This window comes from Lichenostomus cassidix, chromosome 4A (genome assembly GCF_008360975.1).
Source record: "Lichenostomus cassidix isolate B80296 chromosome 4A, HeHo_3.0, whole genome shotgun sequence".
NCBI lineage: Eukaryota > Metazoa > Chordata > Aves > Passeriformes > Meliphagidae > Lichenostomus > Lichenostomus cassidix.
Window position 1 is genome coordinate 13,848,177 of NC_139485.1, and position 121,896 is coordinate 13,970,072.

Below are 121,896 nucleotides of genomic sequence, written 5' to 3' on the forward strand. Positions count from 1 at the left end.
GGCCGGGGCTAATTAACAGGCCTCGTTAAAAATATATTGTGTTTGCTTTAAACAAGGTTCCCCCAAGCCAGAGGAAGCTGATGAGGGACTGTGGAGAGATAGCAAGGGAGAGAAAGGCGGCAGGGAGGGGGAGGCGATGCCTGGGTGCATTTATTCCTTCCCTTCCTTCCATTTCTAACCCAAACCAAAGTGTCTCTGTGGCTGCAGGCGCCCTCTCGTCTCATAAAGTCCCACATAGGAAATAGTAAAGTACAGGAAAACAACCCAAACCCCCTGACCCCTTAACAAACTCCAGCCACAGCCAAAGTTGCAGGGTAAACAAAGCCAAGCCGCTCTCGCCCTACTCTCCTGGGTGCTGGGGCTGCATTCCTGGTCCCACCAGAGGCTGGATGTCCCCAACAGAGGCTGGATGTCCCCAACAGAGGCTGGATGTCCCCACAGCCCTCACCCCAACCCCCAGCCACAGAGCTGCCCCTCAGCTGGAGGGTGATGATTCCTTCAAAGTCAGATGCTGCCTCTCCCCCCTCTGGAGATGATGATGCTCTGGGCCAGCAGTGAGTCTTCCCTCCCTCATTCGGGCAGGACTGATGTCCCTCGGAGCCTGGGGGTTTTTCTCTGAGCCTGTCTGACACCCACGGAGAGGCACCGGCCCTGCTGCAGTGCCATTAGCATCGGTGCCACCGAGGGAATGCTCTGTTTCCCTGGACACCAGTAATTCAGCCAGAACCTGCACAATTTTCTGTGCATAATAGTCCCAAATGTGCTCTCTGGCAGGCTCAGGAATCAGCAGCCCAGCGGAGGCAGCCCGGATTAATCAGGCTGGCCACGACTCGGAACAAACCTGCTGATGAAGCCTTGGCAGTGTGTGTGAGGGCTGTCCCTCCCCTCCTGCTCCCACACAGCACGAGGGATTGGGAATCTTAAAGCAGTGATTGACCACATTCTTCCAGAGCCCCCTGCCACCAGTGCTGAGAGGGACCAGGAATCTTTGGGGAGTGATTGATGGCATTTTTCCAGGGTCCTCTGACACCAGCACTGCTTCCTGCTCCGTGGTCCTGTGTCCCCCCTGTCCCCCACGGGGAGTGACAGGAGCTAGGCAGGGAGGTGATGTGGGGCTGAGGGGATGAAGGGGTCAGGGAGTCCCTGCCCATTGGGGTTTCAATCACAGGACTCTGGACACTGCTTGGGACACCCTGCTGGTTAACCCAGCCACACACCCCACCAGGAGATGCCTCTGCTCCTGCCTGGAGCATGGGAAAGAAAAGCCTTGTGGGATGCTTGGAACAAGCCCACAGGTTCATTGTGGTCCCAAACCCTGATGTTGCTCCTGTAGTCTTTCAGTCTCCCCTCCTTTCTGCCTCCCTTGTGCTCTCTGGCTGAGATTCCACTGTCCACAGGGTGCAGGTTGTGAGCTTTTCCTGGGGTATCCCAACCCACTGCCCCCAGGACATCCCACCCTCTCTTCCCCCCAGGAGACATGACCTCCTCGCCTTCTGAAGGGGCAGCATGAGCCATTTTTGGCAAATATTTCTCTGTTGGATGCTGTTCTCCAGGGTCACACTGGAGGCAGGCTGCATCCAGGGTGTCTCCTGCATTCCTGGGGATCCCTGGGGTCACCAACCAGGTCATAGGGACCCTGCTGATCTGGGGGGAGGTTGGCATCCTCCTTTGCCCCTGTGGTGGGTGGACATGAAGGACAGCCCTGCAGAGTGGGAGGCCAGATGCCTCCTCCCTCCTGGAGACACAGCAGGATGTTTACATGATGGATTCTGGCTGGTGAAGAACACACAAAGCCTCGAAAAAATAAAATGAATAACAAAAAAATAAAATTCCCCTGTTGTTCCCTGCAGCAGATGGAAAATAAACACAGCTGCTCCTCCACCCCGAGCAGTGGCCATGCACCCCAGCCCTGCTGGTCCCTGCACCCAGGACAGGCTGCCCAGGAATGGATCCCACAGGAATCCTGAGCATCTGGGGGGTGATAGCATGGCTCTGATGCTGCATGAGGGGTGTGGGAGCTAAGGTGGCACTGCCAGCCCAGAGAGGAGACAAGCCATGAGGAAAGGGACTGCCCATCCCAAGGAGCCATCCCAAGGTGGTGCCAGTCCTGCAGGTCCAACCTCTGCTTTCTCCGTGCAGGATGGGGCAGATAAGCTGATCCCCTGGAAGGAGACATCCCTGAGGGGGTGTGAGTGACAAAAGGGACCATCTCCTGCCCAGCTGGAGCAGCTGAGTAGTGGGGACACTGGGTGTGTGGGGACAGGACAGGCTGTGAGGCCACGGCTGCCCCCATCCACGTGGAGCACGGGGTGAAGTGGAGGTTAAACATCAGGAAACACTTTCCGGCTCTAGATGGGATCTGGGAGGCAGAGCTGGCTCCCAGCTGGGAGTCCCCACTGCAGGGACAGGAGGGGGCTGGCAGGGGACCCCCAGTGAGGGCTGCGTGTCTGTCACACTGCCACAGCCAGGATGTCCTGTATCACTTCATTCCTCCTGAATTTTGATGTCAGCAGCAGCTCCTCACAGCAGGGCCTGCTGCAGTCCCCCACCTCATCTGACCTGAAACTGAAGAAAAAGAGAACATTTCCCATATTCCCTGTGCAACCACAACAGCTCCTGGCAGAGCTGGGAGTGAGAAGATTTGCAACTCCCCCCTGCAAAGTAATGCTTCGGTTTCTGGACTTAAATTAGGTGCAAGAATCTCTAAACCCCATGGACAAGCAGAAGTATCAAATCCCCCCCGGTTTTACCTTTGGCAGCCCAGAACCTCTCAGTCCCCAGGTCCGGGAGGCCTGAGAGTCCTGAGGGAGACTGGGCTGTGCTCCAGGCTGGGGGATGTTTCAGGTAGTTTGCAGGAATGCTGTCAGGGATGCCCGGGGCTGCAGGGATGTTTTCAGGGATGCTCAGGGTTGGAGGGATGCTGTCAGGGATGCCCGGGGCTGCAGGGATGTTTCCAAGGATGCAGGGATGCTGCCAGGGGTGTTTGGGACTGCAGGGATGGTGCCAGGGATTCCCAGGGCTGCCAGAGGCTCTCTGGTCTGCAGGTCTGCTCGGGGCTGGAAGACTGCTTGAGGCTGGCAGGGATATTGGGGATTGGCAGGGGACTCAGGAGCGGCAGAGATGCTCCAGGCTGTGGGGATGCTCCGGGGTGGGGAATGCTCCGGGCTATGCTGTGAGCTGTCGGGATGACCCGGGATGCAGGATGCTCGGGGCTGGGGGATGTCCACGGACAGGGATCCGGAGCTGGAGGTGCCGGAGAGCAGGGCAGGGGCTGCGGGGGCTCCTCCTGGCAGCTCTCGTGGAGCTCGGCTGTCCTCTAGTGCTCGCCCGGCTCCATAGCACGGAGCCGTGGGGCAGGGAGGGCAGGGAAGGGCTGGGAAAAGCCAGGAAAAGCAGGCGGAGAGGGCAGGGAGCCCCACCAAGCCCCACCTCGCACTCCCTTCCAACCTCCGCATTTTTAGGGGCTCCGCTATTTATTCAGCATCCCTTTGATCCTCACTCTTTTCCCACCTCCCACTCCTCCTTGGCCTTCCACCCCTTTTTTACCACAGCTTTATAACAAGTCTCCACTAAATTTAATGGTCTCCAGTTATTCCTTAGACTCCTGCTCCTTTTCAGCCTTTCATTTTTCAGTGGCCTCCACTCTTCATCAGCCTCTCAGACTCCGTTTCCCATTACATTTTTATCGTCCTTCCACCTTTCTTTAGCCTCCCCTCCTCCTTCAGACCCCAATTTTCTCTGTTTTCTACTTGCTCTCAATCCTCCCACACCTCTTTGGATTTCCAGCGAATTTCGACACAGGGGAGCCGCCACAGCCACATGGGATGGGGAAAGGAGGAAAAGAGTGAGGGAGGAGGGTGAAGGAAGCGGGATGAAGTGCAGGTCCCTGAGCACTTAGGGCTTTCACAGGCTGAGCAGCCTCACTTGGGGCTCTACACACGCCTGCCTCTGTCTCTAAGCTCAGCCTGGAACCCTCAGCTCCTTCCTCACCTCGGTGTGGCTGTGCCCAGCTCTGGCCCTCCAAGTCCCACAGCCCATCCAGGTGACCCCTGCCCTGTCCCCGCCGGGGCTGTGGGCACAAGGGAGGCTCCCTCACTTCTGCCAGCGCTGCACAGAGACACAGCCGTCCTTAAGCCCCGGGTTTCTCCATGGGCTGCGTGCTTTGGAGTTCTTTTGAGGTCCTTTGGGGACCGCTGTCCCTGCTCTGTCCCCGTGCTGTCTCCGCGCTGTCCCCGCTCTCCCGGCGCTGCGGTGGCGGCGGTGGCCGCGCGGGGGCAGCAGAGCGCCTGGCACGGGCGGCGACCCCCGAGCAGGACTGAGACCCCTGGGCAGAGTAGAGCCACGGGAACCATCGGGGACAGGGACACGAAACACCGCCCCACCCACCCCTGCCGTGGGCAGGGACACGTTCCACTAGCCCAGGCTGCTCCAAGCCTGTCTAACCTTAGACACTTCCAGGGATGGGGCAGCCACTGCTTCTCTGGGCAACATGTGCCAGGTCTCCCAGGATGCTCTGATGGAACCAGGTGTCGGTTCCTCTCTCCTATTCAGGCAGATCCACGACCTGCCGTTGCTCACAAGGGCTTCTTCATCTCCAACCACCGAATAACGGGATTGAGGAGCCACCTGTGTCTGTAGGTGCCACCTTCCCCTCTACTCCAAGCCATTAATCTGTCCTGGCCCAGCCCTGGCTGAAGAGCAGGTTTGAGGATCATCACTCCAGGGCTCCTTTGCTCCAGCAGGACGAGCTTCCCAGCAGTTGCTGGTGCAGACCCGGGTCGATCAGCCTGGCCTCAGGCTCTGTGCCCAATCCAATATTCCTGCACAGAATTCTTCGCCAGCCCCCTCTCCCACCCCCACCATCTTCAAAGCCAGCGACCTGGCAGTGGTTCTGAAAGCCGGGCAGAGCCTCCATGCCACGGCTTGGCATGGAACTCAAAGGCTCAATTAGCAACATCTGCTCTTGTGGGCTGTAAAACCCTCTCGCTGCTCCCCTCCCTCGCTCCGAGCGCTCACAGCTGGGAGCAGCATGGGGCTGCAGCCAGCCCGGCCAGGGGAGCTGTGCCCCTGGCTCACAGCTGTCATAGCTTGCTGTGCCACCTCTGCCACCGTGCCACCTTCGCCACCGCTCTCTGCACCCCATGGATCCACAGGCTGATAGCAGCTGAGGGTGTGGGACAAGGGGTGAGCTCCTCTCTCTGGTGACCAGGGACAGGAGCCAAGGGAATGGCTGGAGCTGTCAGGGAGGGTTAGGTCGGATATTAGGAAAAGGTTCTTCTTGTCAGGGTGGTCAAGCACTGAACAGAGGGAAGAGTCTAGAGCACCACGAGTGGCTGGGGGGCTCAGCCTGGAGAAAACAAGGCTCAGGGGAGACCTTCTGGCTCTGCACAATTCCTGACAGGAGGGTGCAGCCAGGGTGGGGTCAGGCTCTGCTTTCAGGGAACAAGGAGGAGAGGAAACAGCCTCAAGCTGTGCCAGGGGAGGTTCAGGTTGGACATCAGGAGGAATTTCTCCATAGAAAGGGTGGTCAGGCATTGGCAGGGAGGTGGTGGAGTCCCCATCCCTGGAGGTGTCCAAGCATGGCCTGGACATAGCACTCAGTGCTCTGAGCTGGCTGACCAGATGGGGGTCAATCAAAGGTTGGACTTGATGACCTTGGAAGACTTTTCCAACCTCAATGATCCCATGATTCTGTGAAAACCAGCCCATGCCCTGGAGGCTGGCTGAGAGCCCCCGCCAGCACCCATTGTTCGGGAGCTGAAGCAATCGGAGTCCTTTCCCGAGGAGCTGGAGCCTGGCGGGCCGGGCCGGGCTGGGCTGTCCCGGGAGGGCCATATAGCAGCAGGGCTGGACACTGCTGTCATCATTCCGCAGATGCCTCCCAACGCGGCCAAGCGGCGCCACACGAGGCCACCAAGGTCGGGAGGGCACGGAGCCAGCCGGGAATGGGATTTGTGAATGGGAGCCAGACAGGCACCGCCAGTGGGGCAAGACTGTGGGGTGTCCCCTGGAGAGGGGCTCTCTGAGTTCCCCCTTTGGGAGTAGCTGTCCCCTCAGAGGGGAGGTCTCCAGAGTCCCATGGGCAGCACTGGCATGGCACTACTGATGTCTGACGCTGGGCACCAAGGGCTGCCCTGCCTTTCCCAGCCTCTTCCCAAGAATGTCCAGAATGTCCACTCCTTCCCCACCTTTAGCCATTAGCTCTGACTGTGCTTGATTTACTTGCTGTCTGGGGAGCTCTCAGGGCCTCTCCCTCTGTATGAAGCAACCTCAGCTGCATTCTGGTCTGCAGCAAAACATCCCAACCCAGGGACATCCCTTGGGAGGTTCCCCAAAACCCCAGTGCCTTCCTCAGCTGGGGATGTCCCTCACCTCCTACCTGGCTGGGAGCTGGGGGGCAGCAGGGCTTGCCAGGACTGTCACCCCATGACAAACCAGGGGTGTGACCACAATCCCATAAAAACACATCATTGAAGCCCTTTGCCAAGACCAGGCCAAGCCTTGTGTGGCAGAGCTGGTGGTGAGAAAACACCTTGTGCTGATGGTGACTTCCTCAATGGTTATTCCCACCAAGGACCTGCCTCCCAGGTAATCATGGAAACTCCTAATTCCCCAGGGAATCCTTTGAGCATTGAGGCAGAGGCTGGCAGAGCTGCCTCTCCCACCTGAGGAGCCTGTCCATATCTGCTTGGAGCAAGAAAAATTTCCATACAACACATTTCCCTTGGAATACTGGCAGTAAAACATCCATGCAACATTGCCCTTGGAATACCAGCAGCAGCAGTAGAGGGAGAGAAGCCAGAGGAAGGCTGAGCCTCAGAGCCGTTCTCTCCCGAAGGGTCATGTGTGAGCTGCTGGTTTTGCAGGGAGTGGGAGGAGCGGATAATGTTTTCCCAGGCAGAGGAAACTCCTGGGTGGAAATAGCGCTGTGCCCTGGAAACGGAGCCCTCGGCAAACAGGGCTGGTGCAGCCTCATCTCAGCAGGTGATGCTGAGCTGTGCACAGGCTCTGTGGTGGATAAACCACTCCTGATGGAAACGGGAGCAACAAGCTCCTGTCACAGCCCTCTGGGAGCACAGGGAAGATGAAGTCAGGGATGGGCAGAGTATTCCTGCATGGTGGCTTCCCAGAACACCCCCCATACCCTCCCTCCTGGTTTCATTCAGCCCCAGGTACATAAAAGGACCAAGAGTACTGGGGCAGGAGGAAATCTGAGTCCTCAAGATGTGGAAAAAGCTGGAAAAGGATGGGAATGAGTGGGACTTTGTGGAGATAACCAGGAAATAAGAAAGGACAGCAGGGCTCAGTGGCCCTTAACTAACGGGGTACACAAGGCTTTGAGAGGCTCTGTTACTGTCTCAGCTCTTCCCAGACCTGACAGGACACAACAGTGCTGATCTCCTGACTGCAGCGTTCCCCCCTAGACATGGAGTGATGGGACAAGGGGGAATGGCTTTAAACTAAAAAAAGGGCAGGGTTAGATGGGATATTGGGAAGAAATGCTTCCCTGTGAGGGTGGGGTGGCCCTGACACAAAGTGCCCAGAGAAGCTGTGGCTACCCCCGAGTGCCTGGAAATGTCCAATGCCAGGTTGAACAGAGTTTGGAGCAACTTAGCATAGAGGAATGTGTCCCCGCCCATGGCAGAAGGATGGACCAGATGATGTTTAAGTGTCACTTCCAACCCAACCCGTCCCGTGATTCCACAAACTCTGGTCTGATCCTGTGTGCACAGGGCAGGCACAGACAGTCCTGGGAAAGAAACCCACCACAGGAAGCACAGACCTGCAGGAATAGTGCTCTCAGCTATTCCAGCATCTCTTCCCAGCAGGGCCATGGACACACTGGAGGAGCAGGAAGGGATGGGGTGGAAGAGCCAGAGGGAAGAAGCCCCTGAGGGAGCCACAGGTAGCTGTGCCATGGCTCAGAGGAGCTGAGCCTCCAGCCTGGATTGGAGTTCCTTATATCACTCCCAGTGATGTTCAACATTTGTTCGTTCCGGCTGTAAAACCTCTCCTGGCTCTGCACCAGGTATTTCCCTCCCTCGGTGCCTCAGCAAGGGCTGAGCTGTTGGAGCGTGAGCAGCTCACACACCGTGGCCTTTGTGACTAATGGCACCAGCTCAGGTGACAGCCCCTCCGTCAGAGCCCCTTTCCCGTGGGGCTCACTGTCCTCACAGGTTAGGATGACAAACAAGAGAAGGATAAAGCCTCTGGTGTCTTTCCCTGTGCCTGCAGGATCCCACTCTGGACCATCCTGAGGGAGCTCGGATAATCAGCTTCAGCACCTCAGGCCCTGAAGGAGTTGGTTCATTTTGAGACAGAGCTTGAGGAAAACCCCAGGAATAGGAACACCTGAAACAATTCCCACAGCTGAGTAGTGCCTGAGGGTGAGGATGGCTTTGTGGATGGAGGATCCTCCAAGCAGGCTCTGCCCACTGCTCTGTGTACACTGGGGTTTCATGTCCATCAAATATTGGAATCATTTAATTTGGGGCTCTCTGAGATCGTTGAGTCCAACCATCACCCCCAGCACTGCCAAGGCCACCACTAACCAATGTTCCCAAGTGCCACATCCACATGATTTTGACCACTTTCAGGGGTGGTGATTTCACTGCTTCCCTTGGCATCTGTTCCAATGCTGACCATCTTTTCAGTGAAGAAATTTTCCCTCATATCCCACCTAAAACTCCCCTGGTGCAACTTGAGGCTATTTCCCCTTATCCTGTCCCCTCTTTCCTGTGAGCAGAGCCCAAACCCTCCACAGCTGCACCCTCCTGTCAGGGACTTGGGGAGAACCAGAAGGTCCCCCTGAGCCTCCTTTTCTGCATGCTGAGCCCTCCAGCTCCCTCATCTGCTGTTTATTTTCCACTCCCAGGGAGCTGATGGTTCCTCAGGGTTTAACCATCCAAAGAACCCACTAACAGGGACCTAGGGACACAAACAGGGATGTCTCTGGAAGCTGCTTCTGCTGCCTGGGGAGATCTCTCTCCCAGTCCCCCAGAAATGGAATCACTGGGGGTTCTTTGTGTGGGCAGTGAGGAGACCCCAGGCTCTGCTTGCAGGGGACAGCACCATGTCTGTGGCTGCTGTTAAAGCCCACATGGCCACTCTCCACCAGGACCTGTTGATAGCAGGGATGGGGATGGGAGCAGTCCATGAGGGTGAGGATGGAGGTGAGGTGTGGATGAGGGTTACAGAGAGGGTGAGGTGAGCGTTGGGATAAGGGCGAGTGAGTGTGAAGATGACGGCAAGGGTGAGGTGACGATGAGGGTGAGGATGAAGTGGTGGTGAGGATGAGGGGAGGGATGAGGAAGAGGGTGAGGCTGAGGGTGCGGATGAGGTGATGAATGAGGGCGAAGCTGACGGGCAGGGTGGGGGTGAGGACGAGGCAGAGTGCGAAGGCGAGGCGGAGCCGGGGCGGGTGTGCGGTGTGTCCCGGCGCGGCCGGCCGAGCGGAGCTGTCCTTCAGCACCTCGGCAGTGCCGGCCGGGCCGGGCCGCGGCCGTGCCGGTGCCGGTGCCGGCGGAGCGGGGGCAGCGCGCAGGCGCAGCGCTCGCGGCTCCTCAAGGTGTTGGCGGCGCGGCCGAAGATGGCGACAGACTGAGGGCGATGGGGCCGGGCGGCGGCGGCGGCGGGCGCGGGGCGGCCCCGGCACCGCGCCGGGGCAAGCGGAAAGCCGAGTGAGGGCGGCCGGGGCATGCCCGGGGCCGGGGCCGGGGCCGGGGCGGGCGGCGGCGGCGGGGCGCGGCGGGGGCGGCGCGGGCATGGCGGCGGCGCGGGGCAGGTGACAGCGGCGGCAGCGCGGCGCTGCCCGCCCGCCGCCCGCGCGCCCCCGGCATGATCCGCGGCGCCTGGATGTCCCCCCGCGGGGGCGCCGCCGGCGGGGCCGTGTGCTGCGCGCCGCGCCGCAGCGACAAGCCGGTGGCCGACCCCGAGCGGGCGCAGAAATGGCGCCTGTCGCTCGCCTCGCTCCTCTTCTTCACCGTGCTCCTCTCCGACCATCTGTGGCTCTGCGCCGGGGCCAAGCTGCGGGCGCGGGAGCGGCCGCGGGGCCGCGGGCCGCGGGCGCTGCTGGCGGCCGAGCCGGCGGGCGGCGGCGGCGGCGGCAGCTGCGAGGCCCTGCTGGGCAACCTGAGCCGCGGCCCCGGCGGGCCCTGCCCCGCCGCCCGCGGGGACCTGGACTCGGCGTGCGCCCGGCTGCTCGCCCCGCAGCGCCCGCGGGCCCCCGGCGCGCCCCTGCGCTCGCCCCCCGCCGCCGCCGCCGCCGCCGCCGCGCCCTTCTTCGCCTCGCCCTCCTCCAAAAGGACCTTCCTGCAGGCTTACTTCAGGAACTTCAACCTCTCCTTTTGTGATACTTACACGATCTGGGACCTGCTGCGGGAGATGGCCGGCCCCGACGGCCTGGACTGCAGCCTGGACAACCTGATGGTGGACCTGGTGGTGGCGGCGGCCGGGGCGCTGGGCGGGGAGGCCTGTAGCAGCTGCGTCCAGGCGTACCAGCGGCTGGACCAACACGCTCAGGAAAAATACGAGGAGTTCGACCTCTTGCTGGAGAAGTACTTGCAATCGGAAGAGTACTCGGTCAGATCCTGCCTGACAGACTGCAAGGTATGAGGGGGTTGTCCCGGGCGAGCTGGGCTGCAGAGGGTTCGGTTGCATGGAGGTACCGTGGTCACCCTGCACCCTCGCCTGTCCACGGGCTGAGGTCTCCCTCTGCTCCCCAAATCTCTCCTGGCAGTGGTGGTGGGACAAGTACGGAGCCTTCTGGAAAGCTGGGACAGAGTGGTGGGACAGAGAAGGCAAAGTGGGACTTGGCACGTCCATTCACACCTGTGCACATGCAGGCAGCTCCTGACATCCCTCTCCCAACACCCTGCTCCCAACGCCTCAGTCTGAGCACCCAACTCATGACACCCCAATCCTGACATGCCACTCACAACACCTCAATCTGAGCACCCCACTCCCGACACCCCAATCCCTACTAGCCTCACCGACACCCCTTTCCATGTGCTCCCCTGTGCACTCAGGGGCTGAGCTGGGGCAGGTGTGGGGCCCCTCACCTCTACCTCAGACCTGCTGCTGTTCCTGGGACAGCTCGGGACTCTGCCTGGCTGTCATTAGACCAGTGGTGACCTGAGATGAACCATGGTACCAGGGTCCTTTCCCAGTACACAGCAGCTGTTTTCCACTTCTTCCACCCCTTCTGCCCAGGGAGCTGGACTAGAGGTGCTGGTTTGTGCCTCCCCCTTGGTGTTGCCCCCAGGGTCACTGACTGTTCCCAGTCCTGGCTCACAGTCCATGTTCTGAAAGCCGATGGGTTGGTTGCCTCTCCCAACATCAATGGGATCAAGCCTCAGCATGATGCTGTCTCCTCTCCCAAATGAGAGTTGTGGTTGGATCTCCATCAGAACCCCCAGGGTGCTTCTTCTGGATGCTCTGTTCTTAGAAGCCCGTGGTGCCTGCAGTTTCTGCCTGCTCCTACCTGCCTGGCTCACCTGTGCATGCTCCCTCCAGACGTCACCTCTGGGAAGTGCAATGGTCTCCACAATTAAACCTGCTTCCCTTTATCAGATCTGTGTCTTGGGGTGTGTGACAGCATCGTCCACCCCAGGGACAGTGGCAGAGCTTGCCTCCTGGTAGTAGAACAGTTGGCTGCTCCTCGTCTGGGACCGGAGTTTTGAGGGACACTTGGAGCTGCAGGGCAGCTCTTGGAGTGATGTTCATGCCCTGGGAAAGTGTGGGAGCAGCACCAGGAGCAGTGCTGGGACACTGAGGTGGTGTCTTTCACCAAGGCCACGCTGGTGAGATCCTGACCACCACTCCAAGGGTCGCTTTTGTGAGGAGCTGGCTTTGGACAGGAGCTTGTGCTGGCCTTCTGGGCCTGGGCCAAGCCAGGCAATTACAATCTGCTTTCCCAAATTCTCCCTGTGGTTTCCAGGGGATGTAGTATTCAGCCTGCTCCCAGTAGTTTGGTCCTGCAGCTCTGCTTCTGCAGGGAGTTTGGTGCTGTCCATTGTGCTGCTCCTCCTCCCAGGGGCCCAGCAGGAGCAGGGTCTCCCTGGGCCGTGTCTGGTGGAGCATAGACATTCCAGCTTCAGGCTTAGCTTGCATCTCTGCTGAGACATGCAGAGAGAGAAGTGAAAGAGGTGAGAAAATAATCATTATGTTGGGACTCTAAAGTATAGAGAAACAGAGCTGTGCTTTGATGAGTCTCCATTAAGTGTCCCTGGATTTAACATCCTTGATGGGAGAGCAGGAAATGTGCTTGGGAGACGCAGAGCTGGAGGTAGTGGCAAGACTCCTACCTCTGAACTGGCTCTGTGTTGTGTCAGTGCATCCTTAGAGCATTTGTGAGCTCCAGCTTTGCATTCCACAGGCGGTGCTTGGGAAGCAACAGGAGGCATGAACAGCAGGGACAACCTGTGCACACTCCCCTGGGCCACCCACGGGGAAATTCCCGTGGGAGTGCCCAAGTCTGCATGCTCCCACCTGAGCCCTAACAGCTCCCGTCCTTTTGGTCACTCCTGAAAATCAGGCTGCTTCATTTAAGGCTATTCACTCCATATTTAGGTGCCTTACTCCAGCTTTTCACATCCATGAGACTCAGCTTTTCCCTCTCAGTGGCTGTTCCCCATCTGTGAATTGAGGCTAATGCCAGACTCCTCCAGCCTTGTGGTGATGAGCGAGTTTTGGCCTGATTTTAAGTCCTCTGGACTTGAGCAGGGACTGCAATTACTCATTGGCTTGGAAAAATGTGGCTGGTGGGATTTTTGAGGCAGTTTGAATTGGTAATTTCCATCCAGATGCTAAATAATACCTGTTTGTGAGGGATGGCAGAGCTACTGCTCGATGGTGACAACATCTGAGAGCAAATGACAGGAAAACAGGAGAGGAGTGGAGAAAAACAGAATGGAATGTGCAGCTCGGCCAGTGTGAGAGCTCCTGCAGAGCCCTCACAGCAGGATTCTGGCTGCAGGAGCTCTGGAGCTAGAGAAACAGGATTTAAAGGATAATTCTGGGACACGGGACCATGGTAGCTGTGCATGGAAGGTTATTGCTGCTTCCCATTTGCATCCCTGCCATTCCATAACAGCAGCTGGAAAATTGAAGGTGGGGAAGCACGGCAGCTCCAGCTCACCTGCACTCAGCCTCCCTCTGCAGAGCCACGGATCCCTCTGGAATTCGGTCCCTAGGAAGTGTGGCTCACTAGAGAGCTCAGAGGGAGCTCTGTGGCAGCCAAACCACTCCAGTGATTTGGCTCTTTATTCCATCTGATTTCAAATAACAGCAACACCAAATCCCAACCGGAGCTGCTGGTTCCTTCCTGCAGCGGCAGGTTTGACCCCGACCTAAAAACTTGGAAGCATCTGAGCATTGTGGATTAGTTTCAGAAGACACATAATTCCCTATTAATAAATCATCCTGTGAGCTGCCTTCAGGTTTGGGAGGGAAAAGCGGGTGCTGCTGGGAAGGGAAACTGCATCCTAAGCATCCCAAGTCCAGATCTGTCTGTGCCTGGAGTTTGGGGAAGACTGGACCAAAGTCTCACTGGGAGAGAGGAATCCCATGAAATGGTGGGGTCTGTGTGTAATTCAGATGCTGAGATTACTCAGTGCTGTCATACTCTGGCTTTTTATTTTCTGCTTGGGGATCATTCCTGGGCAGATCCCACTTTCTGCATATGTTGTTATTCCCATGCAGCACCATAAGCTTCCAAATCACTCCCTGGAAATCTTTTACTTGTTGCTCTTACAACTAACCCCAGAAATCCCTGTGATTGAGAGATGGTGAACCATGAAGATGCGCTTCTGGGGTTTATTGTTTTCATTTCTCATTCAGTGGGAGTTTGGAGGTCTGGCTTTTAGAGGAACCCGCATGGACAGGAGCCCTGGCATCCTGCAGACAGGAGTGCAAAAGGGAAGTGGGTCCACAAGGTGCATCCATCTTCTCAAACACATTTCACCTCTTGCTGTGAGGATCTGCCTGCCGGGTCATGGTGCTAGGTAGGGATGAGGTGGATAAAAGGTGGAAAACGCCTGTGTTTTAATGAGCATAAGTGGGAAAAGTCATTAACTGAGTCGGGAGCAGCTGCCAGCTGCCTCCATCTCGCCTGTTCCTGTGTGACTTGTACCCTTTGTCACTGCAGGACACAATGAACTTGGTGCGTTGAGGAGTTGTGGGGACACTTTGGAGCATCTTCCAAAGGGCTTTGAGGAGGACACAGCCTGGGGACATTGATATTGGACTCATATATCCATCAGGAAATGTGGGGCAGCAGCAGCAGCACTCAAACTGAGCCCAGGCTTTGCAGGACTTAGTGCAGGAGGAAATACCTGTCTCTCCAAAGCAATGCCCTGAGGGATGCTTAGGGCTCGTTTGTGCCTTTTTTCCATCTTTTCAAACAGGAAAAGAGCTGTTTTTCTCTGGCTTGACCACCAGATGAGGGCTTTGTTCGTGCCAAGGCTGAGCTCTGCGTGCTGGCTCCTGCCCCAGCAGCTCCTGAAAGTGCCCCCTCCCACCATTCCTGGGGCAAATCAAGATCTATGGGACACAGCCTGTGGAATTAAGGAGTCATTAGGCTGTGAGAAACAAAGCTGTGGAGAGAGAAGGGCTGACAGGCAGAGCTGGGCAGGCCGGGCTGGACAGGACCTGTAGCATCTCAGATGTGATTAGATTATCAGGTTTCTCCGTGCACAGGCCCATGGCTGTGGGGTCTGGTTCTGCACCTCTGGTTTCCCTAGTACCCCTGGCAGGGCAGGATTTCACTCCTGAGGCTTTGCCAGTGTTTCTGTGCCGTGGGTGCACAGTGATGTGGTAAGAGATGGAAGCTGTTCCTGCTCTGCCATCACCCCTGGCACAGCCCACTTGGAGCAGGGAGCAAATCAATCCCCAGTGCTCTGGGTCCTGTTTTCTGGCTCTTGTTTAACCTGGAGTAGCATCAGTGATTGGCATCCCTGTGGAGCATCTCTCCCTGTGGAGTGTCCTCTGGACATCCAAGCCCACTGGGGCTGGGAACTTTGGCAACACCATGTCTTGGGGTTCTCTCAGTGCCAGGCATGCCTCTTGGGGGAACCAAAGCAGCGTTTTACCTTCACAAAAGTAGCTCAAGTTGAGTTTATTTGGGCTGTGCTTATCCAAAATGCTGCTCAACCTGGTGTGCTCCTGCTCCGAGTCTGGATGGCTCCTTGCACAGAGGGAAGGTCCCTTGTGGACCGCAGCAAAAATGATTTCACCTAAACCTTGTGCTTTTTTGAGGAGTTATATTAATATTGAGGCTTCCAGAGAATCTATGAATGGTTGACTGCAAAGCTGCACACTGGACCTAGTCCCCTCTAGAGCATTTGCTGCACCAGGAACAGCAGCATCCAGAAGGGGAGAGGCTGCTCCCACACACCTTGTCAGCTCCGGAGCTTCTCCTCCAGAACCAGGCTGGCCAGTGAGGTGGAGTTTTACTGGTATTTCATGAAGTGAAAAAAGGTTCCGGAGTGAATTCCAGAGTAATTCCAGTCATTTGGCAGCTGGAGCAGGAGCACATGCACGAGCTTAGCCAAGCGTGTGGCTCCACATTCCCCACTCATTCTGTGGGAGCAAAGGGAACTTTTTGCAGCCCTGCACAAAGATGTGGTTCAGTTGTACAAAGAATTTGGACCAAAGGAGCATGGTGAGTTTGGTGTGCAGGTGCTGTGGCTGCAGCCTCTGGCACAGCCCAATTCCAGTGCCTTGTGTCTGGTACCTCCTCAATGCTTGAAAACTGAGATCAAGGCTTGGAAAACAAGAGAAGCAAAAACTGAACTGATTGAAGTTTGCCATGTAGAAAAAAAGGTCTAGAGGTGTCAGGAATGCTGCAGTGGTACCTGGGACTTCCAGGAAGGCTGCAAGCCAGATGGGAATGGGGATGCTCAGACAGTGCTGGGATGGTCCTGAGTTTTGCTTGGGGTTGAGACATCCCAAGCTGCCTGGGAACATGTGGTGGGCTGGAGGCTGTACCCACACAGGTGCTGTGGGGTGAAGTGGCCTGGGATGGGGTCAGGGTGTGAATGGGAGGGATTTATGGGGGATTTGGGTGGTGTTTGGCTGCCTCCTTTATGCTGGTTGTCTGTCAGTCCTTGTCGTTTGCCTGTCCTCACCCATGTCTGTCTGTGGTGCTGCAGGGAAAACCCACAAGCTTCCCAAGGCAGCAGCAGGTCTCCATGGAGCAACAGGCAGGCCAGGAAATGGTGCAGGGACAGCGAGGGAGGGTGAGATCTGTCTCCATCAAACTGTCACCAGTAGCTCCAAGTGCCGCAGGCTCCAGTGCCAGATCTGGCTCCATGTGCTCCTGGTGGTGATGTCAGCCAAATGTGGGATCTGGGAATCCAACATGACCCCCAGCCCCCTTGCTGTGCACATCCACAGTCTGCCTATGGTGGTCCAGACTGGGGATGTCTTGCCACGCTGCTTTCTCTACCAAGCAGTGATCCGTACTCCCCACGGATAAAGGGTTGTGCCAGTGCCTCGCTGACTTCCAGCCCTGCATGCATCCCGGGGAGAGGAGGCAGCACCGGGTGGTGGGAGAGAATGTACAGGGTGTCTGCTTGAACCCAGCTGGATCTGCCCTCACAATGGGTTTCACCTGGCTCCTGCCTGAGGACAGGATTCTTTTCCATCACGAAAGGAGCCGTTTGTGCCCAGCAGGGATCACACATGGCCTGGCCTGACCCCGGCACCGGGCAGTGCCAAGGACCACACACAGAGAGGGCTTGTCAAAACATCCCATGTCCCCAGGCCTGTCCCTATGGATGCTCCACCGGCTGTTCCTCTGCTGCTGGCTCCTGAGCTGTCCCCCAGGGTGGGAGGCAGCAGGCAGGCAGGCAGGATGTACTTGGCTGCTGGGGGCTATTCCGCTGTCACCGGGATGCCATTAGGATGCGACTCATGCCTGGCTCCACACAGGAGCGAGCTCCACTGTCCTTTGAAGGGCAATGACTCAGGAACAGCAAATCTGTGAATGAGACACAAAGGCTGCCTGGGCAAGAAGTAGCCATCTGTCCACGCTGCTCCAGCCCCATTCCCGCGGGCAGAGCCGGCAGCTGCCTGCCTGGGATAGCTCAGCTGCTTCAGCCTCGCTTCTCTTCCCGGCTCCTGGCTTTTCCCTGGGGACTCTCTCCCAGCCATGCTCCCAGGGTGTCACAGGGGGAGCAGTGCTGGCAGCATTGGCTCCTCCAGATACTGCCAACGTGGCCACTCTGTTAAAAAAGCAGCATGACATGGCCTCACCTGGCAAGGGTTTGGCTTTCCAGAGCCCTGCCTACACCAGCATCCCGGTGTTGCTGGTCCTGGCTGGAGAAAGAAATGCCACCTGCCTTGCTTATCCTCTTGGGAGTAAAAGCTACACGTGTTTGGCATCTTGGCTGGAGTCTTATTCCTGCACAGCAGCTCTGCAGCGCTGCTGGCGGGTGAAGGCTGCAAATGGACAAGAGAGTGAAGGTAGAGTTGGAGAGGGGACCTGGAAATGGCTGGGATGGGAGGGTGAGGGCTGTGCCAGCACCTGGGTTTGCCCAGATCAGGGAGCCTGGAACACCCTGTGTCTGCAGGCACCAGTTCCAAGCATTCCCCACTGGTGTTGGTTATGGAGGGAGATGAGGCAAGCAGAATTTTCTTGGAATTTTCTGAACAGGTGCAGTTTGGGAAGGACTGACCAGTGCTGGCAGAGCAGGAGCCATATTTCTGTCTTTAATGTAATGAGTCCAATCCCCCTGACTTGCTCTTGGTCTTCAGTCTCATCTTCCTTAGAGCTGCTTGTCTTCTGTGTCATTTTCCATGGAGCTGGATGTGGAGAGGAGGAATCCACAGGAGTCTCTGCATGTGTGTGCAGAGCAGCATTTTCCTGCCGTGCTATGTTGCATGTTTGTCATCATTCCTTGCTGTCCCGTTCAAATGAGGCTGTCAGGAAGCACCAGGAGCTCTGGGATGGCAGCCTGGCTTGGAGCATGGTCCTGGGACAGCTCTCCAGACATTCCTTGCTCATGGGAATGCAAGGGAAGCATTCTGCTTCCCTGTGCAGAGGATAATGGGAGAGGGAGAGGGAGAGGGAGAGCCCCAGGCTGTATTGGGCTTGCTCCAGGGGAGAGCAGCAGGAATGGGGCTTCCCCGCAGTAGCTCATCCCTTGGGATTTGCTGCCTGAGGAGCGATGCCAGCCGGGAGCGCCTGCCTGCTGCTCACCACGGAGACTGAGAGTTATCCTGGGGCTTTCCTCCCCTGGAAGGGAGCAGGAGATTTCTGCAAGTGGTGTTCAGCCAGGGATGGAAAACCAGAAGTTGCCGCTCTTGGATCTGACATGAGCCATGGTCTGTTCTGTGTCTCCAGCAGTAGGAGCTGCCAGGAGAGCTGATAAGCATCTCTAAATCATCTTTGCCTGCATTTAAGGGATCTGTGGGCACAAGTTTAGGTGGCTGCAAGGTCCAGCATGAGCATGGAAGGCTGTACACTTCCCTGTGTCCATGGAAGGTGCCCAGGAGCCAGGATGCTCCTGTCTCCCTGCTGCTTGCTCCATGAGGGAGCTGGGAGAGACCAGATCCTGCTGCTCACCCCACAGGGTGCACAAGGATGACATGAAGGACCAGGTTCTTCATGCTGCCTTACACCCTGTCCCATTCACACTCGTGCCAAGTGAGATATTGCAGGATCCTGCCCAAGGGGCTACTGGAAGAGTGCAGGATTGGGCCCTTCCATAGGAATTGGATGTGAGGCAGCCCTTGCTGGGCTGGACGCTCACACCATCCTAAGAACAATTTTCCAACCTCACCACTTCCTTGGAAGGGGGATGAGCGAAGAAGCTTCTCCTTCGCCCCCATCACTGGTGGGTAATTTATGGCTAGTGGCACTGAAGTGTCTCGCCTTTATTTTTTTATATCCTATCTAATGTAACAGGATGTTCTCATTAGCTGTATAAATGTTTAATCCACTTTTGAATCCTGCTAAGCCCCTGACTGCAGCAGGATCTAATGGGAGTGAATTCCTCAAGCCATCCTAATGGATTGCAGGGACCTCACTTTCCCTCTGTCCCGTGTTCAGCTTCAGCTTTGCAGAGGTCTTCAATTACTTTTTAACTAATTGGGCTGGTAGGATGGGCTGCTAAGTGACCCACTGGTCTTTGCAGCCTCAGCAAGGGCTGGCAGGTGAGGGATTGTACAGGATGGAGCTGCTGGAGCCAGTCCAGAGGAGGCCATGGAGCTGCTCCAAGGGCTGGAGCCCCTCTGCTCTGGAGCCAGGCTGGGAGAGCTGGGGGAGTTCACCTAGTGAGGGGAAGGCTCCAGGGAGACCTTAGAATCCCTGCCAGTGCCTAAAGGGGCTCCAAGGGAGCTTGAGAGGGACTTTGGACAAGGGTCTGGAGGGACAGGACACAGGGAATGGCTTCCCACTGCCAGAGGGCAGGGTGAGATGGGATATTGGGAACAACTTCTTTCCTTAGAGTGTGGTGAGGCCCTGGAACTGGAGGCCTGGCCACCCCGCCTCCCCCTTGGGCCATGGCCATGAGATGTCACAAGGACAGAGCCCTCCAGATGCTGAGGAGAGCTGCTGTCTCCCTGGCCAGCAGCTGCTTGTCCCTGTCTTCTGGTGTCCATCCCGTTCCCACACAAACCTCCACATCCATCTGGCCTTGCCTTCCTGACAAGCTGCTTTTCTCCTCTCTAAAGCCTGACCCTCCTTGAAATGGGAGCACAAAGCAGCAGCCTGGATTTACTGCAGCCTGGGAATGTTGGTCCCTCCAGGCTCACTGTGCTCCCAGGACCTTGGGACAGGGACTTTCTGTGCCTGGGGTCTGGCAGCAGTGCCCACAGGCAGGCCACCATGGCTGAGCCACTGTGTCCCAGACACTGCCAGGGAATTCCCAGGGCAAGTAGGGAGGACACACCCAGGATGTGAGGAGGGGGGCCTGAACAGGAGATTGACATCAGGAACGCTGGGATGAGAGCTCAGATCTGTGAGCAGAGCATTGTCACTCCATGCTCACCCTCCTTGGAGAGAGGATGCATCTATCCTGAGGTGGAGTTTGATGATGAAATGGAAATATTCCATGGGAATTGGGATGTTTTCTAGCAGTGATCTGGGGCCAAGCGCCTCCTGTAACGGGCTGGGGGCTGCAGGAGTGGTCAGGCAGGCCTGGGTGGCTGGACAGGGATGTAACCTCCAGCCAGATCCCAACCAGCACTGGGGAAAACAGGAGCTGTGGTGAGAGGGAAGAGGCTGCAGACACTGCTGGGCAGGGACATGGAGCAACCTGTGACATGCCTGGAGACAGGCGCTGGCTGTGGAAAGCAGGAGGGCCTGGCACTGGTCACTGCCTTCTTGTTCATCCAGCTGTGCCATTAATTGCTGTGATTAATCAATAGCCACAGGCACATGGCCATGTTGAGATGCCATGTGCTCTGTCCCCTCAGTGCAGGAGCTACCAGAGGTGTCCAAAGCAAGTCCACAAGCTCTGCTTTTGCAGGGAATGCTTCCTGCTTTGGTACAACCACAGTCACAGGCTCTTCCTCCTGGGCTTGTTCCAAGAGGAGTGTGGCATTGCTGGAATGAGACCTGGCTTTTCCCTGGGCTCTGCACACAGCCCTGGGTGTCATGAGCAGAGGAGCAAAGCCAGGAGGCTGTGACTGTGGTGTCTGTCCCCTGAGAGCATTCCCAGGGCTGGGAGCTGACGCTGTCACCCTGCTGTGGGTGCTGACAGTGTGCATGTGCTTGCAGTGACATGTTGGGATGCTGGTTCTCCCATCCTTTCCCACTCCAGTTCTTCCCAAGGCATGTGTCAAGCTGCCTGATATCGTGACATAGTGTGACATTTGTTACCTGGGTGTTGAGTGTGTCAGGTGTGTGGGGGGTCACACTTTAAAACTGTTTTCTCCCAATTTTGGACAATGAGCACTTGGGGCATTGTGTGTCTCAGAATGCATTTGAAAGTCTTGGAGGGGGAATTCGGGGCTTTTCCCTCTAAAAGAGGGAGCGTTCAGACAGTCCCTTTAATCCAAGAACTGGGAATTAAAGCTAAAATGCTTTATTTTTAAAACTAAAATTAAAAGTTCTAAACGTTAAAACTATCAGCTGCTTCATGGGGTCATTGAATGATGACTGAGTAGCTCTGACAAGTTGCTTTCAGGTAATACGGTAGTGACTTCATCACTGAGGTCAAAGGATGTGGATCTGGTCCTGGGATGCAGGTGGGGAGCCACAGTTTGGGAGCACAAGGGACATTCCACTCTGGTGGGTGGCCAACCTGGACCCCCCTGCACCTGGAATGCTGCCCAACAAGCAGGATGTGAGCTGGTGTCATGGATGGGATGGCTGAGGAGAACTTCTGGGAAAACCAGCCTTGGAGAGGTGTGGGCTACAGGGCAGTGGAAAGCCTGAAATGAGCACATCCCAGCCAGCCCAGCAGCTCCACGTGGAGTTTCCAGTAGTGTTTGAGGAGCACCCGCTCTGGCCAGGGTTCACCAGTGCTGTTCCCTGCCGCCTGCCTGCATCCATCCCCATTCCCCCATTCCCCCATCTCCATCCATGTCCCTGGCATTCCTGCTGGCAGCCCCATCCCAGTGCCCACCGCAGCCACTGCTCCGTGCCCTCCAGAGCTGGGTACAATGGGCAGAGGCTCCCCTGGTTGGGAAACGGAGGAGCTGCGGCTCCAGCACTGTCATCGCCAGGCAAAAGGCAACTTCATATTAAAAATGAAGGAAAAACAATTCAAATCCCATAATCCTGCCCAGTTGCTGGGGTTTAGGGTTGGGTTGGTGTTTTCTCCCCGCTCTCCTAACTCAGAGCATGTGAATGTGTCAAGGCAGGGATAACAACTCCAGAACTATCAAAGAAACCAAGAATCAGCTGTTCCAGAGATGATGTTGGAACACCCCACAGCAAGGAGAATTTTTTAAAAAGCTTAAGAAAAGCTGCTTTAAAGCTCCACATTGTTGCTGTCCGAGTTAATTGAATACAGTGGTAATTGGACATTGCAGATGTGTTTGTAACTCTTCCTGGCTGGCCCTGGACCTCAGCATTCCCTTAATCCTCTGCCATCCAAGGGGGCTCTTCTCTCCCCCCCAGCCTGTCCTGCTTCCCGCGCTGCATCCTGATGTGCCAGAGCTTGGAGAGCTGCCCGCGTGGCTCATTAGCAGTGCTCATTTCCCTGTGTCAAAGATTAATGAGGCACAGCCACTCCAGATGCTCCTCTCAGGCCAGGATGGAAATGTGAGTCCCAGGAAGTGCTCTGGGAGGGGCAGGGGGTCCTCCAGGCTGGGGGTCTGTCAGGGACAGGTAGGGATTTCTCCTCCCATCCCTCCTGGAAGCTGGGAGCTGGGTGCACCCAGTGAGAAAAGAGGGAGAGTCATGATGGCAGAGCCCAGCTTCCAGAGTGATCCTCACCTCTGGTCCAAGCACACTCCCATGTCTTCTTTTTATTTTATTTTGTAGGGAAAACCTCCCCATTTCTCTCTTTGCTCTCCAGCCTGCAGATCCCCCTTCCAGAGAAGTGGATTTTGGGCTGGGGATGCTGCCCCAACCCCTGCCTGTAATTAAGGAGAAGAGTTTGTTACATTTGTGCCATGAGCAGGATTTTCCTTGGGGAGACTTCCTGAGCATTGATTCCTGTTCAAATGGGAAAACAACAGTTTGTTGTGTTAATTATAGCTGGTGTTCCCAGTGGATATCCAGACTATCCCAAGCACTGCATCCTCTGCAGAGGTGGTGTATCCCAGGGATGCTGCTCTATTCCTGCTCCTTGGTTCTCCCAAAATGTATCTGGATGGTTCTACAGGCAATGCCAGAGTTTACAACATACTGGCAGCAACTGGACTGGCCTTGAAGTGGCCAAATTTGTGCAGGACAAGGACACAGAAAGACTCTGGAAAAGCTGTTTGGTGGGGAATGCTGTCCTGGTACTGACAGGAGACAGAGGGAATAGTGCAGGCAGGGAAGAACTCTAATTTGGCACAGAATTCTGTGTGAAAGCACTGTCCCTCTGACTGCTGCTTCCAGATCCTGCTGGAAGTGTGAGCAGACAGGGAGCTTAATTCCCTAGTGGAAATCCAATTCATTTTGGGTTTTTTTTAATGTCTTTTATGATGAGGTTTTTCATTCCACCTGCAAAATTCCGATGTGGACAGATAGCCTGTCCTCCTCCTTCCATATAAATGGGGTTTCTGAAGTTGGCTCCTTTCCTGGGCAGCCAAATTCTGTGTGCTTTCTCAGAGTTATGCAGCCAGCTAAAAATGCAGGAAGAGGGCACCAAACTGGAGCTATTTTGGAGTTCAGGTCACTTATATTTACTTGGCCAGGCTGGAGATCTGCCAAAAGCCAAACCAGAATGGCAGGAGCACTGATTGCAACCCAACCTGCTTCCTGAAGAATCCAGAGAGGGCAGGGATGGAAACCAGGGAGCTTTCCTAGTTGATCTAAGCAGGGAATAAATTCCTTCCTGTCCCAAATTCTCACATGTCTTTTTTAACAGCAAAACAAAGGAGGTTGTGTGGGGTAAGCTTGGAGATACCAAAGCCTTGAGCATCCAAAGGGAATTTGCTCCTTGCCTGTGACATGGATCTCTGTGGATGAGTGATGGGAGGACACTGGGATCTCCTGGGGATCCACCTGTGTCTCAGCCTGATCCCAGTGGAGTGGGAGAGCCCTTGTGGACCAGCAGGTCTTGGTTGTCTCCATTTTTTAGTATGGGCAAAAATTTTTGAGGTAGTTTCTATGCTGCAGAGCTGCAGGAATTCCTCCTGCAACACCTGGAGGATCTGCAGCCCAGCGTGGCAGGGCTGGCTGGGATCAGTGCTTCCCTCAGGGAAGGCAGGTTGCCCTGGAAAGGAAAGGAAAAAAAGAAGGCACACAGGAAATCCTGGTTCAGGTTCTGGATGAGTGCTCCAACTCTGCCTTCTCTGGTGGTATCATCAGTTCCTTGCAATCTCTTGCAATCTTCCGTATTTTCATTAATTCATGGAATGTCCATGTCTGCGACTCCAACCCTCTGCGAGACTTCCTTGCTGGAAATCAACACAAATGTTTGAGGGAGAAAACGTGTGGATCCATACAGAATCTGCTTGTTCCAGCTGCATTTTCCACCCAAATCCAGAGCCAGAACAGCTCAGGTGACACAAACAGTCCTCTGCTGGAGAACCCAGTGTACTCTCCATGCAGGGCTGCACATGAGCCCAGGTGGGAGCTGAGATGTGACTGGGATCTAGGAAGCAGCGTGGGAGAGAGTTGGAGCTGGGAAAGAGACTGGCAGGAAATAGAAGCGAGTAAATCAGCCGAGCTCGCCTGAGTTGTGACTAAAGGGGGAGCGTGAGACATCTGCAAATATTAGAGATGTGTAAACACGGAGCAGGGAGAGGGAATGGTGGAGGGAATGATTGAAGGGAGTGAACTTTTGGATGGAAAAATGTAGGTCAAGTATGAAGGAAAACTTGTAGGCAGCAAGATAAGTGCTGTAAAACAGCCTCCTTGGGAAACACGAGGAAGTCCCATTGATGGAGATGTTTATCCTAAGGCAGATGAGGGTTGGAAAACAGGCTGAGCTGGAGAGATGGATTCAGGATGTCCATCCCAGATGGGGCCAGGCACAGCAGTTGTGCCCATCCAGCTCCTGCTGTGTCATAATTCCCCCTTAAACTACAGGCTGGTTATGGTTTAGTTAATGCATCTGGCTTTTAAACCTGAAAACTTCGTGGCTTAAGGGGGAATTCATCCCACCCCACTTCAGCCAGTTGAAATTCAAGCAGGTCATCCACACCAGCTGTCCAAAATCCTGGATGATCACCAGGGAAAGGAGCAGCACCTCCAGCCCCTCACTGCCGGACACTCCAGAGGACTGAGGTGTTCTCACACACCCTTTTGTTGCTCTAAAGGCAGCCCAAATAATTAAGGTAATTAATAAGGGCCCTCTCTGTCTTGCTCCAGATGACACTGGAGTGTGTTTGGAGCGGGTGGAAACAACAGCGTTGTGTCCAGGCAGGGACTTGTTGAGTCCTCGGATTGGAATAAGGATGTGTCCTGTCAGGATAAATCTTGGGCAGACAGTGGATGCTTTGGAGCCCATTTTACACCCCCTGGTGCTGTGTCCCATCACTGTAAGGTGTCACTGTCCCCTGAGCTCTCTCTATGCTCCCTCCATAAGTTGTGTCTTGGTGCCCATTAAAGCTTTTGCAATAAAAGTTTTACCAAAACTAACACACTTTCATGAAAATTCTGGGTTTCATGATTTGGCATTTTCCAGGGAGGAAAAAAAACCCTAAAATATCTTGCCAAGAATTTCCCAACCAGCTTTAATCCTGAGATACCACCATGGTCCAAACAAGCGATGATAAGGATCTGTAGAAAACATGGGGAAACAAAGAAGTGATGGGTTTAAAGCCTCCAGAAAATGAAAATGCAGCTGGAAGGAGGAGCACAGGGTTTCTCCAAGCATGCCAAGGAGGGAAACTCATTCCCTTTGAATCACAGGGAGTCCATTCTAGCTGGTTTCAAAGGAAGTTGGATGTGGTCATGGAATGACTGTGGCACTGTCACTCGTGCCCACATGAGTTCATGGATGAGCTGGAATTGCCACGGTTTTTTTGCAGCCTGAGGGATGATGCACTCCAGGAGAAATGGGAGCTCTCCCTCCCTCTCTGCTACAGTCAGTGGAGACAAACAACTTCCCCCGTGCCTGATGCTGGGGAGATAAGGGAAATTTGGGAATATGCTACTAACTCAGGCCATCTGGGCTGTGCCCAGCTATCTTCAATGGGCACAAGCACAAGGAGGCTGGAAAGGAAGAGGGAAACCCAGGACTGGACAAGCTGGAGAGGCAGGGAATGTGGCACAGCCTTGCAGTCACAGCTGAACCCCTAGGGTGCTCTTCCTTCTGGAAATGTTGCCAAGTGCAGCTCAAAGTATCAGGAAGGTGAGCAGAGCACATGGAGACACCCGTACCGCTGTTTGGTACATCCCAGTGCTAGTGCCTCTGTGGAAAATGAACAAATTTCCCTCTTGAGCCAAAAGAAATGGCACAGCAGAAGTTCCAGATGTCAGGGAATTGGGAATCTCTCCCAGGACCAGGTGGGGAAGGTGAGGAAGGGTGTTATTTGGTGGCAGAGAGGGACAAGCCTGAGGTGCAGCAGCTGCAGGCACTGCATCCCAGCTGCTTCTGTCCAGCAGCTTTTCCAGCAGGAAATCTCCAGTGAGGACTGGCCCATGATCTCTTTTGCTGTCCCATGTCCCACGTCCAGAGCTGATGGGGACCAAAGCACTTTAGGGGAGGTGAGAATCCCTCCCCTTCCCAGGAGAGCAGCAGGATGTCTCAGGGATGAGGAGGATGCTCTGGGATGGGTGATAAGCAACATTTGAATTTCTGTGTGACAGACCGAGCTCTTGGGCCACTGATGTTGATGGAGTCTGTCACGGTGCCTGTCTGTAGGGGACATTATTCCATGTGGTTACTTAGCTTTATTGTTGTGGTGGATTTAGCTGGATAGATGAGTTCCACCATTGTGACCTCCGGGGGGTTATTTGAATCCATCGCTGTTAAACAAATGACCCAGACACACATTTCCCACGAGAACTGGGAGCTCTCCCTTCCCCTTTTACACTGCGATGCTCCAGCTATCCCAGAGCTTGGGCAGTGACGTGTCCCTCTCCATGATTTCCCCCAGGCTGTCTATAAGGCGTGGCTGTGCTCCGAGTATTTCAACGTGACCCAGCAGCAGTGCCGGCAGCGGATCCCATGCAAGCAATACTGCCTGGAGGTGCAGACCAGGTGCCCCTTCGTGTTACCGGACAATGATGAGCTGATCTATGGAGGTTTGCCTGGCTTCATCTGTACGGGTAAGGAGGGCAGGGCTCACACGGGGCATGGGCGGGGTGATGGTGAGCCCTGGGAAATTTCCAACTCACTTCCCAGGTTTGGAAGGCTCATCAGGGTGGAGTGGGAGGAGATGCAGTGTGGAAATATTGCCTGGTGCCGAAATGTGGCCATCCCGAGGGTACAGTATAAGGGGTTAACGGGGACACAGAAACATCTCAGCACGGCAGATGAAGGTCCCACCTCTGACTGAAAGCTAAAGCATGGAAGGAGCTGCAAGTGATGGATTAAAGCCGGGTGGGGGTCTTGAACCTCTGTGAGCAGGATTTGGGGAGCTCGCCTTGCTGGTGTGTGTAAGCTCACAGATGTGCTGGGGGCCAGTCCTAGGGGGTGTCTGGGTGTCCTGGTTCTCAGGTGTGCCCACTCCACGGGACCACCCCTGCAGGCACCAGGGCTCACTCCCTCTGCAGCCTCATCCTCGGTATCCCACTGACCCCTCCTCCTGCTCCCTTCCTTCCCGCAGGGCTACTGGAAAACCAGCTGCCCGACGAGGAGGCCAAGTGCTGCGAGGTGCAATGGGACTCCTGCGAGCACCCCCCAGACAGCAACGAGGACACATCCCCCAAATCCACGGCGTCAGAGTCGCTCCATTTCCACCGCCACGACCCCCACCTCCATCACCAGCGGCAGAACCACTACCACCTCTACCACCACCACCACCACCAGTACCACCAGCCCCGCTCCCCGTCCTTGCTGCCGGTCTCCGCGGGGTCTCGCCTCAGCAGCAGCAGGATCAGACTGTGCGTGCTGGTCCTGATGCTCCTCCACACCATGGTGTCCTTCTCGAGCGTGCACGGTGGCGCTGGGGGGCTCGGCCTGGAGGCCCCGCCCGCCCTGGAGGAGAGCGTGGCACGGGACGAGTGACGCAGAGGGCAGAGCCGACCTCCAAGGAGAACGCCAGATCTTTTTTCCATAAGGGGGGCACATGCTATTCCTCCAATGGGAGGCACGGGATTGGGGGTGGCACACACGCACCCCCGCACATCCCCCAAGAGCTGCTCGCGCGGGGCATCCCCGTGGTGAAGAGTCTCTAACGCGCACAGGGCTGCGGGACCCGGCGCCAGAAGGGTTCGGGCAGGGGCAGCATTCCCGGCCCCGCAGGCGCCGGGCGGGTGGGAACGGCGCGGGGGCGGGGGGACCGAGGGGAGGGGTCCCTTGGGATCGAGGGGTGTCCCCGTGGGACTGCCGAGCGTCCCCCGGCCGCTGCCGCGAGTGCCTTGGGCTCCCGCGCCTCCCCTGCCCGCACCGTGCCGAGGTTTGACGGTCGGCCCGGCCCTCGTTCCTTTTCTCCTGGGTCTGTGAATCCCGAGGGAGCAGGCGGAGGGGCAGCACCTCCTGGCACAGCCTGTCCCACTCCTGTCCCAGGGAAAAGCCAGCGGCTCGGGGCAGAACCACCCTGGTGGGGCGCAGCATCCTCAGCGCGGCGCTGCCTCGCCGGTGGGGTTTGGGGACGGGAGTGGGATGCTGTGACACTGCACTGTGGTACCACTCGGGGTTGGTCTCACTGCATCCCAACCTGCTCCTCCAGCCTGGCCTTTCCTGCTCCTCTGTGCGAGGAGGTGGAGAGGGAGGAGGTGTGGAGCAGGAGGGACGTCCCCAGCATTCCCACATCCCACTTTGCCAAGTGTCCTGATGATTTGGTGTAACCTTTTTCGTTGTCCTTCCTGGCTGGTGGGACTGGTGTCAGTGAGGAGTTGGGGAGATGTGATTCCAGCAGCACACAGGCTGAGGGAGAGGGATCCCACGTGGCAACAGTTGGATGCAGGGAATCCCAAAGGCATCCTTCCATGCTTCCCAGCTACAAATCATTGACTGGATGGCAGGAGGACTGGGCAAAAGGGCTGGAGAAATCTGGCTTTGAGGGAGAGTCTCCCACACAAAGAGGCACTAATAAAGCCCAGCTAGGGAGGAGCATTTTTGTGAATAGTTTCAATCCATGGATGCCCCCAGATCCGGAAATTTCTAGGATCCCAGCTGGACTTGGCCGGGCAAGGTACTGGCTGGTGCAGCCTCATTCAGCTCACTTGGGGTGTTTTTTTAATCTGAGCTCAACATATCCAGGGATTCAGCCCCGAACAGACATCAGATCCCTAGGATCTGATCCCTGGGTCATTTCCTAGGAAACTCCCAATTTTCCACCCACCCACTAGAACTGTTCCCAGCATGGACACTGAGGTGGTGCCTCTGGGCCAGGCACCAGGGTTTGTAATTTGTCCTGGGTGTGAGCAGGGAAGGAGGAGAGGGTTTTTTAGCACGAGGTCATGAGTTGGGTGTGAACGCACTCCCTGCTCCCAGAGTGGCTAGAATTGTCCCTCTGATGCCAGTCTGGCTCTTGACAGAAAGCTACAGCAGAGCCATGCGTGGATCACTGCAGGAGACAGGGATGGAGCAGGAGGAATGTCTTGCTGCATCCCAGATTATTCCCCTATCCCTGCAAGGCTATAGGAAGTCCCAGAGTTGATGACCACTAGGAGTTTTGTGATTTCTAGTCTGTTGACGTGAAGCAAAACCGAGGTGAAGCAGAGCCCCATGAGCAGACCCCCATGAGCAAAGCTACTTCCTGCCTGGCTGGAAGAAGGAAGTACCAGGCATCTCGTGGGAAGCACAGGTTTCCTGACATTTCCAGCCCATTTCCAGACCAAAGAGCCTCTGAGAAGCAGCTGAATGTTTGATTCCTGCTTTGACTTGAATCTCAGAGCTTTGGGGTGATGTTTACACACCACCAGTTGCCTGTTCCCAAAGTCCTGCAGAGATGAGACCTGTGATCCCGTTGTCCCCTTGTTTTTGGCATGGGAGAAGTGGTGCTCATGGAGGATGGAGAGTGTTTCCTGAGCAGATTCCCTAGCTGTTGCCACCCAAAAAAGTAGGATGTTTCTCATTTGACTATTCCTCATGACATCCATATAATTCCAGCCTAGTTTACACCAGTCAAAGCAGTTGGACGTGAAGCAGTTCTGCAAACCAGGATCCAATTCCTTGGTTTACTGTGAGCAGTGGGTTGTGGAGCTGCTCTGACAAGGAGCAAAAGCTCCCAGGCAGGCCAGGGGAGGGAGCACAGCCCCATCCCTGCCTCCAGACAGCCGGATCCTGAAGGAAATTAGATTTCTCCTGCACTGCCAAGAGTTAAGCTAATTCCAGGCGCCTCTCTCAGAGATAGGCTGTGTCCAATCTTGGATCGACTCATTGGGAGAGAGAAGAATAGCCCAGTGTGGTGCGTCAGTGAGTGGCCCTGAGTCACTGGCCCTGTTCATTGTGTCATGTGTGACACTGAGCAGCGCTGGCAGGCACAGGGTGCCCCAGCCTCAGTCCCTGCACCACATCCAGATCTGGATCCAGATTCGGCACCATCCTGAGGATCCTTCTTCCTGCCGCGAGGGGCTCATGTCACACTAGTGATGGAGCATCAGGCCAGACTTGGGGGTTGGTGGTGGGTGATGTGGGATTCCCAGAGAAGCTGTGGAAATGTCCAAGACCAGGTTGGACAGGGCTTGGAGCAACCCAGTCTGGTGGGAGGTGTCTCTGCCCATGGCAGGGGGTGGAACAGGATGAACTTTCAGTTCCCTTCAATCCAAACCATTCCATGATTCCATGATTTCCACAGAGCTGCAGGAGTGAGGTCCAACAGCCCAAGTCCTCTTCAGGGGGTGCTGGCAGGGATTTGCTGGAATAACTTGGGAGCTGTGAGAAATGGTTTCACCTTCCCTAACACCAGCTGGAGGCTTCCCTCAGGAGGCCAGGAACACACGCTGCATCCCAGTGAATCGGGAAGTGGTGCCAGCTCAGAACTGGGCTGGTCAAGGTGGCTACTGGGGAGGTTTGAGCCCCATCCACCAGGAGTGAGGAGACCCCCAGAGCAGTTTTGGAGGAGATCTGTGTGTTTCCAGGCCATGGCTCCCACGAGGTGTTCCCAGGAGGATGAGATGGCAGAAGGAGCACACAGGATACAGATCCACTCTGGGAGCACGGGATGGGCTTTACCTGCTGCAAGTGGGAGGAAAGTGCTGAGTCTTCCCAGAGCGAGGCTTTGGAAGGAGATCTTTTCTTTAGCAAGTCTGGGCTGCTGTCAATAAGTTCTGTGGTTTTAGGGCACCATATGCTGCATTCAACACTTTGCCAATCTCCTTAAACGGATCCAGACAAGGCTGTTCCCAGAGCAGGAGCAGCTGGAAGCGGTGTACAGAGCAGTCCGTCATCAGGAGCCTGTTGGATAAAATTCCTGCCTTTGGTCTGACATTACAACCTCCTAATCCTCCATCCCTGAGCACTCTGGCTTTGCTCTCCAAGAGAGCAGCCTGGGAAGCAGACAGTGACATTGTCTCACTTAACACCACTGGCATTATTTTTACTACAACATGGAGGGAATGTGCCTGGAAAAGGAAGGAATGTGGCTGGATAAAGAGGGAATGTGCCTGGATAAGGAGGGAAAGGGCTTCCTTGCCCTGTGTGCCCAGGGATGCTTCACCCCAAGCCCTGTGTCCACCAGAGCAGGGGCCCTTTGCAATCCCAAATGCATCCCACATTCCCAAAGCCACCTTGGAAAACATGAGCTCTAAATGATTTATCCTGCCAGGAACTTAAACCAAAGGGGCTTTGTCCTTTTCATCCAATGATCTTATCTCTTCTCCCTAAAGAAAGTGCCCCATGTTGGGATTAATGTGTAAAATTCAAACTTTCCTTCAATGGATAAACTTCTCTTTGCTCAGAGAAAATTCCCAGTATGAAGCAGTGATTGCTTCCTGGTGAGGGGATTTCTCATCCCGTGGGAGGTGAGGGATGATGTTGTCTCCACAGGCTCCAGGTGTGGTCAGGAGAAGGAGCAAAGGGAGCCGGGTCCAGCGTTATTCCCGGGTTTTGCACTTTCATGTAGCTGCCAGTTGTACAAATTAATTAAAAATAACTGAAGAAAAATCCCAAAGAAAGGCCCCGCTTCCTCTGGGGAACATTAATCATTAGTTGAGTCTTTTTCTTATGAAAATACAGATCCATGGTAGCCCCAGGCAGAAGATTCCCAGGGAGAGCCCTCACCATTCGTGCTCGGAGTTAGGGAAATCGCTTTGAAAGCATCTGACAACTAAAGCAGAACATGTTGAGTAACTTGGCAACACTGGGAAAACATCTGGAACTGGTTTTTCTTCAACACATTTTGCTTTGCTTCAAGAGGAGATGTCAGGGCAGTTCATTCACTGCCACTCAGGGCCGCGGGCGGGGCCGGGAGACGCTCGGCTGCCGCCTGGAGGAAGGGAATAAAGGGAAAATTCCAGATATCTGTTGCTCCTGGGCAGGATCCTGCAGGGCCAGACCATGGGGTGTCCCCGTGCTGAGCTCTGCAGGTGCCTCCTGCTCTCTGGTGGCACTGAGTGTGAAGGTTTGGGATGGGTTTTTGAGATTGCCTAGAAACACTGTGGCTACCCCATCGCTGAGAGTGTCCAAGGCCAAGTTGGGAGGGGCTTGGAGCAACCTGGGATAGTGGAAGGTGTCCCTGCCCATGGCAGGGGGTGGAACTGGATGATCTTGAAGGTCCCTTCCCACCCAAACCACTCTGGGATTCCATGATTTCCACAGAGCCAGAGGGAGTGAGGTCCCATAGCCCAGGTTACCATCAGCTTGTGATTCACCCTAATCCCATTCCTGCTGCCGCCCGGGAAAGGAATGCCTGTAGGGATTGGTAGAGACAAAGTCAGGACAGAAACATCCCTGGATTCTGCCAAAAAGCGATGGGGCAGTGTACTAGTTTGAAAGCAAACCAGCAGGATATTCCAAGTCAGAACTACAATTTAATAGGAAAATTAAAGGCAACAGTACAGAAACACTGGCTTAGACTGACAAAGTCAAAATACAATCTGACACCCTGTTGGTCAGGGTGGTGGTAGCAGTCCAATTAAATGATGGCTACAGACCCATTGAAGCAGTGGATGTGGTTCTGTCAAAGCAGTGATCCTGTAGAGAGACCTGGTCCTTCTCTGGAGGTCCAGTGATGGTTATTGAGCTCTTGTCTTCTGGCAATCCAGTGGTAGTGTCTCCGTGGTGTTCCAAGCCTCAGATTATATTCAGGTAGGAATGTTCAATTCCTCCCCTCTGGGCAGTAGATCTCCCAGTGGGATGATGTCATTCTATGAGACCTTTCCTCGGTGGTGTCACTTGCTCCTCCTCCTCTTCTGGGCATTTCCTGCAGTGGTGCTGGATGTTGTGGTGGTTGTGGAAGCAGTGCTTGTTGTACCCCTTTTAGTGCCAGTCACAAATTCAACCTTTGTGCATTCCTTCTTGGCCTTCTCCAGTTTGTCCATCTCAATCTTCTGGGCTTTAGCTAGTGCCTTGTAATATGAATCCTCTGACCAGCCATGAGGATCAAACACATCCTTTGGGTAATTTGTACCAAGTTCATCGATGGAACAAAACCGGATCAGATTTTCATAGATGCTGGGGTTGCGAAATTCCTTTTTCCTCTGAATGATGTAGTTCATATCCATGCCCTCTTTCATTTTCCTCTCATACAGCTTCTCAATTTTATCCTGCAGTTGGTTAGAACATCTGCCACGAGGCTCAGGTGGGATTTTGATCTCATCTGGGGACATGTTCTGCAGTCTCTCTGAAAAAGAAGCAACCAGCCTCTGAGGATCTCTTTTCTCCACTTCTGGGAATTCCTTTAGGTCACTAGCCTTAGATTTTTCAGTCTTTGAATCATCATCTGACTGCCTGCGGTTCTCATCACCCTCATCTTCATACCCTTCCTTGTCCCCATCCAGGCAGGTAAAGTTATCTTCTCTGTACCCAGCTGAGACCAAGCCTCCTTTCTCTCCCATGGGCACTCCCCCATCACTCACCATCATTCCAGCCTCACTGTCTGACTCCGAGTCTGAATCCTTGGTGTAAACCACCAGCGAGGAGAGAACGCTGTGTTTCACCACTGCCATCTCCCACCTCAGCCACCAGGAGTGCCTCACTTGAGGCACCAAAAATGTACAAGTTTGAAAGCAAACCTGGGGGAGATTCCAAGTCAGAACTACAATTTAATAGGAAAATTGAAATAAAGGCAACAGTATAGAAACACTGGCTTAAACTGACAGAGTGTATTAGTTTGAAAACAAACCAGTGAGAGATTGCAAGTCAGGATTAAAATTTAATAGGAAAATTAAAAGTGGAATAATACAAGGGGAAAAAAAAACCACAGACAAAGTCAGATACAACCTGACACCCTGTTAGGGTGGTGGTAGCAGTCCAAATGAAGTAGTTCAGTTCAAGCAGTGATCCTGTGAAGGTCTAGTCTCCAGCTGAAGGTCCAGTGGTAGCTCTTGTCCTCTGGGAATCCAGCAGACAGTGCTGACTTGAGCAGTTCCGAGGCCAGGTTATATCCACGTGGGAATGCTTGGCTCCTCCTTCCTGAGTGGAGCATCTCACAATAGGATGAGATAAGTCCAGAGTCATGTGGTGGTTTCTTGATGGCCCATTGTCTGTTATCAGAATTGAGTCATAGCAGGAGATAACAGCTTATGTCCCACAGCTAGTGGTAATAGAATACTAAATACATCTATATTGTAATCCAGGACACAGAGTCAGAGCACAGCCTGCCACCCTGTTGGTCAGGGTGGTGATAGCAGTTCAGGTAGATGGTGGCTGCAATCTCCTTGGAGTGATGGATGTGGTCTGGTTGAAGTGGTGATCCTGAAGAAAGATCTGGTCTGCCTCTGAAAGTCCAGTGGTGACTCTGGAGCTCTTCTCCTGTGGGAATCCAATGGAAGTGGTCATCCAGTGTTCCAAAGACTCAGTTTATATGCAGGTGGGGTGTTCAGTCCTCCCCACAGGGCAGGGCATCTCACAATGGGGTGATGTGATCTGTGAGTCATTCTATGAGACCCTGATGGCCCATTAGCAGAGATGGCTCCCCACAGAGTGGCTGCTGCTCCCCCAGAGGGAGTTATCAGGACTGAGTCATGGAGAAGATAAAGAACACTGCCCCACCTGTCTTAAAAGCTTATGGAGATGGTAATAAAATACATACTTTTGGTTACATCTTACATTGTAACCCAGGACAGGCAGGGAATTCTGTGTATCAGCTTCTTGTGCTTCCCTGGGACTTCCTGTCCCTGGGGGGTTAAACCTCTCTTAAATTAGGCTGGAAAAGTTGGGAAGGAACACCATGTCTGGTGTTCAGGTTGGATGTTAAGGATCTCCTTCAGCCCAAAAGTCAGCTCATGGACATCCCAGCTGGAGGTACCACTATCACACAACCCCAAAAATCATCCCTTCTCCCACAGAAGGAGCCTGCTTAGAGCTCCTGGGTCACAGCAGCCCTGGAGCTGCACAGCTCCCACCATGAGTCCATTTTATTCCAGGAATGGAAGGATTTTAGCAGCTCTTTTTGGGTGTTCTTGGTCCAGGTGGCTCTTTGGGTGACTTACCAGCCCTGCAAGTCTCTGTAATGAAGGAGGAGGGGAGCAGAAGGAATGCTGTGGTGGAGGATGGACCATTTTTAATTGAGGATCATAAAAAAATTAGGAATAATTAGTTTTAATAGTTGCTGGGGTTTTCTCAAAGCTCTCAGCCCCTCTCAAAAGGCCTGGGCAGGAGATGGTGAGTTCCTGAGCCAAGTCCCTCTACCCTTTCCTGCTCCACATCTCCAGGACTTGTGTTCCAGGCAAGGCCAGATGCAGTTTCCAGCCTTTTTAGCATTTCAGGGTGATCCTTTTTCAGCCCAGAAAGTTGACAACTCCGATTGTTTTAAACTGAAACTCAACAAAAAAACCCCCAAAATTAGGTTTGGCTTATGAAATTTGGGGTTGGTTTTACCATTTTTAAATGTATTTGGGAACTGGACATGCCTGAGTTGCAAAACAAAAAGACAAAAAGAGCCAGACAGTGATTTTTTTTTATTTTGAAACTTGTCAAAACAAGCCAGATTGATCATTATGACCAATTTTTCTCCTTTTTTTTTTTTTCAAATTGAGAAATGCATCCAGAACAGCCCTTCCCCACAAAACCTTTCATACTCCAAAAACAAAGCAAAAAAAAAAATCAATCATACTTTTTCTGCTGATACAGTTGGAACTGGCAGCAGTGGATTGGGAGAGAATAGCAATTTGTAAGGAATTCCAACCAGCTCTCCTTAAAATAGCATCCAGCCAGTTTCTCCAGGGCAGGAGGCTGGGTGGCTCCGTGGTGGGAACAGGCTGGAGCAAAGCCTGGCTGAGCAGGCTAGGATAACACCTTGGGAATGGAAGGACACCTTCCCCAGGGGAATCAGAGATGCTGCTGCCTGGGAGGAATTCCTGGGGATCCCCAGCCATCCCTCTGATGGAGGTTTGGTTTGGTTTTCTGTCCCAACCCAAACTGAATCCAGCTCCTCTGAGCCTCCTGTTCGGACACAGCCTCAGGATGCCTTCAAAAGGGAGATGTTCCTGTCTGAGCACTGGGGTGGAAGTTGGGAACAAATTCCACGCGCTGGTCCTTGAGGGAGCCAACGCCACGTTTAGGAGGGATGTGGGAAGGGAGAGGAGAGCAGGAGGAGACCTCAGCCCCTTGTGCCCTTCTCCCTCCAGAGCTGGGGCTCCCTGCCTTGGTCTGGGTGTCCCAGAGCCTCGGGGGGATCAGTGGGGAGCTCAGGGGGACCTGTGTGGCCTGCAGTGCCCAGGCTGCTGGTGCCCAAAGCCTTCTCAAGTGCTTGTGCCATGTGGGTGGTGACAGAGCTCGGCCGACCCCAACGAGGTCCTTTTCCAGTGAGTGGTGGTGAAACACAAACCAACATTGCTGAAGTCAAAGTATCCTTTCTAATCCCCCGGCCCGGTTTCTCTTTCTTTCCAGCTTTTCCTCCTCCGCCTCCCGGACCCTCCCTCTGTTCCCACCCCCCTTCTGTTTCTCTTTTTCCCCTCTGTCATAAGAAAGTGACTGTGTCCTCGAGGGGACAGTTTTCTTATGCCATTTTATACACTGTGCTTCATGTTTAGAACTTTTTTGCACTAGTTCCTATTACATTTATTTTCCAAACTGGTTTGACAAAAAACAAAAAAAAAACCCAACAAAAACACAATCCCATGCTATAATTCAGTTGTATTAAAATATTATCCTACTACTCTCTGTGTTCAATAGTCTCTGTACCTGTAATGCTTTCAGTTCTGTTGTATTTTGGGGCCGAGGTTTTCTCTGCTCCTTGTTTAACCCAGTAAAGAAATAAAATGTTAAGAATTGATGATAACTCCTCCTCCCTGTCTCTGCCGTGTCATTGGGGCCACCAGGGTCCCACGGGGACGGGCTCCCCCCAGAACCTGCCCTAAACCCCAGCTGTCCCACGGGGGTTGTTTTTCTGCCAAATCCAATCCCAACTGGAGGCCAGAGAGGCGGGATGGAGGGACAATAACCCTGCCTTAACTGAATTTGATTTCGTAACCTTTCTTTATATTCTTTTGTTTCTTGCCTTCACATTTCTTGCCACGGGGCTCACCTCAGAACAATAGGGGCGAAGGCTGTCACCAAGAGATTCATCAGACAATAATGACTCAACCAGGGTATCCAAATTTTGCCCAGCTGAAGTCCACACCCACACATAATCTGGAATTAATTCCTCTGGACAACAGAGCTCGGCATGGAACAGAGCGAGGACACCGCGCTCCAAATTGAGCGCTGCGTGCCAGGCTGGGAAAGGCCACGGGATAAAGCTCTGGAGTTTCACTGTGGCCATCCCCTTCCCGAGCTGGAAACCCTCTGTTTGGAGAGAAAACCAGGAAAAGGGGGAGAAATCGGACGGGGATGGAAATAAGTGTTTAAAGAAAGCAGATTGGTGCAGGAGGCAAATGGGGGAGACAACCAGGGCACAGAGTGGGGCTTTAGAAGGGGGAATTTGGGGGGCTGGTGGGTCACAGTGAGAGGGGCTGGGGTAGATAATGAGGGGGCTGCACCTCCCCAGCGTGGGCAGCAGGAAGGGGGGATTCTGTCCCTCTGCCCCACTCAGGTGAGACCCCACCTGCAGAGCTGCCCCAAACTCTGGAACCCCAAAATCGGGACTTGGAGCTGCTGGAGTGAGTCCAGGGGATGCCAAGGAGATGCTCCAAGGGCTGGAGCTCTTCTGGAGCCAGGCTGGGAGAGCTGGGGGTGTTCATCTGGAGAAGAGAAGCCTCCAGAAAGACCTCAGAGCCCCTGCCAGTGCCTAAAGGGGCTCCAGGAGAGCTGGAGAGGGACTTTGGACAAGAGCTGGAGTGCCAGGACACAGGGAATGGCTTCCCAGTGCCAGAGGGCAGGGTGAATGGGAAGGAATTCCTGGCTGTGAGGATGGTGATGCCCTGGTACAGGTTGCCCAGGGAGGCTGGAAAGGATGTTTGGCCCCCAGATAGGAAAGCAGCCACTAGAGCCTGTCTCCCCAGGAAGCCTCAGGTGCCCCAGGCTGTCCTGCTGCAGGCAATTATAGCAGCTCAGGTAATTCCCAATTCCAGAGTGATTCCTCCTGGGGGTGACCTAAACTCCCCTAAGCAGCTCTGGACCCCAGCTGGGCTTTAGGAACTACATTAAAGGGTCCTGCAAAGGCCTGGGCTGGAAAACAGTTTTGGGATACAGCATCAGCCTTTTCAGGACTGTGTTTGGGATCTTTTCCTTTGGGAATGCTGCTGGCAGGATGTGTCCCACCAATCCTGGTGCCATCTCTCCTTCCCACCAACTTCCTGGGTGCCTGGTGAGCACTGATGCCACTCCTGAGCTCCCAGGGAAGGGTTTTGGTAGCCACGTTGTGCCCAAACTGCTGCAGCAGCTGCAAATCCACCCAGGAACCTGCTGATTCCCAAGGATTTCGTCGGCAGGGATTTGAGTTAAGTGGATGTGAATTTTCATGGCTATAGGGCTGTGCACATCAAAGCTGGCAGGCAGCGTGGGGCCAGGGAGAAGTTTCTCAGCTGTGAAGTTGCCTCGTGACTCCATAAAAACTGCAGTGGGCAGCATGGAAAGATTTCTGCTGGAAAGAGCCTGGAAAATGCTGCACCCCCGAGAAAACAACACAAAGGGCTGCAGATGCAAATCAAAGCCCAGGCCTGGGGATGTTTTGAGGTGCGAGATGGGACTCTCCAGATGCTGAAATCCTGGGTGGGGTCTGGATTTCGAACCTCAGCCCTTCTGGATGTGGATTAGGAATTCCTTTTTTATGTCTTTATGTATAGTTTAATAGATAGCACACCAGCTCCTGCTTTCTGGGTTATCAAAAAGGAAAAGGATCATTTTCCAACGTGTATTTCTGAACAATTTCAGACCTCCTGAAGCTTCTCCATCCTCCCTGAGCAGAAGAGAACTTGAGATTCATGGAAATCCAGAAGCTTGGGCTAAAAATGTGTTTCAGATCCTTGTTTTTCACACCAACACTTGACCATGGGAGATTAAGAATCCTGAAGAGAGGATTCCTCATCTCAGGAATGCAGTTTCAGGGTGTTTTCCACCTACCAGAAAACTCCAGGGTGATTTTAGGCCTTTCCAAGCCTGGACATTCTGGATACACTCCAACTGGAGCTCTTGATGTTGGTGAGTTCTGCATTTATTTTTCTGGGATCAAACAGGTTTTTTGGGTGTGTTTATGGCTTTTGTGACTTGACAATGTGATGCCACCTCAGCCAACTGATGAAAATCCTGGAGTGAGGAGTTGACGTTATTAATGATCGTCATTTTCCACATTTTTTGCCTGGAGGACTCTTTTGTTCTCTTCTTTTTGTCTCAAAAACTGTGTTAAGTAAGAGCTTACAATTAATTTTTCATTCTAGCCCCCTTTGCCCCAGCAGAGCCTGGAGGGGCTGTGGAAGGTGGGTTTGTATGGATTTCCATGGGTGCTGTGAGCCAGATGTGTTTCACTGGGTGATTTCTTTCTCCCTTGTTCTGCTTTTCCTGGTTTCTCCTTTGGATCATGGTCTTGGCTCTGTTTTGGTACCTTAGGAAGATCAAGGTCTCACCAATGTGTTTTGTCCACTGAAAAATCATTTTCTTTATTAATTCAGCTTTAATTGTAGTGACATGAAGCCCTTGATGGGAAAGAGCTGGGAGGGTTGGGTTTGCTGCCTTCACCTCCCTCAGGTTTCCTGCTTACCCTTCACACTTGAACTTCCTTTTCCAAGGAATTCTTACAAAAGGCTCACACTCAGCTCTGATTTCTGCCCTCTGTGACCAGGAATAGGACCCAGGGAGTGGCTGGAGCTGTGTCAGGGCAGGTTGAGGTTGGTTTTTAGGGGAGGTTATTCCCCCACAAGGTTCTGGGGCACTGAACAGCTTCCCAGGGAATGGTCACAGCTCCAAGGCTGCCAGAGCTCCAGGAACATTTGGACAATGCTGCCAGGGATGCACAGGGTGGGATTGTTGGGGTGTCTGTGCAGGGACAGGAGCTGGACTGGATGATCCCTGTGAGTCCCTTCTAGCTCAGGAAATCCTGGGACTCTGTGAGTTTTCTTCCTCCAGCCTCAGCATCTTCCCACCACCCTCTTCTCTCTCTCAGCTTTCTTCAAAACTCATTGAATTTGGGGTTTTTTTAATAGAATTATTCGGGTTGGGATCTTTGAGTCATTTCTACCCCACTCTTGTTCCTTGCAGAAGGGGTTCTGTCTCCCCAAATCCCTTCTCCCCCAGCTCAAAGCCCAGCCCAGGTGAACAACAAGCCCCAGGTAAACCCAGCACAGGCTGGCAGCAAAGCCTCACTGCCAGGAGATTCCCCTGACATGTTTGTACTCATAAACTTGTCAACATTTGGCTTTTTTGTCCCTCTTGGGGGGAAATTACTGCTGTTCCTCACCCCGTGTCAGCTCCCAAGCCACACTGGGAACGGTGCTAAAACCCCTGCTGGGGGTGAGGCTCCGGTGGGAGCTGTCACTACCTCAGGGTCAGGGAGCCAACGGGAACCTCTGTTCCATAAACTGTGAGTTTTTCATAAAAGCCTCACTAATTTGTACCAAAGAGACTCCAGCACACCCTTGGGACTGGTAAAAATAATAATAGTTTGAGTGGTGGAAGACTGTGAATTTGAAACAGAAGGTTGTGAGATCCACGAGAATTACCCGAAACATCAACGTTGGACATCAATAAATGTAATTTAGATATACAATGAGATAGCGAAGATTCCCACAAAGAGCTGTCAGCCCTTACCTCTTCAGATCTCGGTGAGATAAAGCAGATGTTTCCATCCCATTGATCCAGAGGAACCAGCCCCTTCCATCTGAGAGTGCCTTGCCTCCAATCGCACGGGAATTATTCCTCACCAAAATTACAGGGTTTGCTATTTTTCAATCATTTTTTTTTATTCGTTCCGAGATGAAACGCACATGTTCCTATCAGCAGGTTTAGCTCAGGAATGCTGCATTCCCAAAGCCAGGAGTCTTCTCCTGGAGGAGAGGTGAAGGCAAATGGCACTCGGAGCTGGAGCTGCTCCCTCTGGAAAGGTCCCCCTGTAACACCCAATTTAATCTTTACTATTCCATCTCCAACAAATGGCTCCTGCCCCTTCCCAAATCCCCTCAGCCAGGCTCACATGGAGTGCTTTATCCTGCCTTGATCTCACATGGGCTCCGCAGAGGAAATTGCTGCTTTAGGGCTGTGTTCTGGAGGATATTCCGTCTGAGCCTTGTGATCTTTCTCCTCACTTAAATCCACAAGTGCTGGCACGCTGGGAAGAACAAACACGTGGGGTTTTCCTTCCCTGGTTATTGCTGTCATCTCACATTAACAATCCCAAGGCTGGAAATCGCTGAAATCCAGGGTCACCTGGAAACTAAGCCCCGGATGTGGGGTCCTGTAGCTGGATCAGGGCCTGGGCGTGCAGTTTCCAATCACTGTGAGCAGAAAAAGACACTTCCATATGTTCTCCTTATGACTGTTCCTGCTTTGATATTAATTCCTAGGATTTACCCTTTTTAAAGCCAGGGCTTGAGTTCTTTACGCTGGACTCGCCCTGCCTTACCCAAAATGCTTACAAATTTGAGTTCAGGCCAGAAGTGAGCTCTGGAAAAGGGCCTGGAGTGACAGGAAAAGGGGGAATGGCTTCAGCCTGACAGAGGGCAGGGTTAGACATAATTTGGGGAAGAAATTTTGTCCTGGCACAGGTTGCCCAGGCAAGCTGTGGCTGCCTCTGGATCCCTGGAAGTGTCCAAGGCCAGGTTGGGCAGGGCTTGGAGCAACCTGGGACAATGGAAACTGTCCCATGGCAGGGGATGGGATGGATGGGATGTTCTTTAAGGTCCCTTCCCACCCAAACTATCCTGGGATTCTATACTGGGGCTGGAACTGTGGCCCTGCCCCATCTGCAAAGGATTTTGGTCACTTTATATTTGTCTCTATTAATGCAGAAATTACCTCTTTAGGCTCCAATCATTATCCATGGGATTTACATCTCCAAAGAGAGAGAAGCAAAAGCCAAAGAGGCTGAAATGGCCACATGGGCCTCAAACCTGGGGCAGGGCATTTCCAGGAGCTCTCCTGTCAGAATTCCCCCTGCCTGGAGAAAACACAAGTGGTGGCACTGGGGTTCCAGTTTCCTATGCCCACAATGTGGTGCTAATCCAATGCACATCTGGCAGTGGGAAGCCATTCCCTGTGTCCTGTCACTCCACCCCTTGTCCAAAGTGCCTTTCCAGCTCTCCTGGAGCCCCTTCAGGCTCTGGAAGGGGCTCACAGCATGGCAAAGCTTCAAACCCTTTTCCAGGAAAACCTGGAAAAGCACAGAATCAATTAAGTTGGAAAAGACCTCTGAGATCATCGAGTCCAACCTAGGACCCAACAAGCCCATGGCATCAGGAATGCTGGAGCCTGGAGAAAGCCCTGCCAAGGGGCAGGGAGAGGACCCTGGTCAGGCCCAGCTCCCTCCTTTCCCTCCTCCTCCTCTTTCCCCTGCCTTTTGGTGAGCGATCCGAGGGGCAGAGCAGGCTGTGGGCTCTCTGGCAGAGCATCTTTCATGTATCACGTCTGCTCCTCGAGGCACAGATCGTATCCTCTTTCCCTGGCACCAGCACAGCCCCAAAGTGGCACCCCCAGGACAATGCCTTGGCCAGCTCCTGCACTGACCCGGGATGTGGGAGCCGAGGGGTCGGGATGAGGGGGCCAGGAGGCACCGGGGAGGTTGAATAACGTGGTGTGGAATATCATTGTTCCAGCCAGGATGAGTAAGAGCACAGCTGAGCCTGGTCACCGACGGCACTTCCACCATTCCGGGGGAGGCAGGGGCTCGGAGACGGCTGCACAGTTGAAAATCAAGACAATGAGTCTATAAAAGTTTAAGAACTGAATAGATCCCGAACATTTGGTTCTCATTATCACCAAATAACATATAAATAAACATACAACAGAACCAAGAGCAGCATCTTCCTTACCCCCTCTGCAAGAAGTTGTGTTTAGGCTGAACTTGGCCAAACCTCCTCCGGCGTGCTCCGGGATGGAATCGTGGGGCTGCCAGGCTTCATCTCCCTTCAAAACAGAGCAACGGCTGATCCATGCAGGAAAATGAGGTGTCAATGTGCTGCTGAGCCTTAAAAATCAGCAGTGCAGGGGGAAATGTGAAAATAAGCCCAGCAAGAGTCAATACAGCAATTTTTTCTTTGTTGTAAAAAGCCCATCCCGTTCCATCCCTGCCATGGGTAGGGACAACTTCCACTAGCCCAGGTTGCTCCAAGTCCCACCCAGCCTGGCCTTGGACCCTTCCAGGCATGGGGCAGCCACAGCTTCTCTGAGCAACTAAATGTTAATTGTGAGAATTCACAGAGGAAGATGAGAGGGACAGATGAATGATCAGAGAGACAGCGATGACCTGAGAGGGAAAATCTTGGAAAAGTCCCTGGCAGAGCTAAGAAAAAAGCCATGAATGTGATTCCTTAGTACATCTTGCTCTTGTAAGATGAACATATTGCTCAATCCCTGCCCCTGTGGAAGCAGTTGGCCACAAATAATTACCTTTCCTGCACAGACAGAGCTCATAGTTACTGCAAAAACAGTCTTAAGCAAAGTAGATTGTACAGAACATTTTGGATCTCACTGAGGAAGGCAAATTGCGATTGCAGTGCTGGATGGAGGCTCTATAAAATCAGGATTCTCCTTCCTAAGGGCTTGTAAACGCCCATGGATGTGCTGTTGGAGTGCCAGGATTTCAGGTTTTAGGAGACTTTATTGTACTCATGTTGTTGAGAACATCACTGAGAGAGCAAGGGATGGCTTTCCTCAAAAGAAAGTCAGGAATTCCAAAGCTTTTAGGTCACACATGTTAAACTCGACTCTGCAGCCGCTGCAGGAATTGCAGCTGCTGCCAAAATGTAAGTGGGAAATGGGCTCAAAGCTGCTTTACATCCCTGGAAGATTCCCTGGTCTGTGGAATTCACATGGAGAGGGGCACTCAGACCTGCCATGGAGTGCCCTGTGCTATGCAGAGAGCTGTGCCCATTCCACAGGGAAGGGAGATCTCCCACCTTTGGTTAAATCCTGCTGGGATGGGAAGGCGATGCTGGAAAAAACCCAGCAAGTTTGGGAATCAAGAGAAAAAGTCATTCCAGACTTGTCCTCTGTGTGTTCTCCTCCTCTGCAGCCTCTGCCCACCCTCCCCAGGACCCTCTCAACTGCTCTTTGTCTTCTGATCCAGAGCATCAGGAATCCTTGTCCCTTCTGCATCTTCCTCATCCTCTGGCTCCTGCTTCTACTGGAACAGAATCCTTGGAGCAATGAGGGTGGGATATAGAAAACTACTTAAATCTGTGGGGTTCTTCATCCACTAAGTTTTTCAGGGATGGCAGAGGAAGGGGAGGAATGCTCACAATAGGAAGAATTAGAATAAAACCTTTGGGAAACTGCAACCATGGATTGTGGGGCTTGACTGGTGTAGGTGTGAGGATCCCATTTATTAACTGTGTATTAATTCCATCATCAAATAAGATTCCTTCCTAATTATTGGAATGCTGATCTGCTCTAGGAGGCAGAAATCCCTCAATTTGAGGATTTGGCCTAAATCCCTGATGAGATCCAGGCAGGAATGGAGAGTTCACATCTTCTCCCTGACCCAGCCCCAGGCTAATCTGACCTCTAAAATTCACCTTCAAGGTAACATAAATTACTCTGGAAAATGGGATGAGGCTGCTGCAAGTGTGGGTTGGTCCATGTAGGATTGGGGTTGGGATTTTCATCTTGAAAACCAGAATTTTGGTGGTGCAGGAGTTGGACTTGATGATCCCTTCCAACTCAGGATATTCTGTGATTCTATGAAAACCAGTAACAACCCTAAGCACTCAAATAATTATAAATGTTCCTAAAATAATTGCAGGGTTTCGAACAGTGGGTTCATTTGTGTTTATTTGCTTTCTGCTCCTCAGTTGTTGAGATTGGCAGCACTTAATGCTTCCAGTTTTGTTCTTCCCAAATATTAGGGAAACATTTCTTTCTTAAATGAAAACAGAGACTCTCATGGAATTTCATGTCTGTGACACAGAACTTATAGGGAAAAAAACCCTACTGCAGGAAAACAAGGCCAGGAAGGGCTGGGCAAGGTCATCCTCCTCCCCAAAGGCAGGACAAGGCCACCATGGGTTCCTTTATGGCTGTGATCTGTGGGATGAAGACCCCACAAATTCCCAGACCATGTGTCCCAGGCCTTTGAAAGGTTTCTCCAGGAAGGGACAGCAGTGTGGGAAACTCACCCTGCCCCCGGGATCTGGGAGCACAGACCTGGCATGGGACCACCCAGCTCTCAGAGCCCACCCAGGGGAGCCCACCAGGACCCCATCCCAGGGATGTGCTGGGGACAGTCCTTGGTGCTGGGCCCTTCCTGGACATCTGGGGATGGCTCTGGCATCTCCCAGCACTGCTGGCCTGCTCTGCATTACCTGATCCTCCAAAACCAGCTGCAATCCACCTCTGCTGTGCCACTCTCTCTCCTGCCATTAACACCTTTTATTTAATCCTTTTTATTTAATCCTTTTTCCTTTCCAAATCATGTCCTATTCTCTTCAGGCCACCTCTCAAGTTTGTTCAAATAATCTCTGATTTCTGAATTCAAATTTCCTGGTGGCCTGTGAGCATCATAGAGCACCTTATTAATCTCATTATCCCTCTCGTTATCAATTAAACCCACTGATTGGACACAGAACCAGAACAGGCTTTGCAAACTCCTTTTAATGAGCTTTAAGGTCCTTCCACCCCGAACCAGGTGTGATTCCATGGCTCCTCTCCAAACCCACTCCTTGCCCTGGTTGTCTCTTTCCCAGGCTGTTTTCTAATTTCCATTAGTTTCCAGCAGTGAGAACCAACCCTTAAAAAGCTGGAGAAGGCAGGGATAGCCACCCCGAAACACTCCCAGCCCCCTGGGCACCCCGTGCCCGGCCGTGTCCCCCGGCAGAGCGGTGACAACAGTGCGCTTGGCATCTGCTCCCAGCAACCCTCCGCTGGCTGCAGAGACAGAGAATGGCGAGACTGCGGTCACCAGGACCGGGATCGGGATCGGGACCGGGACAGGGATGGGGACCGGGACTGGGACTGGGATCAGCACCGGGACTGGGAGAAGGACCGGGCCCTTCTGCTCCGCACTGGGCACAGGGCCACCCGTCACAGCGCAGGGACAGGGACAGGGACAGGGACACGGACAGGGGCAGGGACAGGGACAGGGAACGGGACAGGGACAGGGAACGGGACAGGGACAGGGACAGGGACAGGGACAGGGAACGGGACAGGGACAGGGAACGGGACAGGGACAGGGACAGGGACAGGGACAGGACAGGGACAGGGACCGGGATCTGGCCCGCAGCGGGGCGTGGCTCCAGCCGTGACTAACCCCGCCCCTTATTTTGCATAGCCCCGCCCCACCGTGCAGCACGAGCCGCCCAGGCCCCGCCCAATCTCCGCCCCCGCCTGCCCCAAGCCCCGCCCCCTGCCCGGCCGCTGAGGCGGCACTGCCCCGCCCAGTCCAAGCCCCGCCCCTCCCCCCAAGCCCCGCCCATTGCCGGCTCGGCCCCGCCCCCTGGCGGGGCGCTGGCGGCCCGGCCGCGCAGCCCGCGGTGCCCGGCGCGCCCCGGGAGCAGCAGCGCTGGGGCCGCTCCGCGCCGCTCCGCCCGAGCGCACCATGGGCGCGGAGCGCAGGGCGGCGGCTGCGGCTCCCCGCGGCTGCGCCTGCGGCGGCGGCGGCGGCAGCTGGCGGCTCTTCCTCGGCTTCTTCGCGCTGTCGCTGGCGCTGCACGTCCTGACGCTGGGTTGTTACCTGGAGCTGCGCTCCGAGCTTCGCCGCGACCGCGGCCCGCAGCCCGCGGCCCCGCCGCGCCGGGACGGGACGGCGGCAGCGCCCGGAGCCCCGGCCGGGGGCCGCCCGCAGCGAGCGGCCGAGGGAGCGGAGCGGCGCCAGCAGGTGGGTCCGGCCGGGGGCGGGGAGACCGCGGGGGCTCCGCGCTGCTCGGGGCCGTGCCCGGGCTCCATCGCCGCGCTCGGGTGCCGCGCCCCGGGGCGCTTCGGAACGGCCCTCGGGGGTGCTCGGTGCAAGAAGGGGGGAAGCCCCGAACTCGCGGTGCGGAGGTGAAGTGTGGGGGAACTCTCCTGGGCTGGGGGTGACGGGGCCGTCTGCGTTCCACCTGCTGCCCGCCGTCTCCCTGTCGCGACAGACCCGCCGTGTGTCCCGACAGCCCAGCCTCGGCCGGGAGCAGCGGCTCTGCCCCGGGCCTTGCGGGGTCCCCCCGGGCGCGGGGTGCTGCTGCCGGGGAGCCCCGCACGGCTCGGCCCCGCACCCGCAGTGGCTCCGGGTCCCGCTCCCGCACGGCCTCCGCTCGCTCCCCTTCCTCCTCCTGCGCTGCCTTCGTGGTTACAATTTCCCCCCCAGCCCAGGTGCATCATCTTTCGGGTGATGCCGCGGTGTCCCCCCGCAGCAGCTCCTCGGCCTGTGCAGCACAGGTGGGCAGCAGCCTCCCGGTTGTCCCCGCCGGTGTCCCCAGCCCCTGGAGGGGTCGCCTGTCCCGAGAGCCTCTGGGAGAGCCGCAGCGGAGCTGGGGCCTCCGCTCGCAAACTTAGCTCATTTTTTCCAGGCACGAAACCTCGCTGCGAGCAGGATAAGCTGGAGGAAGGAGTTTCCTCCCCTCCGAGCCTCCCGAGCGGATGGCCCGCTCCCCGAAGGTGCCGGGTGGCTTTGCCGCGGGCTCGCAGCGGGGTTTCGGGGGCACACGCCAAGCCCTGCCTCGGCACCCCGGCGGTCCTCGCCTTGCTGCTTATCAGCGTGTGGGGGGAAGGACAAAAATAGCTTTGATAAAGCGGCGAGTTTGGAACTCTTCCTCCCACTTGGCAGCGGGAGCCGTTCCGCCGCGCCGGCCTCGGCTGCCCCCGGGAAAGCCGGGCTTGCGCTTCGCTTCCTTCGCTGCCTGGATCCCGCGGCTTCCCATCGTAAATCCGAGCTCAGCGTTGAACCGGAGGGAAGCTGAGCTCTCGGGTCATCGCTCTGTGCTCTCCCCTCGCTGTCCCCCGAGCAGTGTCAACACAGAGTGAGTCGGAGCGGTTTGATGTCGTGCTGGGATTCCTGGGTTGTCTTGGAACAGCGCGCGGCTGGAGTGCCTTTCGTGTTATCGTGCTGGATCTGTTTAGTCTTTCGAGCTCTTCTTTCCAGCGGGTGTATAATGAAATACCAGGGCAAATACTTGAGGCATTCATAAATTACAGCGTTAGATAATTTGTCTCTGGATGCGGACGGAGCTCCGAGCGTCGCTCGCTGCAGCTGACGGACTCCAGATAAGGTAACGCAAATTATTTATTTCTTTATTCTACATCTGGCCTGTCAGGCTTGAGATGAAAAATTCTTTGGGGCACATTGAAGCAGTTGAGTTGGAGAGAAAGTTTGCTGGTAGTAGGGACATGGGGAAAAAAGGCTGAGTGTCCCGAGCTGCTCCGATTGGGAACGGCTGCCGTGACAACGTGTGAGTAATGGGATTTGTAGTAGTGCTGCTCACCCGTTTCTTGCTGATTTTTCTGCCTTGAGTCGACGTGCAGCTAGAAACGAGCACTTTGGGTGTCCTGGGGTGCTGTGAGTGCATCCCTTTAGTGAAATGAAGGGGTTTGCTAACAGCTTTATTTAGAAAGTTATTGCCAAGCTTTGGGGTATGTGTGAGTTTCCCAGCAGCTCTTCCAGGTTTCACCGCTGATAAACCCAAAGTGTGATCCCATATATGTGATGCTTGCATAAATTAGGCTGAAATTGCTAAATAATTAATTCAAGAGATGTGATCAATTACTTTTCTCTCCTGGGAACCATGGTCAGAGTCAGGGTTCATTTGGGGAGAACCCAACATCCCAATGACCACAGTGCTGTGAGCTCTCAAGTGTCCTTCAGCTGCTGAGGTGTCCTCAGTGAAGAGGCCAAGTGCTGACTGTGCGTGTTGTGATTGTACAAACTGATTCAAACCCAAAAGATACTCCCCTTCCTGACCCTTTTTTCTTTATTTTTAAATTATTTCATTTCTCCCCCCCTTCCTGACCTGAGGCAGGAGGAAGAGGAGTGTGGGGGGAAGGATGGGGAGCGATGGTCAGCGCTGAGATTTTGGCTGAAACCTCACCTGGCCGCGTGCCAGAAATGACCTCATGACAGGAGTGAGATTTGGCAGCTCGATAACGCCCCGCTTCCCTATCTCACAGGGTATCCAAATATGTAACTCATTTGGGATGGAAGGGCAGATTTTCATGGCAGAGGTTGAGGCATTGTAGTTCCACATCTTTGTCCCAGAACCCGCCGGGTGTTGCATCACCGCGTTGGCTGCGAGATGAGGAGTTTGTTAAAGCTGCTTTAATTCATTGACTCTTCCATGGCTCAGAGGTGTGAGAGAGGGTTTGGGGAGTGGTGGAGCCTTGGCTGGTGGTATAAAATCTAAATAATCCCTTTGGATGATTGTGCTGTGGGTTGGGAGAGGGATTCTGTCAGGCAGGCTCTGCTCGCTGAGCTCCACATCAGGGCACTGTGTCCCTTTGGAGGATTTTGTGCCTGAATTAAATCGTATTTTGCTGTCAAAAACTCATCCTTGCAGTATTTGAGCTGTGCAGCGCAGCATTCCCGTGCTTTTTTCCCAACCAAATCCATGCCGTGCCACATTTCTGCCAAAACTTGTTTTTTGGCCAATACTGAGTAAAGTGTGCGCCCTGAGAGTGTCCCAAGATGGGGACAAAAACTGCCAAAGCCTGGCAGTGGGATCAAAGCCATCCGTCCTGTCGGATCAAACTAATTGTGGAGGCACTTGCAGCTGGTGGGGGGAGGGAGGGGAGGTGCTGAGTCATCCAAAAAAATGTGCTGAGCAGCGCTTTGGTTACTGGCATTTTGCCTTCCCCGTGCTAAGGTGTCTGCTGCTGGTCTCCACCTCTCACCTTTTTATAGAGTGATGCTTCCACTTTGGAGTAGTGCCCACATTGTGGCGTTGCTTTCACAGAATCATGGAATAGTTTGGGTTGGAAGGGACCTTAAAGCCCACCCCATGCCACAGGCAGGGACATGTCCCACTATCCCAGGTTGCTCCCAGCCCTGTCCAACCTGGCCTTGGGCACTTCCAGGGTTCCAGGAGCAGCCACAGCTTCTCTGGGCACCCTGTGCCAGGGCCTCACCATCCTCACAGGAGGGAATTTCTTCTTTTCTTTTCCCTCACCAGTGTGAAATTGCAGTTGTTTTGCCCTTTTCTGTCAATTCTGGCCCCAGAGTAAGAGGCAGCACTTGGCTCTAAAGGTGTTGAAGCTGCTCCAGAGGTTTCTCTCACCCTGGGCATACCTGTAGCTCATCCATGCATCTTCATCCCTGTGTCTGGTTCCTGCATTGCAGCTGAAACCTGCTCAACATGCTGAAAGCTTTGAGCAGAGTTCGTGCTGAAAATGCTTCTCCAGCCTCAGCACAGGGTGGGCTCAGACCTTCAAATCCCTGCTCAGGACCTGTGTGTTGGGATTTCACCTCTGATCCCGGGTTATGGGAAGGCTGGGTGTGTGCAGAGGGAAGATGATGATGAGGGATGTGCCTCACGGTGGGTTTTCCCTCAAATTCCGCTTTGTGGCCCTGCTAGTGGCTGGAGGAAGCTCTCAGAGGGCAATAAAGGGAGCCTGCAGAGCTCTGTGGCAAATGTCAGGCTCTGGTTACCTTCATTCACAACTCAAATTCTCATATTCCTGCTACTGTGCCTATGAATATTCCGTGGAAAATCTGGCCTGGATCCAGAACTCCTCCTGTTAGGATGCTGAGGAGTGGCAGGAGCGTGGCAGTGGCTGCGGGGTGTGCTGCATCCTTTGGGAAATTAAATACAGTGAGAGCTCTTCCCAAGGGCTGGAGGTGCATCCCTGCATGTCCTGTGGGGTGAATTCCTGGTGTGAGGAGAAACCTGTGGCTGTGGGGGGACATGGCTGGTCTGTGGGAATTGTGGAATCACAGAAGGGTTTGGGGTGGAAGGGACCTCTCAAAGCCGTGGAGTCCCAAGCCCTCTGCAGTGGGGGATCAACTTGATCAGGACCTTCCCAAAGTTCTTATTCCCAGATTTATGGTGCTGCAAGGTTGCCTTTCCTTCTGCCCCCTTGCCTCCACCACAGCTGAGCTGGGTTTTCTTTATTTCTATTTTCTACTCATTCCATGAAGGATAAAAGCTGTGACTTTGTGCGAGGACCAGGACGTTTTATCAGCATTTATTGAGTTCCTTGATGGAGAATGCTGTTGTTTTCAGAGTAAGTGTTTGACTGACCCATGACCAGATTTCTGGGTTTTTCCACAATTGTTCGATGAGTTCCCTGGCAATCCCTCAGACCTGGATTTTTAACCACATTCAGTGGCATTCCAAAGTTATCTTTCCCTTAACCCCCGAGTAAATAGTGCTGTATCAACCCCATATTATTTTAACCTTTTCACATTAGTTTTCTTACCACATAATAACATAAATCTTCCCTGCTCTCCCATACACATGTAGTGTCTTGTAATGCTAATTAAACTGCACACCAGCCTAATTTTGCTCTCAGACTAATCCAATATATTTTTCTTGACTAGGAGCCAAACCCTGAGAGCTTCAGAGCATGCGGGGCTCTCATTCCAGTCTTATTATATGTTAATGGCTTTATATTTTAATATCTTTCAACACTTGGGGAGGCTGTTATTTTTAGAGGTGTCTGGCTGCAGAAGGTACCAGTCTGAGAGGGGTTTGGGGGATGTGAAGCACTGAATAAACTCCGTGCAGTGAATAAGTGGGAAGAGTGTCTCTAAAGAGGTGTAATCTGTCAGGATCCATTGTGCACAAGCATGGAATTACAGGGAGATTTGGATGCGATTTTTACCGTGGTTAAGTGGGAGATTTGGATGTGATTTTACCATGGTTAAGTGGGAGATTTGGACGCAGTTTTACAGTGGTTAAGTGGAAGATTTGGATGCAATTTTACCGTGGTTAAGTGCCTTTATGGGGTGGTTGCAGTGGTAAGCGCTCTCTCGTTAAACTCTGGGTTTGTGTGCTAATGGTGCCGATGCCAGTCAGGCCTGGATGCTACTACAGCAGGAATAATCACTCCCAGATGGGTGTGGATGGAAACGAGCTCTTTCCCTAAGCCCAAATGAAACGCTGTTGTAAGTGCAAAGTCCTAATGATGCAGGACCCCATTGATGGGGTGCCAGCCCTGTAATGCCTTCCAAATGGAAGTGCCAGCATCCTCCTGCCTGGCTACACCTCAGCTCCTGTGGTAGAATCCCAGAATCTGCTGGATTGGAAGGATCCCATCAGGATTGGGATTCCCTGCACGGCGTGGGGTTGAGTTGTGTGGCTTTGCAGAGCGACACGAGGAGGCATTGTGTGGTGAGGCTTTGTGTCCATCATATATGGATTTATGTCCGTGGTTTGGGTCAGTGTTCCATGGTTTGGGTCAGTGTTCCGTGGTTTTGCCATGGTGGGAGCTGCTGGCACGGTGGCTTTGTGGCAGTGACTGTGGTGGGACGTGGTGGAGGTGGCAAAGGGTTGTTTGTGCTGCACAGGGCTGTGGTCACTGTGTGGTGTGGCAGGACATGGACACAACGGCTGGGAGCTGCTGGACACCCCCAAGAGAGGGCTGGGCAGAGTCACCTCCTGCCAGAGCTGCCTGTGGCTTGGCCCTTGGGAGCTCAGACCCTCCCTGGCTCTTGTGTCCCCTCCTGGGCAGTGCCGGTGTCCCAGGGGTTAAATCCCATCCCTGTGTGACACCAGGGTTAAATCCCGTGCCAGGCCAGCGGGGTGCTGTCCCTGAGTGCTGCCTTTGTCCTTTAATCCCTTTTTGCAATTCCTGTCACCTCTGGGCTTTCAGCCTCTCCCGAGGCACAAAGCACTTGGAGGGGGCAGACAGGGAAGGTGTTCCAGCTGGGACTGGAGGTAAAATCCATCTGGGAGCAGGTCCAGGCTCTGTGATGGTAACTTACCTGCAGGTGGGAGGCTGGGGAGATGCTGTGTCCATTTGTCCTGCACAGACCCCATCGTGCTGTTTAATCCCAGAATCCCAGTGTGGTTTGGGTGGTAAGGGACCTTAAAGCTCATCCCATTCCATCCCCTGCCATGGGCAAGGACTCCTTCCACTATCCCAAATTGCTCTAGCCTGGCTTTGGACACTTCCAGGGACTGGGCAGCCACAGCTTCTCAGGGCATCTTCCCTGTTGTCTCTTCTCCCTTTTCCATTTCGTATTTTAATTGGATAACGTTGGGATTCCTTCCCAGAGAGTTGAGAAGATCAGAGTGCCCTGTCCAGAAAAAAAAAAATCTAATGCAAATCTTTGAACCTTATTCTTATTTGATAATAATATTTATATTTTCTAAAAACAACTAAATCTTTGAATTCTTCCTTTTATTTTCTGCTCCATGAAGCAATCAGAAGGCATCAGATCCATGAAGGCTTTCCCTGGGTTTCCCAGGGAAGTGTGGGGCCAGGGATGTGGGGCAGGCACTAATGGCCTAAACAGACCTTTGTGTGATGCTTCCAGTCCTCCCCACGTGCTGGGCTCAGTGAAATTAATCCAGGAAATCATTTTGGAGCAATTATTTCCTTCAGCTTAGCAAACAAGTTGCTGAGCTACTGCTACCCTTAACCAGCACTTTATTCTAATTTTCCCATGGGATAGGAAAATAGGATAAGGCATTTAAAGCTGGCAGCTGGAACTGTTGCCAGCTCAAGAGGATGAAACAGTTCAGACTCAAAAATGAGGGGTTTATTGTAATATTTCACTGCAGTTGCTGCTGTTCCTGGGGCTGCAGGAGGGCTCTGCCCGGAAAACTTGAATTCTCACGTTTTCCCATAAAGCACAACCTATGGCAGAAAAATGGGATCAGACTAGGAATCGCTGGATGTGCAGCTGATGAGGTGCATTTAGAGAGCAGAATGAAGAAAAGAGTTGGGTTTTCTACTGCAGCTGTTTGTATCTTTTGAGTGATAATGAACTCAATGAGTAGTTGGCTGCCTTGGGGCTGTGGATGGGCTTGTTGGTTCTTGCTCTGTCTGTCTGGGGTGTTAACTCTTGCTGGGAAGGGGGAGATCCCATCCCACGGTGAGGGAAGCCCACCAGGAATTACCTCCGTGTGCCATCAGAGTAAATTCTGACAGGTTTTTAAGGTGAAAAGGAGGTTTTTTTCCTAGGGGGGCAGGAAGGCAAAGTTTAAAGCTGCTAATTATCAGTTTTAAAGGATTATTAAATCTTCTTTTGAGCTTTATCTTTATTGCCAACTTGGGGGTTTCTCCTGTTGTTGACAGGAGTTGTTTTGGCTCAGAACACAGCTCCTGCACAGATTCCTGGACTGTGCAGAGCTTGGTGGTGAAAGGAAAAGGGTTTAAACTAAGAGGGTTGATATAGATTGGATATTGGGAAGGAATTGTTCCCTGTGAGGGTGGGGAAGCCCTGGCACAGGTTCTGTGGCTGTTCCATGCATGGAAGTGTCCAAGGCCAGGCTGGGTGGGACTTGGAGCAACCTGGGCTAGTGGAAGATGTCCCTACCTGTGGCAGGGGGTGGAATGGCATGAGTTTTGAAGTATTTTCCCTCTCTGTGCTTCATTCTCTGGAAAGGGAATGTGTGCAGGAAAAGTCCTGGAACTGAAAGCTTCAGCTGAGCCTTGGGAGCTCAGCACCAATCCTGGCTCAGCTGAGCTTGGCCTCCACGTCTGGTGAGACACTGAAACCAAGAGAAACACCAAACCTTTTGCTGGCAGTGTGGATTTTGCTTAGGAGGTGGGAGAGCCTCTGTCGCTGTTGAGCAGCTAGCAGAGTAATGAATGCATCGGTTCTCAGTGGCAAGAAGGAATGACCTTTATTGTTTTGATTTCATCACATTTATAGAGTTCTCAAAAGTCACCCAGATTGGTCAGTCAGAAGCCTTCCCCCAGGCCTGATTGGCCAGGCCTGCACTGTCCAAGTTCTGGGACACTGTTCCAAAACATCCAAACTTTATCTTTATTTACAAAAACACAAGAAAACTTCCCATGGGAAAAACTGTGCTAGCCACAAGCCTCCGTGCTCAGCACCTGCTGGAATGCTGTCTGTTGTAATCCCTGGATCCCCTGTATGGAATCCAGCTCTCCAGGCTCAGTCTGGTGCATCTCCTGCATGTCCCCAGGGGCTGGTTCTTATTTTGGACTCAGCACCCGCAGCAGAAGGGCAGGAGAATCCCCATGCCACAGATACTGGGAGCCAGCACATTCCTAATAAAAGCAGGATTTTACTCCAGCACAGGTGCTTGGCAGGTTGTTCACCCTCCAATTCCAGATGTGCTGTGTCCATGTCCTGGCTGGGATGGAGCTGCAGGATGAGCTCTGGGCAGTTGAGGTCTTCAAGTGTTAAATCCCAAGCGCTGCTCCTGCAGGCTCAGCTCCCATCCCAGCGTCTGGAGCACGTTTCCAACAACAGCCTGGATTTGCCAAGGAAAATGATGCTGGATGCAGCAAAGAGCTGTCAACTCTTTCCTCCCTATGCTGCTGGGCAGTTTTTCTGCTGCTTTCCAGAGCAACTGGGACGTTTGGAAGTGTTATGGAATTTGGGGGTTCTCAGTGATGTTTTCATCCCCTTCCCTCCATCCTCACCCCACTGCAGACAGCAGCACCTCACACGAGGTGCTCACACAATTTCATTGCTGAGGTGATGGGTCAGGGTCACATTAAGCTGAGAATAATTAATGTTCTTCTTCTCTGATAACTAAATGTTGGATTTTGGATGGAATATTAACTACTTTGTTCCTTAAAAAGGCTTTCTGAGCCTGGTTTTGTGCAGGTGGGCTCAGGAGAAGACCCCCAGAGACCCCTGGGCTGTTGTCCTCTCACCTCACATGAGCTTCTCCTTTGGGTCCTTCTCACTCACAACTCTTTTTTCTCATCTCTGAAGATGCTGAATCCCCAGCTGATAAATGATAATTCTGCCAATGAGGGTTCATGTGGTGGCTGGGACAGCTACTCTTCAGTCAGATCCCTGTGAAGTTCCCATGTGGCTTCAAGCTGGATCAGGTGCTGAAGGAGTTAAAAATTCCTGCTGCTGGTGCACACGAGCAGCGCAGGTATCTCCCAGGGGATCCAAGTTTGCTCTCTGAAATCTGGCAAATAGCAGAAATTTTGATGTCTGTGAGCAGCAATCACACCCCGAGGCGATGACGGCTGACAGGGAAGGGCTCCTGACATATTTACCGAACAATTTTCTTATCACGAAGTGCTCCAAAAGCCCAAACCTGGAGAACAATAGCAACAAAAACCCCACTGCAGGGTTTGTCAGCAGATGCAGCTTGGAGATAACAAATGATTTTTGCTTTTTGTTTGGCTCCCTGGCACTTAGGGGTTAATTGGAGCGAGGCCAAGTGTGGTGAGATAGTGCCTGAATCAGAGTTTTAAAAACACTGGGATTGGAAGGGTTTTAACTTTTAACTTCTGTGAGGCTCTTAGAGGCTGGTGAAGAGGTGGGTTAGAAACAACTGAAGGAAAACATTTGGGTTGGGCTGTGAAAAATGACTTTGGAAGGGGCAGCCCTTCCTGGGACCCCAAAAATCATCTCAGCCCCCACCCCAGCTGGGCTTCCCCTTGTGCTGGGGCTGGAATAGGTCTTAAGTATTATTAAATGGTAAATAAATGGCAATAAATGTTTCTGTGAGTGTGCAGTGTCTCGTTTTCATCCCTCAGTCCCTCTGTCCTGGTTGTTGTGTGTGTTTGGAGAATGAAACAACACTGCATTTGTGAGAAACCAGGGGCGCTTTGACATGAAAAATGAAGAATAAAGTGGTAATGATCCAGCTGCTCCCCTTGATTTCACGCTTGTATAGAAAGGCACTGGCCTGAAACTGGTCCAGAGGGTGTCCAGGATGCTCTGTGAACTCTGGCATGTGGAATTCTGAGCAATAAAACTTTGGAAGTGCGGCCTTCGAGGGCTATTGTGGAAGGAAGGGCATAAGAAACATGACACTGGGATTGTGATTCCTGGCAGGAATGCTTTGCAATGGGGAAATTTCAGTTTGGTTTGTGTTGCTTACATGCCTTTCTTCTCGCTGAAGGGCAAATGACAGTGTCAGCATTAAATGTGAGGAGCTGACATCTTCCCATGAAATATGCTCAGTGTCCCCAGAACAGAGCTGGAGTTATTGCTGCTCCAGAAATCCTCCTTCCCTGATCTTTACTTTTGGTCTCACCCCGAAAGGAACCCGACTGAAATGTTCCTGCTGGTAAAGAGGTTGGTTGTGGAGTGAATTGTGCTCCGGGGAGAGGTCTGAGAGCAGGAGGAGCTGGATGTCCCTGTGTCCCTTTTGGCCCCTGGGCTCTCGTGTCGGGACGTGTCAGCCTGACGGGCGCCTGAGATGGAACAAAACCCAGGGCAATCTCTTGGATGTTTGGGGTTTTTTTTTAAGGCCACTTCTCTGGGTTTGAAGATCTTGAACTTCTGTGGGGAAAATTTATGGCGGTTTAGAGATGGGAGAGATTGGCCATGTCCTCTGCGATGCCCTGTTGGTCCTGTGTCCCCGGCAGCTTCTGTTGTGGTGGCTTTTAGGTTGGTTGGTGCAGCTGGGCTTGGTGTAGCCATGGCTTCACCCCACAGGGTGAGTGGTTTAGGGAGCTCTGGTGGCTGGGAGCCACTGGAGATGTGTGTGGCAGCTGGAGTTGCAGGAGGATGAAGAGTCAATTGATTTATCTTTATATCCAGGGAATTGTGCCACTCGTGTTGGAGATCAGGAATTGCTCTTTGGGATGGGCTGAGTTTGGGACTCTTGTGGTTTTTTCTGCCAGGGCTGTTGTCCATGGGGAAGGGGATCCTGTCAGGCTGCTCAGGAGGTGCCAATTGTTGCATCTGCAGAAGATCAGCAGGGCTGGGCTTTGTTGCTCCAGAGGCTTCGAGGGACACCTTGTATGGAAAGGGCTGTCCAGCCTGGCACAGGCAGGGGTGGAGTCCCCATCCCTGCAGAGATTTAACAGCTGGATGTGGCACTTGGGGACATGGTCAGTGGGGGCCTTAGCAGTGCTGGGGAAATGGCTGGACTCCATCTCAGAGGGCTTTTCCAACCTCAGCAATTCCGTGGTTATTCTCAGGTTTTTGTCACCATTGCACAGTGCTGACATTCTGAGATTGGAAGAACTTGGGTTATTTTGTACAGGATCCTTGTTTTCTCTTTTTCCCCTCTGAAATCTCCATAACAGAACCATTTGCACATAAATGAAGCAGAATTTTTGGCCAGCTCTTGTGCACACCTGTGCACTCCAAATCACTCACCAGGAAATCGCTGCCCTGAAATGTTGCTCCTAAAATATTTGCTGAGGAATGGTTTGGGAAAGCTAAAAATGGTTCTTTTGGGACGTCTCACATGATCAGTTGTGAATTAAGGCTGCATAAAAATAGGTTGTTTAAGGAAATTAACTATTCTTAGAAGCAGTAGGGTGGGTCAAGATGGGACCATCCCCTTCCCAAGGGCACCTTCTGCTATCCCAGGTTCTTCCAACCTTGGACCCTTCTTGGACCCTTCCAGGGATTTGGCAACCACAGCTTCTTCCACAAAACGGTGGAAAACACTGGGCTGGAGTGGCTCTGGTGAATGTCAGATTATTTAATGTATAGGATGATATAATCTCTGTTTCAGTAGCTCTGTTGGCTGTCGGTGGCTGGGGTCAGCTGGGGTGAGGGAGGAGGATGGAGGGGATGAGGCAGCAAGTCCCTGCTCCACCAAGGCAGGATTTCCAGTAGGAGAATGCCCTTGGAAGAGCGTGTGTTTGTGCCCACAGCCATTAAGCTCCATAATCTTGGTGTCTGTATCGACTTACAAATGAAAGCTTGCAGTAATTTGGAGCAGCATTTGAATAGTGAGTGGTAGTGATGATGCTGAGCTTGTCTTTTAATGCTGAGTTTAGAGGCTTTGAGGTTTGGATTAAAAAAAACTTCAATGAAACCACAAAAAAGACATTGGAAGCATAGCTGAACAGGTGGAACAAATTTGTTAAATCTGTTATTGGGAAAACAGCAACTTGCTTTTAAGAAATAAATCAATCTGCAGCTCAGTGTTTCATAATGAGGAGTGGGATAGGAAAATCTAAAAATATCTCCAAATGAGAGCTAATGCTCCGAAGGAACAGACCCAAACTAGAATATAATATTGCCCATTGTGGTGACAATAAGGATTTTAAAGTTCATTGAGATCCTTGCTGGGATGCAGATGGGACTTGAAGAGCCAGCATATTTCCCTTGGCTGGGTCCAGTTTTTATTTGCATAATAACTTATTATATGTATTGCCAGTAGCTCGCAGAGCCCCTGGTCAGGATTGGGAAACCACGATGAGTTCATCCCCCCTCTGCCTGCTGAGACAATATATTCCCCAAGAACTGGGAGGGAGGCGTCTCTAGCAACTAATGCAAGTGATTATGTGCTTGAAAAGGCAGGAAAAAGCAGAGTGTTAACCCTGTGGACCTTTGTGTACCTCGGATCTTCTCACCAAGACTCATTTCAAGGGTCTTTGTCCTTCGGCTTCCTTTGTCCCTGTCCCTCCTCCTGTGGCGTGAGCTTTAGCAGCTGATTTTAATGAAGTCAAGGAGCTTTTCCAGGTGGAAAATGTGTCCTGGGTTTTCAGGAGATGGGGCATCTGTGCTGTGGTCTGTGTTATCGTGGAACCACGGAATGGTTTGGGTCAAAAGGGTCCTTAATGATCATCTCTTTCCATCCCCCTTTTCTGCTCGTTTCCTTAATTTCCCCTTCGCTTTTCAGGCAGCACAGCCAGCTCTGCTTCCATTTTTCTTGGAAAGCTATTCCATAGCCTCATCCCTCTCTCTCAGCAGGTTCTGCCTAGTGTTTTTCCTGAGTTTTTCTTGCTCAGCAGAGCCCGGGTGCTCTGTCCCACCCAGCCAGGCCAGGCTGGGGCACTGCCGTCCCCTTTCATGCCATCCCTTTCCTTTGGGACTTGCTGAGGGCTCCTGGGCACAGGGATCTTCTTCCAGCAGCGCTGTGGAGTAGCTGCTCCCAGCTAACCAAATCCACATGGACAGCTGTTTGCTCAGAGGGGAGTGGGTAAGTGCATCCATAAAGTTTGGGATTTGTGCTGGAGGGAGCGCAGCCGGTGCATGGCCATCGCCCTCCAGGAGCCCTCAGCACTTAAACCCAGGGAAACAAACCCCAAAACCTCTCCAACTTCCAAATTCTGGTTGGGGGAAGAATCAAGGTGGTGTAAAGGAAATGCCAGTTTTTCACAGCCAGGTGTTCCTGTGCACTGGGACAGGGATTGCTCAGGGACAGGGGTGGTACATGGTGGCACAGCTTCTCTTTGGGGGCAGAGAGGGTTTACCTGGAACTGATTTAGGCTGGATTTTAGGGTAAGGTTCTTCCCCCAGAGGGTGCTGGGGCACTGACCAAGCTCCCCAGGGAATGGTCACGGCCCCAAGGCTGCCAGAGCTCCAACAATGCCCTCAGGGACAGGGTGGGATTGTTGGGGGGTCTGTGCAGGGCTGGGAGCTAGACTCGATGATCTGTGGGGTTTCCATCCAATTCAGGATATTCCATGATGCTGATTTTGGTGTGACAGGCAGGTGACAGTGGCAGTGCCACCATGCTCCTCTGTGCCAGGCTGAGATGCCCTTAGGGTGACAAAGGCTGGTGCTGCTGTTGCCTTTGCCATGGTCAGTGTTGGTGTTTGGCCAGACCCAACCAAACCAGTGGGGCTGCCATTGTCCTTTGGAAGCGATTCTGCATCCAGGGATACTTTTCTATGGCTGGAAATCCCTAATTGCATTATAACAGCACCTTCTGCCTCAAACCTCAGCTCAGACTTCAAGGATTTATTTCTCACCTCACAGCTGTCACTGTCACCAACCTGGTCATTGGTGTGCTGGGATCTGGATGGATCCATGGGTTTGGAAGCTCCTCCTGTTGCTTTAATGCCAAAAGGGACTTGTGCAGTGCTGATTTGGGAAGCTCAGCTCTCCATCTGCACCCACAGTTTGGGAGAGCTGGGATGTGATGCCCGGGATCCTCACTCCAACCACGATGGCCATGGGATGGGACAGGGACCCTGCTGGCTGGGAGCCACCTGGAGTGGCCAGGAGGCAGGGATTTGGCACCCATGGATGCTGCTGGAGGTGCCAAAGCTTTCAGGAGGTGCCAAGGACACTCACTCTGGCCACGCTGACGGCGATTTTTCAAGGCTGAGGGGTTGGTGGAGCCTTTGTGTTCCCTCTTTGAAGCCCCGGCCTGAAAGTGTTGTAATGAGATTTTATGATGTATTCTGGCAAGGCCTGGTTATTTTGTGTGTGGATTTATTGTCTAATGAATTGAGTGATTTTGAAATGTTTTGTGCAACGCTTTTTTGGAAAGGACATTGTATTTTGTTTATGGGACGTGTGAGTTTTTATGAAACTTTATTTAGCTTTTAGCAAGAATAATCTTTATTCAACAAATAGTGCAAATAAATCTTTAATTGAACAAATATGTGCCAACTTTCAAGCACAGTAACAAACAATGACATGAAACAAGGAAACTTTGGAACAATATACAACTTTAAACATAGTATTAAAAAAAAAAAGAAGACAAAAAAAAAAAAAAACCAACCCAAAACCCCTAACAAAGCAGATTTTGGGCTGTGTAGAAGTGCATGGATATGTGGGACCTGCCATGCTGGAGGGAGCAGAGCAGGGAATGTGGTACTTGGTGGCTCTCCAAGGAATTGGGGTGCCCCCTGTGCCAGGGTTTGGAGGGAGTGGGAGCTGCTGGATGTGCCTGGGCTGTGGGAGCAGATGTGGAAATGTTGTCCCTCTTGAGTCACCTTCCCAGTGGGCAGCTCCAGCCCCAGGGGTTGAGGATTTGTCTCTTCCAGCCCCACATTGCCTTCAGGCTCTTGGAGGGCACCTGAGCTCTGTGTTGCTGCAGTGTCCTGTGGAAGCTGCCTGGGAAATGGGATGAGCATTCCCTGCTCCTCTTTATTCCTGCCCAGGCTTGGCCACTGCTGCTTCATTTGGAAATGGATCTTCCCATCCCCTGCCCTGCATGTAGCTGGCAATCCCTGTAAAACTCAAATCCAGCATGAAAGGGTTTGGAACGAGGGGAGGAAACCCTCAGCAGTTGTTTCATTTCACTTATTGGAATGTTGGTCTTTAGGGGAGAAGGGCAGGGTCACCTTTCTGTTTATTTCCTTATTAATCTGATCCTACTGGATTTCCTTCCTTGTTCCAATTATGGAATGTTCCTTTCATATCCCTGGAAGTGTTTCAGGCCAGGCTGGACAGGGCTTGAAGCAACCTGGTCTGGTGGAAGGTGTCCCTGCCCATGACGAGAGGTGGAACTGGATGAGCTTTAAGATTCCATCCAATCCAAACCGTTCCAGGATTCTTTGCAAATCATTATCCTAAAGTATGGAAGGAGTTCAGTACTGAATATGCTCATAGAGCTGCTGCTTTTCCCTGGAGTTTCCTATATTGATGACAAAATTACTTGGCAGGAGGAGACCGAATTCTGCATTTAAGTGACTTCCCTACATCTTCAAACTCCAGGAATATGAACCCTGATATTTCTTCTTTCTCTGAGAAGAGCATTTTCAGCCCTTCATTGCCCTTTTCAACCCCTGGAATTAGAACAAAAGAGCTTTTCTTTTAAAAGTGAGCCGTGGAATTGGGTGTTAATGGAAACTAATTAATGCTGAATGGAAAATTCCTTCTTGCCTGTGTTTTGCCATTCTCTTTTATAGCTCCAACCTACCAGACCTCTCTTGAGCTGCCCATACTTTTCCAGGAAGGATAAATGAGGCTTATGTTTCCAGAATGGGAGCTGGAGGCATCTCACCCCTCCATGCACCCATGGCTTGATCTGACCCAACCTTCTCCAGACCTCTGAGTGACCCCAGCAGGGCCCAGTGCTGCTCTGTGAACCCACCTCGCCTTCAAAGGCCTCTTTTTCCTTGGGTTTGGCCTCATTTTCTGTTTCAGACAATCACAGGATCATTCAGGTTGGAGAAACCCTCTGGAATCATCGAGTCCAACCCTTCCCCAGCTCTGCCAAGGCCACCAATAGCCCAAAAGTGCCATGGGGACTTTTAAACCCCTCCAGGGATGGCAACTCCACTCCTGTGCCTCCTCTCCTCCAGCTGAGCCCTCCTAGCTCCCTCAGCCACTCCTGGTGCTCCATTCCCTTTCCCAGCCCCTTTCTCTTCTCTGGACACAGGAAAAACCCTGTAGAGCAGCAGGAGATGGTTGGGTTGGGGAGAGTTTCTCCCCATTCATAAATAGGAAAATACTGGTGCTCAGGAGTGGCAGAGTTGGCTGAGCCAGCGTTTTCCAACTGGAGCTGCTGAGCACAGCCCTGAGCCACCACCTCCAGCCAGAGCTCTGCCTAAAGCTCTCTGAGCTCTTCTGGCCTTTCAAACAGAGCCAAGAGCCCAACTGTGGAGGGAAACACCTGCCTGTGCTTTGTTTGGAAATCCATATTAAATCAGGAGATCAAGGAGTCGATGTCCATGCAGAGAGATCTAGGGAAGCCATTGATGTGCCAGATGTGTGGTTGGAACATCTGTGGCTGGAGGTGCTCTGCCCAGGGTTTCTCATCTTTGCTGAGGAAAGCAGGGAGGTGTGGTGCCTGAAGGGGCTGTGAGTGGTGGTCTCCTCTCTGTGGCAAATCCTTCTTTTTCCTTAGGTAGGACATGGCTTGAATCCATAGAACAGCCAGGGATGGTGATAAACTTGTTGGATTGGTGTTTTTAACTACTTCATTTCCCAGTTAGTGAGGGGGGATAATTCCATGTAGGAGCAGACTCTGAGCATCAAAGCTTTTTGTCCATGTTGAGCTGAGTAAGGAGAGGTTCCACATCCTCCTCTCTGGATGAGCCCTGTGCAGAAGAAGAGGACATTCCTCAGGCTGAGGCTGCATCCCGTGAGGATCAGGGGTGCATTTCCACCTGGCATTGGGATTGGTGTCCTTCCAAAAGGCAGGAGGGAAGGAGCACTGGCAGGATCTTTGTGCTTGGCCAGTTTGCAGATGGATCCCAGTTAAGGGTGGTGAGGTCCAGAGCACAGACCCAGGTGTTCACATTCCTGCCTCCCTTCCCTGTGAGGGAAAGATTTTCCTTGTGCTCACTGTCTGTATTTCCATTCCTTTTTTGATATCTCCGTCTCCCACATCTCCCCATGGCTGCATCCATCCCCCTGCAGGGTGAGGGCTCAGAGCTGCCCCTTGGGCTGCTCCTTGGAGGGAGGATATTCCCACATCCATGTGAGATGTGCAGGTGTCCATGTGCCACACCTGCTGAGCTTTTTTCCCTGGGCTAGACCAGGGTCCTGTGAAGCCTTGGCTGCCTCAGCTGCTGGAATTCCTGTCAGCAGATCACCTGCTCCCGGTTGGAAGTGGTAAGTCCTCTCTGGCTGCGGTTCAGCAGCATGTCAGGCCCACAAGTGTGTTGGCAGGAAACCTTCCTTTCTCTCAGGCTCTTGGATCACAAAGGGAGGATCAACCAGATGTCCTCAAAATCCTGCATATCCTGAGGCTGACCTGCAGCCGGCAGGGAAAACTGCACCCCGTGTCCATGGAATCTCTCACAGGTTTTGGGAAGACAGAACCATTTCAGATCTTTCCATCCCTCCTGCCTCTCCTTGGTCAGTGCTGGGCTCTGCCCTCCTTTGGGGTGATCAAAGTGGGACCTTGTGGAAGACCAGAAAGGTGCTTAGCTTCTCCTGCAGGGACTTCAAGGAATGTGTCTGACACTTCAGCTGGTTTTCCCTGTGGATTTAAGGAAGGGGATCAGGGCAGCAGGGCTTGGAGGATGTCAATGATTCAACCAAAGAAATAATTTATTTCCACCAGGCATGGCATTTAAATACTGCTGGATAAAGCAGGAATAACGTGTAGGATTCGTGGTACCTTTCGTACCTTTCTGACTATTTCGTAGTCAGAAATAGCTCTGCTGGAGCCCCAAACCAGACATTGAGGGTTTGGATTTCAGACCATCCTCTTGCCCCGGGATCTTCCTTTGGAAAGAATGTGCCATTCCGTGCCAGCAGCTTGTGCTGCCCCACAGATCCTCCTGGTTTTAGGATGCAGATTTTGATCTCAACCTGGGAGTCTCAGCACGCACTTGAACAGCATCTTAATGAGCTTATGGTTAAGAGCTATTTATTATCTGTTAGAACAGGCCTTTTATTCCACTGGCAGCCTAATTTGCATGATTTGTTGTAATTAACACCATAAAATGTTTAAACAAAAGTACAGATAGAAATTAAATTTGCAGGCATTGAATTCAATAGCATCAGAATAAACCTTTGATTTGTTTTTTTCCTTTGGCAAGAAAGTGATTCGCTCAAATTAAATTTAGGAAAAGCTCTCGACTTGGAAGGAGGGATCTAATGAAAAAAAGGCATCCCAAACTGGCGCAGCAGCTCAGGGGAAAGCCAAGGATTTCACTTGGACAAGGCTGCTGAAGGGAAACTCGACTGTTTTTGGGGGGAGAGGTGTCCCGAAATCCGTGTCAGCCGCTGCTGGCTGCACATGCTCAGGCAGGGTGGTGGCTTGGCTGTCCATCTGCTCCATTTTTCCATGCTCTGGCAGCTATTTTGGAGGAACTGAGGGGTTGGGATGGAGGCAGATTGATGGGAGTGTTCCTGGAATTGTCCAAGGGCAGGTTGGACAAGGTTTTGGAGCAACCTGGGATGGTGGAAGTTGTGGAAGAAGTGGAACGAGATGGGCTCTAAGGTGCCTTCCAACCCAACCCATTCCAGGATTATTCTGTGATAGTTTGGGAAATCAACCGGAAGCTGATCCGTGGGTGAAGGGAATGGGAATTGTGCCATGTCCCAGCCATTCCTGAGGGGTTGGAGGCATTTTCCAAGGGCTCCTGTGGCAGTACATCCCCTACTGCTGCAGAGCACACTCTGGAAAAGTCTTCTGTGGCTCTAAAAGAGGCATCACCATGTCCACCCCCAAATAAAATCATCAAACCCAGGCCATTTCTGCTCTGACTGATGCAGCAAACATTATAAAGAAATTACATTGTGAGCAAACGGTCTCTGGGTGAGGTTTAGATTCCCTTCTATTGTTTGGAAGTTTGGGGTTAGTGTTATGGCTGGGATTTGTATAGTCAGAACTAATTTGTAGCGTCTGGGACTGAGGCTTGGAGTGGTGCAGGAGTTGGGATTGAGCTGCTGGAGACATTCGTGGGGGAGTTTGTGTTCCCTGGGATCAGGGCTGCCGGGATTTACAGCCTGTGGGTTTTTGGGAGCTGATCCAGCAGGAATTCTGGTAGTCAGAAAACAAACTTGGAGAGTTTAGCACATCTGTATCTCACTCCATGCGTCTTTGAGGTGCTGAGCTGGGGTTTGGAGGCTCATCCACAGGTGGATGCTCTGCATTCCAAGGGGTTTGTCCAAAATTTCCTCGTTGAGACATTGCTGTAGAGGATATTCCACAACAGGTTGGATTTTGAAGCTTAAATAGGTCCAAAAAGGTCTGTCCCAAAGGTTTGTAGCAGGAAAATCAGGGTAGTGATGGAGAAGATTGAAAGCTTCAGATCTTTGCCAGCTCCTGGGCAGTTTGATTACCTTAAAGTGGCTTTTCTTCCTGAAATCCCTCCTGGATCAGGGCGAAAACCACAACCAAAGACCTGCTTGTGTAGAGGACATGGAAAAACTGAGATAAGTGAACTAAAAGCACCTTTAACAAAAAAAAAAAACCCAAAAACCAGAAACACTGGCATACACTGACACCTTGAGAAACAGTGCTGGAAATCACATTTTCTTAGGCAGGGCATGCACAAGCTCAATTATCTCATTAATTCATTGATTCCTGTCACTGCAGCAGAGAGTTCTTCACATGGGTTTATTCTCTCTTTTTAAGCATTTTTATTTTTACCTCTGTCTCCTATTGCTCCACTGGTTGCTTCTCACTGTTTTCCAGCTAAACCTCTGAAAGTTTAAGGATCCATGAGGTTTATGTCGTGTTTAAGTCTATTTTTATTCTCTATTTGATTATTTGGGTGGGTTTGCTAGGAGAAGTCCTGCCCTTCACCCACTGGGTGCTGCAGGTTCTTAGTGTTGACTCTACAGAAAATTTAGCATGAGTTGTTTGACTTTGGGATAAACTGGGAAGAAGGAGCATCTTGCTAACAGAGCTCTTTGCTGGTTTAGGAGGAATTTGTCATGCCCAAACTGGGGATTTTGAAGCAGGAATAAAGTCTTTTCCCACTCTTTTTATTGGCTTTGTAGTATAAAGGGCCAGGTAGAGCCCTCTGCTGGGGTTTGCAGTGTTAATCAGTGATTAACAAAAGGAAAGTTGTGAAATTGGGGAAGACACAGAATTGAATGCCTGGAGTTTGATAATTGTGTGGTTTAGGGTTTTTTCACTTCAAATTAAAGGGTTTTGTTAACATGATAAGCTGCTGTTACATGACAGAGGTACAGGACTTGAATTTGAAATTTGTTTTTTCTAGTAGTGTTTTTTAATAACAGATTCTCCCTGTATTTACTATCAGTTCCTCTGGCTTCTCTTTTTCTTTGGAAATGACACATCAGGAACCATGTTGTTGGAATTTGGGGGGGGTTGGAGTGAGAATTTTTTGGCTCAGACAATAGAGACTGAATTTTTGGCTTGGTATCCCTGGTCAGGTGATGTTCCCTGTGACAAAGGTGACCCCAAATGGGTCCCTTTGACCCCAAACCATCTTGTGAGTGTGGGATTCTGTGTCTCCACATCAGAGCCCAGGGGAGCAGCTCAGCCTGGGAGCATGTCTGGGCAGGGACAGGAGGGAAATGGGGAGCAGAGCAGCTATTAAAGGGATTATTCCCAACATTATTCATCAGGCAGGCTTGAGTGATGGCCTCAAATCTGGTTGTGTTTGTGTTGGGGGTTTGCACATGTTGTTGATGGGAAGGTGGGATCTGTTTTTATGATGTGCTTTTGGACCAGCTTTTAGGAAATACTGTTAAAGAGGCTGCTTTTTATATTTATGTGTTGTGGATATATATTGGATTTAGGGGTAGGGGCATTGCCCATCCTTAGCCAATGAGCTGGATGGATTTTAAGATCCCTTCCCACCCAAACCAGTGTGGGGACATCAATCTTGTCCTCTGGGCTTTGAGTGCTTGTCTGTCACCCAGGTTGTGCCAGCACGTTTTCCTTTTCCCTGGTCAGAGTTTTCCTGCTGTGGTTGTGATGGGGAGAGCTGACTGCCGTGACTGTCAGTGGAAAGACTCCAGTACCATGTGAGATGTGTCTCAAAACCTGTTAGTCAGTGAATAACTGCTGCTAAAAGATATTAGCTGGCATTGGTGTCAAGAGGAGATGCTGGAACATGGATGAAGCTTCAGCTGCAGCAGAGCTGAGGGTTCAGGAGAGATCATGGAGATGCTAAGCAAGGAAAAAGGAGGAGGAGCAGCTTCTTCTCCTGCCTGCTCACACATTCCCTGCCTGGAGTGCTCTGCTTGCAGGAAATGCTGCTTTTTTCACTTCACAGAATCACTGAGGCTGGAAAAGCCCTCCAAGATCATCCAATCCAACCTGAGACCACCTTGTCCCCAGCACAGAGCACTGAGTGCCACATCCAGTCCTTCCTTGGACTCCTCTGGGGACGGACACTCCAAACCCCCCTGTTCAGCCTCTTCCAATGCCTGACCACCCTTTCCATGCAGAAATTCCTCCTGCTGTCCAACCTGAACCTCCCCTGGCACAGCTGGAAGCCGTACTTGAACAGCAGACCACTTTAGGTCTCCTCATGTCTCTCCTGGAGCGCGGGGCAGTGACGAGCAACCTCTGTTTGTTGTGGCTGTTGCCGCCTTTCCCCGGCTTTTTTCTGGCTAAGGAATCATCCCCATGAATCCACGGCACAGGCACAGCTCCCGGCTAGAGGGATGAGAGCAGCTAATCCACAGGAACACAGCCCAGCCTTTTGTTGCTTCCCGTTTGTGGGGAGTTGTGCAGAGCAGGATTTGTCAGCACTCGGGGCCTGCAGGCCCTGGCGGCTGTGGGTGAGGCCAGAAAGCAGGGCCGGAGGGGAAGGTGTTGGGACTTGCTGCTGGAGCCGTGTCTGCACACAGACAGCTGGTTCACAAATCCCTCCTCTCCTCTGGGAATGCAGAGCTGACAGCTCTTTTGGCATCCCTCAAGGAGGAAGGTTCAGGGGGCTCTGCGCACTCAGGCCGTGAGCAGTCGGTTTTTAGCAGCAAGGTGAATTTTGGGGGGTTACACCTTGTGCTTCTGGGGTTTCATCCCTTTCAGATGTTCTTTCTCCTTTTCTCTTTTTTCCTTCGACTCTGAAAGTTGAAAGAGGCCTTGGGTGGCTTCTCCTTTTGAAAGTGACCTTGCTGCATAAAGTTGTCTGACTCTGTGCTGTCTGTGCCCTGTGATATATGGGAGCATCTGGGAAAGAGGGGAGGCTGCTCATTAATTCCCTGAATTTCTCTAGGATCACACATGTACCTCAGGATCCCTTCCCAGCACTGGTGAAATGTTCCCCCTTTAATCCCAGCCCTGTGTGAGGAGCTGCCGTGTGTAGGCAGAGCAAATACAAGTGGGGAATGGGCTTTTTTGTGAGTCTGGCATATTCCAGTAGTGCCAAGTGTATCTCAATTAATCCAGTGTGTGCATCTGTTGTTTGACTCTAATCCAAAGCAATACATTCCCCTCTTGCCTCCTTGGCTGTGGTTTAATTAATTAAATTTAAAAATTTAGCCACAAGCTGGAGGTGAAGTTGCTGCTGGGGAAGGGGGAGCTGCTACCAAAATACCGTCATTAAATGGTGGTGTCATTCCCAAATAATCCATTTTATAAGGCTCTTTTATTGGTAGTTTCTGGGCTTTGCTACTTCCAGAAGATCTCTCACCGGAGGCTGGTTCCTGCTCTGCTCACTCACTTCCCACCTCCACCCTGCACCTCTCCAGGCTAATAATAAAAATCAAATTGTTTTCTCTGCTGGAGAAACAAAGGAGGGTCAGAACTGAGGCTGATGTGATCCAGACCAAGCATCTCCCTCTCCTTTGGGTGCTGGATGTCTGAATTCTCTGGGAATTAAAACCACCAGATGCATTTCTGCCCTTGGGCTCCCGGAGTTCTCTGCAGCAGCATTCCCAGTATCCTTCTCTCCATGTGGGATCCTCAGTCATTCGGTTTTTCCTGTTGCAGTGTTACAAATTTCTGCTGCCCTGGGTTTTATTTGTGGGTTTTTCAGGCTTAGCAGGTAATGGTTATAAATGGAAATTTGACTGCAGCACGTGGTTTCTGGCTGCAGTAAATTCATTCCCTGCGGGCTTGGGGACGGATCCCATGTGTTTTCTCCAGTGCAAATGGTTGTTTCAAACATCCATCTGCTTTATCTGCTGTTGTGTTTACAGTTCCCCTTTGTAGTTCCCGGCAGCATCTCCTCTCTCTCTTCTGCTTTTGTTTATTTAAGGTTATGGTAAAATATCCCTCTCATTTGGAGCTGTTTTGTGGGAGCCTTTCCCAGCTTGGCTGATCCCAGGGGTTAGGGGAATGAAATATCATGACCAGATCACCCCAGGGGAATCCCACAGCAGAGATTCCAGCTGGTCCCTGGAGTTGTTTCTCCTCAGGAAGGGGATTTTTAGCCAGATCCTGCCCTTGACCTTCCAGGACTCTGCAGGCAGCGTGGCTAGTCATTATTGAAAAATAAAGGGTTTAATCCACTCAATTTGTAGCAAAAGCTGACCAGTGGAATCATGTTTGTTTGGGTATTGAATTGTGTGATGTCCCTGGTTGTTTGTCTGTTCAGGATGATTTAGGAAACAAGTTTCGGCTTTAGAAAAAAAAAACCCCAAAATAATACAACAAACAAACCCAAACCAAGCTGTCTGAAAAATCCTAGGAGGATATATTTGATACTTTTTCCTGGCAAAAGTTAAATATTTTCCATCCTTCTTCAGTTTCAAGCCTTCAGAAGGTTTGTGGGTCCTTCTCCAGCACGTGGTGCTGCATGTCCGTGTCCAGGCAGGAGCCACAGGGAGCACCCCGGGGCTCCACAGCCTTTAGAGTTTCCCTCAGGTTTTGTGTCCCCATCACGGGCAAAATATGACCCAGGATGACTTTTGGAGAAGTTGCAAAATTCTGTCTGTAAACAGTATTTTATTTTTTTTCTTATGCTGAGCCCCGAGCAATGTCACTGCTCATCTCTCACAGAGAAGTAGGGGAATAGTCCCTGGCTGCAGGAGGGGGTTGTTTTCCTAATTTTCCTTTATCACAGCAGTGTTTCCTGTTACTGGTGAGTGTGTGGAGTGCCTGGATGAGACCCCCCAGCTCATGTGTCACCCCAAGGTGTGTGACAGAGTTTTGTGGGACACTGGAGAGGGACTTTGGGCAGGGGCCTGGAGTGCCAGGACAAGGAATGGCTTCCCAGTGCCAAAGGGCAGGGTTAGATGGGATATTGGGAAGGAATTCTTCCCTGTGAGGGTCGGGAAGCCCTGGCACAGGGTGCCCAGAGAAGCTGTGGCTGCCCCTGGATGCCTGGAAGTGTCCCAGGCCAGGCTGAATGGGGCTTGGAGCAACCTGGTCTGGTGTCCCCATGGCAGGGGGTAGAACACAATGAGCTTTAAGCCTCCCTCCAACACAAACTAGTCTGGCATCCTATGGTCTTGAATTCCCCACCCTCTGCTGCTGGAATTGTCTCTTTTCCAGGGTCAAAAGCTGCTGGCCAGCTCCAGTAGTCCAAGCCAGTTTAGCTTCATTTTAGCCATTGGGTATGGACAGAACTGTTCATGAAATTTTTTCCTGACTCCTTTTTTTAACCTTCCAGTTTTTTCAACCTTCTGGGGTTTTTTTACCTCCCAGTGCCTCAGTTTGTCCATACAACGGAGAAGCAGCTGCTGCAAGGGCACAAGCAGCATCCAGGAGCTAAAATATTAAACCCATTACTACTTTCCTTACTTCAACTCCTCTCAACAAACAGTTCAGACAGCACAAAACCTTTTCCTTTCAGCCTCAGAGAGTCAGAACATGTCACAGGGGATCTTGAGCGCTTCCCCAGCACTGCTCCCTCCCAAGAGCTGCCCCAGCCCGACACGAGGCAGCTGTGCAGCAGCTGGCCTGGCTGCCTGGCTGGAAACATCTGGATGGGCTGCGGCGCATGGCGGGAGCCGCTGAGCCGATGCTGCTGTGCAGCCTCGGGCGCTGTTTGAAGACGTGCGTCGGGCTCTGCACTTCAAAGCCCGGCTCAGAAAAGCTTGGCTTGCACAAACTCACACCTCTGCCTCTGCTCTGGGGCTGCCGTGGCTCCCACCCGCAGCCAGAGGCCCGGTAATGCCGTAGCTGAGGTTTGTTTGCTGGGAAGATAGTGGAATTCCTGTGCTCAGCTTCATGATCCACTTGCTCGTGCTGTGCCAGCTGCTCCCGCTCGCTGGCCAGGCCGTGGGGGCTTGGGGATGAGTTGTTTGGATGGAAAACGGAGCTGTTGCCATGTGGAGAGGGAGTGGGGAATGTTGTTCTGATTAGGAACCGTCTGGTGCTTGCAGCAGCAAGTGGAGCTGAGTTTGGCGTTCCCAAAGCCAGGCCAGGGATGTGCACAGTGCTGGGACCGGCTGTGAGATAGCAGCTTGTGGAAAGCTCACATTCCTGAGCTCCTCCCAGCTCTTTTCCCGGAGTTTCTACAGTTTCTACAGCACATCCTGGCGTTTCTGGTTCAGCTCATCCCTTGTAGCTCAGGGTTGTGCTGTTCAGTGCACAGGGAATGGTGGGGCAGAGCCAGCCTGGTTCTCACAGTTGATTCCATGGCACTGCTCCAGCACTCCACGGAGCCATCCCGTGTGCCTCCTCTGACTCCCTCAGCTGCCCACATATCCCAGAGCACATTCCAAAGGCAAGGACATGGCACAGCTGGCAGGTGGGGTTTGCTTCTGGAAGGATTCATCCAGGAAGTGCTGGGGTGTTGTTTTCCCCTTGTGCAGGTGGTTTCAGTGGGTTCCATGGCCGTGGGAGCTGCTCAAGGTGTCCTCACGTCCAGAGGAGACAATTCCTGCTGCTGAGCTCACACAGGCAGGAGAAGACAGGCCAGGAGGGGACTAAACAGCAGCAGAATTTGGGGTTTTTTACAATGAGGGTGGTGAAACACTGGCACAGGGTGCCCAGAGAGGCGCTGAATACCCCAACCCTAGAAACATTCAAGGCCTGGTTGGATGAGGCTTGGAACAACCTGGACTGGTGGAAGGTGTCCCTGTCCATGGCAGAGGGGTGGGCCAAACGTCTTGAAGGTCCCTTCCAGCCCAAACCATTCCATGTTTCTATAATCCAATTTTGGGGAAGCAGGATGTTTATCTGGTGGCAGCTTCTCCAATGCCACGAACTGAGCAGCCCCCTGCTGCTCCCTGGACTTGAGGGGACATTCCCTCTTCCCCCCCTTCCCATGCTGTGTCCCATTTGCTCCCGAGGAGTCCCTGTAGGATCCGGAGTTTTGCAATTCCCGCATGAAGGAGCATCTCTGGCTCTACACCCAGCCCTGCCTTGCGGGGACTTGTTCCCGTGGCTGTGCCCGGAACGGAGCCTTGCAGAGCTCTTAATCCTGTCTGCATGAGGTCATTGGCTCCTTGATGTTAATTGCAGGGGATCTGATTAATTAGGCAACAGAGCATAATTTATTTGAGCAGATTATTGTATAGAATTAACCAGGCAGCCACTGTCTCCCACCACAATTCCATGCATCCCTGCAGGTGTGGGAATCGCCTTTGAAACATTCACCCTCAGAGTGGATGGCTGTGGGTAATAATTGGATTATTTCCCAGTTGCTGCAGTGGGCTGTTTATCCACATTATTTCATGGGTGTTACATTTTCAGCAGGCTTGTTTTCATTTTAATTCTATTTGATATGGACTACTTGATTCCCTCCTCCTGTTTCCTTCTCTTCCGTTTTTCTTCTTCCAATAAAATGTCATAAAAATTAATCCCCGCCGAAGGCCAAATTGAACATCCAGACTGAGGAAAGAGGATTTTAAAGCCCTTGTGCTGAAAAGGGAAAATGCACTCCGACAGGAAGTCTTGGGTTTGTTGTGGAGCAAGGAAAAATGTTTTTAAAACTTTATCATAGAATTATGGAAACCCAGGACAGTTTGGGATGGTCACCCCTGCAGGAAGAGGTGGCTCGATCACCTGGAGTGTTTGTCTGCTTTGGAGATGGGTTCAAAAAGGGGACTGTTCATCTCTTCCCAGATGTTGGGATTTCGGTGCTCCTGTCTCATGAGAAATGTCTGAGATTGGTGGGATTGAAGGCGTTGGGTGGAAGAGAAGCTCTTTGAGTGGAGATGATCCAAAGCACCCTCTGGGAATGGTCCCTGTGCCCGTTACGGTCCATGTTACGTTGGTTGTGGAAGCAGTTGGGGTCATTATTCCTGCTATGGCTAACAAGACCTTCCAGGTATTCCTAAAAGTGTTTTCAAACCTGACAAACGGAAGTTTCTCCTAAGGAGGAGCCCCAAGGGTGGTTTCAGGCTGGAGAGAGCACAGTTCTTCATCTCACAGGGAGCAGAGGTGCTCCAAGAGAAGCAGCAGAGCCCTGAAACTCTTTGCTGGAGCAGCTCCTGATTTGGGGAATATTTTTAAGAGCGATTCTAGCTTCCAGGAAGATTGTGCTGTTGACCTCATGCTGTGTCCTGGAGAAGCTCCAGGTCATGAGGAGCAAAGGTGCTGCTGGAGAAAGAGAAAGGAGGAGGAACTACGGCTGATACAGAGTCACTGAGGGTTGGGTTCCTCCAAATCAAGTGTGTGCCTGTTTTCTGAAATGCATGAATATTTTGGGAATATAACTGCTAAAATAAGGAAGGAATTGCTATTGGAATGTAGGAGAAGAAGCTGTGACCTCCATCTGGAGGGGGGCGTAGCCCAGCTGGCTGAAAATGGGCCTGAAAAGGGCTACAAAAGCTAATTAAAATGTGAAAAACTGAGAATTCCTGCTAATAGACAGCAGATCCCAGCCTGGCGCTGCTTCACAGCTAAATTTGATTTCCTTGGGAGGCAAAAGGAATTGATTTAAGTTCCTTACCTTGCTGACATTGATCCTTCTCAGCATTTTACCAGCCTGTTCCCAGTGAGGAACTTCCCGTGGCTCTGCTGTGCCGGACCCGGAGCCTGCAGCAGGAATCTCTTATTCCTGCTACCAGTAAAAAATTCACTGCAGGTGTCTTCATGTGCAGTGTTAAACTCAGCCTTGACCTTGTTCTCCTCACATCTGGGTTGTGTTTGAGCTTTCCCTTCAGTGCCAGCAGGTGTAAGGAATAGGAAGCCTCAGCCGTCGCTCAGCTGGAGTTGTGTCCACCTCTGTGGCATTGTCCCCCCATCCAAAGTCCTTGTGGGAGCCACCAGCTCTCCTCCAGCACAAGGCAGCTCCACAGAGAGGTGTCTCAGGCAAGTTCTTGGACAAACAGCCCTGTTAAACAAATTGTGATCTTCCAGGCTTGAGGGGGTGCTGATTTTGGGGTCAAATTTAGTGATCAAGGTGCTCCTGCAGTCAGGGAAAGTTGTGGGGTGTGTGGAATCCACGGATTAGGGCTGTGGACCCGGTTCCATTTTGTGCTTGAACAAAGTTCTGGGCATCTCGAAGGTGAGGATCAAACTGGAGCTTCACACAGAAAAAGCTGAGGGATGGGGTTTGTTATGAGTGGAACCTGCTCCAGAGCCCTGGAAAGGATTCCCACAGCCAGCTGGGAGCACCAGGTTTGGGGAGAAAGATGAGTAGTGGAGGTTATCCCATCTCTGCTCTCTCCATCTCTGATCCTCCCCCTCATGGTGCTGATCCCACTCCATGAGTTTTGCAGGCAGGGCTGTGGCTTGTCCTGCGGACAAGACGTGGTGTCAAAGTTCTGTCACGTTGAAATGGGAATTGTTCCCTCGTTTGCTCCTTACATTTTTATGAGGAGCAAGAAAAGATGACAAAAACAAGACTTAAAATATGTTGAATGGTCTTTCTTTTCATTAAAGCAAAGCTACTCCCCGAGCTTCTTTCTGGGCTGGTGGAATATAAATTATCTACTTGATCTTTTTTTTTTTGCACCACGTGTGACCAGAGGCGAAGTTCTGGAGGACAATGGGGTTGATATTCAAGTAGCTGCTCCTCTGAACCACAGGCTGAACTTGAGAGCACCAGAAAAACAACAGTATTGCTTGCAGCAGAGCCTGGGCTGGTTCTTAGGCTCCTCACACTGATCATCTCCCAAATTGCAAAGGAAAAGGGAATTTGACTGTAACAATCCTGTTAAACACTCAGTTTAACACTCAGGAGGGTGAGTTCATGCTTATTTTCTCAGGAGCTTTAAGACATTGAGCTGTGGGGTTTTGGATGAGGTCTTTGGCTAGACTTGCATTTTCAGGAGGAACTGGGAGCCACTGGAGGCAGAGAATCTTAGGGGTTTTTTTTTAACGGCCTTGTGCACCTGAAGGTTTGAGTGTTTTTCTGGGTTTTGCCGGAGAGAGAAACCCATTCTTCCTACCAAGCTTGCCCAAGGGAAAGATCCACCTTTTGTGCATAATTGCATAGGTTGGGTTATATTTTTCCACTTCAAGCTGTTTGACCATTGGAAATACATTCCCTTGGTGAATGAAACACATTCCCAGTGGCTCTTCAAGAGGCTTTTGACAAGGGCCTGGAATGACAGGATAAATAATATTTTATTTAATGAAGAAAGGTAATGCCTTTCTTTATCCTTCCTTGCGCAGAGTGTGGAATGTCCATCCTACAAATGAGCTGGAGTGACCACAGGCCCTGTTATTTTGGGAATTCCCACGTGCTCACTTGCCATCCATTCGCCAGCAGCTTTGTCCAATGTTCCCAGGCAGGTTTTGCAGGGAAAACCAGCTCTGTGTGCCTTTGTTTTGCTTTATTTTGCCCAGAGAAACCGAGGCAGATCCGATTCCCTCTGGCTAGCATTGCCTGAGCTATTGTTTCCCAGGTTATTTTGAGGAATGGCTTCCCCTGGGATTTTTCCTGTGTTGGCTTTTTGACCTTTTTGCATCCTATAGTGATTCTCTTGATTAAACCCATGGTGTTTCTAAAATTAAAGGTAATTTGAGGGCTTTAGATTGGGTGAGGAGGGAAATAAGGATTGTTAGACTGTGCAGGGGAAATACCTGTTCCCAAAAAAGAAGCTGTGTGTGCTGGACTCCTCAAAAATCCTCTAGCTCTACAAGTGCAGAGGCTGAGAGAATCAGCTCTCTGTGACTCTGAGGATGAGGAGTTTCAGTGAAATCATGGACTAGGTAAGAGTTCCTTTTAGAATTCCCCAGAAGGTGCCACAGCTGGGCTGGCCCAGGAGCCCAGGGGTGATGCAGAAGTTTGGGTGGGAAGGGACGGTAAAGCTCATCCCATGCCAGGGGGCAGGGACACTTCTGCTATCCCAGGCTGCTCCAAGCTCCGTCCAGCCTGGTCTTGGATACTTCCAGGGATTCAGGGGCAACCACAGCTTCTCTAGGCAGCGTCTGCCAGAGCCTCGCAGGGAGGAATTTCTCCCCAGTATATTACTGATATCTCAGGGGTGGTGAATGGAAAAAGCATCCGAGTGGTGCTGGCCACAATTCCCAGAGGGACACAGACAGGCCCTTCATGGCTAATCCAGCAGCCCAGTGTCCCCTGAGCTCCAGCAGCTGCAGCCCAGGAACAACAGAGCCCTTGAGTCCCTGGGGAGGGACTTGGCCTTCGGGAGCTCGGGTGGCTGCAAGAGGCTTGCTCACCCTTTCCCTGCCCCTGACCTTCCCGGGATCTGAGCATTCCCTCCATCCCAAGCTGGACTCCTGACCCCTCTGTGCCAGTCACAGGAGGGTCAGTGCTGTTATTTGCATAATTCAAAGCACTATGGAAGGTATTCCCTAGGGATAGGCTCCTCCCTCTGCTCACACCAGTTGTGTCCATTCCCAGGTTGAGTGTGGAGTGCTGGTGTGTCACTGCTTCTGGAAAACATGGCAGCTACTGTGGTCACAATTGGTGTCACAAGCTGCTTTTATGGGTTTATTTCTGAAGTAAAAGGTGTGTTTTAATAATTCACCCTCACTGTCATTTTTCTTTCTGACTAGAAACACAAAGTTTAATGGACAGATTACTTTAAGCCAACATTTAATGTTTTTATGAGTGATCAGTGATAAGTGATATCAGATTAAAAAGCCTGGGGGAGAACAGTGGAGTTGGGGTTGTTCAGCCTGGAGGAACAGCCTCTATTTCACCTTGTTTTGTAAAACTCCAATAATGACCCAGGCAATAACAGCATTCCAAAGCCATGCTGAGGATTTCATTGACATTTTAACCCGAATTATAATGCAATTAGCTCTTCAGTGTTTCAGCTTGAGTTAAACAAAGGGTGTAAAGAAAAATTCACTTGTTCTCATCCCTTCCCCTGCTGTGGTGTGTCAGGGAAGGTGCTGGTGGTGCCTGCAGGAGCATCCTGCTCTGGTGTTCCACACCTGGGGCAGTGCAGTGGGATGTGGGAGCTTTGGGAAGGTGGGCACAGGGAGCTGTGCTCTTGTCCTCACCTTTTACTCCTTGTTGTAAACTTCAGTTCTCCATCCAGCCCTGTAACTGGCCTCCCTTTGGCAGATAAATTTAACTCATCGATGCTTTTTAGGGGTGTTTAAAAGGCCAGTAGCGAGACTTTGGGAAGTTGATCCCAGGTCATCCCACAGCATTTTGGGGTCCTTTCCACCACAACATCATTGCAATGACAAACACCCAGGAATTTTGCAGGCCTGCCTGCACGGGGACAGAAGGAAATAGCAACACTTTGGGAATCTGAGAAACGCTTTGAGAGGGTTGTTTTTGGGAAAGCAAAGGGTTTCCAAACATCTCCTTTTGTGAGACTGCACTGGAGCTTGGAGTGAAGCAAAATGCAGATGGAAAATCGGAGTGAAGGACTGTGATGCTGAGGTTGGAAGGGGAGCTGTGCTTGGGAAATACCTTGGGAATGCACAGGGAGAGGAGAGGTGAGAGCCCTGGGGCTTGTGAAAAGCCAAAGGCCTTTAGCGATTATTGCTCTTGATAGGGATTTTTATGGGCTGGAGCTTAACGAGCCCGGCAATTCAGGGGAGGTGTTTGTCCTTCTCTGTTCTTTCAAAGATGCTTTTGATCCCCCAGGTTTTGTTCTCAGAACAATGATGAGCTCGATAACCTTTGGGGCTGCTTTTTTGAAGCCTTCTGGTTCTTGTCTTGGCTGTGTTTGGTTTTGCAGTGTATTTACAGCTTAAATGACCATGATCGGGTTTTTTCAGCCAGAAAACCCCGTCCTGGATGCAGTAACACACACAAGGTGTTTGGTCCCTAATTAGTCTTTGATTTCCCCTTTTTATGAAGTGGAAATAGCAGGAAAACACCAGTGATGATGAGCTGCCACACCAAGGGGATAACTGGGATTTTGGTTTTCAGCCCCAAATTCCGATTTCTTGGTCAGGATGTTGATCTGTCAAAGAGTTTTTAAGGCAGCAGCAATTTTTGCCTGAGTAAGAGGTCGCTACATAAAATTTTTGCCTTTTGGCAAAGCTCATGTTACAAATGTTGCTGTAGGTTTAAAGTGTTAATTTATGTGGCATATTGGGTTGGATTTAAAGGTCCCTGAAGACCTTTGAATCTCAGTAGCTAATGAGGCTTGCAGAGGAGAGCTTGAGAGAGGAAAAACTTACTGGCAGTGAGTAATGCTGGGGAAAGAGCTCCAGGATTGAGCAAGTTTTGCAGAGTAAAATCAGGAATTATCGCGTCGGCCTTTGAGGTGTTGGATTATTTCCAGCTATAGATCTCCCTGCAGCCCCCCATTCTTGGGGGAAGGATTCTCCTTGCTGAAACCCTTCAGGTGGAGTTTTCCCAAGTCTTAGAGCACTTCCAGGGGGACACATCTCCTTGGGATGAGCTGAGATCCACGAGCAGCCATCTCGTGTCTCCCTCGGCTATCCCACTCTATCCCTGATGGGAAGGATTTGGCATTCAGGCTCCAATCTGTCAGCTTGGCTAAACCAGCCTTGCAAAGATGCTTAAACTTGTCCCTCTTCTTGCAGCTGGCCTTGCTGAACTTCTTTCACCCCGAGGAGAAGCTGCACATTGGAGAAGAAGGGAGACGTGTCCGTCGGAATAAAAGGAGTAAAGGCAGCGAAGGGCCCGATGGTGAGTCCTGCTCAGTTTCTCCCTGATTTTGGTTCTCTCCCAGATGAGGAATTCCGGGAGTTCTGAATTCTGCAACTGTAGATCTTGTGTGAATTAATGCTGCTTAGGATTTCCATCTTTGACTCCTCGAGCTGTGCTCGTTTAAGGCTTTAATTTGTACTTGTTTGCCTTTATTTGTTGTTCTGCACACCCGGCTTTGCTTAAAATCACCAAGGAGCTTTTCACAATCCAACAAACAGCTGGGAACATCTGCATCCCAAACTGGTGACTGCTCTAAATGGTTTTCGTGTTGCTGTGGAGTCTCAGGTGGGGTCAAAGCCCCTGTGAAGGGAAGATGAAGTTGTACAAAGCTTGGATTAAAAGAGCAGGAATGTTCCTTGTTTCAGGGTGGGGAATTTGGTTTCCAGCCCTGACTTTTCGTGATTGTCATCACACAAAATCAGAGTGAACTCCTGGAAGAGCTGCCATGCTACCCTGCTGCAGGAAAGCACAGATCCCCTTTTACAGGCGAGGAGAGAGGACTGGATGCTAGGGAAAGCAGGGACAGAACTGATGGAGTCAGAGACTGTGCATGGCTAAGCCCAAGTCCTGACTCCTTTATCATCGTTAGTTTTCCAGTCCAGCTCCGTGAGTTTCCCATCTCCCCCGAAACCTTTGCAATTTCACAGTAGAGAAGCATTTCCCTGTGGCTCTGCTCCAAGAAAGAGCTTGGTGAAACTCCCTGGATTCCTCTTCCCCGGAATGCTGACAAGTCTGATGCATTTGGTACAGACTCCCTGAGTGATTCCAGCCCAGTGTGGGCCATCAATTTTGATGCTGGTGTCTCTCTGGTGCTCAGATGGCTCAGGCAGGATCCCAGTCCTTTTCCCAGTCTCCTTGAAATCTATCCCAGTGTCTTCACCAGTTGCTTGTGTAGTAGCAAGTTCCCACTGGATGCGAGCAGTGTCGATGGAGTGCTGCCGGCAGATGTTGGGAGGGATTAACTTCATCCCTCAGGCTGCCTCTGCCTTACCAGATGTGCAGAGAGCTGCTGAGGGGAGAAAGTGAGGCTGAAGGTTGGTGTCTAACGAGGGCTTTGCTTGTCACTGTTGTGCTCAGTGTTGTCCTTTCATGGCTGGCATTCCTTTCCTGGATTTCCTTCATGTTCCCTGGATGGTCAGAGTTGAGTCACTCCAAAAATGCAAAGCACTTCCACCACTTTACCAGTCCAGAGAAGGGCACGGAGCTGGGGAAGGGTCTGGAGCACCAGGAGCAGCTGAGGGAGCTGGGGGGGCTCATCCTGGAGAAAAGGAGGCTCAGGAGGGACATTCTGGCTCTATACAATTCCCTGACAGGAGGGTGCTGCCAGGATGGGGTCAGGCTCTGCTCCCAGGGAGCAGGGACAGGATGAGAGGGAATGGCCTCAAGCTGTGCCAGGGGAGGTTCAGGTTAGTCATCAGGAGGAATTTCTCCATGAAAAGGGGGGTCAGGCTTGGAAGGGGCTGCTCAGAGGGGTTTGGAGTCCCCATCCCTGGAGGTGTCCAAGGAACACCTGGATATGGCACTCAGTGTTCAGGGTCACAGGTTGAATTCAATGGTCTCGGAGGCCTTTTCCAACCTCACTGATCCTGTGATTCTTACCTGTGTCTTTTTGAAAATTAGGGATTTTGACCCCATAAGTGATTGAGATGGGAAAACCTGCCAGAGTGACAGGTTGTGCTCCTCTGGCTTTGGCAAGTGGTTGCCCCGTGTCTGGCCATGGTGATTTTAGTACTGCATTTAACAAGTGGGAGCTGTCAGGGCAGGGCTTGACCTTGTAACAACCATAAAATCAAAAAACAAACAGAGCCACAGCCTTGGGGAGCTCAGGCTGTTTGTTTTAGACCTGCGTGAAGGAATCTTGCCGTCAGAGCAGGGCAATGAATCATTAAACTAATAAATAAAATCATGTCATGGTCCTGATAACACCGTTTTCTTCGTGAGTTTCACAAAGGGAAAGTTGATCAAATCTTTGATCTCCAAAGAGCCTCCCGAAGATAAAAGTGGCTGAACTATAAATTCCCAGAAGGAAGGAGATGTGCTTTCCACTTGAGGCCTCGCTAATATTTGTCTGGAATTAATTTTATGAACTTTCAAGTGCTTTCACACATGCAGGGAAAGACCAAAGTGATCCGAGCATGGAATCTGGGGTTGGAGGGAGGCTGCTCTGACCCTTCCTGGTTCTTCCAGTCCTGCTCAGCCTGGTACCAACAACGGGCTGGCTTTGATATTTATAAACATCAGGGAGAACGTGGTTTGTTTCCGAAAAGCTTTTTCTTTTTGGAGGATTTGCTTTCAAGCCTTTTGCTGTGAAAGAGATGGATTTGGGACAGAGCAGAGCTGGTGCAGCCAGGGGAGGGTGATGGCTGTGGCTGTGTCCAGAGCACAGAGCCACAGGGATGGGCATGGGAGGAGCAAAGCTGCTTTGGTGCCTCTTTGTTGTCCCCAACTCTGGAATTTCAGGGGTTCCTCCTTGGAGGACCCTGGTTTCAGCCCTCTGACCCCTGACATGTTTTTCGGTTGGGTTTGCTTAATTTTGGGTTGTAGCCCTGCACCCACAGTGCCCTGGGGCCACTTAAAGGTCCCCATCCCTGCATCCCTCCAGCCCTGGGGCATCCCATGGGATCACTGGCAGCTGCTGCCTATCCCAATCCTGGGATAATCATCCTGAAGCCACTTTCCAGTCTGTGCCACCAAACCCAACTGTTGCACAGCTTTAGAAGCTGCCACCGGTTTTTCCAGCTTCTCAAGGACCAGGATTGTCCCCTTCCACTCTGTTTTTCCTGCCTCTTTTCTCCTCAGTGTTTCCAACTCCACCTGTCACTTCATTTCCTTTAATTCCCTAAAACCTGCCCCTCTCCAGTGCTTCTTCCCTATTTTCCCCTTTCCCCCTCCTTCCCTTTTGCCCTGGTATATTTATGCTGCCGTGGAACCGCTGCTGCTCCCAGATGAACAAATCATTCCGGAGCTGCTAATTAGCAACAGTTGTGCTAAAAGGAACCATCAAGGATGTTAAATTAGTCCACTTTTAAATAAACTGGGTATGAAATGTTAGATCTCTATTCCCAGAGTGCCAGTAAAAATGCTGCTGGCTCTTTGCTAACAAAGCCAAAATCTGGGAGTAGCATGGTTGTAACTCCAGAGACAATTCCGTGCTCTGGAGGTTATAAATAATGACAGAGCATTTACAAAGCAGATGTCAATAGGACTCTTTAAAAAACATTGTTTTAAACAAATAAAATAGTTTCTTTTTCTCCTACTTTCATCTCTGTTCCCAGTTAGATCCCTGCCGGGCTGCTTTCCTGGTTTCTGGGTTTTTTTGCATTTTGAGTTTGGGGTTGTTGGTTTGTTGGTTGGTTTCTTTTTTCCTTCATAGATTTTTTCATATTGAGCTTGGTGAGAAACATCAGGGATTGTTCTCCAGGCTTTGATTGGGAGCATGGCAGCTGGGAAGAGGCTGAGCAGATGGCTGGCCTTAAGCTGACAACAGTTTGGTTCCTACTACTTTGGCAGTCCTTCCTGCAGAGGAAAGTCCTGGAGAAGAACTCCAGGGCTCTGGCACTGCAAATGGCTTTGGGTTGAAAGGAAAATGAAATTCTGGGGGATTTAAAGCTCTTCCCAATCCCTGCTCCTACCTGGAGCGTGGGAAGTGATGCTCCAGCTATGTGGGTCCAGTTTCACCCTCTTAGGGTTTGCTTGGTGGTTTTGGAGTGATTTTAGTGTGGTTTTAGGGTTGGTTTTGAATGGGTTTAGAGTGGGTTTGGAGTGATTTCTACGTGGCTTAGCAGGTAGCTGATACCGGAGCCTGGCTTTTAGAGTGGTTTTAGTGTGATTTTAGGATGAGTTTAGGGTGGTTTTAATGTAGATTTTGGATGCTTTTTGGATGGTTTAGCAGGTAGCTGATGCCAGCCTGGCTGGGGTTGCCTGGCTCTCCCCAGACAGCCCCCAGTCCCACAGGTGCCCTGTCCCAGCCATCCTCCTTTCCTGACCCAGCAGCACTGCTGATGTATTAGGACATTTTTTCCCCCTTTTTTTTTTAATATCCAGCTCACAATAGCAACTTTTCCTGCCGGCTTCCTCTCCCGTGGAAAGGGCAGGTTCGTCCCTCTGCCTCCAGAACAATGGGTGCCTTTGTGTCAGCCCCGTGCAATTCCCAAAGCCCCAGCATTCCCAGAAACACAGATGGATGCAGGGCGATAGAGCCTTATTGTGCTCCGAAACCATGGTGATGAGCACGCAGTAAATACTGGACATTTCCTGGATCCTGGAGCACCAGAGACGCTCCCAGAAGGAAAGGCTCACCACAAAATGCTTGTTCTTACTGATTTCCCCCAGAATTTCTCAGTGATTTCCCCCTAAATGGGAGAAGTCAGGAATAACGTGATGTTTAATCTTTGGGGATAAAGTCATCCCTTTCCTGCGATGTTGCTGTCAGTATTTGTTATTACTGTGATAAAATTAAGGCTGCAGCTTATTTACACATCTTTATCTCCATGGTATTCCCAGGCTTATGATAACAGGGATCTGTTTAAGGTCTTGTCCCTAAAAACCCAGAGTGGTGTTTAGGTGCTGGTTCCAGCCCTGGCAAAGGTTACCCAGAGAAACTGGATGTTCCATCCCTGGAAGTGTCCAAGGCCAGGTAGGACAGGGCTAGTGGAAGGTGTCCCTGCCTATGGCAGGGGGTGGAATGGGATGAGCTTTAAGGTCCTTTCCAACCAAATCATTTTATGATTCCATGATTCTCTAGCTGCTGGAGCCCAGAATTCCTCACTGAGGTCTGCTATGTTACTGTCCCAGCTGGATGTTAAATAGGAAAAGCTAGGAGAGGCTTTTCCTATTTATTTTTCCTTGTCCCAACTCACAGGGATCACAGTGGAATAATGGTCGGTGTGTCCTGACCCACCCACAACCTCCCCTTGCCCCCTGGCTTCTTCAGCAGCCCTTCCAGGTGGGATCTGGATTGTTCCAGGAGGACCTCTGCTTCATTATTTGGCTGTTTACAAAGCTGTGATGAGGTGCTGCTGATCCGCTCCATCCCTGCAGCTGCTCTGAGGATGTTTGTCCTTCCCTGGGTGGGATGAGGCCATGGGGTGGCCACCGGAAGATTTGGAGCTGCTGAGGATGAGAAGGAATTCTCCAGTCATTGTCACCTCGGTGGCACTTTCAGACACTTGCCCTGACTGCACTTGTGGGTGGATTTTTGATTTCTGTGCTCAAACTCGACCAGAGCTCAGCTCCTTTCCCAGCTGCACGTTGAGCAGGGCCCGACGTTATTGGAAGTGACTGGTGATTCCGTCTGAATTCCACTCCTGAAACGCGGGGCTCTTTGCAACGCCCCGGGTCAAACGCTGAGCTTCAGGAATCTCACAGAGTTCCTTGTGTTACAAAACAGGGCCAGCACTAATGAGAGGAGAACAGATGTTCCAGAGGGGCAGGAATGCGGCTGCAGCTGAGCCCTGAGTGCAGCTGAGCTGCACCGAGCGCTGGAAATGCCGGACTCCTCTGGAAGCTGCTGCTCCCTTCCCGCAGCATGAGAGGCTCCATTGTCTCCCTGCTGGAGGATTTGCAGCTGAGCTTTGATTTCGGTGAATAAACCCTCAGCCAGGGAGGTTCTGCAGGCTCAGCACGTGCTCCACGCCTGTCTGGTCGCTCCAAGTGGAGGAGCTGGTGCAGAGCTGGATCAGATCCACCTTCCCCACCTGAGCCCCCTACTCAGGTCCTGCCCCTGCCACCACAGGGATCCTCCTCCTGCAGATTTTGGGATGAATAAGCTTGTTTTTCTGGCTGGGGGGGGCTATGGCAGTGCTGAGGGGATCTCATAATCCATACAAATACATCCAAGGGATGTCAGAGGATGGTACCTGGTGACAGGATGAGGAGCAATGGCCATAAACTCCCAACACAGGAAATTCCACCTCAACATGAGGAAGAACTTCTTTCCGTGGAGGTGACAGGGCCCTGGATCATCTGCCCAGGGAGAGTGTGGAGTCTCCTTCTCTGTAGACATCCCAAACCCACATGGACACGTTCCTGTGTCATCTGCTCCAAGGGGTGACCCTGCCTTGGGCTGGATGATCTCCAGAGGTCCCTTCCAACCATCCTGGGATTCTGTGAACAGCCAAACCCAGAGCTGCTGCTCTGGTGGTGGCAGTTGTGAGTTGTCCTCACTGTGTCTTCTCTGGGCACTCATTGGAACCCTCTTGCCTGTGGCAGAGCAGCTGCACCAGCCTGAAGACAACCCAGAGCTGCAGAGCTCCAGTGAGGAATTCCTTAGGGAAAAAGCTGTGAATGAGGCTGGGGTTGAATGTTTTCACAAGGACTTTGTTGGCTGTGATGTATGGAGACATTGTTGGAGTCCTATCTGATCCCACTAATTCCAGCAGGATTTGGGGAAGTGCCTTAATTGGTTTCGATGGATAAATGCAAGGGTTGGCTGAGCCAGGCAGCATTCCCTGTGTCCCAGCTGCTGCAGGGACTTCACTTGGGCTTCCCAAGAGTGGTACAGTATCTCCTGGGTTTCCTTTTTTCCCACTTTTTTCCCTTCTTTTTCCCCCTTATCAAATTCATTCAATCTTCCCAAGAGCAATGGGGTCTCTCTTGGGTTTCCTTCTTTTTCCCTCTTCTTCCCCCTTTTTTTTTTCCTCTTTTTTCCCCTTTTTCAGATTCGTCCAGCTGTAAGCTGGATAGATCCTTGGATATAGATCCTGCGTTTTTCCCTGTAATTAAACCATCAGTTCTCAGGCAGCTGCTCAATGCCATGGAGGTTTTTCATCCAGTTAGGCAGGATTATGGATGGGAGGAGGAAAAACATGTCAAGTTCTTCAGGGATGGGACAGTCAGAGAGATTTCCTCCCACCTGCCCTCGATTCCTTATGGATAACCACGGGGAGAGCTCATTTCAAACATCCAGCAAACAATTCAGGAGAGCCTCTTATACTTGTGCTTCAAACCTTGCTGCTGCCCCACTTGGGAATCATTTCTGCTGGAATTCATGACATATGTTCGTTGTTTATCTTAGTGGGATGTGACTGAAAATGTCAGGGTGTTTTGTGTTAGGCAACAACCGAATAAAACAAACAAAATAAAAACACAGCTGTAATGCTACGCTTCAAATTGTTGGATTTAAATATGTGGGATTGATAAAGGAAGCAAGGGGGTGCAGTGGTGGATAGAAAATCAGCCTGGTGACTCCAGCCAGCAGCCAAAAAAAGCCTTGGGATCCTCAAATTAGAACTGGGAATGTTGTTTGTCAGCTCAGCGCTTGGAATCCGACCGAAATGCCTGAAGGGAAACAAAAGGCACATCACATCCTCCTTCCAGAGCCAGCCAGAGGGTGGAAAATGAAATATGATGGCCACAGGTTCTGGTGTGAACCCCAGGAACTTGGCTGGGACTGATGATGTGGGAGAGGAGCTGAGAAGGGTGGGGATTTCTGTTTGATTGGCTTTTTGTGTTTTTAAGGAGGCAGTGCATGAGGATTTTGCCAGCAACAGTGGCTCTGGAGTTAATTGGGAGCAGGAATTTGTCTTTGCTCGTGACCACATTTGTGCTGTGGTGTTCTTGCACCTACTCAGAGACTGGAGTTGGTTTTTTAGAGCCTTCTAGTACCAGCAGCCTGTTCTGGTGCCTTGCCACCAATCCCAAAGGGATCTGGATGGGATGGAGGAGATAAATCACCTTGATTTGTTCCTTGTGTCCTGTGAAGCCATGGAAATTCCTGTTGCAGTGAGCAGGGACAGGTCTGCCTTGCTCAAGGAAGTGAGGAGGGGTTTTCAGCAGAGCTCTGGCTCTTGGAGAGCAGAGTTGAGGTTGTAGGGTGGAGAGAACCCCAGGACGTGACTGGATCCATCCCTCTCACCCTGAATGGGACCAGCACCACGACAGAGGTGACAACAGCAGAGGTGACAGACCTCCAAAGGATGGGTGCTGTTCCATCCTGGTTCTCCTACAACCCTGCACCTGTATTTTTTCCTTATGCCAGAAAGCCCTTAGGAAGGGCTGGTGAGGCTCTACCTGCTCCAGCACATCCCTTCAGACAGCACCTGGTGTCCCTTCAAGTCCCATCGTCCTTCTGAAGATGGAAAAACCTTCTGAATGCATGAGCACAGCTACATTCCTCCTGCTCCTTTTGTCCTTCTCAGCTGGGGGGTTTCACCCCATGACACCTTTACCTGGAGCAAAAATCAGGTTGATGAGTGGTTGTCCCTTTGGTCTGTCTCCTGTTCACACTTTGGTTCTGATCATCTGCAGCAACCAGATTTTTTTCCTTGAATGTGATTAAAGATCAAGATAAACTACATCACACCCTACTGCCACTGTTGGCATGATCTGTAAATTTGGGTTTAACTGTCCTTAGGAGCTTCAACGAGTTATTCCCCAAGGAGTCCTGGGTTTTGTCAAACCAAGCAAAAATCTCTGAGCGTTGGCAGGAGAAAAAAAAACTTTCTCAACAGCAAAAAAAAACCCAACTGTTCCTGATGAGATCTTACGTGGTCTGAAGCTGTTTGAGAAAAGAGATTGTGGCTCTCTGGCATCTCGTGTCGCTCCAGGGATTCCAGGGATGAGCTGTGACTTCTCTCCATTTGTTTTCAGCCCGATGAGCTTGAACTGGGGGCTGGTGTTTGGGATCAGAGGAATGGGGAGGGAGCAGGCTACTGATCCATGGAGCTCCTGGAGCAGCATCTGCTCATCTGGATGACACATGGATGGAGGTTTGTCCTTTGGTGGAATGTGAGGAGAGGAGCAGGGAGGCAGCAAAGGCCACTCTCGTTGCTGAGCCACCACATGAGGGATGATTCCACACCCTTGGTGTCAGGGCACGAGCTCTTCTCACACCCTGGGGCCAAGCAGCCCCAGGAGTGACCTCAGTGTGGGACACTTTCCCTGGAGACACATGAAAAGTCCATCAAAGAGAGGAAGAATTGCCTCAAAAATCGGCTGGAGCCACGGGATTGCCTCAGAAGAGTCCAAAATGAGCTGCAAACTGTCCTTGATCTCCCAGGCTGGAGGAGACTGGCTTTGGGCTGGGGCAGTTCAGTCCTGCACAGGGCTGGGGGTCACAAGTGTCACTGTCCCCAAGTCATTTCTGGGGACTCAGCAGCCTCTCACTCCACAGTGGGACAGGACAACACGAGGCAAAACTCCTGAAATTCAGAGTTGTGTTATGCAGGTGGAGCAGGCTGGGATGGCGCTCTGGTGACTCTGGGAACGGTGTGGGACCAAGATGCCACTGGAGGAAGGACAGGGAGGGAACGCTGCTTTGTGGGGTGCTGTTGTGGAGCATCTCAGTTTAAGGTGTAACCACACAAAGACCCTTAAGGGTGGCTGTGTTCAAACGTGAATTCTGAGTTTTAAAACAAGATTGAAACAAAAGCAGGGAAAGAAGCAGCAGTGCTGGCTGAGGAGAGCTGGAATGCCCTATGGACTCACACATCCCACAGTGCACATCCTTCCCCCTACTTTTGTGCCATGAATTCCCTCCCCATTCTCTTACAAAACACATTCCCTGTATTCAGATTTATTGAAATTAGTTCTAGTTCACACCCCTGACTTGGGTTCCTGTAACTGTGGGCAGCACCTTTCCTCTGCATTCAGCAGAAGATCCCCCTTCCTCATCAAATAACCACCCTGGGAAGACATGCCAGAATTCTGGAGTAGCACAGGATGTGTTTTAGTTCTGGGATGTTTTCCTAGATTCATCATTTATCATATTTTCTAAATATTCTGGAGTAATACTTCAGCAGACCCATTGCTTTCTGTCTGGAGTTGGTGAAAGAGCACTTTCTTTTTCAGGGAAAAGGGAAAATATTCCTCTTGTTTCAGTGTTTGTATCACTGACTGATAGTTCAGTAGGGTCCAAGAAGCTTTCATCTGGATAGACCAAATTTCCTGAAAATGTTGAAAACACATTGGTTCCAAACCTCCCCCGAAACCACGTGTTCTAGATTAGGCATATGTTGGGAGCTAACATCCCTCTTTCCCCAATCCACCAGAATCTGGCATTAATAATAACCCCACAGTTAAAAATATTTGAAAAGCTTTACATTTCTCCTGCCCATGGGAATGAAGTGAATGTCACTGCACCAGTGCTGGAAAGACAACAGCCGAATTCTGGAGGTTTCTTGTTCACTGGGAAAACTGACATCCAGGATGGCAGGAGGTTCATCATTGCCCAGAATCTCAAGGGACACCTGAGCTGCTCTTTCCACCTTTAGTATTGGTCAAATAGGGATAGAAGGATTGGTTGATGGGTAGAACTTATCCCAGAGTCCTTGAGGTTGAAAAAGCCCTCCAAGGTCATCCAATCCAAGCTGGGACAATCCCCAACTTGTCACCCAGCCCACACCACTGAGTGCCACATCCAGGCATTCCATGGATACCTCCAGGGATGAGGACTCCACCACCTCCAGTGTTTGAAAGGAATCTAGAGAGGGAGCCCTCATCAGGAACTATAGTGACAGGACAAGGAGAATGGGTGCAAACTGAAAGAGGGGAAATTTAGGTTGGACATGTTGGAATTCTTCTCTGTGAGGGTGGTGAGGGGCTGGAATGGGTTTCCCAATGAAGCTGTGGCTGCCCCATCCCTGGAAGTGTCCAAGGCCAGGTTGGACAGGGCTTGGAGCAGCCTGGGCTAGTGGAAGGTGTCCCTGTCCGTGGCAGGGGGTGGCACTGGACGGGCTTTAAGATCCCTTCCAACCCAACCCATTCCATGATTCTACAACTTAACAATTTTATGTTTATTTCATGAAGGAGTGAGAAGTGATGTGATGTTTCTGGATGACACTGACATCTCGTTAATCACCAGGATTTTGTCTCTAATCTGTAACCTGGGATGGGGATAATTCCTCAGTACCTCCATCCTCTCCCAGGGCAGAGTGGAGATGGAAACATGGAGGTACCTCAGTTGAATTTTGTAGTGTTACATGTCCCCAGCCAGAGTCACACTTAGGTAAGATGATTGAGGATATTCCATAGGAACTCAATGGTAGGAAATAGGAGAAGGATCAGTAATTCCCAATGAATGCTGAAAACAGGTTAGCGCAGCCTACAATGGATGGATACAGATGGTGGCTACTGCCATGTGCCTTTCCCAGTCTGGATGAACACCTTGAAGACATCACTTGGAGTCAAGTCCCCAATCAAATGATGCTGCTAAAACATGGTTGTGTCCTGCTCTTGGCAACTGGGAATTCCAGCATGTTCAGCACCTCCTTAGGTGTATCCTGTGTTTGACTGATTCCTATAATGGTCAACCTTTTATAGGTTTGATATAAAATCAGCATAATTACAAAGCTCTGTTCCCGTCCATAAAACCAGTTGGAACTGTTTGGCAGGAATTTGAACTATTTCTTGTTAATCCCCACACACAGCTAATAAGGGAGGGCAGGGGTTTTTTAATATCCTATTTATATCAGCAGATGTCCTAAAGAAGTTTGGGATATTTCTGTATTTATAGTAAATCATAGCAGTGTGTAGCGTGCAGAAAGAGAGATTGGAGGGGGGGCAAAGTCAACTCTATTAATCTTGCTAAGAGCAAACATGTCACATGTAATATCCTTGAGTTGCATCACCATCTGGGATTTTTCTGAAGGCCTTGGAAGTGATCCAGCAGATGGTAGGGCTGCAGGAGCTGGGGTTGGAACCTGCTCCCTGAAGCATGGGGAGATGTCTTCTGCTGCTGGCTTGGCCACAGCTGGGGGTTTGCACAGCAAAAACTCATCTCCTGCAAATGTTTTCCTCAGCTTCGAGTGAGATGTTTGCATCTGAACCTAAAGTGCTTCTGCTAGAAGGGACTTGGAATTGTTAGGAGTGATTTGGAACAATTTGGAGTCTTCCATTTGTGGTGGTTCTGTGGGATTCTGGGGTGGCTGTATCTGGGATCTTTGTCATATAGAGACATTTTTCCTGCCTGTACTTCTCCCTCCAAGTTTACCACTCTCACTGGCTTGACATTCCCTCTTTTTCTGTCATCCTCCCCTTTTATTTTCCCAGCAGTTGTTGAAAAACAGTTTTTGGAGGAGTTGAGCTCTGGAACACTGTTCACAGCCAGGGTGTCCAGAGCCCAGCATGCAGCATTCCTGCTTCCTGGGGAATCCTGTCCTGTGATGAGGAATTCAGCTGGCCTGAGTTACCACAGCAGTCAGGGGCTTTTCCTGCAGGAAATCCAGGGAAAGGGAACATCAGTGGTAGGAGTAGATCAGGTAGCTGCAATGTTTTAAGTCAGGCCAGCGGCAGCTTCAGAGCTTGATAGTGATGGCTTCAGTGGTTAGGCAAAAATAATCCCAAAAATTACTTTCCAAAGGGATTCCCAGTCTAGGACTGTGTTTCTGCCTTGCCTGGCTGAGCAGCAGCAGCTGAGCACGTGCAGGTGTTGTCCTCCAGCATGCACCAGAACACTTTATTATTTCCCGTGCATATATATTTTATAGGACTGTATATTGTGTATGACTGAATCTCATTCCATGCTTATATTATCCTTCAAAGCCATCCAGCCTGTCCTGCTCTCCCAATCCTTTTCTGTATTAACAGTTCTGGCCAACTTCCCTCCCCCTAAACCAAGGGGCTGAACAGAGCTGACAACTCCTTCAAGGAGGGGCTAGAGTTTAAACAAATTTAATTCCAGCTGAAAAACAGGAAAAGTAGAAGGAAATGCACTTCCCAAGGTCTGGGCCTGGTGCACCCAAGGTTTTTCTTATAAAGAAAGGAAAAGAGGTGCTAGGGAACAGCTGAGAAGTTGGGTTACTCTCAGATCCCATCAGGACTTGAATAAATCCTCAACTGCAGCATGGCAAAGTCCCTGAAATCAGGGATGGGAGACCTTGATCAGCAGGAATTCTTCAAGTCAAACCAGTTTCCTTCTGCATGAAGGTGGCAGGTCTGTAGACCCCAGAGCAGCAAAAGATATACTATAATTTGGTTTTTTATACTCCTGTACAGTGGAGGAACACAGTGAATATGCCTGTGATCCATATCTTGGAGTGGAAAAAAATAGTGTTTTCTCTTAGGCCATCCTTGGAATGAAAGCCTGCATGAAAATACTGTAAATAAATGTAGGTTGGGTAACAGGCTCTGAGTCCTGGGGCCTCTCCACTGGAGGAATGGGATGGGGAGGTGAGATTGGCAGTGTGGGAGAAGAGTCTGGGGAAGACTCAGGTTTGCATTACTCATAAGTATTGAACCATCAATTAAGAGGTAATCAGTGGGTCAAATATATCGTAGAATCCCAGACTGGTTTGGGTGGGAAGGACCTTAAAGCTCACCTTGTTTCCCCTGCCATGGACAGGGACACCTTCCCCTACCCCAGGTTGCTCCAAGCCCTGTCCAGCCTGCTCTTGGACACTTCCAGGGATGGAGCATCCATTACATTTAATGATACTATCTGTGTGTTCAACCCTTCATGTAACAAGTTTAAATATTTGAACAAGTGTTTTAAAATATTTTAACAAGTTTCATGCTTAAATATTGGGTTGTGGCCTCTGAAGAAGCTGGCAGGAAGGATTTTTTAATTACCATTTTTCTCCTTTGCACATCGATGTTGGGACAACATCCATCAAGCCAAGTTTTCAAGCCTTGTGCCTCAGCACCTTTAGTTCTGAGCGGAATATTGATCCAAAATTTAGATGGCCCTCAGCCTAGACTCAGTAATTTATTACCATTTTAGCCTAAAAGGAGCAGTAACTCATGAACTTCCCATTTTGAGCAGAACCGAGGGAAATTCTGCTGCATCAGAAGCTTCAGCTCTGCTCTCCAATTAAACAATCCCCCCTGCTCTCGGGAGGCAAACAGATGCAAACCCCAGAGAGACTCAGAAGCTCCCAAGCTTAATAATCCTGGTTTTTTTTCCCCCTCGTGTCAGGAATATTTTTGTGTCTGTCGAAAGCTCCACTTGCAGATCCATAACATCTCTCTCTGCCGTGCCTGGAACAGATGCGTGTGTTGTAATATAGACTGCGAACATTGACATCCCATGTGGTTCTCATTCCTCCCAGTCATCTTTGAAGCTAATTGGATCCAGCCAGCCCAAATGTGTCTGGCTGGCCACAGCTATTTGTACTTTCACTCTGGTTCTGGTGCTAATGGTGGGATCTATGGAACATGAAATAAACTCTCGTGACTCCGAGGGCTGCCGAGGCACAGCCGCTCGCGTCTCGCTGGGTTGGGATGGGCTGGGATCTTTAAATGGGATTTTTTTTTTCTCTTTGAGTGTTGTTCGCTGGCTGGTGGCTACAATGAGGACTCAGAAGTGCAAAATCAGGAGCCTGGTTGCCCAGCCTAAAAGGTTTTGCACTCTGGTGTGGCTTCCCAGTGGGATACTGGGATGGCATCGTTAGGAACCCGTGTGTTGTCCAACCTGTGAATATTATAAAACAATACTATAAAAATATTATCAAAAATAGTGAATTACCAGAAATTATCATTTAGATAATAGAATCATAGAATGGGCTGGGTTGGAAGGACCTTAAAACTCATTCATCCCCATGGGCAGGGACACCTTCCACTAGCCCAGGTTGCTCCAAGCCTGGCCTTGGACACTTCCAGGGATGGAGCAGCCACAGCTTCTCTGGACAGCTTGTGCCAGGCCCTCACAGGGAAGGGAATGATTTCTCCCTAAAATTATAGGTACCACCATTTACAGAGAATGCCTTTTGTAGATAATACCATAATTTTTCCATGACCCAACGGCACAATGTCGGAAAACCAATATTCCTGTTGGAAAGGCATCAGGAAGGTTGATGGGTATTTCTCTGGTCCTTTTCCTGTCTTTCTTTTAACTATCCATGGGAAAAAGGTTCTTCTGTTGGGAATTTACCTTTCCCCACAGCCTCAGACTCAAAGCAACCTCATTACCTTCATTTATAATTATATTAATTTATAATTTTATCTCAGTTAAAGGTGATTTCAGTCCTTGATGTGCTAAACCCCAGGTTTTAGAGGGATTTCCCTAATGAACAGTGAGGGACTGTTTGGGGATTTTTTTGCAGTTCATTGCCATCCATTATAAATTCTTGGGGAAGCAATGGAACATGTTTCACACTTCAGCCTCTGCTCACAAAGTCCTGTCATTTCTCAGCTTTACTGTAAATATTTTCTCTCCGTGCTCGGGAGGTTTGGGTTCCCATTGTTTCAAACAGCCAGTTCGGAATAATTCTTGGCTTTTGTGGTTTTTTAGTGTTTTATTCTTATTTTTAAACAACTTGGCTCACAAGGAGTCAGCAGGGGGTTGGACCAGATGATCTTTAAAGGTCTCTTCCAATCCCAACCACTCTGTGATGCTCTGAAATTTGGGTTAGTGCTCTCAGCTGAGACCATTCCTGGGCTGTTGCATGGGCCACAAATACATCCATTGTCCACTTGGAAAATAAAATGGCAATGGGGATTTTCTCCAATGAATTGATCCCTGAATTTCACTAATTTTCTTCTTTTTTTTTTTTCCCTTTGTAGGTCCAAGTTCAGTGAAAAACAAGAAAAAGGGTAAGTTGGAGTTTTAACTGAATTTTCCTTTCTGTGCTTTGTGAATTCTCTTTGGCTCACACGAAGGAGAAACCAGTGGCAGCTTCCCTCTTCAGGAAAGGCTGGAATAAAACCCACAGGGACCCCTTAAGATTTCCTTAAACATTGAAGGGAGTTAATTAAGTTGTGCAGAAGTAATCCTGAATATTCTGTAATTGAAGAGTTGAATTGAGTCAGTACCAAATACCAGGAGCTGGTGCTGTTTGCCAGCCTTGGCTTTCATGCTGATCCTGCCAACCTCCAGCTTGGATTCTCCTTCAGACCCACCAAACTCAGTGTGGACAGACTTTACATCCCACTTTTCCTTGTGTTAACCTCAGAATGATCATTTCATGAGCCTGTTCTGAGTGTTGCTCAGCCCTCAGGGATTTTGAGGATTTGATAATGTTCCTCAGGCAGTTTGCAGTGGATTGTTGGGATTTGTCTTATTCAGGCAGCCCTGTTTGGGGGTTCCTGATGCCTTCCTTGTTTCAGTAGGATTGCTGGGAACTCTTAGGGTCCCACAGTTGTGATCCCACAGTTATGATCCCACCACACTTAGGGTCCCACGTTTGCTCCCAGGAGCTTGAGTGAATCCAAGGATCCAAGCAGTCGAGTTTTCCATGTCTGTGCAACTGTAATGCACATCAAATGGCTTTAATGCTTGGATGCAAACTCTAGAGCCACAGCTGAGAGGTGGGAACAGCCCACATTTAGCAACTTCATTGTATTTACTCTGAGAAGCAGCATAAAATTTTGTGTTGGAGAAGTTTGTCCTAACAAAGCTCAACGCACGCTCAATCAGCCCAACAAATAACAACTGATGGCTGCAGCCTCCAGAGCAATTCCAGAGGGCCAGGGGGATCTCATGGAGCTGGATTGCATACAGCTGTATAAAATAGCTTAATTTTATGGTATTGTCACATTTAATTCTTTTTAGAGTCCCAGTTCATTGTTTGATGAGCGAGGATTATGGAGAACTCCCTGCTCCTGCCTGCTCTGAGTTTCGGAGCCCATGGGTACAGACATGGGAGGCTTGGCAGGCTGGGGTTTGGGTGCTGGGACCCTCATTGGAGCCCTGATAAGGGAGCTATCAGACAATAAATTTACCATTTTTGTGAGGTTTGTTAATGCAGAGAAGTGGTTGAAATGCCTCGAAGGAGGGCAAGGCACAGAAACATCGCTGGGATGAGCGATTGTGTCACTGTTCAAGCAGCAGCTCCATGAGCAGCAGAGCAGATTTTGGAGGCAGATGAGTTCAACCAGCTGTGGTGTGCATCCCTCTTGGGAAGCCTGGGATGACAGCAGCAGCATTCCCAGCTGCCTGCCTGCTATCCTTGGGATGGCCTGGATGGGAGGGGTGTCGGTGAGAGGAGTTTGATGTGATTGAGGAGAAATGGGTGTGGTTCAGGTGATCGTTTCCAAAGCACGGCGTCATCCCTAGAAGGAGGAGGAGGAGAAATACTGGATTAGAGGAAGGCTGGATTGTGGTCAGGTTGGAAATCATGGCTACTGATCTGGAAATCAGAAAAATTGGAATATCACTGAAGTGATTTGTCTCCTGAAGCCTCTTCCCGCTTTTTGTAGGACACCAGTGTCACTTTACTCACCCCTGCTTATCTTAACTTCATTTTCTGCACATGTCTCACCCTGATGTCCTTGTGCCCTTGCTCCTGGCTAGTGGCCATCCAGAGATTCCCACTCCTGTGCTATAACAGATGGATTTTGCCTTACACTTCTGTCCATTACAAAGATGGATATTAGTAGAGAAACAAGTACATAAATGTACTCGGAAACTATTCCAACAACCATAATTTCATATCCCAACTGCTGCTGTCATATAAAAACAAGTTTAATTCTGTCCTACTGGGGACCTTGTGGCAGCAATTGAAGCGATTTTGCTCCATTTATGCTCCTTGGCAGAAAAGCTGTTCCAAAGTGGCATTTAAAAAACTACATCAAAATAACATAATTTTTGTCAGGAACGTGGAGAATCAGGAGAGCAGGGACCAAGCTCTCCCTGCAAACCTTGTTTCATCCCACTGTGTGTATGCACAATCATTCCTGATGTGGTTGTGCCATTTCTCTTCCTTGGGACATGTGAGGTGTTTGAGAATCATGATAGAGAAGAAGATTTTTACCAAAAGGGTGGTAAAATACTGGCACAGGTTATCCAGGGAAACTGTGGCTGTTTCCACATCCCTGGAAGTGTCCAAGGCCAGGTTGGACAGGAGCAACCTGGGATAGTGAAAAGTGTCCCTGCCTGTGGCAGGGGCTGGCACTGGATGGGCTTTAAGGTCCTTCCCAATCCAAACCACTCTGGGATTCTATGATTGTAACAATTCTCCAGTGCTTCCATCCCCTGGGTGGGATTACTCCTTCCCAAGCCCCTCCTTCCATCCAAAGCCCAAAATACTGAATTATTTTGAGGCATGAGCAGCACAGGGGCTCCTCCAGCAATGCTGGAGAGGAGCTGGAGCTCAGCTCTGAACTGCCCTCTGGAGGAGACCAAGCCATGGGGATGATCTCCTAATCCTAATGTGCAACAGGTAGGAAAGATTATCCTTGTTTTCCATCAAAACCCAGAGAAGTGAGTAACTGTGGAGTCGTTCATCTGGGCTTTAACACTCCAGCCTGTGCTGGGTGCATTGGAATGTGCTGTGGGAGCATCCTGACTGTATCCAGAGGTCACCCTGGATCTGTAGGGATGTGACCAACTCCATGGCATGAGACTTTAGGACTGACCCCATGCCGAGAGCAGAGTGACCAGAGCTGTGGGAAGAGATCCCCTGAGCCTCCATCCCTTGGGAGGCCCCAGAGATCCCCTGTGCCTCATTTAAATGTAATTCCCAGCAGGCAGGAGCCTTCAGGGTGGTGACCTGGTCCTGTCCTGTTGGCAGCATTGTCCTCATGGTGTGGAGCTCAGCTGTCCTGAGGCTCCTCCTCATCCCTGCCTGCAGCCAGGAGTGATCCATCCCCAACCTCCCATTTCCTGCAGCTCCAGGCCCACCCCACCACCCAGGTAACGCCTGTCCTTGTGTTTTCCAGGTAAAAAGGCTGGTCCTCCAGGGCCCAACGGTCCCCAAGGGCCACCAGGTCCTCCCGGGCCGCAGGGTCCCCCCGGCATTCCCGGCATCCCCGGGATTCCAGGCACCACTGTCATGGGACCACCCGGCCCCCCTGGCCCACCAGGCCCTCAGGGACCCCCTGGAGTGCAGGGCCCCTCAGGTAAGGATCCATCCATGCCCTCTGCTCCCAGCTGGGATGGCAGGAATGCCGGAGATGCCACCAGTGTCCGGATGTGATGGCACAATGTCCTGGAGCAGAACTCAGGTGTCCTGAGCCATGCTGGACAGGGCTTGGAGCAACCTATGGAAGGTGTCCCTGCCCATAGCAGGGGGTGGGACTGGATGGGCTGTAAGGTCCCTTCCACCCCAAACCATGCTGGATTTCTGGGATTCTGTGGCTCTAAATGGCCCAAGCAGAGTCCAGGAGCAGCAGGAGCTCCTCAGCTCCATGCTGTGCTGCCACAGGCATCTCCTCTGTAACTGGGATTTGGCTCCCAGAGAAGGGAGATGCAATGAATGACCTGCAGAGGGAAACTTGGCATCTTGGCAGCCAACAGGTTTTGTTCCCACTGTGGATCAGGGAATGGGTTGTGCAATTCTTCCTTCTAGTGGAAACCTGTTGAATAATGGAGAATTTTGATGGTTGGATAGAAATGCTGGGAATAAAATAGGGAAATGTAGGGTTTCTTCTTTATGTATTTTTATATTTAATATATTTTAATAATACCTGCACCACATACTCCTCCTATTGTTAGAACAGAGGTTTCATGGTTATTATGGGGTAGGAGAAGTTTTAGGTATATGGTGCTTTAATGGTTATTATGGGGTAAGAAAAGTGATTTATATGGGGATTTAAAATTTATTTTGGGATAAAAGAAGTTTTATTTATGGGATTTTTCACTCAACTTTCCTCTTCAACGATGTGGAATTGCCTTTTGCAGGTACCACAGACAAGGCCGGCTCCAGAGACATCCAGGTGGGTTGATCTTTCCAGGGAAAAGCCCAGCTTTGGGGGGATTTTTGTGGATGACGTGGTGCTTCCCGCTAATCCTAAATCCCTGTGCTCTCCCTTGCAGCCAGCTGTGGTCCACCTCCAAGGCCAAGGCTCAGCAATCCAAGTGAAGAATGGTAAGGATCTCTTGATTTTGGGGGGTACTGGGAAGAGCCCCTCCTGCACCCACAGAATTCCTGGGTCCCAGTCCATCCCAGAGCACAGCTCCCAGATAATCCCTGCCCTCCAATATCCCTACCCAGACCCCCTGAGAAGAGTCTTGTGTGGAGTCTCTATCTCCATTGCCCCTGAGCTCCTGTTTATCTCCCAGATTATCCCTGTCCTGTACATCCCAGTAATTCTGTCCCACTACATCTCCTTTCCCCCTGATCTCCAGGTACATCTTGTGCCTCCCCAGCCCCTCCATGACAGCATTTTTTCCCCCCATTCTATTTTAAGCCCTCAGTGGATCCTTGTCCTGTCCCATCCCTATTTGCCCATTTTCCTCCAGTTTCCCAGGAATTTGAGGCGGGGAAGGCACAGTGAGGACACAGAGGTGTTCAGCCAGCAGCTCTTCCTGGGATCCCCTGAGCATCTCTGCCCTCACCAAGAGCCTTTAATCCCAGATCCTGTCCAGCCACTTCCCATCCACAGGCAGCTCCTTGCTCTCCTCCTCCTTCCCAGATCCCCATCCAAATTCTCCTCAAGTTCCTGCTCTCCCTGCCAACAGCTGGGGCTCATTCATCACCTCCTGCCTCCCTGCTCTGGCTGTGCTGGAGAGGAGCTGGATTGTCCCCTCCCTGGGTCCCCACATGCAGCTCCCATGGACCACATCCATCCATCCATCCATCCCCCAATCCCAGACTGGGAGGGATGCAGCTCCCAAGGGTGGGTGCAGCAGGAAGGGGCTGCAGGATCCCTGTCCATGAATTCCTGCCTCACACAAGGGATGAGGAGGGCTGGCCACTGCTTCTGTGAGAAGGCAGCTTTCCCTCTCACTGAGCAGTGGCAGCTGGAATTTCTCATGGACAGGGACATGTGCTTACAGCTCCCCAAAATTAAAAGGGAACCGCCCGTTCCCAGGAACAATGTGAGGGAGAAGATGCTGTTTGCTTACGTTCAGAAAGCAATTATCCCTTCATTACTGGGAATGCTGAGGGTTTGCAGAGGGAACGCTGCTCTCTAAGAGCGGGAATGCCCTGTGAGTGTCCTTCCCTGCTGCTCGGGAACAATCCAGAGCTGGGAGCCAGGAATGCTGTCCAGCTGCCAGCCTGGCAGGCTCCAACTGGGGGCAGGGAGAGGAGAGGCAGATGGAGACTGGGAGGAAAAGAGTGGGATTTGGTAAACTGAGGCACCTACAGAGATTGGCTCGGTTTGGGACTCACAGAAAAGTCTGTCCCTGGGTCTAGCCAGGGAGCAGAGCTCTGTCCATACTCATTTTTCCCAGTGCCAAAGGATGGTGGATCCATAAATCCCTGACTGTGTTGAGGGACCCCAATTATGGATTACTGTGTTGTGACAAAATGCAATTTCCTACTTCGTTGTTATTTTGGCTTTGAAAACCCTTAGGAATTGTAATGGCAAAGGGTTTGTTAAAATTTTCCCAATCACAAAGTCAAGGAACACCAGGATTAAAATCAATCATGAGACCCTACGCTGTTCTCCATGTGCCTGGAGAAGAGAAGGCTCCAGGGAGCCTATTCCAATGCCTAAAGGGGCTCCAGGAGGGCTGGAGAGGGACTTGGGACAAGGGGGATGGCTTTAAGGTGAAAGAGGGTAGATTTAGATGGGATATTGGGAAGGAATTCTTCCCTGTTAGGGTGGGGAAGGGTGCCCAGAGAAGCTGTGGCTGCCCCTGGATCCCTGCAAGTGTCCAAGGCCAGGCTGGAGGGCAACCTGGGATAGTGGGAAGTGTCCCTGCCCATGGCAGGGAGTGGAACTGGATGATCTTTCAGGTTCTTTCCCACCCAAACAATTCCATGATGGTTCCATGGCACCCATTCCCATGGACAGGGATCCAACAGGCTCAGCTGCAGGGTCAGGAGGAGGCAGGTCCATGTCCAGCCCGGGGATGAGCAGAGCACAACAGGCCCTGCGCTGGGTTTTGAGGATGAAAACACGAGGGTTGGAGGCACAGGTGACCCCACAAGCCATGGTGTGCTCAGAGCTAGACAGGACGCCCTGCTCCCACTCCCTAGCGTGCAATCCTGGGATTTCCCTCCAAGTTCCCCTCTCTCTGTCATGCTGTGACTGTATTTGTGTTGCTCCTGCGCTTTTCCTCCTGACGGGTACTGAGTGACCGCCGTTTTCTCATACTGAGATCTTTCAGGTGGAGTCCTCAATGACTGGTCTCGCATCACTCTGAACCCCAAGGTGTTTAAGCTGCATGCCCGCAGTGGGGAGCTGGAGGTACTGGTGGACGGCACATACTTCATCTATAGTCAGGTAGAAGTGAGTACGGTCCTAGGCTAACTCCTCCTATTCTTGTGTTCCGGTGGAAGCCTTGCATGAACCACGAGAGGGCTCCAGACAACAGCCAAATGCCAGCAGCTTGTGTGGAGTTGTAGCCGCTTCAGCTCAGGAGGGGCGTGGGGAGGAGGAGTGTCACACCCCTGTCACCGCCGGGACACCGCCCTGCAGGGATTAGTCACTGCAAGCACACCCCGCACACCCCAATCCCGGCGTTGTCCCTCCGGTTATCCAGGCAGTCATTCCCTGACCTTTCCAAACCTCCCTGCAGACAGCAGGCTGAGCTCAGTGCTTTAACAGAGCCAAACGCTGGTTGGTTGTGGTTATTTTGGAGCTGTGTCACTCTGGACTCCCAGCCCAGGTGGTTTGGCCAAATTCCAGCCCAGGTGACTCCGTTTGCCTCCACCTGCTCCGTGTAGCTCCATCCCAGCACCGGCTCTGGGATGAAGTGGATGTCAGGTGCTCTTCCATGGAATTGGTGACACGTGTCCAGTTTGGATGGGGACAGAAAATATAACTCCACATGGGCCAAAGTGTAATTGTTTCCCAAGCGCTGGATGCTGATTTCTGGCCACAGTGCTGGGCCACTGAAGCCTTGCCATCTGTGGTCCATCAAGGAAAAAAAAAGAGATTCAGGGCTGTGCAGCTCCTGCCTCCAAAAGGGCTGGATTTCCTCTCTCAGGAAGAAGCAGCTCCATGAGACTGACTTCTCCTTGGACAGGTCTTCCTCCTGCAGTTCTTTGGAATCAGAGTGTGGGAGAGGGTTAAGTGAGGACAAGTGGAGTCACAGGGCCTTGGAAATCAGGGAGTTCACTCAGTAGAAACACTGTGAGGTGATTTCCTTCCAAGCTGTGGAGGTTGGGAGAGCCTTTTCCCTGTGATAGCTCGTGCCTGTGCAAGCACCGAGTCCAGTTACCCAGGAGGCAGCTCCCAGTCCTTAGGGCAGTTCTGATGTCACCACTAAAGGAGGCTCCTGGCACCAGGAAGCAGGACTGGCCAGGTAAGTGCAAGAGGCCTTCAGTCGAATGTGTCTGTCTGTGTGTGGGATGAGAAGCTGTTGCAGCACACAGGGAGCCCTGCATGGCTCTGTGCAGGTGTGTCACTTCCCTGGAATGAGCAGGATGGTAGCTCAGCCTTAGGCACATGGATTCAGGGGTTTTTGCATGCTTGGGTCAGTCTGAAGCGGAGTAAAAGAGGTTCCTGGTTGGCTTGGGGTCCTTCCCACCCCGCACAGGTCACCTGTGAGTGCAGGTGTTGGGGCCAGGAGGGGCTGCACACACCCCAGGACCCTGCACTTGCTCCTCACACCCCATCCCCTCCCTGACACCTCTCTTCTCCCTGCCTCACGCCAGGTCTACTACATCAACTTCACCGATTTCGCCAGCTACGAGGTGGTGGTGGACGAGAAGCCCTTTCTGCAATGCACTCGGAGCATCGAGACCGGCAAGACCAACTTCAACACCTGCTACACGGCCGGGGTGTGCCTGCTCAAAGCCAGGCAGAAGATCGCCGTCAAGATGGTCCACGCTGACATCTCCATCAACATGAGCAAGCACACGACTTTCTTTGGGGCCATCCGCCTGGGAGATGCACCAGCATCCTAGAGAGGAACTTGGCGTGGCCAAGGAAACCCACGGAACTGCACAGTGCTGCTGTTCATAAAGCGTATCAGTATTTCAGGGGTTCTGTAATCCGGCCATAAAGGAAACTGATCCAGAGCTATTTATTCCTATATGTGAATGCAGGAAGCACAATTGCCCTCTGTGACTCGCGGGGAGAACTCGGATCAAACCAAAAAGCTGGTGGGGAGAGCGTTGTGAGGAGGAAGGGCTGTTGGGTGTGCCTTGTCTCAGTATTTCAAGTATTACTGCACTGATACTCTGCTCTGTGACCTTCACACGAGGCTTGGTGGGAGAGCTCTGCTCGGATGCTGCGCTGGCAAGAGCATCCCAGGTGGGAGCGGGAGGACACGGACTCCTGTCCCAAAATCCCAGGCAGGCTCCTGCTTGTGCACACTAACCACAGCCAGGAAGGGGTTCTGGCTTCCTGCCTTCCCAGGGGGAGCTGGGAGGGCCAGGGGGGTGAGGGGAGGTGGGTGAGACAGGGTCAGTGGTGTTTACATTCATCCTCAGGAGGAGGAGGAAAAGTGCCTCGACTTAGAGCTTGGAAGCAAAAGCAGGAAGTGCGAGAGGAAGAGGAATAACTAGAGCAGGCTTAGCAGATAGGAAACTGCCTCCACATTCCAGAAACCACCAAATCCCAAAGAAAACCACGATTCCCGGGTCCAGGCCTCTGCTCCTTTCAGCTCCTGCCCTTACCCCAGAGGTAACCTTGCCCCAGCGGGGGCTGCCTTCAAGTACTGCTGCTGTTACAGCAAGTTGAGTTGGGTTGGGAGTATTTTGGGTTTTTTTTTTTTTGGTTTTTTTTGTGGGGGGGTTTTGTTTTGGTCTTTTTAATTAATATTTTGCAAACCAGAACACATTTCTACAGGCTTCACCGAGCCACGTAGAGCAGCCACAAGTACTTGTGACAACACTCGGAGGAAGTTTGTTATGTTTAAGAATAAAATATTCAAACAGGAAATTTTTTTTTTCTGTTTTAATAGCAACTGTCCTGCTTTTAGATGTGGTTTTTAGCCTTCCTCCCCCCACGCCTTTCCTTTTGGCACCCTCCTACCTAAAATAAGTGGTGATGGAGACTTTAGCAAAGGAAAAAAAATGGGATTTTATAATCTGGTCCAGCATGAAGTCACCACTTTTTCTTTTCTCTGAGCCCTGCTGAGTCTAGTCATAACTCGATTTCTGGTGACTAATAGAGGAGCTGGGACACTATTGTTTCTTTTGGCTTCTTGAGCAACTCTGTCCCGTTACCTCCCCTCAGCTGGGGAGACCTAAAGCCATAAGATGCTCTGGAACTGAGGCAGAGGCACAAATTGCTCTGTTGTGTCAGCCCTTGGCTCACACTTGCTCGGCTTGGTTGGGGTTTTGTTTCCCTGTGTTTCTTTCCAGAGCCCGTTTGTGCTTTCAAGAGGGGAGTGAAGTTGCAGCCTGTGTCTGAAACGAGACAAGTCCCAAAGTGACATCTTCAGCCTGGAGCAGGGAAGGTTTTGGGGACCTCAGTGCCTAAAGGGGCTCCAGGAAGGCTGGAGAGGGACTTTGGAGAAGGGCATGGAATGACAGGACAAGGGGAAGTGGCTCCCCACTGCCACAGGGCAGGGTTAGATGGGATATTGGGAAGGAATTGTTCCCTATGAGGGTGGGTGCCCAGAGAAGCTGTGGCTGCCCCTGGATCCCTGGAAGTGTCCAAGGCCAGGTTGGACAGGGCTTGGAGCAACCTGGCACAGTGGAAGGTGTCCCTGCCCATGGCAAGGGGTGGAACTGTTTGATCCATAAGATCCCTCCCAACCCAATCCTGTGATTCCATGATCTCTGTGACGGCTCCATGCAGAGGTGGCTCATGGTCACCTGCAGGGACGTGAGAGGGACATGTCCCAGCACTGTGCTGTGCCACAGAGGGTCCGCCCTGCCTGGAGCATTCCTGGCTCCATCCCTAGCGAGTGATGTCCCTTGCCAAGTGTTGCAGTTATTGGGAGATAAAAATTCCTCGGGGCAGCGGCGTTGGCCGCAGCCTCGCTATTCACAGGAGCCGCGCACTTTGGGAAACAACTGCGTGACAAATGGGCTGCTCCGGCTTTTTAGTGGCTTCTCCTCCCTTCAGCCTCGACATGTGGGACGGGCAAGAGCCTTGGGGGCTCTTCACTGGGCTTTGTGGTTTTCTTTCCTTTCAAATGGATTAAGAGGGACATGTTCCTGTGACAAGAATGAAGCGGGACAACTGTGTACAGTGAGAACATGAAGCAAATCGTTAACAGGATTGCTTTAGAACAGGCCTGAGCAGCAAGGCTGGGGGCAGCCATAAATAACAGGGGGTTGGGAGAGCCAGGGATGGAGTTTGCATTCCTTGTCCCCCACTGGCAGGATCTGGGATGTGCTCCATGGCTGCGGGCAGGGGGAGGCAGAGGGAGAATCCCTTTGCTCTGTAAAATGCCAGAGTGCTGCTGTCTCTGATGTGTGCTCAGGATGTTGGAGGAGAGCAAGAGGGAGCAATTCCTGCATGAAATATATATTAACAAGCTTTTTCTGGTGCTCACACTAATGAAAGCATGAGTTGGAGACATGGAGTTGGAGCTGGAGAGCAGAGAAAAGCTGGCCTTGGCAAATACAGCCTTTTCCTGCTCTCAGTGTTCCTGATGGAATGTCCTTCCCCAGCCACACCAGGAGCTCCCATGGCAGGTCTGTATGACCACAGCAGAGCATTGGCTAGGGGACACCTCCATCCTTCAGGGGTGGGAGAGGCAACTGTCCCCTCATCAGGGTCAGGGCTGCTCAGGAGTCACCTTCCCAATGCCCTGGGAATGCACAGAAGGAAGGACAGATCCAATGGACTTGGATAACCAGGTATCCTCCTGCTCGCAGGCTGGAGCACTGTCACCCATGGGATGGATGTGACATGGGCAGGTGGTTCTGTCCCCACTTCCTCCACACCTCAGTGCTGCTGCTCATTCCTCATTCTTAGAAGACCTCTCCCACAAAAGCCTTGCAGGGAGCAGGGAATCTCCAACAGATCCTGCTGGAGCCCTGAGAGCCAGCGTGGAGGGCAGGAAGGCCAAGAAGCACAGGATTGCTGGTTTCAGGAGCAGATCTGTCCCTGTTCATTGCCTGTGGTTCACTGCCTTTATCAGGATCCAAGAAGAGCCTCTCGGTGTTTGCTGGGTCTGATCCACAGCCGGTGCTCCTGCAAAGGGAATTCACAGCCTTGGGATGCAAATGCCCAGGGATTCTCCCTGATTTGGATCAGGGACTTTTCAGCTGATGACAAGGGCTGTGTCACCGTGCAGACCCATGCCCAGCAGTTGAGATGGAGGGGGACAGGCTGGGGTTCCCCAGGTGTGGCAGGGCTGGATGTGCTGGGGCTGGAGCACTCCTGGGATCAGTTCTGCTTTCGGGAGGGCCAGAGGGTCATCCAGAGGTCAGTGTTTCCCTGGCAGGGGCTCACATCTGCACAGATGTGCTCTGTGCTCACAGCTGCCTCCAGCACTGCAGGCCCTCAGCACAGGATGCTGTCCCTGGCCTGTCACCACTGTCCTGCCTGCCCTGGATGCTGGGGACACTGGGCCAGCTCCAGGCTGAGCCACACCCCGAGGTGGCAAAGTATCCTCCACTATGCCAGCTGTCAGAGGGTGAGTGGTAACATTCCAGATGTTGTGTATGTGTGTGTATATATTCTATATATATATTCTATATTTATGTATTTTATATTTATATATTATTTTTTACCTGACAGACACCTCCAGGATTAGAGCACGAGCTCCATGGCTGAAACTTCACATCCTTGGACAACCCCTCAGCAGCCTGGAGTTGCTCCTTTGGATGGAATTGGCCACACTGAGCCAAAAAACCCCAAACTGTGCATTTTGGAGAGTGGTCCGTGAAGCAGGAGGGGTGTGTCCCCAAGGGATGTGTCAGCACTAGGTGGCACAAGGACACGGAGATGCCACCACAGAAAAACAATCCCTGTGGCTGGGGCACAGCCCCGGGTGCACAGATCCCACCTGGAGCTGCCACAGAGTTCCCTTCTGGTTCCTGCCCTGGGTGAGGAGGTGACCGGCAGCCCAGGTGGGGACACGGGGTGTGACAGCGAGGAGCTCGGCACTTGCACACCGCAGACCCCTGGGGAGGGAGAGAAGGAGGGGGAGGAGATTCCAGCTCTGCACATCCCGCCGGGAAGGGGCAGTGAGCCCCGGGAAACTGTTTCCCTAGAGGGGCAGAGTCCCCTCGGCTGGGCTGTGCTGGGATGGGGAGGGAATGTCACTGCCTGGGTGTGACAGTCAGGTGATCCCACAGCCAGGAGCTGTCCCTGGCTCAGGATGGCTGCAGAGCCCTCGCCAGCTGTCCCTGGTGTCCCGGGAGCTGGCACAGCCTGTCCCTGGCACAGCGAGACTCCTCCATAGCCTCTCAGCTTTCCCACGTGCCACCTCTGCCTCCTGGCAATTGATGTCACAGCGGGTCCAGCCGGTCACCTGAGCTCCCTCCTCCCCATCCTGCGTTTCTCTTTCCCTTCCCTGTGGCTTTGTGCCGTTTTTCCCCCTCTGCGAGCTGATGTCTTTCTTTTCCCACTTCCGTAGTACGAACACCCACATGCCTTATCTCCTTCCCCCATCCCATCCTGAAGCCTATTTATACAGAGCCTGGCTCCTGCCCAGCCTGCCAGCGACGCCGCAGGAGCGGGACGGGGCTGGCAGCGCCCGCAGCCCAACATGCTCTGGGCTGCTCGGGGATGTTTCCTGCTCTGGCTGCTCCCGTCCATCCTCAGAGCCTGGGCTAGCCCCGAGACGAGGCCCAGCTCCTCGCTGTGCCAGCAGGTAAGGCTGTTTTCCAAGCAGCACCTGGGCTGGGATGGCTCCAGCAGCACGGCTGGGGCTGCCAGCATCCCTCTGGATTGCCTCCCTGTGGCTCTCACCTCCCTCCAGCCTCCATCTCTTTACCCTTCCCAGCTTCTCTGTTTTCCTGCCTTGGAGCTGGTCTCCTGTGAGGTTGTCCCTGGCATGCAGCAGCTCCCATGTCCCTGCTGTGCTTGAGGTGCTCAGAGGATGGAGTGCAGGGATTCCAATGGATGTTGGTGAGCTAGTTGGGAGCCTGGATGGGGAACAGCAGGTTTTTGTTCCCCCAGACAGAAATCAGCTTCTTCCCATCCAGGTTCCCAGCTCCAGAGGAAACTGGAGCGAGAGGAAAGGTGGAGCCTCCACAGCGCCCTTCCTCTGCCTAAACAGAGATGCTCTGGATGAGCTGGGCTTGGGAAGGGGGAGCAGTGCTCATTCCCACTTCTCTTGGACAGCAGCTGGCTTGCCTGGAGCTGTGGTTTGCAGCCCCTCCTCATCCACACCTCTCCTGTCTCTCCACAGAGCCCTGCAAAGGTGTCTTGCAAAGGAGTTGGCCTGCGGAAGTTTCCCAAGGAGCTTGGCCAAGGAATTAAGCACCTTGAACTTTCCAAAAACTTCATCCAAAACCTGTCAGGCAGCTCCATGGCAGGATTTGGGCAGCTGGAGTACCTGGATCTGTGCTTCAACCAGCTGGAAGCTGTGTCAGCCACCGCCCTGGCTCGGCTGCCTCAGCTGCGCTCGCTCCTCCTGGGATCGAACCACCTGGACCGGAATTACTTGGCTAACGGGGAAGCCTTCCATCTGCTCAGGAATATAGAGGTCCTGGACCTGTCTGTGAATAACCTGGAGAGCCACATGGCCAGCTGGTACATCAGCAACCTCACCAGCCTGAGGGTGCTGGATCTCTCTGGGAACACGATGACCAGGCTGCTGGCAGGGACCTTCCGGAGCTCGCCGCGCCTGCGCCAGCTCGACCTCAGCAACAACTACATCATGGAGATCCAGGAGGGAACTTTCGAGCCTCTGGAAGAGCTGGAGGTGCTGAACTTGGCTTTGAATTCCCTCCACTGTATCTCTGGCTTCAGCCTCACACAGCTGCATGTTTTAAACCTCAGCCACAACGCCCTGGAGCTCTTCTCCTCTGAGGAGGGAGCCGAGCCCTACCTGCTCCGAGTGCTCGACTTGAGCCATAACAGACTCCTCTCTTTCCCAGAGCTCCCCAAAGCCCATGATCTCACACACTTAAACCTCTCCAACAACCTCATTGCTTCCCTGCTCCCAGGCTCGCCCCATCCCAGGGAGTTTGTCCTGCTCTACAAGGAGATGGAGAGGTTCAACAGGACCGTGCGTCCTGCGGCCGCTCTGACACACATGGCTGACCTGGATCTCAGCAATAACCGCCTGGAGCTGTTCCCATTTTCCTTCTTCCACCCCCTGGGCTCCCTGCACAGCCTCAGCCTGGCTAGGAACTGTCTCCAGGACGTGGCCAAGGAGTCTGTCTCCAATGACACGGAGCTGTCCGTGCGCTCGCTGGACCTCCACAGCAATGCCCTCCGTGTGCTGCCACGCTGGTTCTTCGATTCCCTGCCTCACCTGGAATCCATGGATCTGAGCTCCAACAGCCTCCAGCCTTGCGAGAGCCAGGGAAGTGACATGGGAAGGGATTTGGGAGGGGATTCTCCCACGTCAGCCCCCAGAAACACCTGCACCCCCTTCTACAACCTGCCTCGCTTGAAGCACCTGAGCCTGTCCAAGAACAACATCTCCAGGCTGCAGCCCTATGCCTTCAGGCAGACACCCCTGCTCTCCCTGGACCTGTCGGGAAACAGGGACTTGTCCATGCCCACGGGAGCACTGGGGGGGCTGGAGCTGTCCCTGCAGGAGCTGTCCCTGAGGGACAACCAGATGGACGAGAGCCAGGCAGTGCTGCCCTGCCTGGTCACGCTCCGAGTGCTGGACCTGTCGGGCAACCGCCTGAGCCTGCTGCCCACGGGGCTTTCCTGCTCCCCGCTGGAGAGCCTCAACGTTCGGGATAACAACCTCCAGACCCTGGGAAAGCTCGGGAGCTGGTCCTGCAGCCTGAGGGCAGTGTCTGTGGCTGGCAACCCCTGGAGCTGCTGCTCGCTGGGCTGGCTGGACGCGCTGCGTGCGGCCGGAGTGGCAGTGCCAGACCTGCCGCAAGCCCGCTGCGCCTTCCAGGAGCACGGCCAGAATATCTCGGCCAGGATCACCGGCACACCCCGCTGGATCTGTCCCCAGCCCAAGGGCACTGCCTCCCTGGCTCTGCTCGTGGTCCTGATGGGTCTTTCCCTCCTCAGTGCCGCGGCTTTCTGCCTCCTGAGGAAAGGGCGGAACGCTCCGGGGTGTGCGGGATTTGGGAGCAACAGGGTGGGAATCTCCCAGTCCCATCCCAAAGGAGAAGGGTCAGCTGAGGAGAGGCCAGCTGACAGCGTCAGCAAAGTGTAGCCCAGAACTGCAGCCGTTGGTCAGAACTCTAATTGTTATTAATAATATTAATATTAATAATATTGTTGTGGTTTAGCTCTCACTGGTATCTGCGTGATTTGTGAATCCAGTGATGGGAATGTGGTGGGTGCTGGGCTCTGGGCCATTTCCCCTCCTCCAGGGGAGGAATTCTGCCCTGTCCTCACCCACTGGGACAGTGGGAATGGGAGAAGTGAGTCTGTGTTGTCCCTGGCCAGCACAGGATGTCCCACCCTCTGTGCCAGGACCCCTGAGGTGACAGTGGCAGGGGCAGCTGGTCCCAGCATGGGGTAAGTGCTGCCCAAGCTGTGGTCCTGGTGGGTTTGGCACCCTCTGAGCACCCCCAAAGCCAGGGATTATCCAGGGGCTCACACCCCAGCTCAGGAAGGTGGCAGGAGGAGGTGCTGAGTGGGATTGTCACTGTGAGGTGGTGTCCATCTGTCCCTGGAGTGACCTGTCCAGTTTCTCAGGGCAGAGTGGGGTCACCTGAAGGGCTGGGCCAGCTCCAGAAAGGATAAAACCAAGGCTGCAGGGAAACCTTTAACGTTTCACATCCATTTGGTGGCACCTTGGAAGTCCCCAGCTGGGCTCAGTCACCTCCACACACCTGGTGGGTTGGAGCTGTGGGAACAGAAGGGCTTGGAAGTTACTTAAAATCCCAATTGCTTCATTTCTTTCTTCCTTTTTTTTTTCTTTCAAGCTTATCATGGTTTTACTGGGAAGCAAAAAGGGCATTTTTGGTGTTAGATATGTCAGGGCTTCAGCTTCATGTCCTTTGCTGTCCCTTGTCCTCTCCCATCCCCAGCTGATGTCCCTGGGGAGCCACAGCCAGCTGGACTCTGGGCATGGAGTGTCCCAAGAGCTGCTGTGCCCTCCTGGGGCTTCTCCCCTGTCCTGAGCTCCTTGGGGCAGGGATCTGCTTTCCCAGTGTCCCCAGGTGAGTTCAGAACTTCTCTGGAGTAGGGATTTGCATTTCCAGTGCCCACAAAGTGCTGGGACAGCCGTGGGTGAGCTCAGCACATCCCTGATGCCGTGCCAGCCTCCTGCCCCAGCACTCGGTGACATTTCAGGGCCCAGAGTGCCTTCCCTGGGTGTTTCTGGTGCACTTTTGTCACCTCTGCTCCTCGTTTAACCCCTTCCCACTCGTGTCACCAGGAGATGTCCTGCCCTTTGTGCTGCTGCTCCCACCAGCATCCTCCCCGCGTTAAGCTCGGAGCTGGGGACGGGCGGGGACACTGGGGACGGGCGGGGACACCACGTACCACCGGGTGCTCAGGGACACCATGTGCTGCCGGCACTCGGTGCCAGGCGCTGCCTCGGGCATCCTGAGTGTCGCCAGCCGTGTTTATGCAGTGTCCCCGCGGAGCAGCAGCTGGCAGGGGTTGACCCCTTCGGGGCGGTGGCACTTGGGGACAGCGGTGGCTGATGCTGGAGTTACTCTGGGGGTTGAAGCATCTGCTGGAAAATGTACTAAAGATAGGGGGGAGAATCCTGGGGTTGGTTTTACCCCACAGAAAAGGATCCCAAATCACTGGATTTGATCTTGGAGGATTTTTCCAACCCTAAGGATTCTGGAAAGCCCAGGGTAAGGAGGGGAGAGGGAGAACTTCCCAGGCCTAGGAGGGGCTGTGAAGGTGTGGAAAAGGATCCAGGAAAATGGTGTTGGGTTATTATCATTATTGATTATCCACATGCTTTCCCAGCTCAAAGGAAAATGGGATTCCAGGCTGTGGTCTCATGGTTTTGCTAAGAATTGAAAATGAGGGCAAAATCCCCTTCTCCCAGCCCCAGGAACAGCTTGGCCAGGAGCAGGGCATGGGGTGAGCCTGTGCTGGCCCAGGGGACAACAGGGTGGCACCAAACCACATTGATGTCCCCATGGATCAGCACGAGGCCGAGAGAAACCCGGGGTCTGCCTTGAGTTCTGCACTGCTCCTCATCCGGAGCTTCCCATGCTTTAGGGGAAATGGTTTCCCTATCCCAGGCATGTCTTGGCATCTCCAGCGTTTTCTTGATCCAAAAGGAGGGCAAAAGATCTGTAGGATATTAAGTTTTGAACAAATAAAGCGACGATGCCAAAAATGTTGCATTTTCGTGTCAGGCTGGAAGGCGGCGGGAGTGTAAATTTTGGTCTGACAAAAAAAGCAGCTGTGATTAAAATGTTGTGACCATTGACAAATTTTCTAGAGAACTGGTTGAGAAATCCAGCAAAGCTCATTCTTTCCAGTGGAAAGCCTTCACATTTCCCTGGATCTGCATTTTCAAAGAAGAATAGATTTTTATCAAAAATTTCCACCGAGCTGTTTCACTCACCCAGGCGGAAATTACCTTCCCTCAACCCCCTTCAATTACAGCACCTTTTTCTTTTGCCTTTTTGTTATTTTTTTTTCCCTAGAGATGATCCAGAGTTTCATCTGCTGCAGGAGCTGAAGGATATCCTGGGAAGTGCCTGGGAAGTGCCTCTCCTCACTCCATCCCAGCCAGGCAGAGCAAGGAGAGCATTTCTCCTCCTCTGGGTTAAAACAGAGCCTAAATTAACCTAAATCTGCCCAATCCTGATAAGAACGATAACATGTCCTTTCACCCAGCTGAAGGAACATCCCTTTCCAGAGGGCTGCTGGAAGTATGATTTCTTTAATTTTCCATCTCATCAAACCCCATCCTTGTGCCATGCCCTGCCTGCCTGGGATGTGCTCCTGGCGAATGTGGCACTTTCTCTGTGCCTTTGGGATGGGACAAGAGGCTGGTGGCACCTCCAGGACACCACCCTGTGTCCCTCCCGTCCGCAGGGCTGCTTCCCATTATCCCTCCCTGCCGCAGCGGCTCCGTGACTGGCACAGCTCCCCGGGCAGCTCTTCCCGGCCCGGGGGAAGGCTCGGGCGTGTTGTTCATGACACTTTTCCTGCTCTCTGGGCGCTCTGGCCAGGCTGGGACCTCCATCCCGAGGTGCCTCAGGCTGTGGCAGATGGGGAACGTGTCCCCCCCGTGTCCCCCCCGCGCTGCCTCTGCAGTGTCACCTCCCTGGGCTGGGGGGGGACAGATGTGCCACATGTTCTGCAGCTGGATGCTCCTGCCAGCTGTGCCCGAGCTGCCTGCAGGGGGACACTGCCATGGGCACAGGCAGCGCTGTCACAGGGAAGTGTCACCTCGTGGTGGATCCTCACAGCAGGTGCAGATCTGCTGTCCCTGCTCCCCGGTTTGGGACTCTGGGTGGCTGCGGGGTCAGGTGACACTGGGAGGTGGCTCTGCAGGATCAGGTCCCTGCCACCCCCAGCCTGTTCTCGGTACCTGTCCCGTGCTCTTCCCTGGAAAGAGGAAGGGGATGATTTCCCTGAAGGAAAGCAGAGCTCCGTGGCAGGAAGGGCTGCTGACAGCCAGGGTGACCCTCCTGCTGTCCCCACCTCCAGAGGGGACAGGATGCTCCCAGTGTCCAGCGGCAGCAGGGATTTCATCCCAGCATCTGTGATGTGGCAGGAGCTGCCGGGGGGAAGCAGGACAACGTCAGTGCCACATGACCATGTGCCACCACCCCCTGCGTCACTGTCACCGCACTGGCACAGCCTCCACGCAAAGGGATGTGGCTCCTCACGGGGTCAGTGGGCTGGGAACTGAGGCCACCGGGGTCTGAGGGGACACTTTGATGGCAAGGGAACCCCTGAAATGTCCCTGGAGCTGCCCCTCCTGAGCCTGGGAGCCACAGGCCATTGGGGGTTGGGACAGGGCATGGGGACCCCACGTGCTCACAGAGGTCACAAGCCACTCTCAGGTGTTTGCCTTGGCCCCTGGCCGAGTCCCAGCAGTGAGGGACGCCAACCTTTGGCCATCCAGGACAACTCTTTGCTGTTCCCCACTAAAACCTCATCCCAGGAGCTCTGACCCAGCACCAGCTCTGTCCCTTGAGCCCCTCCTGGAGCTGTCCCCTCTGTGTCCCCAGGGTGGCCAACACCACGCAGTGACCTTTCCCAATGTTCTCCTTGCTCCCTTTGGTGTCCCCACTGCCAGTGAAGCCCCTGCTGGGGAAGGGAAGCCTCTCCTGGGCTGGGAATCCCCTCCTGCCCCCGTCCTTCCCACAGAGCCAGCCCAGCTTGGAAGGGGAAGGAAGGGGTATTTTTAGCACTCACCCTCCGGTTGTTTCAAGGATTGAGCTGAAAAGAGGAATTGACATTCAAAGGAGGCTTTAAAAGGAAGGGTTTGTGTTTTTCCTACTACACGGGCATTGCAAAACTTTTCTGTGAAAAGGGATTGGGAAAAATACCTCGTGTGGGAGGTGGCAGCCTGTGACAATGGTGTCACAGTTCCCTGTGCTGCCACCGCTTCCCTTGCCCAGTTCCCAGGGTGAACTCCCATCCCCTAGGAAGGGATGGGGTGGGACTAAACCCCTCTGTCCTGGTGCTGCTCGCAGCTCCCATCACCTGTGAAGGGAATTCCCTCCTGCCAGCCCATCCTGGAGTGGTTCCTCTCTGCATTCCTGCTTTCCAACAGCTTTTCCTGACCACTCTCACAGCTTCTGAACCCCCTGGGAACTCAGGTGCCAACATCCAACCCCAGTGCTGTCCTGGCAACCTCCTGGAGATCCTCCAGATCCCAAAACAAGACACCATCCACACCCTGAGGAGGAGTTTACCTGGAAAACACAAAGGACAGAACCCAAAACACGGGGTTTGGTGTTTAGGGAATATAGACTTGGGTTATCCATGAGCTCCCTCTTTTCTCCCTGCCCTTTAACCAATCCCCTTGTAAGTGCCTGGGGGATTTGGGAGTGGCCTGGGACTCTTCCTCAAGGGCCATTGCTCCAGCACAATGAGCCATGGCCTTTGCATCCCAAGGGAATAGTTTGGGAAGGACAATGATTGGAGCTGCATGTCCTGCTTTTAGTGCACATGATCCCAAGTCAAAGGGAGGTCACAAGGGGACAATAATCAACCATCCAGGCGTGTCCTGTCAAGGTGAGAGGTCACAGGGAGATGACAGTCAGCCCCCAGTTTGGTTCTGTCAAGGAAAAGCACCTTCCAGAGAGAGGGGAAGTAGCAGTGCCAGGGAGAAAGTGAAAGCCTGAAAAGTGGGTTTCAACCTGTGACTCTTTCCAAAACCTGGGGTCAGCTGGGTTTGTGTCAAATGTCACCTCCCACTGTGGGAAAATCCTGGCCTACCTGGTTCCTCACAGGCTCCAAGCAGCACTTTTGGTTTTGTACTTGCAGGAGGGAGATATCTTGAAAATGCACCTTGTGACAGGCACGTGCCAGCCCTGGCCATGGCACCTTGGGCAGCTCCTGCTGGCACTTCCAGGGCTGGTGCTGGCTCAGGGATGTGCACTCCTCTGGGTCAAGGAAAATGCACTTTTTAAAGATTTTTGTAAAGAAAATTAGAAAAAAAAATAGAAATTATGGGCCTGTGCTGACCTCAAAGGAGGGTGCAGTCGGGGGAGGTCAGGCTCTGCTCCCAGGGAAAAATGGATGGGACAGGAGGACATGGAATAGAGCTGTGCCAGGGGAGGTTTAGTCGGATATTAGGGAAAATTTCTCACAGAAAGGGCTGCCCAGGGCAGTGGTGGAGTTGCATCCCTGCAGGGATTTAAAATCCATGTGGATGTGGCACTTAGGGACAAAGTCACTGGTGGCCTTGGCAGTGCTGGGGAAACATCCTGCAGTGCTCATCCCTCAACCCCCTCCCAGGTGCTATTTGGGGACAGTCACTGCTAATGACAGCTGGACCCCCCTCCTTGTCCCTAACCCTGTGAATGGCACCGAAACTGCCTTTGTTCCCCTCCCCGGGGGGCAGGACCTGCCACACCGCTGCTATAAAAGGGTGGTGGGGCCAGGCAGCCCCAGCCCCGCTCCCAGTCCCCATCCCAGCCCCATCCCAGCCCCATTCCCAGCCATGGGTCGCCCCGCCGCCGCTGCCACTGCGCTGCTGTGCCAGCTGGGTCTCTCCGCAGCCATCCAGTGGCTGTGAGTAAGGATCTCTCCTCTCAGAGCCCCCCTTGGGACTCCCCCCGGGTCCCTCGGGGTGCTGTGGCCCCTCAGTGACCCCCAGCTCTCCCCACAGCGGGCTGGCGGGCAGCGGGGTGGCCTGGAACGAGAGCCAGCACTGCCGGCTGCTGGGGCCGGAGCAGGTCCAGCTGTGCCGCCGGAACCTGGAGGTGATGCCCAGCATTGTCCGGGCTGCCCGCCGGACACAGGTCCTGTGCCAGCAGGGCTTTGCGGACATGAGGTGGAACTGCTCCTCCATCCAGCGTGCCCCCAGCTTCGGCCCCGAGCTGCTCACAGGTAAGGGATGTCCCTCTCGCCCTGTCCCTGCCCCCGCTCTGCCGCAGGAGCATCCAGAGCGTTCCAGGGGCAGTTCTGCCCTGGATTTCTAGTTTGGAGTAAATATCCTGCCTGTACACGGGGTTAATCCCGTGCCACTTCCATCTGGGGGAGGTGACAGACAGTAACTTCCATTTCAAACAGCTGCCAGAGCCTTTGAAAAAAAAAAAGCGGGGAAGAGGTGGGAATGCAGGCTGGATACGAGCAGCGTAATACCGGGGGGTGGCGGGGCACAGGTTAAAACATTAAAAAACTGAGAAGGCTCGGGTTTATCGTGCTGCGAGATGAAATAAAGACACTCCTTGCACTGTGAGATGCGCGGGGCGGGAGGGATGGAAACATCCCCGTTTTCTCCGCAGGAACACGGGAAGCCGCCTTCGTGCACGCCCTGGCAGCGGCGGCCGTGGCGCAGAGCATCGCCCGCTCCTGCTCGTCCGGAGAGCTCCCGCTGTGCTCCTGCGGCCCCAGCCCCTCCGAGCCCCCCGAGCCCGGCTCCCGCTGGGGGGGCTGCGGCGACAACCTGAGCCACGGCCTGCAGCTCGGAGCCGCCTTCACCGACGGAGCCAGCAGCGGCGGCACGCCCGGGCTCCGCGCCGTGAACCGGCACAACGGAGCCGTGGGACGGGCGGTGGGTGCGGGACCCCCGGGGCTCTGCGGGTTGGGATGGGGTGTGTGAGCCCCCCAGGGCTCTGCAGTGGGGCTGAACCCCCCAGGGCTCTGCAGTGGGTCACACGGTGGGTCTTATCCCCCCCGGGATGGATGGAGCCCAGCGCCCCTCGCAGAGGTGCCTAATTGGAGGCAACAGACTCCAGCCAGGTTTTTGGGATGTCGTGATCATCGGGAGGCAATTAAATGGTTAAAAAGTGTGTTTGCAGACACCACCCCACCGCTGCCCACCAGACATCCCACACCCTTTGCACAGACAGCTTGAAGTATTCTGGCACTTCACACCAGTACTCCCAGTGCTTCTTTGCACCCTTCTCGCTGGAAACAGAGCTCGTCCTGCCCCGCTCCAGTTGGGCTCCCCAGCCCATCGGGTCCTTGCTCTTCCATCCACTGCTGTGCCCCAGGTGGGGCTTGGGAAGCCTCCAGCCCCACTGCCAGCTCCCATGGGAAGTTCCCCAAGGATCAGGTTCTTATTAGAAGGGGTTGAAGCAGGGCTGAGCCCCTGATTGCCCCATTATATACAGCTCTGAGCTCTTTCATCCCTTGAAACTTCCCATGAGTGCCCTTGGGAGTCAATCCATGCCGTAGTACCACGAGAGAGCAAACTCACCTTGTCCCTGTGCTCTGCAGGTGCTCAGTGACTCCCTGGATACCAGGTGTAAATGCCACGGGGTTTCAGGCTCCTGCTCAGTGAAGACCTGCTGGAAAGGGCTGCCAGACCTGGGTGAAATTGCTTCTGACCTCAAATCCAGGTACCTGGCAGCCCTCAAGGTGACCCACCGGCTCGTGGGGCCCAGGAAGCAGCTGATCCCCAAGGAAGGGGATGCCAGGCCAGTGACAGAGATGGACCTGGTTTATCTCATCAACTCTCCCGACTACTGCACCCCAAACCCCCAGCTGGGCTCTCTGGGGACACAGGACAGGTAGGAAGAGCTCAGCCTCTGATTCCAGGAGTGCCTGCAGCTCTGGGTTTTAGTGTCCTGGGAAGCTGGTGTGGATGGGCTGGGGTGAGCTTGCAGCAGATCCCTGAATCCCTGTTTTGTGAGACCCCAACTGGGTCCAGGTCTGGAGCCCCCAACACAAGACAGACATGGACCTTTACGAACAAATCCAGAGGAGGCCATGGAGCTGCTCCAAGGGCTGGAGCCCCTCTGCTCTGGAGCCAGGCTGGGAGAGCTGGGGGAGTTCACCTGGAGAAGAGAAGGATGCAGGGAGAACTCAAAGCCTCTTCCAGTGACTAAAGGGGCTCCAGGAGAACTGGACAGGGATTTGGGACAAGGGATGGAGTGACAGGACGAGGGGGAATGGCTTCTCACTGCCATTGGGTTAGATGGGATATTGGGAAGGAATTCTTCCCTGTGAGGGTGGGGAGGCCCTGGCACAGGGACCCCAGAGAAGCTGTGGCTGCCCTATCCCTGGGAGTGTCCAAGGCCAGGCTGGACAGTGTTTGGAGCAACCTGGGATAGTGCCAGGTGTCCCTGCCCATGGCAGGGGGTGGCACAGGATGATCTTTAATGTCCCTTCCAACCCAAACCACTCCATGATTCCATGACCCTGCTGCCTCCTGCTCCGGGCACACCAGCTCTGGGAGGGCAGACCCCCAGCTCCCACATCTCTCTGCAGGCCGTGCAACAGGAGCTCCGTGGGCAGTGACAGCTGTGACCTGCTGTGCTGTGGCCGTGGCTACAACACCTACATGGAGGAGGTGCAGGAGCGCTGCCACTGCCGCTACCGCTGGTGCTGCTCCGTGGTGTGCAGGCGCTGCCGGCGCAGCCTGGAGAGACACGTCTGCAAATGAGGAGCAGAACTCGTGCTGGCACCCACCAGGCACGGCTGGACACCAGGGGAACATCCCAAGGGATGCCCCCAGCAAGGAGGAGGCTGTGCAGGAAGCTGGGCCTTGCATGGAAAACCTCAGACTGAGAGACTTTGGGAAGGCTCCGGTCCCTTCCAAGCCAGAGCTCAGGGCAGGACAAAGCTGCCCTCCTGCAGCTGGTCAGTGGCCAGCCCTCTGTCTCCACCTGGGAAAAGTCATTGATCATCCCACAGACTCCTTTCAGCAGGGGGAATGGGGACCCTGGGCTGCCATTGTCCCTTTGCAGGAGGATTCTGACAGCCAGGAGTGATGGATGGGAGGGGGTAGAGTTATCCACTGGGAGAAGGCTGCAGGGATAGAAAGCTGCTTTGGATAAAGGGGTCATGGGCTGCTCCTTTGGGAACAGGATTCTGCTGTGGGCTCCTCCAACACAGCTGGGTGCTCCTCCTCAGGGGAAAACACTTCTCCAGTGCCCTTTGCATCGTCCCAGTGGAGACCAATTGAATGGAGATGGTGCTGCTCTCGTTGATGGCAGAGCCACCAGGGACAGGAGAGGTCCTGGGGGCTGCCAAAACTGGGCAGCCTGGCAAAACCACACCTGACCATGTGTTAAAAACCCAGCCATGGCATCACTGTCGCTTCTGTCCTCATGTTGGAAGTGGGAGCTCACTCAACACAGGGAATCCTCATGGCTTCTCCTTCCTGCCCCTTCTTTTGGCCCACTGAGATCTTCAGCCTGTTCCTTCCACCCCTCGGGACCAGGTGTGTTGGAATTCTGGCCTGGAGAGGGGACATGACTCCAGGGCCTTGGGGAAGCAAAAAAGAACCTTTAGTCTCTGTACTTCCTGTAAGTGGGATTCTGGTGTTTTAAATAAATCCGTTATAACTCCCTGTGCATTGTTTCCTAGGACAATCCTTCCTTCATCTCCCTCCCAGCTGGTCCTGGAGAAAGAGAGGCTGAAAGGAGAGCCCTGTGTCCATAAAGCCCCATGGCCATACTTTTCCTTACACATATCTGGGGACCAGCTCACTTTTAACTCTTTCTGCTTCTCACTGGCCCAGATTTGCCTTTAATTACAGATCCCTGGCAGCCTCAGCTCCTGTTTTATTCCCTGCTTCCTCAGGTTTCCAGCTGCCTGGGAATTGGCTGCCTGGGATTCAGGGCTGGTGCTGGAAACTGCGGCTGTCCAGGGTTATTTACTGATCCTTGGGAATGTGGGCTGGACTAGCCAAGGGTGTGTGTGAACAGCAAGGCGTTGGGAGCCAGGGATGGGGGTTTCCACATTTCCCTTAGCACGGAACTTGGCCAAGAGCTTGGATGGGATGAGATTCCTGCTGGTGCAGCCTTTGGAGAGAAAGGGTGAATCCAAACAGGTACTGGAGAGACTCCAGGAGACCCCACAGGTAAATGGGATGGGAATCTTCGGGTGGATTCCTGCAGCCCCCAGCGTTGCCTGGAGGCTCCAGCAGCTCGGCTTTATTTTTGGTTCCCATTGACTGGAGCTGGCTGCGCTCAGCCCGAGCCCAGCTGGACGATTACTCATTTCCATATCCATTCCATCATTTTTAATGGTCTCTGCTGGGTCACGGAATCAATTCACGAGCATTTCTTGTAAAACATTCTTTCCCCTTAATGTGCTCCAGGTTTCTGCGAGTGCAGGGAAGGAGTCGGAGATGGCTGGAGAGGATTCTGGGGCAGGCTGGAAGTGGAGACCGAGCTCAGGGAGTGCCAGGAGTGAGTTAACCCTCGTTATCAGTTGTTAATGTGCCATTGACTGGCTCTGCCTGCTGCCATCTCCCTTCCCAGAGCGCCGGGAAAACCTTGGCTGCCCAAGGCCAAAAGACATCTTGAGTTTTCCTTTAAAAATGCAATTAGGG

General features: G+C 52.3%; 4 protein-coding genes and 1 pseudogene across 9 annotated transcripts; 4 read left to right on the plus strand and 1 right to left on the minus strand.

Moving 5' to 3' along the window:
- Positions 1-9,473: 9,473 nt before the first annotated feature.
- On the plus strand, positions 9,474-37,050 carry NALF2 (NALCN channel auxiliary factor 2). Of its 2 annotated transcripts, none has more exons than XM_085060623.1 (3): positions 9,474-10,608; positions 26,656-26,803; positions 27,328-37,050. In XM_085060623.1, the coding sequence occupies exons 1-3, from the start codon at positions 9,838-9,840 to the stop codon at positions 27,726-27,728; spliced, it is 1,320 nt and encodes a 439-aa protein (XP_084916749.1). In that variant the 5' UTR covers positions 9,474-9,837; the 3' UTR covers positions 27,729-37,050. The 2 variants fall into 2 exon arrangements, with proteins under 2 accessions (XP_084916749.1, XP_084916748.1); XM_085060622.1 differs by having other exon boundaries at positions 9,551-10,608; positions 26,656-26,827.
- LOC146437532 (SAP30-binding protein pseudogene) lies at positions 32,999-33,775 on the minus strand (annotated as a pseudogene).
- Positions 37,051-46,778: 9,728 nt separating the features above from the next.
- EDA (ectodysplasin A) lies at positions 46,779-104,891 on the plus strand. Of its 5 annotated transcripts, none has more exons than XM_085060630.1 (8): positions 46,779-47,169; positions 80,168-80,273; positions 95,733-95,762; positions 98,829-99,008; positions 99,790-99,824; positions 99,925-99,976; positions 102,160-102,248; positions 103,661-104,891. In XM_085060630.1, the coding sequence occupies exons 1-8, from the start codon at positions 46,891-46,893 to the stop codon at positions 103,910-103,912; spliced, it is 1,023 nt and encodes a 340-aa protein (XP_084916756.1). In that variant the 5' UTR covers positions 46,779-46,890; the 3' UTR covers positions 103,913-104,891. The 5 variants fall into 5 exon arrangements, with proteins under 5 accessions (XP_084916756.1, XP_084916754.1, XP_084916755.1 ...); XM_085060628.1 differs by having other exon boundaries at positions 46,780-47,169; positions 102,169-102,290; XM_085060629.1 differs by having other exon boundaries at positions 46,780-47,169; positions 102,169-102,284.
- Positions 104,892-107,578: 2,687 nt separating this feature from the next.
- Positions 107,579-111,295, plus strand: LOC146437534 (transforming growth factor beta activator LRRC32-like). Its single transcript, XM_085060624.1, has 2 exons — positions 107,579-108,729; positions 109,270-111,295. The coding sequence occupies exons 1-2, from the start codon at positions 108,625-108,627 to the stop codon at positions 111,211-111,213; spliced, it is 2,049 nt and encodes a 682-aa protein (XP_084916750.1). The 5' UTR covers positions 107,579-108,624; the 3' UTR covers positions 111,214-111,295.
- A 5,813-nt stretch (positions 111,296-117,108) lies between these two features.
- On the plus strand, positions 117,109-120,580 carry LOC146437535 (protein Wnt-11b-like). Its single transcript, XM_085060857.1, has 5 exons — positions 117,109-117,179; positions 117,277-117,497; positions 117,896-118,164; positions 118,833-119,125; positions 119,826-120,580. The coding sequence occupies exons 1-5, from the start codon at positions 117,109-117,111 to the stop codon at positions 119,998-120,000; spliced, it is 1,029 nt and encodes a 342-aa protein (XP_084916983.1). The 3' UTR covers positions 120,001-120,580.
- Positions 120,581-121,896: the final 1,316 nt, after the last annotated feature.

Coding starts and splice junctions, on each gene's coding strand:
- LOC146437535 (XM_085060857.1), top strand. CDS start 117,109: ATGGGTCGCCCCGCCGCCGCTGCCACTGCGCTGCTGTGCCAGCTGGGT. Junction 117,180..117,276: donor TCCGCAGCCATCCAGTGGCT/GTGAGTAAGGAT, acceptor CTCTCCCCACAG/CGGGCTGGCGGGCAGCGGGG. Junction 118,165..118,832: donor ACGGAGCCGTGGGACGGGCG/GTGGGTGCGGGA, acceptor TGTGCTCTGCAG/GTGCTCAGTGACTCCCTGGA.
- EDA (XM_085060625.1), top strand. CDS start 46,891: ATGGGCGCGGAGCGCAGGGCGGCGGCTGCGGCTCCCCGCGGCTGCGCC. Junction 99,009..99,789: donor TGGAGTGCAGGGCCCCTCAG/GTAAGGATCCAT, acceptor TGCCTTTTGCAG/GTACCACAGACAAGGCCGGC. Junction 99,825..99,924: donor CCGGCTCCAGAGACATCCAG/GTGGGTTGATCT, acceptor TCTCCCTTGCAG/CCAGCTGTGGTCCACCTCCA.
- NALF2 (XM_085060622.1), top strand. CDS start 9,838: ATGATCCGCGGCGCCTGGATGTCCCCCCGCGGGGGCGCCGCCGGCGGG. Junction 10,609..26,655: donor CCTGCCTGACAGACTGCAAG/GTATGAGGGGGT, acceptor GATTTCCCCCAG/GCTGTCTATAAGGCGTGGCT. Junction 26,828..27,327: donor GCCTGGCTTCATCTGTACGG/GTAAGGAGGGCA, acceptor TCCTTCCCGCAG/GGCTACTGGAAAACCAGCTG.
- LOC146437534 (XM_085060624.1), top strand. CDS start 108,625: ATGCTCTGGGCTGCTCGGGGATGTTTCCTGCTCTGGCTGCTCCCGTCC. Junction 108,730..109,269: donor GCTCCTCGCTGTGCCAGCAG/GTAAGGCTGTTT, acceptor GTCTCTCCACAG/AGCCCTGCAAAGGTGTCTTG.